Source organism: Cygnus olor, chromosome Z (genome assembly GCF_009769625.2).
Source record: "Cygnus olor isolate bCygOlo1 chromosome Z, bCygOlo1.pri.v2, whole genome shotgun sequence".
NCBI lineage: Eukaryota > Metazoa > Chordata > Aves > Anseriformes > Anatidae > Cygnus > Cygnus olor.
In genome coordinates, this window is record NC_049198.1 from 70085030 (window position 1) to 70214836 (window position 129807).

Here is a 129807-nt window from a genome sequence, read left to right on the forward strand (position 1 = left end):
TTTATGACCAGCCAGGAGGCCACAATTTTGGGTACACAGGTGACAGCTCACACCTCTTCCACATAACGTCCCTGTAGTTGTACCATTTCATAAATGAGTACTGAGGTGATGGCTCTCCTCGGGGCTGGTTCACACCGTTTCTGAATCCATTAGGTGTTATATACCACCTACTTGGGTACGAGGGATATGATTTCAGCCTGTGTCTGTATAGTTAAAACATCTGCTAGTGTTTTTGACAAGGGTATTGATACAGCTAGCAGAACAGAGAGAGAGGAAGGAAGTTTCCTTCAGATTTTCATTCTCACCTCACATGCAAGCCTTCAGTGTTCTTGGGGCTCTCGTTCATCTTTCTGTTGAGGAATACCCCAGTCATGGGATCACAACTTACAGTGCTCAATGGTAATTTCCACACTCAAGGGAAGAAGTTTTGGGCATTGTGGCCCAATGGAAATCTCAGCCCAGGAGTCTGTACAGCCCAAGGTGGATGTGGAGCAAAGGCTTGGTAAATTATCTTCCGTACTGTGATGGAAAACTCTGGGAACGAAAAAAAAAAATAAAAATAATAATAATAAAAAAAAGCAGCTATTAAGAGTTGCAACAGCTTTCTAGAAGTGGGTAGCTCATGACTGGATCCCAGTGCTGGATGATGGGTTGTCATTCCTGTCCCTTCTCCTGCAAAAACTGCTAGCTGCAAACACCTTTTCTGGTGCTGGCATAACCCCAGCCTCATCCCCACCCCTTCTTTTCCTTTATTAGCTCCTGAGTGGCGTGCAGCACATTGTGCAACAGGCTGCTCCCTTGGCTAGGAGTCCTTGCTCCACGTAGCCCAGCCTCACAAGGGCGGGGGCCTCCCCAGCCGTCTCTGCACCCAAGGAAGCCAACTCTGACCTCACAGCAGGAGTCTGGAAAACATCTCGTCCCTCCTCCCCATTAATTGCTTGGAAGGAGATGCTGCTGCAGCTAATAGCTTGAGGCAATTCACCTAATTCGCAGCTGGCCTGGAGCATCGTGAACGTTGTGGGGGTTGGAAGTCAGAAGCTGCAAAGCAATCTTATACATCACGGTTTGTATAGAAGGCTGCATCACTACTGGATGGTACAGTGTGTCCCCAGATCATAACACCAGGAACTCCTAAAAACAGCAGAAAAAAATAAAAATAAATAATAATAATAATAATAATAATAATAAAATAGGCTTCAGGCTCAATTATCTAAATTAAAGCATCTTTGCAGACCAACACCACATGTTGTTCATGGTGTGCTATATAGGAATGTGCTATAGTCTCCTGCACAGGACCCTCTTAATTGTGAGTGATTACAAGCGAGGATATGATAGATGGTGAATAAAGCAGAAAACAGGGTAATCATCTCCAGCAGGCATCAGATGATGTGTTTTTTTCATCACCCCAGGTTTTTTCAAGTGCCAGTTGCCCAAGCCAAGCTGCTGCTGGACTTACCAAACACCCCCAAATCCTGAGGGAGAACCTCAGGATGGCTGGACTCCGCTTAGGCGAACACACCCTGAGCAGCCTCTTTCGCCACCCTCCTTTTTTTCTTTTCTTTTATTTTCCTACAGTTACAAAAGCCGTAGCAATTACTTTACTCACATTTTTAAGCTTTTCTCCACCACTGTGAACAGCAGAAACTCTGGGAGAAAAAATGCATTTCCTGGAGCTTCATTCATGTTCATTCATTCAGTGTAGCCTCAAGCAAACAGCTGAATGGGGACACAGGATGAGCAAGAGAAATACACTTATCTGAGGAAAAATAGGGAAAGAAAAAAAAAACTATCCATGCCAAATTGATATTTCTCTTTCCATTATCAATTAGAATTTTGGAGCAAATATATTAATTAGTTCTGCCAGCTTCTGCACATCATTATGTAGGCTACAACAGCAGCTGCAGTGCATGGACTTGTGCTACAACTGTCTGCAGAGCTCAAGAATCACCCTCGTGGGCAGAGAGGGGTTCACAACTGAGCGTTGTACTCCAGGAAAGGTGGCAAAATCACCTTTTCTGATGATAGGCAACCAGGTGAGGTTCATAGTGCCACAGTATACTTCTGCTAAAATTACATAAATTCAGCCAAATCCATTTCTTATTGTGTTAAAACAGGTATAACTCCTCTGTGAGACAGCTAACTTTTGTTAAGTGTGGTTCAAATGGATTTTGATCTAAATTAAGTCCTAAAACTGATGCAGTCTTGGTTGGGATTATTTTTTAGTAAGTGCCCTAGGAGCTGTAGATTTTTTTCTGAAAAGGCTTTTTACTGATTCTGCGGAGTTTTGATCAAACAGCTGTGGGATTGGCATGATAATGGAAACTCGTGATTTTTGGTGCCCCTGGTAGTTTGCATTCAGTGTGAGATAGGTTGTGAAATCGCAAAAGGGCTGTAGTTATATGCGCAGAATTAAAGGACACTTTAAGGAATGTTGAATTTGGTGGTAAATTCCTCTGAAAGCTTTGGCTTACACAAGGACTATCATGATTATTTTATTACTCAATGCCAGGTTTGCTATTCCCTTAGCCCATTTGATCTTAATGAGATCCACATTGCAAAAACCCCATGCAGTCTGTAGGGAATATATACAACCTTGCATGTTTATTTAATGTTGCTTACTTCAAGACCACTTAGGATGAGGAGAAAGAAGAAGGGTTGGTTTCTGAATGTGCAAAAGTAAAGGCAGATACAAGCTGTGTCAGGAAATTAGGGGCACACTTGGAATTAATTAGTTTCTGTATTGCTTTGAGAATATTATACGCTGGGCTTGAGGAGCGCTGCTGATGTCATCTGCCATGAAAGCACAGCTGGAGCGCAGCGTGAAGGCAGCAAAGCCCTGGGACAGGATCACACTCTTGGTATTGCAGCCGCAGCCACGTGCAGTTTTCTGGGAACTGACGCTGCCTCACAGAGAAGAAAGCCACTCAGGAAGCAGAGCTGTGGTGGATCTGTCCCCGCAGGCAGGAGGGAATCCTGCCCAAAGGCAGGGCAGGGTGTCCTTCGGACCTGGTGTGGCACGGACATCCGCTGGGTCCTGCGTGCTTGTCCAAGCTCCTGCCAGCTGGGTCTGCCTGCATCTGCACGCTGACCTCTGAACGTGACAGGAGGATGCTTCCTGAACCAGCGTTACAGAGGCATCTCACACACCCGACCTGTCCAGTCCCTGCAAAGCACCTGGAGCAGTCGGATGAGGCTGGCAGAAGGAATAAGCAACCAGCCCAATTTAAGGACAGGAGGGGAAAGCTTTGACTCATGTGGCATCGCCCCAAGTCCTGCTGATTGCCTCGAAGGACACGCTGGGCTCTGAGCTCAGATTGGTGGTCCCATCCCAACACATAAACCTTGAGCCAAGTGTCTTCTCTCTTAGGGTAGATCTGAACCAAGGAGCAAGGAAAAGGGTCTGGTTGAAATGCAAGCTAACTGTACTCTGATTTTCTAGATTTTGTCATAGTGTAAACTTGGAAAAAGAGAAAAAGGGACAAGCTTTAGGTCAGGCAGAGCTGAGTATAAATCAGAATTAAATGGACTTTGCATTATGACTGTAACTGCAGATCAGTTTTCCCCAGAGCTACCTCATATACAGTTGATGAACAGCATGCACCTTTCCCCTAGCTCCATCTGTTGTGACATTGCTGTTTCCTCGATTGCTTTGGTGTGATTCTAAGCAGTGTTAAGACCGGGCTTCTTCTAACCCCAAGGCAAACAAGAAGCTCCTGCCCAGGATGAAGTGGTCTTTGCAGAAGTGGGGGCGTTTCCTCCTGCTTCAGCCCTTTTGTCTCTTAACCTTGAGCAAAACATTCCTCATACATTAGTGCAAAGTGATGTTAAATTTACAAAATGCAGCTGCCTGTACAGGTATGGACAGAGTTTGGCTTTCCCTTCACCCATTCCTAGTAACGGAGCAGCATTTCATCTGCATTTACAGCTTGGTAAATGCAATGTCATCTTTCAGTTGAAATTTGGCTGCACTGTGAATTGTTTTGCTCTCTTCCCTTTCCTGCGCAGCTGGAAGTGGATCCCTCTCCAGTCCTTTTTGGGATAGGATGAAGAGTGGAGAGAGAAGGGAAAAAAACTGGCAAGGAAAATGCTTGTTCCAGATTAAGTGAAGTAAGCTGAAGTTAAACAAGGCAGCGTCACCTCTTCAGGGATAAGCTGACGCTTGCATCAACACTGTATTTTGGGGGTAGCATCTGCAGGGAGAACAGAAGCAGCAAGGTTCAGGAGCCTGGGGGAATGGGAGTGACTGCTGGCCGGTGGTTTGGGCACAGACCCGAGAAACAAGCGTGTGCTCTCAGTGCCCTGAGGTGGGGAGACAGAGGGGAAGCGCCCTGCTGTGCCATGCAAACTGTGGCTGACCCCAGCTCGCGTTCATCAGCAGTGTTGAAGCCCTGTCTGGGTGTAGCAGTGCAGCAGCTTTCCTCCCTCCCTGAGAGCAGGGGGAAAATCACCGCCCTGACGAAGCATTTGAAGTGACGCTGTGATGCACCAGGCTCCCACCGAGCCCCAGCCTGATGCTGCAAACCGCCCAGAGCATGACTCAGCCCCACGTCCTCCTCCCGTCACCACCAGGACAGCAGTTGGGGCTGCAGGAGGGGCTCTGCAGGCAGCGGTCAGAGAGAGTCAGCTTCTCCCCTGCATACGTGACGCTTGCAGAGCAGGAAAGGTCAGACCATGCAGACAATGAGGTTTTGGGGTTTTGCTTCTGGAAAATATACTGTGGGTTTTCTGTCAGGCTTGAAGTTTTTTTTCTGCAAGCCATCTTACCAGCAGCCTGCCTGCTGCCTACTGCCACTGTGCTGCTCATTGCAGACATCAGCTTGAACGTGCATTCCGCTACCAGCTTGGGAAACCTACAGCCTCCTGCAAAGGTTTTAAACTTACAAGCAGCTGCAAGAAGTGAGCATGCCGCTGAGGCCCAACCAGAAAGCCAGAAGCACTGGCCTAATTAAGCTGAGGCTGTTTAGAGTGATGTTAAGTGACACCAGTTGTGAAGCTTCATGAAGATTAACCACCCACCTCCTAATTGCTTTGATATTCTTTAGTCTCCCTGCAAGGGAATTAGTCTCTGCAAGTGCTAGTAGAAAGAAGAGTGAGGAGCATGGCACAAAGAAGGAAAAAAAGGCTGAGTGGAGTTTCTTTTTAAACAACAAAATGTGGAAAACCTGTAGTTTCTGCAAGGCAGGTTACATCAATAAACAGAAAAATCCTAAGGTTCCTGGGAGCTTAATTAATACTGACTCAGACTTTCAGACACAAAACCATGCTATTTCCTCCTGTCTGTTAGCATACTACATTCTTATCAAGACAACAATGTTGTATATGTAAACAACCATAATGTTGATTTGATGTTAAATAGGAAAGTGTAATCCATCTGTTCACTTGTACAGCAGCTCTTTAGATTGGGACAGTTTTCCTTGCAGTGAATACTTGCTCTGGGATCACTCCAAGTGTATTACGTTTCCTAAACTTGTCTGGGGGCAAGGCACGCCATGAAAGGAAATCAAAACACCAAGGAGAGAGCTGCACAGAGCTCCCAGCACCTGCAGCATTGCACCTATGGATGATTCCTTCACCCTGGGGTGCCTTTGCTAAAAATTCCTTCTCTTTGTAACAGTCCTGTTCATTTATACAGTTTGACTTTGTAGTATCCTTCATAATTTCATCCACATTCTCATGGCTATTTTTTCCTGAAAAGATTTGCTTCCCTCTTTCTCACAACTCAAAAAAGCTGTCTCCCATTCACAAGCAGACCATCATACCCACACACCAGTACAGTAATGCAATGATAATCATGACTTAGGGCACATCTGGCCATCACCAGCAAGCCTGTGACAACTGTCTCCTGAATCCCACCCCAGTAGAAAAGGAGAAGTACTCCTTTCCATGACCCACGTGTGACTTTCCCTCCTCTCAATTAGGGCTAGATGAAACTAATCTACACTCTACCATAGAATGCAGAAATGGCCATGTGTTTTATTTCATTATTATTATTATTATTATTATTATTATTATTATTATTATTATTATTATTATTATTATTTTCCCATGGTTCACTGTCTTAAAACCCTCACTGGACTCACAGGCGTGCCTCAGACTTTCAGTGTCACAGACTGTTTCAGTTCTGGTATTGTCACCCCAAATAGTGGTCTTACAGGTGAAGTTATTCAACATCACAAAAGCAGAAAATAAGTGGGCTCACCCACGGGGGTGCAACGAAGTATTTTTTCTGGCAGTAACCGTGTTTCCAGTTTGCTGTGGCTGTCTGAGTGCCACCAGGTTCGTTTCCAGCAGAGGGCAGAAACAGACACGAGGTTCACCAAGCTTGAGTTTGAAGTACCTGAGTTTTGCCAGAGCTGCTCAACAGAGGTGGGCCTAGACCGAGATTTTGCATCCAGAGGAGATTTGAGAGCATTCAGTGCTGTGCTTGAAACTAAATTGAGAATTCACCGCAGTTGTGATGCTCTAATAGAAAATTTGGCATCCAAACACCACCAGCCTTTGGGAATACTTGTGTCACTGTTTGCACTTTATCCACGTCATTCAAGCCTCTCTCAGATTTAGAGTTTCTCACTTCCAGGGATATGAAAAGCCGTTATTTTTTGAAGCATACTTCTCATTATGCTTAACATACATCTAATTTCTTACACTTAATGTCATTATATGGTCTGCAGACTGTTCAATGGCACCCAGAAGACTATATTATTAGTGGTGTATAGCTCATAGCAAGGCTACAGAAACGAAGAAGGAATTATATTTCGGAAAATGGTGCCTGTGCTAAGCAGGTGTTACAGCAAAACAAGCATTTTCATGCAAACACCCCATCCCAGAACGTGAAGTTAGAATAATATATGAGAACCTCTATTTTGGGAATGGGCTGTGTTTCAAAACCTTTATTTTTCTTCTTCTTCCCCTATTTCCCATCTGTCATTGCCACCCTTTCCTAGTGGTGACCCTGACAGCTTTGCACCAGAAGGACAAAAAAGCCCCACAGAAGGTGCTAATTTTACCTCCCCAGGAGTAGGTGATGGCTTCAGAGAGGTCAAGGGTCCTTGCAAGGTTATTAATTTTCTCACCCTGTTCTCTGAAGAATATTTCTGCTATAATCTGGCTGAAAAATATGCACAAAGGAAGAGTGGTAACTGGTAAGTTCTACCTCAAGAAGCACATCATTTATAAGCAGTTTATATTCCCAAAGATTATCATCATGCGCTAAAGGTCGAGTCACTTTTCTCACTATTGTTGGTAACCAAGACTTTCTGTGGCCCTTGTTTTCACCTTCCTCATGAACTCCAACTTGCAGGCTTCTTTTCACAAGAGTGTAACCTTGTTTGGGGTTTCCAAAACACAGGAGGAAGGACTAACCCATACATTTGCTTGCTTCTTTAATTTGGTGAAAGTCTTACTGCATCCATTTAGCTGTGGTAATGGTGGGTAATCATAAAATCATTAGCTGAATACTTTCAGCAACATGAAGCAAGAAAATGCCTTCATAAGGGAAGGGAAGGGAAGGGAAGGGAAGGGAAGGGAAGGGAAGGGAAGGGAAGGGAAGGGAAGGGAAGGGAAGGGAAGGGAAGGGAAGGGAAGGGAAGGGAAGGGAAGGGAAGGGAAGGGAAGGGAAGGGAAGGGAAGGGAAGGGAAGGGAAGGGAAGGGAAGGGAAGGGAAGGGAAGGGAAGGGAAGGGAAGGGAAGGGATCTTAGTGTCTAAAAAATAAATAAATAAAATAAGGAAAAAAGCATTTTCTTTTTCCAGAATATACACTGGAATTCTTGAAAAAATAAGGAGGAGGCATTATATCCTTCAATAAAAATTCTTATTTCTTTGTAATAATAATTGCTTTCTGTTACTTGCATGCACACTGCTACTTGCTGAGTATCCCTCCTGCTGGGTCAAGCAGTCACAAGCGAGCAGGGAGGAAATATTCACCCACACTAATTAACCTTTTTTTTTTTTTTTTTTCCTACTGAGAGCAATGTTCAAGGTTGCAGCTGCAGGCGTGCCTGCCTTGAGAGGAGGGCCCACAGAAGCAAGGTTGATAGAGCAACCGATAACTAACATGACCCGAGCCCCCAAGGGCTGAGAGGCACAAGGCTGCCTTGTGTGGTGCAAGGTCCCACGGGGCAGCATGGCTCTGTGTGTGGGAAACCCATGCTGGCCTTGCAATAACCACAAGAAACTGCTGGGCCGTACCTCATTTTGCAGATGAAAGCTGTTTTTGTTCTCTGGTGCTAGTAAGCAAATGAGATGGCAGGTGATTTGTCAGATGGTGCTAGCATGTTTGGAAAGTCAAAAGAGCTTACAGAGGCTGAGAAAAGGCACAAAAATCAGGGGTTCTGACTAAAGTAGAAAACCGAATGACGTTAAGTGTCCCTGTCCACTGGACACCAAGCCTAGCTTCCTTCCTCTTCTGTTGCATGTCGTATTTGCTCAATAACCCATGCGTAATCACTTCCCTGCTTCACACTGACTTGGTCTGTCCCAAAGTCACGCTTGTCTTCTGCTGCCTGCTTCCTTTGTGTCTCTGCCCCTGCTGATGCATTTCACCCATCACCTGAGCGCTCTTTGGGATGGAGATGAGTTCTCTACCCAAGCAGGAACCCACCAAAGCCCACCCTGATGCCCACATGCTGTGTAAATGGCTTCAGGATTGGGCCAACACAGGCCAGGTACAGGACGGTGGCTCATCCTTCCAGGGTTGCAGGAGCAAGGGAGTGCCCTCACTTTGGTTGTGACCGCCCAGCTCCTGGGACATTTAGTGCTGCAGTGAGGATAACCGTGAGGGTGAGCTTCTTACAGTGCTGGAGTGGTCTGTAGTAAGGACAGGCTTGATGACAGCAACCTCAAGATGTCTGAAATACCACAGGGATCCTCTAATGGGGTTCAGGAATGCCTTTATCCTCGTTTACTGGCTACAACTGGAAAGACATATGATTTTAATTTTAGCTTGTTCTCCGCCATTTGAGAGGGAGGTTTACAAGAGCATACACTGACAGGAAAACAGCTCTGCAGAGCAACAGTTCACTGAAGTACCCCACAGCACTTAAAACAAAACAAAACAAAACACTATATAGCACCCACCTCAGAACACCTGATAGAATAGACAAAAATGACCAGAGAACGGGTTCATGCTTATAAAGGTGTATTTTTTTAGGGCTGTGTATGTGGATTTGTGTCTCTCCAGCAGCCAGCTGAAAGTAGCCACTGTACGAGGCATCTGTGAGTCTTCATATTTACAGAGCTGCACAAGCTTCTTTTCCTCTGATCATTTTGCTGGATCCCAGAAGAGATACTTTATTTATTTAATTACTTACTTACTAATTTTATATATTTATTATCTCTTTCTGTTTTAACAAGTCTTCTTGTAGGGTTTCTACAGGATTTGGGCCATGTGAAAGAGACAAAAGAAATAATATTTGTTTTTAATATGACCAAAAAAAAATGATTGGGTGTGTTCAGGAAAGCATCCGTGCTGTTGCAAACCTGAAGGTTTCTGAGTACAGTAACAAGAAGAGAAGAAGAAATAAAACCTGGTAGGAATAAGAGGAGGAGCACAGTTTAGAACAAACTAGACTTACTGCATTAGCATGGGCATGGGAAAGAAAGAGCCTAAGTCCCATCAGACACGTTGAGATTTTACTTTATTTTATTATTTTTTTTAACAAGCCATGTTTTGTCTATGTAGCCAAAAGCTACAAAAACAACAAGGATTGTTTTTAAATAATGTGTTGAAAGCACCAGCCAGGTCCTTCGCTGTAGGAGTTTCCAGCCTTCTAGTCAGATGGCTGTTGCATCTGGCTGTGTAAATATAGGATGGCTGGTTTGTTAAGGGCTAAAATCTCTTCTTTTCTAAATAAATTGTGGATGCCTCAAACCTGGCACTGGAGGAAGGCAGAGCTTCGGAGAGAAGAGGTGACTCAGACCTAAAAGCTCACACTTGAGGTGGGTGATATGGGATGTTGCCTCTGGCTTCTATCTTGTTGTTTGGAAAGTCTGTTGGTTTTTTTAATAGTCTTTGTTTTGTTGTGAACAATATCTTGGAACTATGTCTGGGAGAACAGAATGTAGCAGGAGGAAACTTTGTTCTTGTATTCTTTCAGTAGCCCAGTGCTTCATTTAAAAAAAAAAATGCTAATAGGGATAAGGGATTTTTTTTATTGGTCCTCAATTATAAAGCATTTCATATTTACCCTCAAATCCAGCCTTGATAGCAAACAGTCCTTTCTCACCTCGTGTGTGCACCTGGAAAGAAGAGGAAAAGAAGTGTCTAGAAACCCCTTGATGCTTTCTCAACCCACTCCAGACCAGGCTTGGTCACTGCAGCAGAACCTGGGCTGATACAGTACCTAGAGAAGGTGACATTTGGACTGCACATGAGCAAGGCATTTGTCTGCATCATGGAGTCCTGCCTCAGGGCCTCGCGTGTGACATGGGCAGGACTTTCGTCCCCGTAGCCCCGCTCATGCCTGTGCGGGAGGGCAGTGGCTGAGATGAGCAGCAGCATGGGCATAGGACAGGGATAAATACAATAGCAGCCACAAGCTGCTTAGATATGTACAGTACCCAGAGTCATATCCCTGCCTAAAAAGCAAGGGGCAAAACAATAAAATGCTTTTTATTTTTATTTACATTTATAATGTACATGTGACATCATTTCTGAGCTTGCAGTTGTGGCTCCTGAGGAGTCATTGGTTGTATTTTTGTTCTGTTTCAACGTGGAGGCCCTGAGAGCCCTGCTTTGTGCACACATGTGCGTTCAGGAGAACACTCCTGTGTCAGGAATATGCCCAGGACTTGCCCAGCAGGGCCAGGAGGTTCCAGCCCGTTCCCAGTAACCTCCCCTGGCAGACAGCCTGCAAGCATAGCAGCGGTGCCAGGGGCTTTGCTTCCTGGCCTCACAGACTTACTTTCACTTCACGTTTAGGCAAATTTACATTCCCCAAGCACAACTGGAAAAGTCAACAGGGATGTCAGGGGTTATGTTAGCTCACACTCTTTCAGAGCATTATTTGGCACTGCGCATTCCCAGGCCCAATAGTACTGAGCGTTGAACAGGAAAAGATAACTGGGGTTAACTGCATATAGACTTCTGTTTGCCATATTGGTAATGCCTCAGCCAAGATAATGCCCTATCTCAGCAGTTAAATTGCTGTGTTATCTGAAAACCAGCCACTGCCGAAAAACCCAAAGGCAAATTCACTCTAAGCTTTCACCACTCAGAAGTGTTGATTTTAGCCACAGCCATTTGGTACCAGGTGAGGCCAAAGAGTGAAGGTAAAACCAGCAGCAGCTCCAGAGATATCTCTGGATGGGCTCCTGCAGCAGGGAATGGGTGGCTTGCCAAAGGAGAGCCCTGCCTAAAAAGCAAGAAAATTACATGGAGAAGTTGGTCTTTTCAGGCCTTTCCTTTGTGCTCGGTGGCAAAGATGCAAGGGACAGTACTGCCAGGGCCCCTTCTGCTGGCTGTCCCTGACACTCACTCAAAGGAGTTCATTTTTCTGAGGCAGGGATGCCTAGATCTAGAACAGAAAGCAATTACTTGCACTGGCAGAAACTCCCACAGTAACCATGGGAAAGCAGCTCAAGTCTCAGTGCAGCAGAGCAGCATCTCACAGGAGTGCAGGAGAATAAATCCGACCTGTGCTCAGGTGCCATGGCAGAAGAAATGCGAAGAGGCGAGAGTCACAGCATCGCCCATGAGAGCAATGCCACCGAAGTATCACGGATCTTCATCAAAGGAAGAGTGCAGCTGGAAAGCATAGTTCAGGCATAGCAATGTGAGATGTTAACCTGAAAATTTAGAAAAGCTATTACGTGCGTTATCACCACGAGAGTACTGTTTATGGCTAAAGCAGTATGTTTACAGCTCAGTAAAATAGAAACTCTGCAGTGAGAATTAGACTGTAATTGCATAATGGACCTCAAGTGTATTGAGGATTGTAGCCATGAGATTTTTAAGGGAGAAAATGAGGAATATAGTTCTGGGTATATAAATAGAGCCCAGGAGGCTGAGGACAGAGGAACAAGAAGAGCTCCTCAGCTGGAACTGGCCACTGAACGAAATCTCACTGGTGTGGACAAGAACAAAACACAAAAACTAGGGTAAACATTGATCCATCCCTCCTAGAAAAGGAAAGATTGACAAATCAAGTACAGCCACTTGTGTTAACAAGAATTAGTAATGGTGATTAGACAATGAAAAAAACACCTCTCATCTGGAAAAATATTCCTCTGTTCTCAACTCACAGTATGCCGAGCTTCTCTCCAGCAGGTACACTGACACCCCTGTTTCCTTCCAGCAAAAGGGAAAGATACACATGTAAAAAGTCTGGCAATCTATCTTGATATCTAAAAACTGTTAGGAATTTCAGTAATATTTTCTATATAAAAAATTATTTACAGAGTTGGCTATTTTTTCATTAAATACCAGTATTAAGTAACTGTATTCATTCTGTTGTATTCACAAGTGATCTTTCTCACTAAAGATATCTCAAAATCACTTCTTTGTTCAAGACTATTTGGGGGGACAAGATACTTTAGTTTTCTCAGTGCAATAATGAGGATGTCATTATTTAGGGTACTGCTGGATGCTCTCCATGTCTGGAATTAAGATTATTTTATGGCTTGGAAAGGTAAAAGCTATGAAACGACAGTAAGTGTGCCACTGCAAGGCAAATCAAAATTAAGTTTATGCGAGCAGCCACTAAGTTTTGCAATGAAAAATTACAAATTTCATTCCTTACTATATCTCTGACTCTAGAAAAAGTATTAATTCAGGAAAGCAGAAGCTATGGAGCAGCAATAAGCATGCCAAACAGAAGATCCCACAGAATGAGCTTAGCAGAATAACTCTGAGGTCTTTATAATAAAATTAAGAGCTATAGTAGAAATTCCATTTGTAAGGTTCAACATTAAGTTTAACGTTATAGCAGGAGAGAATATTCCAAATAAATGTAGCATGCAGTTGCTCAATTTCAGGAAATGAACCACATTAAAAACTAGCAAACTGTAAAGACAACACATACATCAAAAATTGAGAAAAAAAAAAAAGAAAAAAAAAGAAAAAAAAAAGACTATGAGACAGCCAGGAAGCTTATAAAAAAAACCCATTGTAGAAGCCAAAGTTGAGTGCCACAACTAAAAAAGAAAACAGAGCAAGCCTAGCCCTTCTTACTTCACAATGATGGAAATTAAGGAGTTATCAAAACATTAAAAAAAATCAACATTCGTTTTTTATTTTTATTTTTAAGGAAACATTCCTTAAATGAGAAGAACAACAAAGTTTAAAAAAATGGATTGAGATAAATTCCTGGATGATGGGTCTGTAAGGCATAAGGAAGTACATCCTAACATCCCCAACAAAGAGATGCTAGGGGAATAGAGCAAGGGCCATGAGCTGAAGAGCTCAGCTTGGCACACATGCTTTTCCCAAACACTATCTTGTTATGCTGATTTTCAGGACCAAAAAGCGAGCTGTATGAACCAGTGAGCTGGCCTGGGCAGGTGGAGTATTCTTTTAATTCTTATTTTACCCTAGTTCAGGTTTAGGTTTTAGGTGAATTAAAATGTACTGAATCTGAGGAAAATAAATAAATTAATAATAAAACACCAGGAAATAAATAGAGATTTTTATTATTTTTTTTCAGTGGTAGGAGTGCATTTCCAGGAACAATGCTGATAACTAGCACGGTGGGGGTGAGAAAAGTTGTTCCTTAAAACAGAAGGTAAAGACATACAGTAACAAGGACATTTTGAGACATATCCCCCAAAACTCAGAACAGTAGATATCTTTAATAGAGTTACAGAGAAACTTACTGAAGTTTTCTGTCCTTGTGTGTGGACAAGGGTTAAGACTAGTCTCATGGTGAAGAAAGGGAGTGTATTTACTATTGCGTTCTGAGCTGCCCTGAGCAAACTTAAATGAACAGCTGTTTGCTTCCTTGGTGATAAAATTGGGAATGTCGTTTTATGGGTATCACTGAAGCAAATCTGAGCCTAAACTAGGCATTGGGGTTTGAGTTCAGGCTTAAAAATGTTTGTCAGGTGAAAGTGGGCTCCAGATTTATTTAGGACAGCCACAGGGCTTTCCAGTGACAATATTAGGAAAGCATTCCCCTATGAGCCCTCTAAATTTATTCTTGACCCAAAGGTAGGGTCAGAGTGAGAGTGCAATAAAACAGAAGTCTAAACACTAAATGTAAATTATGGATGGTGTTTGCAAGGGTAGACCACCGTAAATGTAGATCTCTGGCCTAAAGGTCCCTTGAGTAGGACACTTATAAACGTCAGTCTTCAGGGTATCACTTCATCTTGTGAAATGGGCACGTTGGGATTAATTTTTTGTTTCAGTACAGTGGGATCTACAGAGCTACGGCAGTGGTGAGAAGCAAAGAATTCAAGACAGTCAGTTCTAGCTTCCAAGAGACAGACATGCAAGTTCCACTGGGTATCACCGAGATAAGTCTAAATCTAGAGTTAGTCCAAGTACATTAAAGCAAGAGCAGAAGAGCAATAGTAGGGATGTCATTGGGAAGGCAGATCCTTCGTTTAAGGGTTTAGGATGAGAGACAGGAGTTGTCTATACTGGAGAATTTAGTCTGCCCAACTAATATAGGAGGCTAGGCCCCAGCCTACAGTTAGAGTATGTTGTTTCTCAGTATCACGGGTTTGAATTTGGCTTATAAAAAATTAAAGAAAATATTCTGAGAAAGCCTCAAGGTTAAGTTGTGGAAGCTTCCAGTATGGTGCATTTGTGTCTGAAACGGAGCTGTGAGCAATCAAGGAAAATGAAAACTCATAAAGCAGGAACAAGTTGTCTTACCTCAAAATTCCCTTTTTATAAACATATATTGGACACAAGGATTGCTGTGAAGCTCCCATTGGACACACTATGTACTCACCATAAAGAACAGTTGTTGGCTTTTTTTTGTGGAATATCAGCCTCTCTAGGACTCCTAACAGTACTTCTAAACTACAAAGGGACTGCAGTACCTACCTCCAGAAGGACAAAATTTGTCCCATAATGAAATACATTTTTGATAGTGAGAAAATGCTACACTGCTTCATAGTAGAAAAATAATAATAAAAATAAAAAGACAAAATCACCCCAAAACCTGGCTCTAGTATTTGCTTTAAGATTCCTAAATCTGTCTTCCACTCCAGAGCAAATGTGATTAAGATGGTTAGGATGCGTCTGCACTGAATTTGCAAAGCAAAGTGCTTTCAGTGGCCTTTGCCAATCTGTGACTGCAAACACTTTACCTTTCCATTTAGCTAAGACATTTAAGTTCTGTTACACCTCTCTCCAAGCAAAGCTTGATATTTTTATCTATGAAATGAAAGGAAAACCAAGATGTCTCTAACATTCTGATGGGATGATATTCCCATTCAGATGATGGGAATAAAAAGATATCCATCAACTACATTTACTGTTTCTATGAGTGGGTATTACTGGCATCCTTATTTCTAAGTACCAGGGGAGGTTGGACAGGCCACAAATTCCAGCATGTCTTATTTCATACAGTCTTCTAGTTTGACCCCAAAGTTTTGGTGTAGGTTTTGCATTTTCCATTTTGTTTTGTTTTCCAACCTCTTTATTTTAGTGTGACTGCAACAACTTATTCAGACCCTCTTGAAAGGTATCAGACACACAAAGATGGTAACTTTCTAAATGATTTATATACCCTTCACAACTCTGAAAACAATTATGTACTTCACTCCTGTGTTACAGCAGGCTAAAACCCTCTTGTTTTGCTTCACTGGGTCACTCCACCATAAATAAATAAATAAATAAATAAAGATTTTTTTTTTCACATTGTCAACATCAGCATCAAGAAACTATCCCATTCGGTTTAACTAATGACTTTGTTTGGCATAATTTGATTTTTGTTCTTGTTGAAAATTCTCCTCTTGACTACATGGGAAACATGAGTTGGACCATCCACTGTATAAAGAGTTCCTTTCATTTCTTCTTGGTATCGAAGCAAAGCTTCAGTCCAGAGATTAGGAAGGGATGGTCATATTTCCAATTTGAGCAAAAGATGCCCTGATGGTCTGCCCCTAGAATCCAGTCAAGTCCAGACTAGTCCAAACAGGGGCTGGTTTTGTAGGAGATATTGCTAATGAATACTTCTATGCAATAAAAACACTACAAGAAAACAGTGAACTAAACAGGTTTTAATTTTCTAAAAAATAAAATAAATAAAATAAAATAAAATAAAATAAAATAAAATAAAACTTATTATTCCTTATTAAACAAAAGAAGTAAAGCCCCTGTAGCAATCATATTGATTCTTGTAGTCCCTCCTAGAAGTAGCCCAACAGAAAGTCATATGGAAGGTGCCTTGGACTTTTCCTGGACCGTTTAGATTAAGTTCTGCTGAAACACTGGTGTGACTTAGCAGGCAATAGTTTAATCCATATGCCCTGGGAGTTCTCTCCAATCCATTTGTCTTGGGCAGAATTTAATGGCAGAATTAATTTCTTCCTCTCAGTACAAAACAGAATTAGGAGCTAGCTCATGTGACTTTAATCACGTGCTAAATGGAAACTATCTACTAAATGTTTCCATTTAGCCTAACTTGAATCATTTCTCAGAGGTCAGTGCTGTGAGGATTCAGATACAAGAAATATACATAAATGAGGACAGAGGGTTAAGATGAGAAACCAGACTAGCATGGAAACAATCCTGTATTCTAATAAGAACAAATGGACTTGTAGAAATTTAAATTGCTTTCCTGGAAGGGACAACACAAAACTTCAACCTCTCTGTCTTGTTATACTTCAACAGCTTTACTCTGTCCTTTCCTTCTTTGTTTCTTAAATCTTCTTTTTCTTATTTATTTTGTTGTTATTTCTTTAAGGTACTTCCCCAGGCTGACCTAGTCCTTCTCACAGTATCTCTCCATTCATGGGGAATGGATGAAATGCAATAGGACTTCAAAGGCCAGATCATTTTTGATCTAAAATTCATTTATGGAAAGATTTTTAGTATTGATGAAAGTAAATGTATCATGCAAAATCATCTGATGTGACTTGAACTCTGGGTTTTTAGTGCTTTTATGGCTAAACTGTGAGCAAAGAAAGATTCTAGAAAATATTAGTCAGGAAGTTGCTCTGTTGTGGTTTGCGAGGGGGTATATTAGTGGGGTTGTTATTTTCATGCTAGCAGTTCTCCCAGCCCTCTCTCTGTGAAGTATTCTTTAGACAGAAGCTGCAATTAAATGCCCCTAACGTACCTCAGACTCTGCAAAACTCTGAAATGAGTTTTGGAGGAAGAGGACCCTGGGAAGTAAGGTAGGATGTGGAGAAGAACAAACTGAATACACTCAAAGGAGGGACCTCTCATGCTGGAAATCTGTAATTCTCCCAAGACTTTCTGAGTCTTTTGTGTAATTGCAAGATGGAGACATGGAAAACAGACAAGGGAGTTGTTTCCATTCAATAGGGATAACAGGAATAGGAAAAATAGGAAAAAATAGTTTCAACAGGAAACTTTATGCTTCCAGCCAAATTATTCTGACATAAAATTCCAACAAGGAACCTCTTGTGCATATGTTCACTAACTATACAGGCTGCAAGGATCCATTAAGCATCAGGATGCTTTCGTGCTTTTTCAAACCAAACTCAAACATGTTGAGGCTGCCTATTATTTCAGGCTGCACATAAATCTGCGCCGAAGTCAGAGGGAAACCTGCTGCATTCACCTGTTGTCCAATCATTCCATGTCCTCTCTGAACTATGCAGCAGTGGGGTGTTAAATGGCATGAAAAGCACTTGTGGAACCACAATTTGTTACACTCGTTACCTCTGACCTGCTTGTAATTCACTGCTGAAGGCATACAGCTCACTCTATTCGTGACCCTCCCATGTGGCATAAGCTTTCTCCTCTCTGTGTTTACTTACATGCATCTAGGATTTTCCCTGTACTTAAAAAATGTGGTTTGCCAAGTGCAAAATGCCAGGACATCACAATTCCTACATGATGTCCTGTCCCCTACTGAGGAATCGGAGTTTGAAGATTATCCCACTCTTTCTTTGCCTGGGATGTGGCTTTACTCTAAATACGAAAAATATGCCACTTCCATTCTTTACTGTTCTGTTCCTGGTCTGAACTTAGAGTCATGTCTGGGCGCGTCAGTGACAAAACTATTATTTTTTGTTGGCTTTCATTCTAGCCAACATTCAAGAGCCACCCAGGGTAACTGAGAAGGAGCCATCTTCAATTATTTTCTCTACTTTGCTGCACAATAGAAATAGTGTACGTTAGCCAACATTTTGTTAGTTTGCTCATGAAATCCATCAGATTCATACCAAAGCAACTGCATCACTGAGACAAACAATATCCAGAGAAGCAGACTTCTAACTTTTTTGTGCATTAAAAAATTTGGGCTTGTTTTCCTCTTCTCACTTCTGAGAATACTGAGTCAGTTTTGGCTAACACACTTGCTCTTTAAAATATTATCGCTCTTAGCTGATGAAAGAAAGAAAAAAGGATGGCTTCTTTGCTGGAGGACAATGACACGTTTCATGAAGAAAGATGTGTACCCTCTGCTGGGTACAATGGTTCTTCATGCTAATAGCTGGCAGCCTCTTTCTAACCTTCCCATCTTCTGACCGAGTATAGAAAATATTGCTAAGGCGCTTAGGCAGTTTTCACATTTTCCTGGTGTCTTGGAGTACTGTTTCAATTCAGTTACGGCACAAAGTTTCCTTGTTGAACTGTGTTATGCAGAAGCAGCTGAGGTCATGTGAGTACACAAACGAAAAAAAATAGTTCTGCATGCAGTAGGCATCTCAGCTCAGCCCACAACAGCTGTTCTCTTCAAGGTGAAAATCAAGGAAGAAAGGAAGGAAAAGGTTGCTTCTTCAAGCACAGGGTGAGACAGAGAGATTAAATAATTATGTGCACACATTACTTTCAGTGCAGAGTCATGAGTGGCAGCGTGTGGACTCCTGTGGTGCTGTCTGCATGAAGGACAAGCAGACAGGATCCTTACATGACTTCAGTTTGCAAACTGGAAGTAGTTCTTCCTTGAAGAAGCAGGATATTGGAAGATACAAGGAAAGGCTGAGAGATTCAGAATGTATTTTTTTCTAAGCCAGAATTTGTTTCCGCTGCTGACTGATTAAATACAATGGTTAAATCTGGCAACCCAACTGCATGGGGTTCTAAGGGTTGTAAGGATTCAATTAAATTTGGGATAATCAGTTATACAACTACCGTGCATGAGTGATGATTAGCCCCTGGCAAAAAGCAATGGTGCAAAACAGGAGAATTTCCCCTTCTTTCTTGCTGTGCTGCATAAGTTTCCGCAAAGTGACAAAACTCAAGGCCAAGGAAATGTTCATTAAAAGAGTCGTTTGCTTTTCCTTATGATTCTACGTTTGTCCAACTAAAGCCTGTCTGTGGCCTATGGCTGTTGGCAATACAAGCAGTTGCAATGGCAGCTTTGTGGGTTGCTTCAGTGTGAGCAGAGCCTGCGTGCCTAGGCACAGCCCCAGTGTCTCTGCAGGGTCTGCTGTCTGTATCACAACAAGCTGACAGAGGAAAAATACCCATCACAGCAGAAAAAAAAAAAAAAAAGGAAAAAAGGAAAAGGAAAAGGAAAAGGAAAAGGAAAAGGAAAAGGAAAAGGAAAAGGAAAAGGAAAAGGAAAAGGAAAAGGAAAAGGAAAAGGAAAAGGAAAAAAGAAAGAAAGAAAAAGAGAAAGAGAAAGAGAAAGAGAAAAAGGAAAAAGGAAAAAGAAAAAGAAAAAGAAAAAGAAAAAGAAAAAGAAAAAGAAAAAGAAAAAGAAAAAGAAAAAGAAAAAGAAAAAGAAAAAGAAAAAGAAAAAGAAAAAGAAAAAAAGAGAAAAAGAAAAAGAAAAAAAAAAGAAAAAAACCACCTACATCCACATGTTCACCCACATGTTTTCCTGCCTCACCCTTTAAAGACTCTGTTGGGAGCATCTGAAAATGTTTCCTACCCATGTTGTAGGAGGTAGTGGAGTCTCAGTGCTTTTAATCAAACCCTGTTCACTCCATGAGGATGTCCACCTGCTCAAGGCTTAGCCTTCCAGTGCTAAGCAGCATGAGAAGAAGGGTTCAGGTAACCTTTTCCTTACTCCATGTACCTTGGTACAGCTGCCAGTATGTTAGTAAACACTTAGCTACTCTGGTGCACTGAAGTGGTTGTCAAATGAACAGGAGAAGCTGAACCTCAAGTCTGCTGTGGGAAATTACCCAAGAATCACTCAGAAATATCACCGTGTATGCAAAAGCTGTGCATCCATCCTGATACTGCTGAGTAACCTAAATGGCTGAGCATGGCAGCGAAGGGTCAATGTCTTGCTGAAGAGACACCATGAAGGCATGGAAGCTCACCTGTCAGATGAAGAAAACAGAGAGGTGTGTTAGGATGTCCTCCAGGAGAAGCAGGAGACTCTCACTGCTTGTGACTGAGCAAAGCATGCAGAACAGTCAGCTAACAATAGCTGCAATGTAAGTCTCATTTGGATCTGGTATTGTTTTACAACCAGAAAATGGGACTGCCATGGGAATAAGGAGCAGTTGCAGCAAAGGTAACAACATGGAGTGCGCTGCTGCTGCTGCCATGAGATGAATACGCCCAGCCTGTTCTCAAATGCCCAGAGGAGAGAAGAAAAAAAAATAAATAAATAAGGACAAAAAGGAGTAACTTGCATGTGTTGTTCTGGTGTTAGCCTCCCACAGCTTTTCCCAGAGGCCTTTGAAAATGTGCAGGAGTTTATTTCTGCATATGTGCACTGCAGTCAACTTGAGGTTGCACAGTGAATTACACCATTCAGAGAAGTCCTTGACATGTTGAGCACATGAAAGAGGTATGATCATGGGTCACATCTATGGCATAACAACTGTCTCCCATCACCTGGCCAGAAGGTCTTGAAATTTCTCCTCTAAAGCACAGTTATTTTTATCTCTTCCAAAAAACAATCTATATAAGTCCATGTGCAGCTATGCAAAGACCTAGCATTTATTTCTTTTCCTGAGAGCTCCTGAGAGCCTGGACACTGTGACTTGTGGCACATTTGTGCTGTCAGGAGGGAAGAAGTAGCATCTCCTCACAAGCAGAGGTAGTGCTCAGTGTGGGAACTTCTCTCTTTAGTTTTGCTCTCTCCTTCACTGCTGATTCTGTCTGCTCCGAGGTTGCAGTCAGGTATCTGCCCTCCCTGGGAAACAATCTTCTTAAATGTTTCTCCTATGCATCTTTCTTTCCTTGCTCTTCTGGCTTTCCATTAGATGCTTTTAAGGGACACTGAATATTGGCACGTTCTCCATTCATGCCCCAGATATTTCCAGAACTTCTTTCTGGCTGGTGAAATGTTTTTTCCTGCTTGGCAATGAAGTCTTCTACTCTCAAAATATTCCAGAAGCACAGATATTTTTTTCATTATTATTTATCATTATTATTTTATTTTTAGTTTTCCAGTCTGAAACTTTGTTAAGATCCCAGTTCCCACAGATCTCTGCTGGGCAGACTGAATTTCATTTCAAAATTCTCTGTTTGATTCTGTGAACATGCATCTTTGAGTTTCGTACTGTGTTAAGCTGCATGAATGCTGCAGGTATCTTTCTGTTCTTGATTGCCAAACTTTCTTGTGGTTTCTGTTAGCTGTTATTGAACTTCTCATGTAAAGATATATTAAAAATAAATAAATAAATAAATAATGATGATGTTACCCAGGTTTTAAGGATAATTTCTTTGGCTTAATTGAATCTGAGCTTTGCTTGATCTGCTTGTCCTTATCCAGGTGTTCTGCTTTTATCTGTCACTCCTTAGATGCATTGTTCAGTGGCATACCAGCAATGAAGGTCATCTCAGCACCTATTGACTATCCATACATGCTAGGATGTGTACTGTTCATGCACATGTTCATGATCCATCCATGGCAAGACCTAGTATAACTGGAAGCAAAGTACAGCCACATTTTATGAGAGACTATTCATGCCAGATCACTGTTTACTCTTTCTCTTACACTAGGAAAGAGAAAAGTGAAGTGCTATATCATATATCATATATCATATATCAATTATATATCATGTAGCTCTTCACTTTTCTCTTTCCTAGCGTTAATAATAGTGGCAACTGGGACCAAAAGATGCTTCACAGCAAAGATTTCTTGAAGCTATTCTGGGAGTTTTGAAGAACGGAGACTTGTGTTGCATATGCTATGATGGGCTAAGTGGATGTGTCTGGTCTACAGAGGGCTGTTCTCAAAACTTTCCATCTACTGCTCCTTTCACCCCGTGGGGTGCAGCACTTGCAGAAAACTTTTCAGACTACAGACAGCTCGTAACTCTTTTCCAGACATCACTGTTGCTGTGATTATGTGTTGGGGGCATTTTGACAACAATTTTGTGTTTCCAGTGCATTGGAGGCATCTCTTTTCTTTTTCAGGAAGTGCTGATGAGCTCCACCACAGCTTCTTTTAAGTGGTACATGTCACATATCGTTAACATTACCGCTGAGACTTTCTTGACTGCTGCTCTATTGTTTTTCATCTTCTCAATTGCAGCTTGTGTTTCTGACATCTCTATTGGACTGATATTAATGAAAATTTGGCTAAGTTCCCATATTTCACTGAAGGTTGTATTAAGGTGGAACTAAACTTTTTTTTTGGAAGTTCTGTGGTTTTTACTTTGCTTATCTTTTTCTCTTTTTTTTCTATCCAAATCTGAGGGTGTTTCCTCCTTTGCATTTGATTAGCTTATTTCTTCTTTTGCAGATTGTCACTTGGCACAAGGCTCTGTGTTTCCCCACTTTACTACAGTTTCTGCCCAAATCATTAGGTATTCAGTATTTTTCACATACCTTTTCTGCATTGTTTTTCCCTCCTCTGACTGCTTGCAGTTTTCTCTTTTTTTTTTTTTTTTTCCCCCCACAGTTTTTCAATGAGCTTAGCTCAGAAAGTTTCCACGCCTCTCAGCTCCTCCTGTTCATGCTCACTGGGTGAGCATTCAGTTGTCCCACATGCAGCTTGAATTGCACTGTCTCTGGACAGCATCATTTTTTCTTCCAGTGTGCTTTTTCTCCCTCCTGTCAAACCCATTCTTCAGTAAAGGGGGAGTTTCTCAGAGCACTATCTTTCTTTGCCAGCACATGCTCTGCCTTTGGTGACTGCACCTACTCTGCATTTTCCATTGTGTCTCTCCCCCTCTGAAGGTGGAGAACCTGTTTCAGAAGAAAAGTTGGAGTCACACAGGTGCGCCTGTACTTTCAGTCTACAGGACATGGTTAGATCTAGCACCTGCTCTGTGATAAACAGGGTATATTAGTGTATATTGTGTATATAGGGTATATTTTACTGTATAAAATATAGGGTATATTTTACTGTATGAACAAGGTGCGGTGTAGGACATAGCTGAATCTCACCAGAAGAACCTTGGTCGAGTGCTTTCCACTGCTGTGCTCTGTGGAGAAGTTTCTGTAGGTCGATTTCAGACAGACCTGGGCAGGTGCAATCCTCTCGCTGTCACAACTGGCTGGTGTGTTACCCCTAATCCCTTCCAGCTGTATTTTCAAAGACCAAAGAGGGCAGAAGGATCTGACCCTGGATTTTTTTTTTCTGCTTTTTATCTTTGCAGAAGGCTAGCTGCAGTGTTAGTTAAGCTCTCTTCTGTGCAAAACTGCATAAAATAAAATCACAGATTTCTGAGAACTGACTGTTCCTCTTATTGTGACTGTAGGAACAACACTGCAACATGATCTCCTTTGTCACAGAAATTATAATGCCTTCTGGCCAAAAGACAGGAGTTCTGTTTCTGCTTAATGGCTCTTTCTGCCAACTCTGTTTGTGCTGAGTAGCGTCTTGCTCGGCAGATTCTGCTCTTGAAGCCAAAAGAGGAACCTCAGAATGAGGAAGGGCAGAAGGATTAGCCCCACTATTACATATTTATTCCTAAAATTTTTACTCAAAGTGCTGGACAATGTTTGCAAACCTTAAAAGAAAAAAAAAAAAAAAAAAGGAGAGAGAAAAAAAATGAAAGAAAAAAAAAAAAGAAACCAGAAACCAGAGCATTAGGAATCTGTTCCATTAGGAACTCAGCAGGAAGGTGAAAAGTTTAAACAACTGAAAAACAGAGTAATAGACAACAGTTGGAGATTGTGGTGCAGATGCATATGTACAAAAATACTAATGGAGTATGTTGTCAAAGATGCAATACCTCTAGTTCAGCCCTATGTAAACAGGCACAGCTCCAGGGGAATAAACCAAGCTTCACCCACTTAAACTCTGAATACATCTCCGTGTGTGTCTGTACACGCATATGGAATCTGGGCTTGAGAAAGAAGGGATTTTACTTGCGCATGTTTTGATTTATGTCAAGCATATAAAACCTTCAGGTTTATTTTTTAAGGTGTATTTTTATTTCCTTTAATCAGAGCTGAGCAAATTTTGCAGAAGTCTAGTTTCTTAGTTCTGGCACTTAGGGAGCTCCAGAGTCCTGTTTTCAATTCTTAGCTCTGATAAATTACATGAGCAACTTGAGCAAATCACTAAATCCTTCATTTCTTAATGGGAAATAAAATTCTTCCTTCCCTCCTGCTTTCTGCATATCTTGCTTATTTAAATTGTAAGCTATAGAGACTATAAAATACTGTTCCAGCATATGCATATCTGGCACACTACAGTCCTAATCCCTATGGGTAGAAGCTGGGAGGCAGTAGAGAGAATAGGTGCTACTGCAGTACAAATAATTTCCAGATTCACCAGTAAAGGACTAGGATTCCGTGAAGGGTAAGAAGGCAACTGGGCAGAGGTTGCCTTTTGATAGATAAAAGTGTATGAGTAGCCATGAGCCACTGGAGCTTTCATCCAACCTACTGCTCACCTTCAGCAAAAGGTGAATACTACACGGTTCAAGATTAAACAAAAGAGCAGAGATGTATAATTACTTCCTGTTAGGTTGGGTGTTTTTGTTTGTTTCTTTCCTTCTTTCCTTCTTTCTATTATTTTCTAACCAAAATTTTCTAACCAAAAGCAGCCTTTACCACTGCTATGGTTTTTATGCATTTATTTGTTGTAAAGGAGTAATGGATTTTTTCATCTGTGCTGCTGATGCTGCCTTCTGGCATCCTCGGTACTGGTTGCTTTTATCCTGTGCTCACCTCTCAAAGCCACAAGAAGGTGGTCGTGCATGGAAACCACCCCAAAAAAACTTACTGCAGGCAATACTCAGAATGACAGAGATGTTTAGCTTACATGTTCTTTTCCAGAGTCTCTGTTTCTGTATGCCTAAATTGGCTGGCATTTTTAAGTATATACTTGGATGAGGAGACAGAGGAGGTCAAGATATACATACTTGGAAAGGAAGACACCCGAATAAGGAGGAGGAATGTGTGTCCTTGGGTATATACATTTCTGCTTCAAGCAGTTACCTCAGCCTTGGACTGCCAGGCTGCCCTCATTCACTGAGCTGCTCAGATGCATTAGTCATGTGTTGGTCAACTCTTAACGTGATATCTAAAATCAGTCATGACTATGGGACAAAACATGTCTTTTCCTGCTGGCAGGAGAGAAGGAGGGAAGGGGGGGGATTTACTTTCCAAGCAGATGACGGCACTGATGACTCTTTAGTCTTTACAAAAATGAAAGAGAAATATGCTGTCTTCTGAGACTTTCATCTTAGGGGAGGTTTTCAGGTATGGGGAAAAAAATCCATTAAAAAGACAAGTCATCTGTGCTGTCCCCTTATTCCTGTAGTGTAGAGATGATTGAAAGGAGGAGATAGCCACAGTCCTTGGACCAAATGGAATTTTTGCCTGTTTTCCAGATAACATTGTTTGCAAGAGGAAACAATGAAACCCACACAGACAAAAAGGTCTTTTTTGTTTTTATTTTATTATGCTAGATAATCACTTAGGCAAAATTCAGTTTTCTTCCTGTCTTTCCATAAATTGCTACTTTATAATCTCAGAGCAGCAGCATAGAGCTTTCCCAGATTCCCATTGCCAGCCCAGTGCTTCCCATAATCCCATCAAATCCAACTCCTCAGCACAGGTCTCCCAAAATTAAAGGGGGTTCAATCACTGGGCTTGTATCTTCGGCACCCCCAGCCCCCAAAGGAGCGATCTGCAGCGCACTGGCTGCGTGGAGCAGCAGTGGGGGGACGTTCAAAGCCAGCCTGCTCGCAGACTTGCCGCGGGCTCGGAGGGGGACTTGATGGTTTCCAGCTGTGCTTATTTGACGGTTTCCTAGCTTTCCGCAGCCATCACGTCTGCCATCGCATGGCAGAGGCTAGAGAGGCTGCAAGGAGGCTCCTGGCTGCTGTGGGGCCACTCTGACAGCACAGCACAGGCACCATTGGAGGGAGGTAGGCCTCCGTGTACCACCGAGGCCTGCACTTCATCCCCTCACCTTCTGCATGGCTGGAGGTGGGACATCGTGACATACCCGTTGCCAGTGAGGAAAGAGGCAAGCCTGGTGGCTGTGATGCCATCGTGGAACACTAATTTGTGTCTGTAGCATTATGGCAGGGACCTCAGAGTTGTTTCAGAAAGTCAGTGAAATCAGGAGAATGTCTGCAGCAAGGCATGCGACCAGCAGCAAAGATACTCTCAATGCTAATAGACTTCTTGTGTCATTTGAAGCTCAAACCCAGGATTCACTTACTCCCAAGACAAAATGTGTGGGGTGGCAGTGTTTCAACAGCATTGCTATTTTTTTATGGAACCCATGAGTTCCACTAAAAACTGATGCTGCTCTTTGTGTCAACACACAGTCTCTGCACCAAGCAGTTTACAATCCCTGCTGTTGCTGTTGCTAAGTTTTGTGCTGCTTTTAAATGGAGCATTTGAAAGGAGATGTCCTCCTCCTCCACTTTTCCTCCCCTACCTTTTCTCCACCACTCCTAACTGACAGGAGTTTCTGAGGATGATGAACTTTTAAAAGATATACTCTTTAAATGAAGATCTTTAAAAGATATATCACAAAATCCGTGCATGGGAAGAAGAGGAGCAAATTTATTGTTCTTGGTGGTCCCTGGGAGGCAGAGTGGAAACCAACAAACTAGAATGGGAAGGGAGAAGGGGAGAAATATTCTTGTCTTGCCAAGGATATTGAAACGAGCTCTTCCTGCTCTGTACAGGGAATCCCCTTACTCTGAAAGAAAACCTGCTCTTTCTTGTACCCAGAATCTCCTGCAATTCCAGTAATGTAAGGCCAATAAATCTTTCGTGTAACAAAGCCAATTCTCCTGACTCACTAGGAAGCAGAACAGGGAAGTTCTGCTGCCTCTTATTCTGAAATTTCTTCCAGGGGAGCACGGGTATTTGTTCTGCAGAATGAGCAGTGTAAGGAGCACTGCAATTCGAGGAGCAGCGCTGCTCTCAGCCCCTGCTCGACTGACTGACCAAAAGAGCATCTGGAAGCCACCCGCCCTGAGCCACAATGAGTGCATTGCTCCAGCCTTCCTGGGAATGTGCTGAAATAGGGGGGTATGTTGCTAGTTTGAAGATGAGGGATTTTGCTGTATCGCACTCCTTTCAAGTGCTAATGGGAGTCACATGCTGAACTACCTCAGCATGCAGACAGTGGTGTAGACTGCTTCATGTAAAGCCGCTTAACTCACGTTAGCCCTCCCCTGACACTGAGAACTTGATTTTGACCTCAATCATTAACTCATCATTGCCTACAAGACTTGTGTATTTTGAGGCAGTAACTGATTTCTGGAGTTCACAGAAGATAGGCATGTTACTGTGTGAATGACTTTACAGAGGTTTTCTTGTTAGGCATTAGGTCTCCACAAAACATAATCCTTCACTTATTGCAGTAAATAAAAGTTTGGATGAATCACGCTGAGGATGAGAACAGGTCACAGTTCAAAAGGCAAGAAAGAACAATAGGGTCCAAAAGTGTTTGGCTGAGAATATCTCCTTTAATGAAACAAATTCAAAAAATATCCTAGCGATGTTCATGAAGATGCTGTAAATCATGGTATTCAAAAAGCTTCCTTAGCAAGTTTTACAGATTGTTATTAAAAATGTAAAGGCTATACATGATACCAGTCTTTTTATAAAGAGAATTTTTAAGCATTTTGCCTCAGGATTTTTTCACCCCCAGCTGCTTAGTGCTCCGGGTAGATTGTCAGCATCCCCATTCACCTCCTGGGGAACATGCACAATGGACCTTTTGGAAGCTGGCATCATCTACGCTTGCAACCAGTTTCTTCTACCTGAAGGAGAAATAGTCACCCCTCCTTTACCTTGCCCTAAACTCTGAAATCAGGAGGTCATGGGGTCTCAAACATGCAAGTTCTGGGAGCAGACACTCATTCTACCCACCAAATGGGGAAGCACTGTTGGTATGGTTAAAACAAACAAACAAACTAACTAACTAACTAACTAACTAACTAACTTCACCTATTCACTGCTTATGGGACCAGGTACTCACCTGGTCAGGGTTGTGAGAAGAATTGTCATTATTGCCTGTATTCACCCTCAGCTGGGAAGGACACAGGGTGAAGGGTGCATTTCACTTGGGTCATCCAGCTGTCCTGAAACCTTAAGAGTGCCTTGAGGAAGAAAATTGGCTTCTGGCACACACATAGAGGAAGTCCTTCTTTCTTGTCCTTGCAATCTGCTATTTTCCTAAAGATTTCAAACACAGATTTTTGCTGTGTATCAGAAAGTAAGACACATTGCTAGGACAATAAATCTGTGACCACAAAGCTGAAATAGTACACAGAAGATATTGCCTGAAGAGGAGGTGGATTTCTGATCTTTTTGAGGGTATGAATCTTGCCCTGTAGATGCCAGCTGAATGGAAAGAGGCACTGTGACACGTCTGTTTCCAGTGATTCAAGCATTACACCACCTGAGTCAGGATTCCTTTTTATTACCAAGAGATTGTGTTAAACCCCTACCTTCAGATGTTCTTCCTGACTAGCAAGAACTTGGTGGCCTTCAGCAGAAAGCAGTCAGAATGGGACATATTTTTAAAGATTCTTCTTAAAGCAGCTCAAGACTGGGGCGCAGCACGTGCCATCCAGAGGTAAGGCTCTCAGTATATAACGTTGAGCAGCCTAGCACCTCGATCTACTTCATCCTACTCAACCTTAACAATTCAAAACTTTGATGAGAATTTTTGCTTAGAAGAGAAAAAAAAATAAAAGTTTCGATGTATCTGTGTAGGCTGAGGTGCTAAAGACCAAACTTCAGGTCAAGCATTTTAATAATCTTTTATTTATAATTCCACTTTTCCATGGGGTAAGTTCTCATTAACCTTCAGAGGGCTTATGGAGATACCCTCAATGAAAAGAAAATATCTTAGTTTTTAGCTTTCATGCACAGATGGTAAGATGGAGACTAATTTTTGCCTCAGGGTCTTCTATGAACAGGTTTCCAGGACAGTTTGAATAGATCAGTCTCAGGCAGTAGGTTTACATTTTTGCTGTTGCCTCTTATTGTGGCATCCATTTAATGACGTATTTGAGCAGTGTATATTCTTCTTCATTACCCTATACCATCAAACAATCCAAAATTTCACATTTCTAAAATTACCATTATTCAACTGATTTAAGGCCAAACACACAACTGCAGATCAGTTTCCTAATTCCCACTGGGGGAAAAAATAATAATAAAGTGCCTATTTTTATCACTCATTGTTGAATTTCCAGTTGTTAATTTGGTCCCCAAACTAGTGGGTGCCTTTCTCTATTCTGCTCTGTTGAACAGTAGGAGTAGGCAAAACCATAAAGCACAGCCTGTTTCTAATTACACTCTCATATTTCCTCTTAATGAACAGAAAATCTCCATTCTGTGCATTGCCTCTTAACCCCTGAAAGGTCAATGCCTTGCTCCTGTAATGCAGCACACGTTTTCCCCTTCCATTTAACACAGTTATTGCTTTCTGGAAGTGAGGATGTTTCTTGCCCAGGCTGGTGCAGAATTAGGCTGTCCCTTTTCATTCAATGTATATATCTGAAAACTCACTTAGTCTGCCCTCAGTACAATACCCGTCACAGACTTTCCCTTGCCTACTCATCCTTTGTGTACAAAATTGGTGACTGATAAAGCATGTTTGTCAAAAAAATAATAAAAATAAAAAAAAAAAATCTACATACCCTTGGCTTTAAGATCTTACGCTATGGTACAGCAAGGCCTTGGATTCAGGTATTTCTGGTCCTGTACAACCTGACATCCATTACTTCCATCAGCAAAACTGTAGGAACCTTCAACCACTGTTCTTCTGCCTTACCAGGCAGCAAAGGTGGGCTTTTTTTGCTCCTTTCTGTCATGGAGGGAAAAATATATATATTATGTCAGGAAATTATTTCCAATTAACAAGCTTCTAATTACTTATTCCAGTATTGAGAAATAAAATTAAACAAACTCTTAGAGAGACATTTCAGTTTTGCTCCTGACACTTCTCCTCCCTTGGTGCAGCACGCGGTTGCACAGGGGCTGGGGCAGGTGTGTTGGGATTCCTTGGCTTTGGTCTTCTCGTTCCTTACTCCACAGCTCCAGCATGGGCTCCTCTCCAGTCCCCCTCAGAGCTCTGTGTCGTCCTGTGTCTCCTCCCTGCCTTTGCTGGGGCAACCCTCCACTCTGCTTTGCCTGGGAACTGAAAACCTGCCTGCTCCTGAAACCAAACCTAAAAATCAAAAAGTGATGTGGCCTCACGTCTGTTTCATGGCACAACTCAAAAGCCCAAACTGGAGCTATTTCTGGTTTCTCTCAGTGCTGAGGAGGTCACAGTCAGGCTGACAATGTCTCCAATGAGTTACCATAGAAATTACCAAAACTTCCTCTGTGCTTTGGACACCCTCTTCGTACTAACATAAATGAGAACTGGACATCCAGATGTCTTCTAAAACCACAGTCTGAGCCAGCAAACTTCTGGCAGCTGCTCAGTAAAGCAAAAGTGGCATCAGGGAAGGTGGGCTCATCTCTTAAAAATATAGGGCTAGACTTTTATCAGGCTCAAAATGTCTTTAGTTGATGAAGTCAAGGGGTCTGTTCCCCTAACCTACTGGCATTAAACAAATACTTGTTTTTCATCATTGCCCTTACTCTGCCTGCCCTACAAAGGCGACACAAAGGAATGACAGGAACATTTGCAAACAAACACTGCAGATATTATGTGTGGGTTTGTAAACACAAGCAGTGATTCAGCCCTAAGTGACAACAGATTGCAGCAGGCACTCAGGCCTTCAATTATTAACTAAAGAGGCTGGGCTGGCCCAAAGTCTTCCCTCTGCGATGGGTGAGGCAAAGAGGGGGCATTTCACCGAGTGTGCAGGGTCGGGCTGATGGGAAGGCAGAGTGGTGGCCCTCATCTCCCACCATCAGCAGGCAGAGCAGATGTAAGGGTGCAGTGTGGGTTTCTGGGTTATGTGGGCTTTGCTGCCAGGGTGGTGGGAAGAGACTTGAGATGTCCCCACCATGATGGTTCTCCTCACTCTCCCTTAGGAGGAAGCTGGATCCAAACCCACATGTCTTTTCCACCTGAGACGCCCCAGACTGTCCTACCCTGCTGTTCCAGAAAGACCTCCAGAAAGCTGTGTGCACCCTCTGCTTCTGTGCCACATCTCAGATACCCCATAGTATCCAGGTAGAATGAGATGGTGGGGTGAATCCCATTTTACAGCCTGGTTTTGAGGCTGGAGGTCAGCGGCATTACAGCCCCTGCCTTCAGCACACCTGAGAAGCAAAACTGAAGTGTAGGAGAAGCAAACCACATGGAGGGCTGCTGGCTCTGCTGCCTGGTGTCACTGCCTCTCCCATCCTGGCTCGCCTTTGTGCTCCTGTGTTCGTGCACCAAAGGGGGAGCTGAGGAGAGCAGACACCAAAATATCCCTCAGCCACCTTCGTTCTCAGTGTGATACTGCCACCAAAAAGCTGCATCAGAACTAGTCCCTGAAAGCCTCCGTGGGAACTAGGTAAAAAGGGGGGGTACAGGGGGCTCTTGGGAACAGAAAAAAAGCAGAGACGGGGTCTTGTGAGCTGTCTGCATCCACACTGCTCTACACAGAAAGACATCTTTCCCTCTTTCTTCCCATGTGTTGTTGTTGTTGTTTTTATTTTATTTTTTTCATTTCATTTTACTATATTTTTAGCTTGTACAACCTTCAAAGTGCTGACATGGGAGTGAAAAAAAAAAAGAAATGAGAGAGCTGGCTTTACTGGTGGCAGTAGGAATTGCAGCCCCTCCAGCATCCCAAAGGCTCCTGTCCATAAGGTCTGTTCAGACATTGGGCTCACATGTGAGCAGCAGAGGACAGAGACATGCTTCAGACCTAACTACAGGAGGCCTGTCTGTGAGAGCAGGTGGCCTCAGAGCCGTGATGGAGCTGCATCTAGTGTAGAGTTGAGTGTTGGAGCTGCGGGTGAGTTTACAGTGTTACAATGGAGGTTTAAGCCAGAAAAAAAGGAAAGTGCCTGTGGTAACACACCCAAGTAGTGAGCTCCTAGACTGGTCATTAATTAAAACCTGGAGACTGGGTAAATTACTGTAATAGGAATGTTATTTAATGAAGGGGGTGTGTGCTCTAGAGGAAGAGTGAGTCTCCCAGAACCTGACATCATTCCTGCATTTTCATATATCTGGAAGGAATTTCTCCCTATACACACACCCATGATTTTTTTTTTTGTCCGCGATATTCATCACCAGGTAATCCTGTTGACTGTAACAGAGAGTCACCTGGAATGAATTTGCCCGTGCCTTGGAAGAATATATTGTGCGTGGGTCCTGCATACATTATTTAAATGGCAGTACTAAGAAAACAGAATGAAATGTATTCATCAGCCTGACTGCCAGAGGTGTTGCACACCTGCAGGTCCCATTTAAGCCCAGTGGAAAGTGGAGGCTGAGGCATCTCCTCTTTTGCGTTCTGAGGACTGAATAATTTATCGGGAGGTTATTGAAGGTTTTTAATGGTGCAGTCAAGTCATTATAAGCAAAAAGCTACAAAATCAAATTCAGAACAATGAAAGCATCAGTTCATTAATGGAACAGTTCCAGCCATCTGGCATTCATATGTTCTGTGCTGGGGCTGCTCTTGTGCAGACGTAAATGACACAATCTTACCTTCAAGCAAGAGCTTTCATTAACTGAATATATCCAAATTCTTTACAGTTCAGCTAATATTACAGGTTCTGTCCTGTGGTCCTGTATTTTTTGTTTGTTTGTTTGTTTTGTTTTGTTTTGCGGGGGAAGTGAACTTATTTATTCATTCATTTATTTTGTTCAGCTACTGCTTCAATCCTAAGCCACATCTCCTTTGGGGATGTGTGTTCCCAATCTCCCTGTCGGCAAAGCATCTTTTGGAAAACTTTTAGTGGTTCTTGGTGCCAAAGCTCTGGAAGAAAGAGCAGAGGAAAACTGTATTTCAAGTGAAAATAATAACACTGATTATAAATACTGTTGCTCCAAATGAGAGCGATTCTAATGTAGGACTGATTTTCTCATTTGTCATTATTTAACTTTTTCAAATGAAACCTTCAGCAGCTCTTCAGGGATCTGACATTTAAGCAGACCAAGCCGATGCACAAGGGTATATACAGTACACAGACATCCACCAGACTATTCCAAGTGTTTATTTATTAACCCACCATTTTATTAGGAGTATAGTGTTCAGCTTACTAGCAGCAAAATATCATTCAGTTCCTGGTGAAAGGTCACAGAGGAATGAATCATGCATTCTGGATGCTGCCTGTGTTAGCTAAGGATGTCCATGGGGAAGGACTCTACATCAGCTGCATCTCACACCTGCAGCCAAAGGAGTGGCTGTATTAGGGGTGTCGAAGCAGTGCAACCCTCCAGATCCTGCTGTACTTGCTGAGGCTAAAGCTCTTGGTTGTCTCCTTGCATCCTCACAAAAAAGGTGATTTCAGTCCTTCCGTGGCAGACCTGGGCCCTGTGCTTGACAAATGAGAGCAACAGTCACCCTCCAGTTTTCCCCAACTGCCCCAAAACCCAACATTCCTAGTAAAGTTAACAAAATGCTAATAGGGTTTCAGTGTCCTGGCAGCTACGTGGGCTATTCAGCATCTTGTATAAATGCACATCCTCCCCAAAACAGGGGCAGTGACAACAGGCTGGTTACACCTGCAACCAAGAAGGGCAGATGCCACATTGGGCTCTTCAGCAATGGCAGACACCTTGGCCCCAACAAAGCCAGCATCCCACACTCCACACAGCCACTGGATCTTGCGCACTCCAGTACTTGATGCTATGTGGCTCAAACAATTATTAACTGCAATGCTGAGGATTATGGTCCTATGTAAGTTACCATCGGATTATCCAGTAACATGTCGAGCTTCTTTGCATATCTGACAATAACTTTCTCAAAGCGTTTTACAAACCCCATTGCAATCATCTGTATTGGGTTTACGTGGGAAGGTTTTGGTAACAGGAGGGGCTGCAGGGCTGGCCTCTGTGAGCAGAGCCCAGCAGCTGCCCCATGTCAGTGCAGAGCCAGCTCCAGCTGCTCCAAAAGGGACCCGCTGCTGGCCAGAGCCGAGCCACGAGCCATGAGCCACGCTGGGTGGGCCTCTGAGGGAGCAGAGTTAAGGAAGGGAAAGAAGTGCTGGGCAACAGCAGCTGGGAGAGAGGGGTGAGAGCCAGCCCTGCAGCCCCCAAGGGCAGTGCAGCAGGAGGGCAGGAGGTGCTCCAGGCAGGCAGCAGCAGTTCCCCTGCGGCCTGTGCAGCGAGAGGCCCCTGGTGGAGCAGGCTGTCCCCCTGCAGCCCATGGGTCCCGCATGGAGCAGATCTCCACACTGCAGCCCGTGGAGGAGCCCCCGCTGGAGCAGGTGGATGTGGCCTGGAGGAGGCTGCGGCCCATGGAGAGGAGCCCACGCAGCAGCAGGGAGTCTGGGGGGAGCTGCCGCCCGTGGGGGACCCGTGCTGGAGCAGTTTGCTCCTGGGGGATGGATGGACCCCGTGGTACGGAGCCGTGTGGGAGCAGTTCCTGAAGAGCTGCTGCCTGTGGGCAGCCCCCGCAGGCTCAGTTCGGGAAGGACGGCATCCCGTGGGAGGGACCCCACGTGGAGCAGGGGCAGGGAGTGACCGAGAAGGAGTGGTGGAGATGAAGAATCCCCCATTACCTGTTCCCCTGCACAATTTGGAGATGAAGTAGAAGAGGGTGGATGTGGGGGAAGGTGTTCGTATTTTGCTTTTAGTTTATCACTGTTCCAGCTAGTTAGTAATAGGTAATTAATTACATTAATCTCCCTATCCTGAGTCTGTTTTGCCCATCATGATTACTGTTGAGTGATCTCCCTGTCCTTATCTCAACTCATGAGCCTTTTTTTTTTTTTTTCTTTCCAGCATAATTTTTTCTCCCCCTGTTCTTTTAAGGAGGGGGAGTGAGAGAGCGGTTGTGGTGCAGTGCAGCTGCCCAGCAAGGTAAAACCACCACATCATCTCAGTGCAACGTGGATGGTGCAAGAGCCAGGGCAAACAGAGTCAACACACTGGTCACCCGGACAGATGCTGCTTTCCTGTCCGGCACAAGGCTGCTCCAAACATCCTGACGTGGCCCAGATCTTGTCACAGAGATGGTAGGGCACAACCATCCAGGATGGGCATGGGCAGAAAGTCTTTTCCCAAAGGCAAGGCCTGGCTTCCAGGCATGGTCGAGTCATGTTAGCATTCCAGCAACCAGCTACGGTGCAGGAGAACCAGGATGAGCTCTAGGCTGAGGAGCATGAGCCAGGGAGAGAGAGAATTTGCATGGAAAAAGCAGCTCTTTGACTTGAGAGCTCTCCAGGTTTCAGAGTCTATGGCTCATAGGATGCTGCACACAGCATCTCTAAGTACATAGCAGGAGGCTGGATGAGATTGAACCTGGGCAGAAGAACTACAATGACACAAAGATGATGTGGCTTTGGGGATAGTGTTATTTTCTGCATGACTTTTGATCCATCTGAAGGTGCTCAGGCAAGCAGTATACTTTCCAGCCATGGGATAATGTTGTTATTTGCTCAAACTTCTCTGCACCCGGCTCCAAACAGATACCTCCAATGTGAGCACTGGGGTTCTGGTATTACAGATATAACAAATAAGTAAAATTTCAAACTCTAGAGAGTACTTTCTTCTGCCTGCATTGCTGTTGCTGCTCTTCATAACATAACACGTGCTTCAGCAATGTACTATGGACCGCAGTATTTTAGGAAACTGGAACATTTTTAAAAGCTGCTTGCTTATAAGGCCATTTCATCTGATCAATAGAAAGTGTATGTTGAAAATATTTTTCAAGTTCTCCAGTCATTCCTATCTCAGAGACAGTGATGTTCACATTTTTTTATTCGCTAAGATACTAATAATTGCCTTCTCATCTAATGCTTCCTTCAAAACACCCACTGCACTAAAAGATGTAGATGAAGTGCAACACACTCCCAATCTGAAATGAAATATCCATCATTAAAAGAACTCCACAGTACGCTGCACATAGAAGTGCCAGAGTGAAGAGACATCTTAACTGTAAATTCCCTGAATTTTTATTTTTTAATTAAAAACACCAGAGGTACTTTCCAGGCCCAGACTAAAGAGGAATGAGATGTCTAACTTTTCTGGAACTGCATGAGTAATCTTGCAGACACTCAGCTCAAACTGTATGAACACTGAGAATTAAATGTAAATATATCAATATGTGTACATGCTAAGCATATTTATGATTTGAATCGATTCACAAAACCAAGCACATGGAACTTATGTGGTTTGTTCTGGAAACAGACACTTTTTCCAGACTGAAGGATGTGAAAACTACTTCCCTATCTAATGTGATTCAGTACATCTGTATGTGATTACAGAAACACGTTACAGACTGCAGAGCAGCATAGCCAAGTCTCATAGAAGTTACATTCATTAAACTCTGCTGGACCATGTGATCTTCCCCGGACCTTCAATATTTGCCTGTTTCTAAGCTTACTGAAGTTCCCCTGTATTTTCTAGTCAGAGAAAGAATGGAGAACTGAGATTTAATTAATCATGTTAGCCCTTAAAAAATAACAAGTCACTGTTTCAGGGATGTCTGAAGCTACTAACAGAAATCAAAGGAACTTGCGAGCTATTGTAGCTTAAAGTATATCATTTCACCACTTCTATGGACTAAGAAATGCTTTTTTTTTTTTTTTTTAAGTGTATGTCATCATTTTGCCATCACATAATTCCATCTCATGCATAGAGCAGTATTTTCCTACAAACACAGCTAAGACTGCTATTTTCCTTCAGGCGTCAGTAACTCGAGTCACTGCCGAGAAGGTCTTGACTATCAAAGCCATACTGTAACCATCCTAGGTGAGACACTGTTTTTATGGAGTTAAGTGCTGGTAACTCCCGATTCACAGATGCTGTAGCTCTTCCCACAAAATGCCTTCCTACCTGCACCATCCCAGTGAAACATGCTCCTGCATGCTCAGGGTGGTTGGTCTCACCACCGACATGTGAGCCCTGTCAGGTCATTCCTCGCTTGAAGCTTTGATAATTCGTGTTAATTTTGGTTGTTGTAGGGGCATCTGGGCAACTGAATGAGCATGGGACAGGAACTGTGGACATGTGCAGGCAGTTCCTGGTCCACAAAGCCAAGGAAAATCCTTTTTCCAATGAAGCTACGTATGGAAAGCATATTGCTACAGAACTGGAGGAATCACTTTTATTCTCTGAAGACCTGCTTTTCAAACAGTAGGTCATGCAGACGACTCCAATTCTGCCCTAAGGGCAGGACACCTGTCTAATTTAACCATACTGTTTTAAGTATTCAGTTGTCCAGACTGGATGCAGCCTGTGCATAGATGGGAAGCTATCAAGAACTGTCCTGGTCCTTAGTGTATGGATGCTAAACCACGTATTACAGCTTGTGACAGAACATCCATCTTGGCCTCATCTGCAAACACTTGATAGCTTGCTTTGAGCACAGAAGAAACCAAACCTTTTGCCAAGTTAATGGCTTGCTGAATACTTTACAAGTCCTTTGAGCATGCTGAATACCAATCTCTGTGCTAAAGCACAGTGCTGAGAACAGAATTAAGTCTGGGATTGTGTGGGGCGTAAACATGTCTTTTTGAAATATACACACATGCCCGTTGTCGATACACAGACATGCATTCAACTCTTTCCTGAAGGGAAAGAGCTCCCAGCCAGCCATGACAGCAAGAGATCTGGTCATGCTGACACCCAAGACCCATCAGAAAGTGTTGAGGACAGCGTCAGCGCTGTGTTGATGGTGCACAAGCAAAGATCTGCCTTCAGGATAGCTACCTCTGCTGTTTTCTGGTTCCTTGAGAAACACAAGAAAGAGTGCTTTAAATGGGCTTGGTCTTTCATTATAGGCTTTTGTACTGCTGGAGGCACTGCCGCCGTGTTTAGCTGTAAGTAATCTCTCTAGAAATCTCTCAACAGCATGTAGAAACACCTAGCCATGTCAGCCACTAAGCACTGAAACTTTGCACCAGATGCGTGCACATGCAGAAGCGGCCTCTAGATGCTACTGCAATCCAACTAAATCGGAGGTTACCGGACAACAAAAACTCGCGGTGACAAAAAAAAAAAAAAAAAAAAAAAAAAAAAAAGTAAAAAGAAGTCATCTGAACCTGTTTTTGCATAATGAAATGACTCCTCTAAGCCTGGATAAAGCACCCGCTGTGCAATCCTGCCCCTTCCCAGCTGCTGGCGTTTGGTGAACCTACGGACCGATCCCTGCAAACTCCTGCCGCCGACATCTCCCGGAGGTCCGGGCGCTTTCGCAGAGGCAGCAACTCTGTCGCTCCAGCTGCGTACCGCTTCAAAGCTGCTTTTTCCCCGAAAAACTCCTGCAGTAGGTCCTCTCCTCCCCCGGCACCGTGCGTGGACCGGCGGGGGGCTTCGGGGGCGCACCTGGCCCCCGCCCGGCGAGGCGGGCGGAGCGGGGGAGGAGGGAGCCCGTCCCGTCCCTCCCACTCCCTCCTCCTCCTCCTCCTCCTCCTCCTCTCCTCCTCCTCCTCCTCCTCCTCCTCCTCCCTCCCTGCGCGCCGGCGGCGGCGGCGGAGCCGCGCTCCCTCCATCCGCGCCCGCGGAGCCCCGCGCAGCCCCCGCAGGTAAGCGCACCCCGGACCCTGGAAGGGTGCCCGGCTCGCCTCTCCCCGGGGTCTCCGAGCCCACTGCTACCCCCTTTCCCTGCCGGGTTCTCAGTTTCTGAGAGTGGTTTTGAAGTCCCGTGGGTGTGCGGTGATGCCCGGCGCGGTGCGAGGAGGAGGAGGAGGAGGAGGAGGAGGAAGAGGAGGAGGTGCGCCGGTTGGGTGTGGGCTTCAAGGGCTGTCCATACTGGGTCGGACCGCTGCTTCTGCCGGGCTAACGCCTGCGAGGTTGGCCTGGAATAAGGAATGGACACTTGTTTGATTAAGGGTCACTAACAGTGCTGCCATTGTTCGATGACTTAGGGCCTGTCCTGATTTTCTTTTTTCTTTTTTTTTTTTTTTTCCGTGAAGCCTCTTTGGGTTTAGTTATACCAAGCTGAGGCGGTGGAAAGAGTCCCGGTGTAAAAAAAAAAAATGGTTGCCACCTTTCTCTCCTGACTTCTTCACTTCGGACGATGAGCCCGCTAAAGTCGCGCGGAAGCTGCACTGCTGTGTCCGTGGTGCTGGCAAAGGTGCGGGACGGGGAGAGAATGAATGACAAGCACAAGGGTAGGGAGTACAGGGGAAAGACTGGGAGAGTGGAGAGCAGGAGGGAAGCTTTAGGACAAAAGCCGTTAGCAAACTAAAGTGAGAAGAGGGAGGTGGAACCAGAGGGACCAGCTTTGTTCCTCTCGCTCTTTTCTGCATGCTCTTTTCAGATAGCTCCGCAGTGGGAAAACCTGAAAAACCTTCTTCCTGTGAAAGCGTATGAAAAATCTTCTGTACAGCTCTTTAGCAGAAAAATGTTGGAATATCTAAACATTTTTTGTCTCGTGGAGCTCTCGTTGAAACAAGCTCACACCTCTCTGATTTCTCTTGCAGCTGAGTTGTCCATGAATAAATTAGAAGCTGCTCTAATCCCCACTTTTTTTTTCTTTTTTTTTTTTTTTTAAGATCCGAGGCAAACTAGCTTGCAAGAGCCTCTGCAGGCATCCTGTGTTCCCAAAGAGTAGGGGAAGTGGGGTGGCTGCAGCCGCTGGCTCTAACAAAGTGTTGCTCCTGTATCTTTTCAAAGAAAGGCTCTTGCATGCTAGGTCCGGTTTGGTGCGCCGTACCATTTGGTCTGAAATGAGTCACTCTCAGGTCTGAGACTCATGTTTCAATTTGGCAGCCAGGACTGCGTGCCATGCAGCCTCGTTACTCCTGTGTTAGGATGGGTATAGTGTAGTATTAAAACAATATGTTCTGGCAATTCCAGCCACGGGCTGAAGCAGCACTCTGTCTGCATAAGCGTAACTGAACTTCTCTCCTGCAGCTTGCCAATACTGGCTGTAGGCATGTTGTGCATTTCTCCTTAAATGATACACGCTCAGACTTTGAAAGAAATTTTTGATACATCTCTCTTTTATTGTTGCTTTTATTAACTACTCAAAATCAGATGTTGTTCTTCTCCAGAAAAGATTGACACTGTCCCATCCTATGCAATTGTACATATGCTGTGTTTTTTCTGGCTGCAAATTTGTTTCAGCTACAAATAACTGAGGAAATGTTATTTAGGAATACTGGGAAACTTTTGTGCTCAGCATGGTGCTGCTCTTATCACTCCCTATTGCAGGTTGCAATGGTTAGACCCTTGGCTGCTGCAGTAAACCTTGTTCTGGGAAGTTATCTGTAATTGTGCTGGATGGAGTGGGAAAAATACTGACTGGTGTCTGCTTTCTTTCCCTCTCTTCAAAACAAATATTGAGAATGGAATGATTAAACAGCTTTTGAGACAAAACACGTGTGCAGTGCGAAACTAGACTGTGTACCCAGCTTTAATATGTGAACCTAATGTGTGAGTAACAGGCAATCCTGTCGCTGTGAGCAAAGGCACTTATGGCCACATGGCTTTCAACAATAGCTCTGGAAGAATGTGTTGTTAACTAAAATACAATTCCTTAACTACAAAGAAATGGGATGAAATAAAAAACAGTCTTTAAGTTGGTCCCCTGGTAAGTGTCACACTGATACTATGTGGGGAGCCCAGGGGTGCTGAGGGAAGCATTTTGCCCTGTAGCTGAAACTTAGGTAGCAGTTACGTAGGGTCAGCTTTTACATCTCTGTGATGAACCATTGATAACACTTTAATGAATGCTTAATTGCTTCTCTGTAGCACCTCCGTACTGAGCTTGTTTTGTCCAGCATTCAAGGGTTTAAACTGAAAGGAGAGAATTTCTCCCAAGTATCTTTTGTCACTGGGGGACCACCATCATCCTACCTTTGGGTACACAGCAGCTTTGATTGTTGTCTCCCAGAGGTAAGTGGCCTTCATCGGGTATCTGAAGAGCTGGCTTTGAGCACCTCTAGGTGGTGACCTGCCAGCACTCACTGAACACTAGTACGGTGTCATTGCTGTGCGGTTGGCTGCCTTATTGTATGGCCACAGGTGAAACCAGTCACTGCCAAAATCCTGAGGTAGTTCTGTTGCTGGATGAGGAACTTTTTGTAACTGCTTTTCACAGTATTTGTGATGGTCCAAGGACACGCAGAATTAGGGAGTGGGAACAGACTGTACTGTCAGGCTGTTGTCCTTATCATTTCCAAAAACATTTTGGAATTTGATATGTTCATGGGAATTCTCCCTCTTCCCCCCCCCCCCCCCCCTCCAAAAAAAAAAAAAAAGAAAGATGTGTGCAAAAGATGTGTGCAATTTAAGGAACACTTACAGTCAGTTTATATTCATCTAGATGAATGACTTCAACTGCAACTACAAACAGTGCTAGCAAAAAAGAAGCTGTTTTACTGAAAGGAGGATAGAACAAACAATATTTGATCCCTGCAGCATCTTTAGTTATTTGTGATTTAGTTATTTGTATGTAGTCTGCTATTTCACTGAGTCTTCCTTCACAGTAGGTTATATTCATTATTTTTTTTTTTGGCATTTTAGTAGTAGGAAAAGAAAAGGAAATGAACAGACTGACTTCAAAAAGTAAACAGTGTGGTTGAAAAAGACAAAACAAACAAAAACGCAGGAGTTATCAAAAGGCAGCTGTAACAGATGGAAAAAAAAATCTGCACTCTCCTTTTTTTTTAATCTCATTTCCTTTAAGTTTGCTTCCCCTTCAGGTGAGGTACCCATTTGAGTTCTTACAGTTTAATGATAATTTGAGGAGAGAGCTCTGCCCAGTGCTCTCCAGAAAGACCTAATCACGAGTGACTCATGGTGGTGATGGCTTGAAATGGTAGTGATTACGTGTTTGTAATTTTGCTTCTCCGTGCATCACAAGGTAGTACTGCAGAAAGGTGACATGTCTCAGTGGTGCCCCTTTTAGGCTGAACTTAAACATTTCTCATTTTGTCTGCTTTCTAATAGTTAACTTCATCAATGGCCTATTGATGTCAATGATGAATCTGTGTCGAGATCAAACAGCTTTGGATCTGACCCAAGGCTGATGTGTCGCTCTGACAGAACTTTGAAATTATTTCCAGGGCAGGGGAAAGCTCTGTCCAGGGAAGAAGAGATGCTCTTCTGTTTACATTTCAGGAGACTTGAATTTTGGTTTTCTTCATTTGTCTTTCAACCTCAATTGCTCTAAAACAAGTAGTAGCTTCTCCCATACATTCCCCTCTTTTCGCTGCTGTTCTGAAGGAAATTGAACATCTGAAGCAAGTCTGGTGCCTTATTTTGATTTTCAATAAGCCAGAGGAGAATTCTGAGAATGGTCTGTCAATGTATATCAAGAACTTATTGCTCTCACCCAATGCTGTTTTTTGACGTCCCGTCACTCTTCCCAAGCAGATGAGCAGCATACCTGGTTTGCAAACCCTCAGTCATTGCTTGGCTGAAAGGTTGCACTCTACGATTAATATATTTCTTTATCTTCAATGTTTGGTGCCTCTTACTCTTCAGAATGTATTTTCTGTTTGTTCAACGTTTAGCACTGGTAAGGAAAAGAGCCCATTTAGTGCCAGTTTAGGTAGCAAACACATGAGCCTATCCCACGTGTCCCCACTCCATGATCATTGCGTTTCTCCAGCAAGCTCTTGAAAGAGATGTTTTGAGGTGGTTCAGGCACTGTATTTCTGTATGGGGGAACAATAGCCATGCTCGGAGCAGTGCAAAGTCTTCAGCATTTCCTGACAGGCACAGCCTGGAGTGGTTTGTTAAACACATTTTTCTGAGTCCTGCCTTCACGTCCGACTGGATCCAGCTCCTTTTTGACCCAGATAACGTCGGCAATTACGTGAGCTCACATAAACGGGAGAGTGCCGGAGCCTTTACCCCGGGGTAAAGAAGAATTTCTTCATAAAATGAACATTGTTCATCACATCATATATGTGGTGTTTTCGCCACAGGTGCCGCTTGTGAGAACTGCGCCGCATTTTTGTGCCGACTGGATTATTTTTGTTTAAAGTTACTTTAACTCGAGAGGCGTTGGAACTGCTTATTTTCTTTGGCTTCCACGTGGCATACCCCAGATAACATTTGGAGGTGCTTTCACCTTCTATTTAGAAATACAAAGGTGCCAAGTATGCGAGTCTAATATTGTCTTTCTGCTTTTGCTTCTGTGAATAACAGGCAAACCTCTCCAGAAGTCATTTTTCTAAACTGCTGGAAAAAGTGCTGATGAGTTTGGTGTCTGCATATGATGAAGTTCACCTCTGTGCAACACACCAGTGTGAGGCCTGCACAACATTTCGCCTTTTCCTTAGGAATTTACATGCTGCAGTGACCCTCCGAGCAGGGTGAATTTCACAGGCACTCTCTAGACAGTACGCTGTTTCTTTGCCAGTTAGAAAATGTATTGCATACTGTACTGCTTGCAGGAGCAAGCAAAAAAGCATTGGATTGGTATCAAAGGCAAAATCTTTTTGTACAAAATGCTGGAGATTTTTAGAGTGGTAAAAGTCTGGCAAAGGAAATGCATACTGTTTTTCATTGTAAGCCCCTCTCCCTCCTCCTCCCCCTCTTTTTAGGGAGTGTGTGTCAAATACAAAATGGTGCCAGCACAATATTTATGGGAGCAGTTTGCAGAAACTTTTTGTAGAAGTTATTTGGCCATTTGGGGATGATTGTTTTCAGCCTGGATGGAAAAATGTATGTATAACTAGGGCAGTATCCTCTTTTTTTCCTCCTTTTTTGTCATGAAGAAGCTATCTGCAGCTTTGTTTAAAAAATAAATAAATAAATAAAAAATAGTGAAACTCATGCATTCCTTTGAAGGTGAGTGATTATTTAGGGCTTCAGAGCTTAGCATGAACTCCGGCAAAAACTTACAGATACCTGAGAAGTGAAGGAAGTGCTGTACAGGTCACATCCATTTTTTACGTGGTTGATTATGCTTTGGACAGGCATTTGCAGGAAAGGAGAAGGACCGCTGACCTCTCAGGAGTAACACCTACGTACCTTACAATTGTGGTCAGTGTCATTTGTCTGCTGTGATGGGATATTGGTAAAGGGTCCACAGCCAATGGATTTCACTGGATGTTTAGCTGTGGGTAATGCAATCTGTTTTCAGCCTGGACATTGGACCTACAGGATGGTGTCCTGAAGCCTCTGGGCTGCTGCTGGTGGTCGCAGGAGAGAGACAGTGCAGCTGTAGTGAGTGCTTCCATCAACTGTACAGCTAGTAGAAGTAAGTTGTGTGCACTAGATGCCTGTTTGTGTAGCTGCTGTTCCCATGCATCCTGTGACAGGTATGTTTCTAGCAATTCCCTGGAGAGATTGGGTCTGTAGGTTTACAAGGTATGTACAGTTGTGAGGTGAGCTGCAGTGGAAAGGTATTGCTTTGATGTGGTAATGAAACTGTAATGTAGGATGTAGAGGGACAATCTGACTACATTGCCTCAGGTTATGCTTTAGGATTAAACATTTTAGTACATATCTGTAGTTGCCTCGTAGCTTTAAACATATAACACTAATTATTGAAGCACAAAGGCACTTGGGAAACTGGTAGCGGAGTGTACAACAAACCAGAAGAGGTTCAGACTGAAGACAATAAGCCTGTAAGTCCCAGAGAAAGGCGTTGCACAGTAAATTCCATACTAATACCACATTGCAAGTGAATATTGCACTTGGAAGAAGACATCTTTGCAAATGTGTACACAGCTCTGCTGACAAGTCAGATTGACGGGTTTCTGGCAAATTACTGGTACAAGACAATATCTTGAAGTTTTCTGGGTCCACATCAAGAATGCCCCAGGGCATTCCTATCTTGTCAGGAGGTACCAGACCAAGGTACAGAAGCACGTTGTACTCTGTGCCACAGTAACACCTGGGACCTACTGGGAGTCACATTTAAATGTGTGTGTACCATAACATCATTCAGATTCCGTCAAGGAGGGAAGCTTTGGCTTTCAGTGAGGGATTCTTGGGACAGTCATCTGTTTCTGTCCATGCGTCAAGTTCAGGATGATGCTAAAACATGGTTTGAAAAATTCCCCCACTTACTGCTACACTCTCACAGACACAAGGCCAGTACTCCAACACAGTCTGTGCTCCTTGTGCCTTGTCAAGGAAGCTGGATTTGCTTACCATTTTGCTCAGATGTTGCAGCAGGGTAACTAAATGATAGTCGATGTTTGGATAGGTATACAGCATTCAAGGAATACCGTTGTAAATGTGATGTGTTGTACTTTAAAGATACCTCTGTAATTGTCTGTGGAGCTCAGTGGTCTCTGCTTGTGCTTGCAGTTCCTCCCAAAATGCTGCAGCCAGGCTGCCCTGGGCCTACACTGAGCACAGTCTGGGCTTTGAGAGCTGCGCCTATGTGGCTGGCTACAGGTCAAGTTCATTTTGCTCCTCTTTGGATGGAACTCATAAAAACTGCACCTGAGAACAGAGCATATCCCCTTACAGAAAATATGCAAACTGGAAATGACTTTTCCAAGTCAATCTGTTTGCTGCCATCAAGTTCCTTATTTACAGCCGTTGTAGCATCCGATTTCACATGTCCCATGCGACTGAGACTGCAAGGTGACTGAAACTGCAGGATATTGCTGTGATCAAAGCAATTCAGGTAATTAGTGAATAGGCTCAAAACAGGTCTGTAGAAACTTTGCATTTTTGCAAAGAGCTGATAGGACTAGCACAGCTCGTTGCCTGGTTCTCCAAGAAGGACAGTGTGTTTCTGTTCCTTGCTTAAGTTTCATAAGTAAAAGCATCCTAAGAGGCTCAGCCTAGAGAAAAACATGTGGGGAGAGCCGTGCGAGCTGATGACAACCTGATGACAGGAGGGAGCCATGTGATTGTTGAACACACAGAAATGCCTTAAAACTGAGATGCCTCGACAAACATTTCTGCTGCGGCCCTGCGTGTTTGCATCCTCAGTGTCTCCTCCATGTAGTTTCTTGTGAACAGAAACCAAGTTGCCCAGATTTTTGTGACAAATTTCTGATCAAGAGACTTGGTTAAGTCATATCTATTTTCTTCTGAGTGCTCCACAAGGACTGCAGAAAGGGGCTCTAAGCGTGATCATTTTGGGAAAGCAATTGCTTTTTGGCACCACAGCATCTGTGCTTCAGCATCGGCAGGCATGTGGGAAGGGAGGGAGAGAAAATACCATCCTTCTCGGGGCTGCCAAGGCAGGCGGCGCGTCTCAGTCAGCAGCGGGCCCCGGCGTGATGCTGCCATGCCTCCGGCTCCCACAGCTCTGCCAGAAGCCATCCCTGCCCCATATCCTCCTCCGTCACTTCTGCTTGAGGTTTGATCTGAATTCGCCCTCCGTAACTGTGCAGAAGGGACTCTTCACTGGTGTGAGCTGCGTCTCCACTAGAGGGTGGTGCCAGTATAGCTATACCAGGAAACTTTGAGGATTTGCTGAGTTACACTGCTGAAAGCTTCCCGGCAGGCGTGGTTGGTTGTCTGCTGGGGTCAGTAGAGCATCCTTGGAGGCAGAGCTACTGCGGGACCCAGCAGAGGCCATCCTCAGGGGCTGGCCGAGCAACAAGCACTGGATTTCTCCAAAACAGTGTTGATTCAGCCAGTGCACTGTCATGCACGTTTGCAAAAGTTTGGCCAACCTCGAGCAGGCTGCTGAGCCCCGGGAGAGATGGATCATCATCAGTGGGCTCAGTCCTTCAGCTTCACTCTCATGGACAAGCTGGCTGCCTTTCTGGGATGCCCAAAAAGTCTAGTGGGTGGGTGGATGGCAGCATGCTCCCCTTGTGTGGCCAAAATCCCTTGGACTCCTTAGTTTACGTGTACAATCACAAAAAGAATCGCAGTGGTTCCCTAGGAATGTTTCATTGTTCATGCTTCTGTTGTAAAGAGGCTTTGGAGTGTGTGTGTGCACTTGAGTGTTTGTGCCTGTGGTAAAGTTAGGTCCAAGGAGAACATTTGAGGAAAAGTATTTAATGCTGTTTTGTCTTTTTTTTTCTTTTTTCTTTTCTTTTTTATAATAATCAATTGTTCTTCAGTTGCATCCTTCTTTGACTGAACCACGTTTTCCCTTTCTTTGCTCTTTAAAAGATGTGCAAAAGCAGTGCATCTGAAAAGAAGTAAGAGAGACACTAGCTAGTCCTCGGACACAAACTTTTCCCTCATTGTATATGTGTTAGAAGTATATATATTTTTTTTTATTATTTTGTTCTCACATCGATTGCATTCTGCCTTCCGGTTTTTTTGTTTTCCTCCTGAATTCTTGGTGTCTCCCAGACACTCTGCCTGAAATATGTCGTTCCTGCTGGACGGTACGTATGCAGAGAGAGGACCTAGTCAGGGAAGCTGAGTAATCACTGAAGTATGGTGTGAATTTACAACAACCTACTTAATTCACGTGACCTCTTGTATGCCCTGAAAGCCCGTCTGCTAAACACAACTCAGAGTTAATCCAAGCCAGCTCTTAAAGGGAATTAGTCAAGCTGCGTGCTAATCCGCTGTGTTTACCTGCATATTCAGATATGCAGCAGCCCAAGCTGTATCGAACCTAACTTGATAGTTGAGAGGGGAAGGGTTGCAGGGGAAGGTGATGAAATTTTGGTGTTTTCTCCATCTGTCTCCTTTCAGGGCATGTTTCAGAACTGATTTGTGTTTATAAATCTTGAATTCGTGGAATGATCAGCATGAGCTACCTGAGGCCAAAACCCCATACTCTGCTACAGCTCTCCAGTAAATACCTCTGGAGCTGCTGCTCCCAGGATGTTGTGGGGGTATATTGCTTCCTGATCATCCCTAAAAGTTGTTCCTCAAAAATTGCAGCTGGTAGAGAGGGGGCATTGTAGATGGAGAGGAGTATGGTGTGGACTAGGGGGATAAAGGAAATCCTTTTGATCCCCACCAAGAAATTAGCATCCAACCCCAGTTTTACATCATGGCCTCACAAATTCCATGTGTATTGTTGTGAGCACACTGGTGACTTGCATGGTGGGCAAGAAGTAATTACCTTTAATTTGTCAACATTAGGATTTTTGTTGTCTTGAGCTACTGGGTTCATTGCCCCTCCCTTGTGGTGAGATCAAAGGTAAGATCTTATTTCTGGGCCACTGCTGTCCATCAGATAAGTTTGTTTGTGGCCTTGGGAAAAAGAAGTTACGTGAGAACAGGGAATTTAAACCCAGCCATTAAGATAATTCTTTCCCGTTGTCAATTCTTAGTCCTTTCAAACTTCGTTTGGCTTAGCTATGCAAAATGCAGTGCAGCAGAAATTACCAGGATAACAGATGTTACAGAAATATTTCTGAAGCAGCTTGAGCGTTATTTCTAGTTTGTTTTGAGAGATTGATAAACAGTCACTGCGTTAGTGCTGGCCTGAACCACGTTAAGCTGATGCCTTGCAGTCTTTCATGTAGTTTTCTGTGGGGAGTGGAGGGCAAATTTCTGCTTCAGATAAACTTAATTAAACTCCTGTTTGCACACCATTGGTCAGGGTCCATGCAGATCTATATTAAGATGGTACGTTTTGTAATTTGAGGTTTGGGGTTTGGCATGCTTAATTGCGGACTTCCTTGGCTTCAGCCTTTCCAGATTATTGTATTTTGTGGTGGTTCGTTTTGTCTGAAGAATGAACATGTGTTTTGTGTGTGTGTGTGTGGAGGGGGTGTATTTGCTTTAACTTTGGTCCCCCTCAGAGCTGTTTAGAGAATTGTGACATTCTGTTATCATCCAGATGTTTTTTATCCAGTGAAAAGGATAATGCCTGAATGTCTAAATACAAACTCGTTTCAGAAGAATGCCAGACTACTACTACTACTTCTTTGTGTTTTAAACAAGAAGTGGATCATATCAGGTAGGGTTAGCAGATGGAGTCCATTGCTGATCCATGGAAGCGTTGAATTGTATTACTTTGCTTTTTCTTTTTTGAAATACATAGTAGAAATCTGTAAGTTATTATGAAGAACATTTCTTGCTGCTTTTCCTGCTGAGGAATGATAATAGCATCTTAGTATTTTAAATGGTGATTTATACCTTGATACAAGTGACTTTGCCTACTGTTGTCTTCTTTCATGTTACTGATTACTAAGAAAAATAATGAGGAGAGTTCTCTAAGAGTTAAATTCTCTCCACTACCTGTGTGAGGCCATGCCCCCCCTCTTGGCTCTGTGTTGTGAAAGCTGCTGCTTTCCCAGCATTCAGAATGGTTTCAGTGAGCATCTCCTTGCTTGGGTTTTGTCATTGTTTATAATGGAGGAGGACAACAGTATGCACTGCATTTCCTTTTTGCACGCCCCCACCCCAGTGATGCTGGTGACAGTTAGTGATGCATCCTAAAGGATGAGCTATCCATGGTGACTTTGAACTTTTCTCCCCGTTGGTTAAACTCTTCAAATTTCGAGTCTGTCTGTAGGAATAAACTATGTTGAAAGAGTTTCAGAAATTGTTTTGAAATAGCTTATTTTAGAAGCATTCGGTACTTCAGAAGTCATTACGATGGAAGTGCAGATTATCAAAACATTGTCATATGACGGCAGCTTCCTTGTGGTTGTGCTCTGAGAGACCATCCACATTGAAGTTACTTGTTTACATGAGCCTGAGCACATTGGTGTTACTTTCCAGCAGTCAGTGTCTACTCATATTTTTCTCTTGTTTTCTAGTTATTCTTTTATAAAGTTTATTTTAGAGTAATGGGATGATGTTGAAATTCATTGATGGCATGAGTTATTACTCTGGCGTTTTCCTAGTCTACATTGCCTGTACTTGAAAGAAGGAAATCAGAAGTTCACTTTCAGGGATATCTTATTGTTCCAACATTCACTGATTCAAAGAAAAAAAAAAAGAAAGAAAGAGAAAACGAACAATAGAGCAGCTGCTGCCTACAATTGTTTCTTGCAGCTGATGCTGTGGTTAGTACAGATACTTTAAAGAATTATTTTTTTTGTTGTTCATTGGTTGCTTTTTCTGTTTGCTTGTTCATTTTATCTTACGCCAAACTGATCATTTTGGTGAAGAAGGTCCTAATATAACTGAAGAAACGCGTATGTGCCAGCCAGCATCCCTGTGGTGGTAGATGCCCACTCACCCCCTCAACTGAGAGCAGGAGGAGGCTCTGCAGCCTTGCTGAGTCGCAAAGTAAAAAGCATCTCTAAGCAGTCTTTAACATGCAAGAATTAATGAAGGTTGTTAAGAGAAGCTATACTGCTGATAGGTAATGACTAAAATAAGTCTAGAGGTTCTGACTGGTGATGGGAAGGCAGTCTATCAGAGGTTGGTATGTTGGTTTAAAAGGTGGAAATGCAGGAAAATGAGAAAACTGAGGAAGCCATGCAGAATTTCTTAGATTTTTCAGACAGAGCTCAGAAGAAGCTCTTCAGAGAAGTAGGAAGCTTCAAGAAAAGATGAAGTATAATTATGGAGAAATTACAAGAAAATGCTGTCCAATAGATGATTGTAGAACAGAAATAGCATGAAAATAATCAAGAAAAAAAGCTGAGCAACCCAGGGAATGGAAATTAAATAGTGCAAACTGACCTCGGTCTGGGAAGTACACAAAAGACTTTTAAAAGGGACACCTAAACAAACCAAACAGAAGTTTTGTCTGATGGTAAATAAGATTCTAGAGAGCTGAATATGTAGCAGAGTGAGAAAAGGTGTCCTGTGTTCAGTGGGGGAAAAGGAGCATGATTCAGTTATGGACAACATGGTGGTGGCACTTTTAGCAAAATGATAGGATATGACGAGTGCCTCCTGAGTTCTTTGAAGCTCATCTGAGCAGTATGCAGAGAAACTTGGAGTGCTGCTGCATGCCTTGTGGATTAGCCTCCAGCTAGGTGGAATTCACGCTGTACCATAATTGACAGGATTTAGGGAGAGTGCATTTGTGATTTCACATGTTACAAAACCAGACACTGTGGACTTGTTCTTTCAAAATGTGTTATCTATTTGTTAGTAAAATGTAACATTTGCTTTCTAATCGCAGAAGTCAAAATAGCAAAGATGCAAGTCCCCTAAAATATCCCGAGGCAAAGGATGTTAATTGTTTTGGACACAGAAAACTAGAAACACCTTTTTTTTTTTTTCTTTTTTAATCAGATACGGCAATGTTTAGTTTCTTGCCTTCATGATGGGATGTTTATGTGCCTTAGAAAAGACCTTTTAAGTGACCCTCTTGCTACCATTGACACAGAGGAGGGACGATGTTTTTTTTTCCCTTCAGGATGTTCTTGGTCCTTTCCATTAATCTGAAAACAAATGTCACGACTGGCCAAATAAGCATCCGTTCTGCTTCCACCAACACTGTAGTGACATCTCCCAGTCATCTCCTCAAACACCTTTTGCCATGAGTAACCAACTGGAGCAAGTTGTGTGGGTATGTGTAGCAGAGCAAGGAGGGTCAGGGCTCTCTGACTTCAGCAGGGCTGGACCTGCAGCAGACGCTTGGGGAAGTGGGAGTCCTCCTGACTTCCTTGCCTGTCATTAGGGTCATCCACAAAACACATGAGAATTTCATGGGCACAGGATCAGGCTCTTGGTTTGCCAGAATAAACGAACAGACAACAACAAAAAAAAACAAGAAGACAAAACAAAGCAAACAAACAAAAGACTGAAACAATTCCAAGAAAAAGGAATAGCTTGCAATCTTAGGAATATTCCTCTTACTGAAGAGACTTCGTGGTGGCCACAGAAGGACATCTGAAGGATGCTTCTGGGGATCAGCATTACAGTAGCTAAAGGAGAAAGGCACAAATGCACAGGTTAATTACAGATGTTTGAGCTGTCTGCCCTTTGGTGGAACCCAGTGCATAGCTGTGGTCGGCCTGCTTTTGTCGTCTTCAGAAGGGCAATGAGGCATGGTGAAAGGCAAGCCAGGCTGGCTTGTGGAAACGATTTCCCTGCAAGATGAATGCTTCAGGATAGTGTACGGTCTACTAAAATTTTTGCATTGCAAATTTGTGGATAGAGATTTTTTGCTTTTATATATATTCAAATTGATCTTCCACCTTTTTTTTTGGATGGGCAGAGGCTCTGATGTTGCCCTGCTGGGATGACTAGGAAGGTTTATCTCCTGCCCCATGTAAACAGATGATTTCTTGGAGGGAGTGACACTGCATAGCACTACTCTCTTACTGTGGTAAATAAGCAAAGTGTGCGGTAAAGGAGTAACGTGATGGATTTCCTCCATAATGGTGCAGTGTTGAGGAAGGGACAGTTCTACTCTCTCTGCAGAGTTCATGAGGCTGCTTGGCTTGGGCGAGGAGGCTCCACCTGACACGTTTCTGCATTCCCTGCTGAGATCTTTGCTGGCTGCAGTCTGTCACGGAAAGATTTAGCAGCAGTCTTGCAGTACTCAAGAATTACTAATTCTTGAGGCCAGAACAATGATCTCTTCCTGATTAGCTACAGAGCCCCTATTCAGAGAAGTATGGCTGATGTCATTTGTTCGAAGCACAGGCTGAGCTGCAAGTGCAGATGACATCGTTTTGAGGTTCTCTGTTGATCATTGTGTTCTAGAAGTCTCCTACCCAATGTGAGGGCAAATTTTATCATGTGCTGAAATAATTTTCTTTTTAGCCTTGGATTACTGCTGAAAACTTCACCTTTTTTCCCTGTCTAAGGAAGGCTAAGATTTGTATTGTGCTCCTGAACGTGAAAGACTGAGCCAATAGAAAATGTCAGTCTTTCCTAGCTGCAGGAAGCTGCAAAGTCCCCTGGTGCACCTTTTAAAAAATCTTTGAAGTGTACAGGTGTGAGCTGGCTGAAAGCAAAAGACAGAGTAGAAAAGGTGATTCATCTTTATGTTTTAGTGATACCCTCTTGGACTTCTGCATTTTTATTTGGACTTACTAAGTTAGTTCTCTTACACTTGAAATTTTTTGGTAGGTGCTTTTCAGATGGATGGGCAAGTTGACATTAAATTTCCCAAGGTGTTTTTTGTTGTTGTTTTGGTTTACATGGAAGCTAAATGCTCCAGCCAGAGTTGCTGTTCTCGGTCAAGCAATCTGTGGGGTGGCGTACTGGTAAAAAAGCATCATGCTGTTGATGCTGCTGGTGGCTAAGATGTGGTTGCACAAGTATTATGCAGAAAGTATGCAACGTGCAATCAAAGCAGACATCATGCAAACACAGAAACAGATGTATTGCTAACATTGGACCACAGCAATAATGAAATCCCTGATACTGTGGGTACTTTGTAATGCTGAATAACTTCCAAGACAACTGTTCAGGACTTTTTCATTCTGAAGACAGAGCAGCACCATTGTAAACAGTATCTGCTTTGACATGTTCAGTGGCTGGGTTAGGTCTGGGCTTGTTAAAGTTTTTGTCCTTCTGCTTTTCTGGCTGCCGATGTCACAAGTGCTCAGATTGTAAAAGCCTGAGACGAGCCAGAAAGCAGATGATGTGCACAGGATAAAAGCAGGATGTTTCTGAGCAGCCAGAGCAGGGGATCTCCACTCTCGTGACCTAACCTTGGGGTGCTGCTGCTCCTCAGAGGGACAAAGCATGCCAGCAGCTGGACAGCAGGTAGCAGGCACTGGCTGCCCAGAGGTCTTGCTGGAGGCTCCTGCTGCCCCTCTGTGCTTCTGCAGAAGGCCGTGTCAGCTTGCCCTGCTGCTGGCTCTTTGACATGCTCTCACTGGACATCCTGTGCATGCAGGAGCTCTGGTAGTGCTCCTACATCTCCATGCCTCGGGAGGCGGCCGCCAGCTCCATGGATATTACTGCAAAACCTCATTGCCCTGCCATATAGCCAAACGGGGACAGCAGGACGGAGGGGTTAGTGCCACCCAACTGTGGTTTTGGGGCCAAACACATCAATACTGCATTGCAGCTGCCAGGCTAGTTATTACTAACTAGTCATTTGTTGATGACTGTGAAGCATGTAAAATACTGGATTATTCATTTTACATATCTCCTTCCCTTACTCCTTTTCTCACTCCTCCCCCTCCCTTTTCAGCCTTTTATTCAGCCACTTTATTTGTTGCCTGTTGTTAATTTGTTGTATCAGGTTGGAAATGCATCTTTCTTTTTGTTTTTTAATAATTGCTCTGGAAATGTTTGTGCGCAACCAGTGCATTACTTCACTGGTACAGATATCCTGAGAGCAGAAATTACCTGGATAGAAATTAATGCTATTGGATTAACCCACTCAGCCTGCAAAAGAGAGTGTTTCATCTCTTAAACTGTGTCTGCAAATAACTGGCCTTTAATGCCAAAGTGAATTAACCATTGATTAGTGAAAAGAAATGACTAATTCATTTCTCCACAGAGACAGGGATCTGATGGAAAAATGTTCCTGGATATGGATTAATTTCCAGTGGCAGTTTGGGCAACGTGTGTGCTGCATTCTGGGAAAGGGGTTATTATTTATACAAGCATCTTGTAGTCTGTGTCTAAAACACAACTTTTACCTTCCATGTGATGTGATAACATAACAACAGTGCAGAAAACCTCATCATGTTTCCTGTGAGTGTCTTGATTTTTTTTTTTTTTTTTCTGCAGGACTGAATGAGTAGCTTGGTTTCTTGGCATCTTTAGTCTGTGGTAGGTCTTTCCGCTCAATTTGAAAAATTTGGCCACCAGCTTCGGGCTGGTTGTAACTTTTGTGATACGAACTCTTGCTAGTGGGAAAGAGACAGTCATGTATGTTTTACTCTTCATTTTTTGCAGTTTCTGTAAGGTAGGGATTTCTCATCATTGTGCCTGAACTTATCCATGTATTAGCAAATTTCATTAAATTCACGTTTCTAGACTGTGAAGTTAGGCTCAGAAATGTCTGACCTTCCTGGCACGGGCTGTTTCCAAGCAGGTGACCATAGTGCCAACACTGCAAATGGAGTGGGCTTTGGGAGGAGGCATGTTCGTGTAAATGTTTTCCACCGTGACCATGGAGGCTGGCGTTGCATGGGTGTAACTCATGCTGTTTGATGGCATCAGGTCTAAAGACATGCTTAATAGTTGCAAACTTTTCCTCCTATAAGCATATACATAGACATTGTTATGATGCAGTCTGTGCACATGACATCAGAAACAGATATTTGCCTTCCATACTTTTATTGACAAAATCATTCCTGACTCCAGCAGTGTAATTTCAGATTCACTGCTACTAAACAGCTTAACTGGTGCCATTACTTTATCCTGATAATTACTGCTATAGTGGTGGATGCAAAGGCAGCCTTTATCCTGATTGCTGGAGAGAGCCAGGCTGGTGTCAACCACGCTGCAGAAACTGTGGAGCAAAATGTATTCAAAAAGTGTATTCAGATGCACACAACATCAGCAAGGTTTGAAAGGTATGGTTATTTTTGTACTAGCTTCCAAGATGGTGACACGTCTTTTAAGGGAAGAGAAGGGGAGGTCCCTCTTCTGATATATCAGGTACTTGAAGGGGTGTTTGCAAGGGAAGAGATTCTTTGAGTAGAAAGAAAAAAAAAAAAGGCAAAGTTGTTGCAGTTGTTCAGAAGGATTTAAGGTAAGAACACAGCAATGTGCCACGCCATCTGCCAGGAAATTACCTCCTTTTTTGTTTTTATCTTCTGCTTCTTGTACCTAATACTGAATCATAGCTATTAACATACTGCAGTGTTTTTAATCAGTGAGCGAGTTAGCTCAGGGCACAGCAGGTTATCTTCAATTACAGGCAAAATGCATCCTAAAACAGAGAGAGAGGGCGGAAGTGGGAGGAAATACTCATCGTAGAGATCATAACCACTGGAATAATTTAGCTTGTCAGTACGCTTTGACAGGTCATTCAGTGGAGCTTCATGTCTCTTATGCAGATCATTCTGCAAAACTGTTTGTCGTGGCGCACTGTGTGCTGAACTCACTGTGGGATTCAGAGGTCTGGTCCCTGACACAGAACCAGACAGACTTTTCCTGACACGCCACACAAGGCATGCCATGTGGAAAGGAGGAGGAAAGTCCTGAGGTGAGAGGACAGGGAGCTGGCACACGGCTTTTCCTCCTTTTTTCTATCCAGTAGAGAACTGGTAAATGTGTAAAAAAGAAAAAAAAAAAAAAAAAAAAAAAAAAGCAGTGCAGTATGCAAAGGCTTGCAGAAACTCAGTGCTTTGGTGAAGTCAGTGCTGACAGCAGACTTCGGAGCATGCTACAAGAATTTCACGGAGACCAAGAACTTCTTATCTGCATTTCTGTGGTATGAATTGCCCTGTGCCAGTCTGCTGAGACCATCATTTCACAGCTGCTGGTACCTCTGCTCAGTTATGAAATCATATTTGTATATCCTGTGGCTTTTCAGATTTTTTGTTACTGCTTTAAAGTGTATGTCAAAAGAAGTTTGAAGAGTTACTGTGAAATATTTTTTTTCTGAATAGTTTTAAGCGAGTGAATTGTATTTATGTAAACAAATGTGTACATTACTATTCAAGATCTGAGTGTCATATGCAATGAAGGCTTTACCTAAAGTAATATAAGGACTCAAAAGAGGTGATATCTCCATGTTAGGAAGGGGATCTAATGCTCTGCAATGTGCAAAAGAAAGCCAACATTTTTGCAATAGCTTCTAGCAGTCACTATATTAAAGGAAGAAAGAATAGAGTAAGGTCTCTTCTCCTTTCTTAGCAGCACGAAATTGAAACCAACTTTCTGCCTTTCATTTTTGTTTTATGTGCTAGACAGTGTATCCATAGTTGTTCTTCTATTAACTGGGTGAGGTTACTGAAGAGGAAACACCTCCGTAGCAGGTAACTGAAAATTCATGTTTGTGTTGTAAAATCTCCCCTCTTTTTTTTTTTTTTTTTAAGAGAAAACCAGATTTTTTAAACTAAAAGGCAAAAGGCTGGAAGAGTCATCTTACCACCAGACCTCCTATCTGAATGAGAGGCAGGAATCACAGGCTTCATAAGCTAAAATGAGCAATGAAGAAGTATTGAGTGTGCTAATACAAACCCAGACCTTTTGGTGCAGGAGCACTCAGTGAAGCTGTGGGCCATCCTTTCGGGTGCAAAACCCATGCAGGATGCAGGGAGCAGCACAACTTGCCCCCTCCCAGAGGTGAGCCATGCTATCTCCATCACTCTAACAAGTGGAGAAATGAGGCAGCAGCTAGGCTGAGTCATGGTTACAGCCCTTCCCTCGACCACACTTCCTTGTCTTTTTGCCTTGTAAGGCTGCCGTGGCAGGGTCATGCTTTCATTTGTGTGTTGAACAAGCTCAAGCTTACAAGCAGCAGTTGTTTGGCAAAGGAGGCTGCTGGAGGTGAGTGATGCCAGATGATGGCTCTTGGATGGCAAGGCTTAGGATGCCATATGAAATTTGGAATGTCTCTGGAGTGACATCTGGAAGTGGAAGCCCTGTGTCAGATCATTTTCTAATTTTCTTGCCTTTCTAAATGTTGTGTGATTGTTGTTGTTCTATTTTCCTTGACAGGCTTATTGGTCCTAGCCATCTGGGGTCAATTAGTACTTAAAATTGTCCTCTTTGTAACTGCAAGTTAGGCTTTTATTCGCTAGAGGTGGACAGGGAGGGTAGCCTTCTTTAGCTGAGCCAAATAGCTTCAAGTTCATACTAAACCAGTGTCTTCTGAGTCATCTAATCCAGAAACTTGACATCTGTAGAGAGAAGCAGTGGTACCAAAGGATGCTGTGATAGGAATACAGAAAACCTAAGCTGAAAAACAACAACAGTGCAGAAAAACTGATACGATCTGCACGGGAGACAAACACAAATTCTGAAAATCCAGTTTGCCTTCCAGTCCCAGCGCCTTATTCTAGCAGAGGCACTGTGTGCATTTGTGGTCCAAGTGACATATGTAATGATTCAGAATTTGTTGCTACCATTGTGTCACTCTAAATCACAGATATGTGTATGCTATACAAGAAATCGTGTGTGCAGGGGGAGGTGTGGGGGGTGTTCATTACTTCTGTCATTGTAATGTGTGTTTTAGAAGTGGTTCCATCAAGACTACGTTTCTGTGATGCATTATTGCATTTCTCCTAACTACTCAAAGTAATGCCAAAAACCGCATTGTTCCTCTTTTCTGTGGTCTCGGACAGCTGGTCCAGAAATTATGATGCTTAATCATGATGTGTTTGAGAGCATCATTTCATTTGGTGAGAGTGCACTCCCGGTCTTCATGTTAGACACGTGCCACTCTGTCAAGTGTCAGCTGATTTATCTCAAGTTACCTGAAAACACAGTGTGTTACCATAAATGACTTTCCAAGTGTTGTAGTTTATGGTGAAATTTCATTTTTTGAAGATGAATCACTTTCACAAAGGAAAAGAAAGTCTATAATCTTCATTTTACTGATTTTAAATATGGATCCAATGTCTTTTCCCATTTTTCTTTTGGTAGTTCTGTAGATGGACTCAGTAGAGATGCAACTTATATCAAGAGAAGACTCAGTGGAGTGGCGTTCACAAGTGACACCTGCAATTCTTATGTTTGGGAGTGATATGTGGGAATCTGTTCGCAGATCTGGGGACTTTTATTCAGTGTATTGTAGGCACTAAGTCATCAAATCTCATAAGGAGCCACTCCTGTGCTTTTGTGTTGCAGGCTTCCTGTTTAATAGAGATTACATTTTCTGCCATAATGCCCCTTAGTGAAATTCATTACGAGATCCTATTGCCTTTATTTGCAGTTCTTGAAAAACTCAGGGCTCCACCCTGAACTCACACGGGTATTAAGTTAGGTGCCACCTTTGTTTGCCTGAAAGAAGGCAGCCTGTTTTTGCACCTCCCTGAAAGCTCTATCCCCTCTGCATTTTGTTACTGCTGAAGGAGACAGGGTGGGATGGGAGCAGGGGGAAGAGTCCTTTTGTACAGCCCAACTCACTTACAGCTGGGGTGAATTTAGGAGCCTAACCATTTAGCAGAAAGTCGTCATCACCACTCAGGTTGTGCTCAGGACGTTGAATAGCTTTGGTACGGCACAAAAGCAGCAGTGGCCCCATCTTGTGCATCCTTGTCCCCTTCCATCTGTGCACTCCTACCTATGCATGACTTCTGTTGGGTGGGCAGAGCTCCAGGTGCCTTAGCCCTGGAATTTCAGCCAGAGAAGCAGCAGGGTATTGGTTTAGTGGCATGTATGGCATTCAAGATATCATGGGTGAACCCTGTTTTTTTTGTTTTGTTTTTTGTCTTTTGCATCCTGCTTTTTTATTTTATATTATTGCACCAGTTGGAGATGCCTTTTGCCATGCAAGGTGTATGCAGAAGAGTCCTCCTTTTCCCTGCACAAATTGAGGGATTGGTGCAGCACAAGCAATGAAAATGTGGGGAGGTGCAGAAGGGGAAACAAGAAATGTTCATATGCCTAGGTATTTTTTAACCAATCCTGTTATTTCTGCTTATTGGAGAGATGGTGAAAAATGACTACAGAAATATTCTCTCATCTGTGTTAAAGTACTCATTGCCTGCTACAAGATTAGGCTTATTCTATCCTTGGTGTACTACCAGAAGTACACAGAGCTAGAAAAAGGGTGAACAGATTCATGACATTTTTTTTGTCAGTTTTTCTCTTCTGGTGTGTGATGATCCCTAGTAAAAAAAAAAAAAAATCATAATTTTCTCTCCTTTTTATATGTGGCAAACACAATTCTGAGCATACATCTAGTTTTGGTCTAAAATAGTCCTCCCTAAAGTCTGCTTCATCTGTAATATATTTCTTCTCTTCATTATGCAACCACAGCAGCATTTCAGGAGTAAGAGAGTAGAATAAATTTAAACAGAAACTAACAATGAGCTGCTGTAAGGTACGTGCAGTGTCATTGCTGCACTTCAGCGTGTTTTGAGAAGGACAGAAACTAGGGTCTGATGAGTTGTTATTTAAGTTACTTTTGTGACAGCTCACAAGACAGTGAAAATATCTGCCAGCTGAGGATCTTAAGGCTCTTGATGGAGTTTTACTGGAAGTCACGGTCTTGGTCAAACAGCAAATCTTCTCTGAATCAAGAAAGCAGTAGTTTCAAGTTGACAGTATGTTAATGTTTCCTTCATCTGTCATGCACAGTGGAAAAATTAGTGAATTTCAGAAAATAGACTGAAGTTTGTTTTGAAAAGGAAATAGGAAGGATCTGCAGCTTGGCTCTTTGATTTCCAATGAATGTTTTCTTGGAGGAATGCTAAATCTCCATTTTCTGTCCTCTACATGAGCATAGTAGTAAAACTTTGGAGCAAGGAGTGGAAAGAATGAAAGGTTACTAGCAAGAAATTAATAGGAAAGAATAGGGGTCACTGGAAAGCTATATAAAGATGGAAAAAATGATCCTAGAGCTTGGAAGATGAGCCAGTCAGCTACATGTGACGTAAGGCAGGCTGGGGTGTGCTGAAATGTGGAGCAGGCATTTAAAGATGATGCTTTTTAAGAAGAAGGAATAATTTCCACAGTGGTGTGCGAAGGCTGAGTTTAAACGAACAGAACACACACACAGACAGAGACACACAAAAAGAAAATACTGACTCAGAAAAGCATGTGGAGTGCAACTTAGCCATCCTTTCTTGGCTGGGTAAGTAAGGGCTGGCTTTGAAGAAAGGAACCGAAGTCTGGGAGCAGTGGTAGTGTTGTCTGTGTGCTTGCACCATGGTCTCCGTTTGAGAAATACTGGTTAGGTAAGGGATCATTTTTAGTGTATTTGTTGGATGCTGAATACAATTTGAGGGAGAGGTTTTCCACCGTGACTTACAGAGTAGGAAGTGGTAGATACTGTGAGCAATAGGAATTTGTCCAAAATCCCTTCTGTGGTAGCTATTTTGTGGGTCATGTTATATATATGTCTGACCTGATTGTGGAAAAGAAATTAATAACTGCAGTGGCATCAGTCTGGAATTTTTAAACAGACTTGATTTCTTGGCCATTTACAGTTTTCTACCCATTTGTTTGCTTTTATTTGTGCATAAGAATAGAAGCATATGCTGAAGCTGGTCAAATCTTGATAATCATGATAGTTAAGGAAACAGCTCCATTCTGTTGTATCATCTGATCAGCAGTTCAGTATGTTCACCTACTGTATGTATCTGGCAAAAAAAAAAAAAAGGTTAAAATACATCTAGGATAACGTAAGTTCATCACAATGTCTATGTTACTTTTGTTAACAGAGAAGAAAAGTAGTGTGCTCACTAAAATGTAAAAAAACACCAACTGAGAAAATAAATGTATCCTAAATTCCAGCGAGTAGTTGTATGCATACTGTTCCGTGAGGTTTCTCTGTTGTTTCTTTCACTGGGGAAAAAATGTTAACGCGATTCTAGAACTCTGCAAGTGACCATCTTTATTTGGAAATGTCTGCATGGCCTTCTCGCAGCATTCAGTTCCTGTGAATTCCAGATTGTGTGGCTGAGTGAATAGTTTTGCTGTTCTGGACCACATTACACGGTGCCCTTTGAAACTTCTGCAAGTCCATTGTAAGCGGGTTGGGTGGTGTAAACTGCCAGGCTAGTTTTGCAGCAGCTGAGGGGCTCATGTGTTGACTGCATACCCAGTTTTCTTGTTATTCTCAACTTTTTTTTTTTCCTTCCTGCCAGGAATAAATGCCAGCATGACTAGGATCTGAGGAAGCATCTCCGTATTCCTACCGAAAGTTCGCGGGTGCAGAGGAGGGGTGCAAGGACAACAGGGACATTTTGAGCTAAAATGGATATCCCCACCAATTTGGTGCCGTCCTCCATGATGTCGCAACCTGAAGTGATTGAGGTGAGGAGATCGCAGTTGAAACTGACCGCTGAACTGACTGAACCTCTTTATTTCTTCATCAAATCCTAGGTTTTTTCCAGTCTCAATTCTGAGTCATCGAGGGAATTTTCCCTGAAACGTTGTATTGAAGACACTCATCATTTGCTAAGAATGTTGTTATACTTTGAGGCATGACATTGCTGTGTTATAATACTATTTGTAGAAGAAAATATATGGCATATTATGATCTTTATTGTTTCCACGTAGGTGGTCCCTGCAGTATGGTTTGATTTTACCGTGCGTAATGAATACAAAGGAGAAGAAGGTCGTGTTGGGGTTCAGTTCGAATAGTACTACAGAAAATTTCAGGTTCAGTGCTCTTATCAGGAAAGCTAAGGTTTTAAGCCAAAAGCAGCAATAAAATTAATCATATACTTCCAATTACTAACACACTAACCTTCCTTTCATGAATCAAAGTGTATGTTTAAGCCACGATATTTATAGATACCGAAGCGATTTCTTCTGCTCCATGTACTGAACACCAAGTACTTGTGCCTGCTGGTGAAGTAAATATTACAAACAGAAAAGGAGATGTTAGTACCAGTCAAGATTTCATCTCGGAAAGTATTTTCAGAATTGCTTTGACTTCACTGAGGCCCAGGAGTCTGTTACATCTTAAAGCTTTTAAGGGTATTTACCGTACTGAACAGTGCACTGCAATTGATTAAGGTAGATGATACTGCCAGAAAATGGGAGATCTGAAGGTTTTTTCATTTGTTTGCTTTGTTTTGTCTTGTTTGTTATTGTTGGTTTTTGTTTTTTTGTTTTTTCTTTGCCAAAAATCCTATGGCTCAGGAGAACTGCAGCTCTCAGCAAAGAGCACTGAGAAGTGCAGTAGTTCACAGAGATACCTGTACCCTGTGAAGCTACAAGGAAATTGTCCACTAAAGGGTGGCAGAGCTGAACCCGAAATCTGTTTGGGGAAAACTTCTTTGTGCTCCTTTTCCTCCTGGTTTCAAATGGAGGTGGATTTTGTGTCTTCACAGCAGGTCAGGACACCTAGTAGGATGGAGATGATGTATGCCTGTGTCCTGGGGTGCAAGGCTGCTGATGGACTCTTCTCCCTTTCTGGAGAAAGGCTTCCCCAGGCCATCTCCTTGGTGCTCTGAAAGACACTTGCACCACTGTCTCTGTGGGTTCCCACTTTGAAGAAAGGCTTCTTTGTGTATAAGAAATGTGTGTAACTGTTTAGGGATTGCTGTTCAGGATAAATGTTTTCTTGAAGGGAAAATACGGTCAACTGTGGTGCAAGAATGAGTGGGAGAAAAGCTACCACTTGTAAAGGACCTGATGTGAAAATGTCTTTCTAATACGCATGGTCATTATTCTGTTGTATTTACAATAAATGCACCCTTTTTCAGTGTTTGCAAGGAGTTTCTGCTGAGTAAATCTTGCATGGGACTTGGATCACTAGACCAAAGACTAGAGAAAAGCAGAGGATATCAGTCATTGACTGGTAACACAGATGGCTCTCCCTCCCCGCCTTGGCTACGGAGGCCGTGCTTCCATGAGGTTTGATTTGGGAACAGAAAAGAAATGGCAACAGGAAACAAAGAAAAGTCTGATATCTCAGTGCGGGATGCAAAATATCATTCTCTCAACCTCATTTCGTAAAAACAGACTCCAGTTTCACAGATGATATGCACATGGGCAGACTTTTGTGCATGCATGAATTCCCCACAGATTTCAGTAAACCATCCTGGATGTGATGGTTGATACAGGGCTTCAGTCCTATGTAGGGGAGTAATGGCTCCAAACAACCAGCCTGGAGACATTTATCTTTCTGATGGTAAGGAATGGCTCCTTAACAGAAAAGGATGTAGTGAAATGCATCTAAAGAGGATGATTACTGAGTGCAAGTACTGTAGTAAAGCAGTTTCACAGGGAAGGGCCTTGCCTTTAGCATTTGTGTTCACATTACAATGAATTTTGATTATAGTTTAGAAAAATGTATTAATTACAATACAGTTCTTTTCTGCAGCACATTATTTTGCCTTTAAAACTGAGCAGATGCCACAGTGTGCTGCAGAAGACATTTAGAGGCTAATGTTTTAAGGATATTTAAAAAAAAAAAAAAAAGCCTTGGAAGTAGTTTTGCGTGCTTTCTGCATGAGCTAGATGACATCACATTAAAAAAAAAAAGTTTCATTAGTCTTTTTTTTTTAAGCATTATCAGGACAGTTGTTTTCCTTTCATTTGGTCAGTTTAATATTATAAATAAGTATTACCTATTTTATACACCCGTGCATTTATATGCGTGTATGTATATAGATCTCAGTAACAAATATTACTCTGCCTATCATCAGCCCTTTAACTGCACAGGGACAAGCAGAGACCTCAGCAGCACATTTTCGCAGCCTGAAGCACAGTCTGGCAGTATTTTGCTTAGGTTTGATCCTACAGATGCTTGTGGTGGCACCACACTGGGGAATTTTCTGCTAATTTAATTGCTATTGGTATTTTTCCTGAGATTCGTTTTCTGAGTCAGGTAACAAGAAGGTTTTTGAAAGTAGCTTCTTGGTACGAGGTGTGGCATTGCTATTACTGCTTTAAGTATTGGTAGTGTGTCAACATAGGAACAGGTTCAGATGCATCTCTACAACCTTCTACTGAAGCAAGGCTGTTTTCCACAGTAGTGTCTCTTGATATCCTCCCTACACACGGACCTCTGAGAAGCTCTGCTCCAACCTTCTTTTCCCCTCCAGCATCCTGTTACCAGAGATGAGGACTGGGGAGTAGACTTAAGGGATGGCATCTTGGTGAAGTTTAAATGTGAAGGATAAGTAAAGTTTTGGGGTCATTTGACTAACCATAGCTGGAATCTGGAATAGAAAGTGGTTCTGCGACAACACTCCCAATGTATCAAAGAAGTCAATTAAAAGAAAAGTTGCCAGAACATGCCTTGAATTTTTTAGCTATGGGGTTTTATTGTAAGGCTGAATCTATTCATTTCAAATTAGACAAGCCATACTGTTCCTAAAGAGAGAAACAAAAAATAACAAAACTTTTTTTTATTATTATTTTTAAGGTTCTCTGTGATTTTGGCAGATGTGACAACTTCATGTTTCAGCTGTGTATAAGCAAAAAGATAACAGAAACCTGATTAGTCTGATAATGCAGTAAAGTGGAAAGTTAAAGCAGTCTGTAGGAAACATTTAGCATCCCAGAGGGCTTTCTTTTTAGCAAAGAGGAAGCATAACAAGTAGTGATCTAAACAGAGCGATTTACTCTATGGAGTGATTAGTATCTTCTCTTCTTGTGAATGGCATGAGATGAACTCTTCTGTAAAAGCTTTGAAGAAATTGTGTGAGCTCTACTTGCTTAATGAGCTAGGGACTTCCAACAGTGCTTCAGAAATGCTTAAAACAAGAAAACGACAAAAATTCATCATTCTCTCTTTGCTTTTGCCAGCAGTGGATCCTACCAGCCAAATACTAGAAGTAAATGAATACATTTAAATAACCGCCTTGCAGCTGTTCCAGAGAGAAACCCGGAGCATTTTCCATTATAGTGGCCTTTCATGGCTGTGTGGTTACCAGAGCTAAAAACCACTTCTTCCACTAAGTGCCATTGAATACTTCTTTATTTTCCCTTCCCTTTGTTCAAATTAGAGTGGGAGAGATTTAAGCTATCTATCCTTGCCACAGAATGGTCATGTTTGGTATCTTTTTCCTCTTTGCAATGATGGTGGAGAACCCCTTTCCCCAGTAAAACCCAACATTTTACGTCTTGGATTTGCTGCTCAAATTTCTGTAGCTGGCAAAGGCACTGCATTTTTCTCCCTTTCTAAGTGAGTAAACAGAGTACCCTCTGTATTAAAACTGACCTCTTGAGGTGATAAATAAAGTAAATGAGAGGAAAAAAAAAAAAAGAAAAGAAAAAAAAAACAGGAAGAAGCAAACGGTTTGTGATTAGAGGTGTATCTACCCAGGTACAGACACCACAGTGGAAACTAAAATACCAATGTGCCTTTTTTTTTTTTAATGATAATAGATGAAATTATCAGGTGTTCAAAATATACCTTCAATTTGTTCAAAACAGACTGGCATTGCCTTATAGGCAGCTGTTTAGTATTGTACAGACAAGCTAATGACAGGGAACCCTATCGTTGTTGTCAGAACCCTGAGAGAGAAAGATTTTTCTGTATTCTGTTAATACATTTCACAAAAGAGTGCATCAAATCAAACAAAACCAAAACTATCTGATGTATATTTCAAGAAAAAGATGTATTTGCAGTGGTAAACACAGGACAGCCTTCTTTCCATTTTGAAATCTTAGTTTCCAGCCCACAATTAAATGTGCTCTGCTCATTAACATAATTTTGAATAGGCATTTGCTTGAAGGCTCAACTCTCCCAAGTGCTTGCTTTGCTGGTTTGCTCTGTGAGGAGTGATGGAAGGTGTGCCCTGGAAATGGAAGTAGCCCCACTAGCCTGCAGCATTTTTTCAGCATAAAAGACCAGTCTTTCAGCTGCTGGAGCCAAGAACTAATCCCCAGCTTGGCTCACAGAGCAACAAACTGGGCCCGAAGGATGCTTGTTGCATTTCTTTATGCATGGAAACACACTTGGGATGTTTGAGGTGTGGGTTTTGTGGAGGCTTGTTTTGTTTGGTTGGTTGTGTTTTTTGTTTGTTTTATGTATTATTTTCTTCTGATGTTTGTTGTTTTTTTTGTCAATGGTTGTTTGTTGTTTTGTCTTTTTTTGGAACCCCTGTTTTCTTCCATTGTGGAGGCTTCTAAAGCAACACGAAGAGGGGACTGTGTGCTGTATCTCCCTCAAAAAAAGCTCTTCCCAGGGCTGGGTAGGGCTGTCCTGAGCTGCACTCAACCTGCAGAGCAGCCTGCAGGAACACAAGAGCAGGTTGGATATGTGCCATGGTGTTCAGGTGGAGGGCAAGGGTAAGGCTGGGAGGGTAGGGCAGGTAGGCCTACGGAGAGTGAACCAGGTGGCTTATTGAAGACATGACATGTGGCTTATCATGACACAGACATTTTTTGAAGGTGTGAGAGGCAGCATATTCTGGTAAATTGATAGAATATAATCACTTTATTGAGTTTCTCACAGTGCCAGGAAGTGCTGGGCCTATACTAGGCCTTGTCTGAGCTCCCTCTGCAAGGAGGAAGGGGCGGTTGGGAAGCCCAGCTTGTCATGAAAGCTCCTCCAGAAGAAAATGAAACTCAAAGAGTTTTGCAAAAACCCATTAGGTAGTCTGTATGGGATATTCAGGCTCAACAACCCAGAAGATATGCACAGTCATGTCTCTCATAGTTGAAAAGTAAATTAGTGTATTGCAATACTTACGTGTTGCAGTGGTGGCCTCTCTTTTGAGAGGGGTTTGGAAGTCAGTGTTGGGGCAGCAGAGAAGTGCTGACTAGTTTGGGAACAAGTCTTCGGTAATCAAAGTGCTCAAGCCAGCCTTGCAGGGGAAGGGGGAATATGATAATGTGGAATTATACCCTGATTCAGGTGGTCTTCATATCCTACTGTATTGGAAAATATTCATCAGAACGTGTAGGTAGAACTTGTGAGGGATGCAGCTCATTTGAAAATGATGGGTCTGTGTAAAAGAAGCAATGATAAAAAAGTGTCTGAATTATTTGGTAGGCTGTTGTATGGAGGTCTTCACTCTGTCTTCCACTGGGTATTTTTTTACAATCCTTCTACCTTTTGATTTTCTAAATCTTCTTACGCAGAATTCTGCAGTGAAAGGGATTTTGTTTGCATGTGCATGCTTCTTTCCTGTAGCAGTAGAAAATGCAAGAGCGTGAAACCAGACAGCTACCTGGAGACCTGCTGGACCAGCTTGGTGTGCTCCTGACCATCACTGCTCTTCACCAGTGAGAATTCAGTCTGTGCATTGCATGATCCCTGATTTATCTATCCTGAAAAGTTGTAGGGTTGCATCTAAGTATTTCAGACCTACTAGTTATGTTCCAGAAGAAAGGCATTTTTATCCTTTGCTGGACTTCCTGCTCTTGCCCGTTCTGTTTTTTTTAGCCCACGGAAGCTATTTTTGAACTTGCTTTTGTAGTAGTGGATAGTGAATAAGCACTAAGGAAGGTCAACACCCTCTTTGGTTTTATAGTCAATCAGTGGAGGTTGTAATCACGGCTTCCAGCAGGATCTGTGTCACTTGTGAATTATACCTTCCAGCAGTCAAACTGCTTCTTTTTCCAGTGTTGCTGGTGGCTGGGTCTCTTTGGTACCCTGAGGGCCTAGATGTGTTAGGTTACTCTTTTTAAGTATAAGCTCTTGGATAACTCAGGGCTTCTCAGTTTGATTTTTGCTAGCTTGGACATTTCTTAGGTCTGAAACTCAGCAATATAGTCTACTACAAAAGCATTCTTGAGATGTTGCCACAAGGTCTATAAGTATTTTTTTTCTTGTCGTAGCAGAATTAAAGAAATCCCCTTGCAAAGGGATTCATTTCTCCCCTCTTTTCAGCTGTGAGAAATGAAAAATTATTCTAGTGAAATTGAGATGGCTTACTAAATCTAACATGCAAGTTTTTATTTAAATCTGTCAAACAGTTGCTTTGGAAGATGCAGTTCTGCAAAGGGTATGTGAAGAGCTATTGGATCTTGGTGATAGTGTTTTATACTTTTGTTTTTCAGACTTAAATAATTACATAAGGTATAGTAGATATAAGGCTTGATGAATCATCACCCTTGTCTGAACACTTTCTTGATTTTGGACTTAACATTTTGGGTAAATGATACCTATCAACTTCTATTTTTAAAGTAAAAACCACCATCCTTTCCCCCTTTATTTTTGAACCTCTTATTTGCTTTGCATCCCATTGTCTGAACAATAGTTTATGCTTTTCATTAGATAGTGGAGAATTTTTTGTTGCAAATTGGATTTTTTTTCTCATCTGTTACAACTTTACTTCTATAAAGACCAAGATTTTGCAATTGCAGCTTGAGAAATTATTTACATATTGAATCAATTATTCCTATACTTACTCTCTTATGCTTATTTTAAAGATATTCTTAATTGATACCCTTTTTGAGGATTTTGAAATTGGCAGTTTCCCCAAGTCTTCCAGCTCAAGCCTTCCTGGTATGTTGGTAAATTTCAGAGTATTTAGCTAAATTCAAAGCAGTGCTATTGCTTTTCCATTCACTGCTGTACTAAATGTAGAGCTGTAAGCCACCTATTGCTGTTTTGGAGTCCTAACCTACTGTTTCCAATTCTGCCTTTCCTCTGAAATATTTTCTGGACTTCCGGATAGCACTGAGAATGATAAATAATATTTTGGGGATCCAAGGGTAGCTACCTAAGAATTAAAATCTCATCCTGTATAGGATGAGTCTCCTCTGAGTCTCACAAACTTCAAGGAGACTGCATGCAAGTTGAATGACTTCTGTAAATTTGAGGTCTCTGGCTTCTACTTGGCATTTTGTTGCATGCAGAGTTGTCATCTTTCCCAGGCTTCCTTGCCAAATAAATGGATTTTCATCTCCTCTTCGTGTTCTGGGTAAGAAAACAGCAGCATGTCAAGGTTAATTCAGTAAAGGGGAAAAGGAGAGAAACAGACTGTGTTTGGAGGGCTTAGGGTTAAAATACTTTTTAAACATTTTCTTGGATATGGAAACATTGTTGTGGCTTCCAAGTTTTAAAGGCTCTATAAAAGTCAGACCTTAGTATGCTAAGACTGTTCATCTCTATTTCTCTCAGCAAGAAATAAATGCACACATGTCTTGGTGGGGGGTCTTTTGTTGTGTTTTTCTGGGGGGAGGTGGGGGGCTAGGTGAACTAAGGAACTCTGCAAATTCTCGGATTGCAGTGGAGTTCATATAGTGATCATTTGCCATTCATGCACTGAGGTGGTAGGATCCAGAGCTCCCCTCTCACCTTTCTGCTCCAGGCACCCCCTGCCTTCTCCACTCCAGTCTTTCTCCCAGGAGGATAAGGTAGTAATGGGCTGCTCACCCAAGAATAACCCCATGAGCAAGGCCTCTCCGTGCCTTGGCCCAATTCCTCACCCCACTCTTTCAGCCGTGCTGGAGGGGCTGGGGCAGCAGCAGGATGAATCAAGCACAAATCACTGGAGAGAAAGTCACTCTTGTGCCCAGCCTCCTCATTGCCACCCCAGTGGCATGGTCCAGTACCACCACAGCAGAGGAAACAAGGAGACACGTGTAGCAGAGAGTGGCTGGAGAGGCCACTTCCAAGGTGACATTCTCACTGCAGGATGAAAAGGTGTTGGCTGTAATACCAGAGTGAGTTTTCTTTATGAAGTCCTGGTGCTCAATTTCCCAGTCTGTGTGCACTGGGTTGGGGTTGTGCCTAGGTCTCATGTTTTTGAGAGATTTTAACCCCATATACTCAGGATTTTCTTGTTCTTTGGCTTGGGTATTAAATCAACTTCATATGGTTAGAGGAGGCTTTGATTTCAGCCAGTTATTATTCAATTTTCCTTTATGTGTCTTGTTGATTTGTAATTCAGATGTTGTCTTTTTTTCTGCACAGACATGTCCTGGAGATTTAGTTAGCATGGGCAATTTGTGGCTCAGTTTGTTTTAAACTTCTGTTGAGATATATGAAATGGATGAGGTAAATCTCAGGGCACTGCACATCTGGCTCACCCATGCAATGAAACACACTGAGTGAAACTTCAGGAAATTAAAATATAAACTTCCCTGCCCCTTTTCCTTCAGGGGCAGGAGAGGGGCTGGGTCTGCCTGCTTGTGTGTGTCATTATGGTATGTTAACACTTTCAGTACTCGGAGGTACATTTTATTTTCCTCTTGCTCAAGCCTCTGCAGCCAGACAGCAGCATCATGGGTAAATGTGATGTTTTGGGATCTCTGTATGTTTGTGACCCGTGAGGTCAGAACCTTCCTGTGGATATCTGCTGGCATCCGAGAAAGTCCATCATCTGGAAGTCCCCTTTTTGAACCTTTGTTAGCGACCTGTTCCTTATTACTGTGCTAATGGACCCATTTATTGTGGTGTCTGGAAACTCCAGTGGTGAACACGAATCAATTCCCAATTTAACTCTCAAGAGCAAACACCTGCATGACTGAGGCCCTGAAAAACTCTTCTTTCCCCTGGGATTGAAAAGATTGCTCTTAAAGGAGGATTCCAGGTTTTAGATTAGCATGCCCTGAGCACAAAACGTCTTTCAAAATCCTTTACATGACCAGAGTCTTTTGTTCTTATGTATTCAAAAGAAAAGAAACTAGTGAGCCTCATTCTGTTCATCTGGGATTATTCAGGTGCTACCCTGTTTTCAAACCTAAAAAGTCTGGCTCTGTAGCACTTAGCATATTCATATTGGCGTTGCACACATTTAGGCCTGGCTTGTCACTTTGTGAATGAGACAACTGCAATACACTTCGTGCATATTACAATGAGCCTTGTGTTATCCTATCTCGTTTCAGGTTTCATATGAGGAGTGTGGGGAGACTATTACAAAATCAGAGGAATATTTCACGTTCTAACCCCAAATGCAAAACAAAGTCAACACAAGAGAAAAAGGAAAGCAACATCTACCACATTTTCAATTTCTGAAATTAAAATATATGTTCTGCCAGGTGTAGTTTCTGTCTCTCTGCAGGAGCAACAGGGGAGCAGAAGTTGTTAAGTATGGGCAGCAGTCATCTACAAGAAACATTTAGATCAGTAAATACATGGAAAAAGATAGAATTTATTCAGGATCACAAACTTCCACTAGATTTTGGAGTCGTGACCTCCTTTGTAACTGAGACTGTGTCCAGATATTCCTACAGAGGGCAAAAAACAGGGCATTCAAATAATTAAAGCAGATGTTGGCAAGATTTTATAAGGTCCACTAATTCATTCCTATGACTTCCTCCCTCCCTCAAGGCTTCTTATAGTTGACCTATTATTACCACACAATATTTAAGCAAAGAATTAAAGCCAGATGTCTTGTAGCTAGGTCTCCCTTTATTAAGTATCCCTTGTAAATCAGTTTTTCTAGGCAGTGGAGAGATCCTACATGAGAACTTTAAATTCTTAAATAATTAAGACTGAAAGCTTTCTAACCTAAGAGTTGATGTATCCTAGAGGAACAATAAAAGTTTTATAGTAAGTGTGCTGAGAAATAGTATTTACTCTGGCTTTTTATTATCCTGGGTCTGCAAATGTTTCTGATCAATGTTTAGGTTGGGGGTAAAATCATTTTTAGAAAAACCTTTTTCTTTAACACAAATCTAGCTATCATGTGGCACATTTGGGATACAGGTGGGAAGTTTTGTACATTGCTTTATTGGAACTAGCCTAGTTGTGACAACAAAGAGATGCAAATGAAAACAAGCAGAAATAGCTCTGAGTAGTAATTCTAAGGAAATCTTTATCAGATACTATTTTCACTTGAGTCCAATTACTATTTCTGTTTCCCAATTGTGTACATGTTTGGTTTCAAAGTGAAGGCTGTGTTAGCTGTAGCATTTCCTCAGAATGGCCGGACCTGTCTAAAACGTTTTTTGTTTTTTTTTTTTTAAATGGGAAGAAATTCTTATCTTTTAATATTGTTGATCTGTTCCTCATTTCGTCTTATTACCTACTTTCTTGCTAAAACTGCTTCTCTTTCTGTGTTTAAGAAAAAAAAAAAAAGTTCAGTCAGTAAAGTTTCACAGCCATAAAACTAGAGACAGGTCTCCTGAGCCTCTTCAAACAGAGACTTTTCTGACATGAACTTCTTGTTGGTTTTCTTTTTATTATTTTATTTTTAAGGCCTTTATGATAAGCCATGCTAAACAAGGAACCAGTGTGTTACTCAAAAGAGTTTCTTTTTCTGAGGTTTGCCTTTTGGGAATTACACCTTGAGTAATTGATTATAACTTAGGAAGGAAACTTATTAAGCATTTTCTTGTTAGCCAGTGTTTTTACACAAAACTTTTATATTCTGGTAGGGTACGGGGCTTGCTTGCTGCACCCATAGCTGTGCTCAGCTGGGTACTCTGGCAGGAAAATTAATCATGTATTTCTTGACATAGCCATAACAATATTTAATGCAAGAAATAAAGTCTGTTGCTTTTAACACTTGCTAAGACAAATATTGCTTTTTTCTTTCCTTGCCTCACTCCTTCCTTTTCTAACTGAAATAAGCAAGTTTAGGTGAGTTATAGCTAAAGGCACAGTGCATTTGTAACCCAGCTTAGAAACATGGTTGATGGTAAAAGGAGAATGCTCTTAGAAACCCAGTGGCTTCCTTTATGGCTTATAAATGCACTTCGTGCTTTATGGACAGACAGGACGACAGACATGGCCCTGGGAATTTACATTCTTAGCACACATTGATGATTTTAATTTAGTGTTGTTCTTCCCCATTTTTAAGACAGCACAACAAGAAATGCCCCTGACAGAGACCTAAATGAATGAAAACCTCCTGAGAACTGCAATAACTTTTCCTGCTCATTGAGGAGCTTGTCTTTTAACACAGCTACAGACAAACAATATTTTTATGCATTGATAACATAAATAAGGCATTCTATAACAGAGTTAACATCTTTTAATTATGAATTGCATGCCCTTCTCCATGAGTGAGTTTTTTCAGCAGGTCTGTTTGGCCAGAAGCTCTTAATATTTACTATGTAATTTACAACTATGTCAGAAGTCATGCTAGTTCCCAGAGCAGATGGAAGTATTTCTGTTTGTTTCTAATCTGGTTGTAGTTACTGGACTCCTCAGAGCAATTGTTTGTGAGTTGTGGAATGCTATTTGTTCTGAAAAAATAAATTTGTTCTGAAGCGTGTTCCCTTCCTGCCTCCAGTGCCTCTCCCTGCTCTCTGTGCATGCCTTGTCCGTGCAGGCAATCATATGTTTTTAGTTCTGATGTCGTTCTTTTTCTCTCTCTTTTTTTTTTCCCCCCCTCCCTCTTCTTTCAGTCCACAGCCATGAGTGAACCACAGTGCTACTACAATGAAACCATTGCCTTCTTTTATAACCGGAGTGGAAAATATCTAGCCACTGAATGGAACACTGTCAGCAAGCTCGTAATGGGCTTGGGGATTACCGTCTGCATCTTCATCATGCTGGCCAACCTCTTGGTTATGGTGGCTATTTATGTCAACCGCCGATTCCACTTTCCTATTTATTACTTAATGGCCAACTTAGCTGCTGCGGACTTTTTTGCAGGGCTGGCCTACTTTTACTTAATGTTTAACACAGGACCCAACACTAGAAGATTGACTGTAAGCACCTGGCTTCTCCGTCAGGGTCTCATTGACACTAGCCTGACGGCTTCTGTAGCCAATCTGTTGGCCATCGCTATCGAGCGGCACATTACAGTCTTTCGCATGCAGCTACATACTCGGATGAGCAACCGGCGAGTGGTGGTGGTAATTGTTGTTATCTGGACTATGGCCATCGTAATGGGCGCCATACCAAGTGTCGGATGGAACTGTATTTGTGATATCACTCACTGCTCCAACATGGCACCGCTCTATAGTGACTCCTACCTGGTCTTCTGGGCTATTTTCAACCTGGTCACTTTCGTGGTCATGGTGGTCCTATATGCTCATATCTTTGGGTATGTCCGCCAAAGGACTATGAGAATGTCCAGACACAGTTCTGGACCCCGCAGGAATCGGGACACGATGATGAGCCTCCTGAAGACTGTGGTCATTGTGCTTGGTAAGTATTTACTTCGTTCCCCCTACGTTCCCCTCTCTGCTTCTTATCAGGTGATTGCAGTAATGCATGTCCAACTTCTGGAAGGTCAGCAGCATTTGAAGGATGGTAGAAGAGGCAGGGCCCATAAGAAGCCCCAGTATTCATTACTGTGTTGGGATTATCAAGCTTTTTTATTGAAATGGATATCAGAGACTTGGTCACTCAGCCCCGTGACATGAAACTGATGAAGAAACAGGACCTTGAGATGTAAGGGTTGTTGGTTTTTTGTTTGTGTGTTTTGTTTGCAGCAATGCAGGTTTGAAACCTATAACAGCAGCCTATCCTGGGCAGTGTTCACCCTTTTGCTCTGGAAGATGCCAAATGGCTGCAATCTTAAAAAAAAATAAAAAAAATAAAAATAATACAAGGGAAGCTGCACTATCCACTGTAGAACCTGTTGTTTCCTTTTGCTACTCAAAAAGCAGCATGCATATTCAGGCAGTACTTTGTGTCTGGAGAACAAAGAGGAGCTAAAGGCTATCAGTGAAAGGATTTCACACGTTAGGCAGGACTGCGTGCACAGTATGCTCAGGTCTCTGCTATAAGTATATCTAAGAACCTGTCACTTTATTTATGCAGAAAGATAAAACATGAGGTTTTAACGTGTTTCAGCGCTACACTCGGGAGGTCCCTGAGGTTCAGGGCTTGGAAAATGAGGAAACATGAGGTCAATATCATAGCACACTTTGGGGTCAGATGTCTTCTCTCTTTCTGTGGATGGGTGTATGTGGTTTTGGTCTTGGGCTCTCAGCTTTCTTATGCGAAAGGACATGTTGGATACTGGGCACCACTCCCTGGCGATTTTCCTTGCAGTTTCTTCTGCCCTTTGTTGCAGCAGATGTTGGTGAGCTGCAGGCAGGCAGGGATGGTGCTGGTTGCTTCCTCAACCCCAGCTGTGGACCTACCCATGAGACTGTCCAGCATGGTACACGGGTCTCTTGGGATAATAGTTCCCTTTTGCATGGTGAAGTTGCCTTAGTCATCCATAAATGCCACAGTACCCAGTTGCCAAGGACCAAAACTTAGCCAAGGTTCTTGCTCTAAGGTCCTGATATCCGTGGTTTTACACTGTGATTTTTGCTTTCTAACAGTTACTGCCTGTACAGACAAAGGCAATGGTTACAGAGCTTTGTTGTGAGTCACTGTGACAACTCATGTTTTAGTTTAAGAATGTGCATGCTGCTTTCTGACCTAGCAATTTGCATTTTAACCAGAATATGGACTGTGTAGGACTACCGGGTCCATCCATTAAAAAGCTGTATTCCTGAGTGTCCTGCTTTTTTCTTTAGGGAAAGAATATCCTTCAGAGTTTTGCATGGTAGGCTGTAGTGTTGGGTTAAACCTCTTTTGACTGCCTGGTGGTTCAGAAACCTGTCTCTCCATACTTCCCTCCTTGCAGAAGGCAAGATGAGGTTAAGGAAACAAAGAGAACTTGGGTTTTGAAGACTTTCTTTCTTTTTTTTCTTTTTTTTCTTTTTTTCTTTCTTTTTTTTCTTTTTTTTTTTTTTTTGAAATAGATCCTTGTTTCCTCTTCTGAGTAAATTACTTTTCATATAACAGTGAAGTATTTCCTGTGAGAAGAATGACCAGTTCAGGCATTAAAAAAAAAAAAAAAAAAAAAAAAAGCAAATGGGGAATAGAAAGCACTGATAACAGTAAAATGCAGAATTGTAGCAATATATAAGTCACCGAATAAATTGCAAATGGTAGTTAATACCAAGCATGCATGGGGCTAGCTGGAAGCATAGGTACTGACTGTACCTTCCTCCATTCTCCTGGGTATAGGGCACCCAGTACCACTACAGCACCACAGACCCGGACCACAGCAGGTGTACAAAGAACCTAGAGTAGCCCCCATTTTTCCTAATAAGAGCCTCATTTTTTCAAGGTACTTATTGTTCTCAAAACAGTGGAACAACTCCAATGGCTAAGTAGCATTAGCCAAACTGAAGGTGACTAAAGTTTTAACTGCTGATGTAGTTCAGAAATATCTCTGATTCTTCATTTAGAGTATTTGGAGTAAAATTTGTCGGTACTGCGGGTAGCACATGTTAAGTTTTCCACAAAACCCTAACAGGACCTTATTTCTTATCACTGACGCAGCTAAATTCATTCAGTGTTGTGCACACACTTTGCTTTAGCACCTCTTCTAATCTGCAAAAAAACACCATTTTTAGTGAGAGACAGTCTTTTATTGGATCTCTTTGAGGAAGACAAAGCAACTTCCAGGCAGTTTGGCTGGAACAGTTCAGTCATAGGGCTGTCGGGTAAAGCAGCAGCAATGCTTTCACCTCGCTATCATCTGGGAGATGCAGCTGGAAGGTAAAGAAGGCTGAGAAACAGCAGTATAGAAATGAGAAAGATCAGCCTGAAGCCAGGAATCAGGCGTAGGGGCAACCAGAGAGAATTTGGGGAGGTTAGTTGTTTGTACATCGGGGTGTTAAGCAGATTGCTAACTGAACCGTGAGAAAAGCTCGTTAGTTGCCACCAGCTAATGAGAGCTGTCCCGTATCACCGAGTTATCACTTCCAGTGGAGGATTGTAGTCTGGTTCTGAAATGAAAGTTGAGCATCAGCTGGAAGCGCGGATTAGGTAGGGGATGTCTGAGTTTGGAGGAGAGAACTTACTGATCCTTTGGGTGTCTTGGTGCTCTTGCACTGCTTGAAGTCCACTTGCAAGTCTGGTTTAAAGTTTTCACAAGCAACAGATTTAATTTCAAAGCATCATACGTCCCAAGTGCCTCCTCCCAAAGCTAGCTGATCCACAGTGCTGCAGGGGAAGAGTTTGTTTCTGCTTTGGGAAAGGCTGAAAAGGTGGGTGTCCTGGACTGCCTGGAATGGCTGAATGTGTATCTCATGCTGTGTGGCTTTTTCTGTGTGAGCAGGTCACCTCTTCCCCTCTCTCCATCACGCTACCTTTTGTGGGAGGGAGTCAGCATGGGAACTGCCTGACACCCCCAGTCCTCAGGCCTGGCCAGGACCCCAATTTCGGTCAGGACCGAGCGCGATGCCTCGGGGCTGCCGGCGAGCAGGACGGCCGCCAGCCGCCACGCACAAGCAGGCGATTGTGCATCGGGAGAGGTCGGGGTCTGGCACCCGGCGTCATCCCGCAGAGCCGGGGTACCGAGTCCCGGGAGCACGTCGGAGGCGAAGAACAGATTTTTTTTTTTCTTTTCGTGCCCTTTTGTTTTTAGCTTTTTTTTTTCCTTGAGTGAAATATTTTAAACAGAAGGAAGTGATTTCATAGTTGAGCCTTTTTTTTTTTCTTCTAACAAGGCGGCTTTTGAAATCTTTCAAATGTAGCAGGGAACATAAAGCTCTTTCTCCAGAGCATGCCTTTTCCTGTGTGCTGGGGCTAAGGCAGGACTGATCTGTATACCGCACACGGCCATAAAACCGGGTCTGGTTTGGCTTGCAACCCAATGACACTTTACATTTTACCACGAACATGTGTTAGGTTTAAATGAGCAGTCAAAGGAACAGGCAGAAACCTAGCGGATGCAACAGCTGAAAGCTGGCATCTTTCTTCCCTTCTGTCCTCCCCGTTTTTGTATCTTCTTTTTAAGGACAAAGCTAAACTGCTGTTCCTTGCAGAAGTCATAGTTGGACTGTGAAAGCATTCAGCAGGGCCAGATGCAGATTTGCAGATTTGTTCCAAAAGAGGGTGACAATATCTAACTGCTCTTTTAGGAAGTGGTGAAAACATCAAAAGGAGAAAAAAAAAAAAAAAAAAGCAGATTTCAGAGCTCAGGTCTGAAAAACTAGCTCTGCTTTGGGTTTTCATGAAATGAAACAAGCCATGTAAGACTAGGTGTTTTGGGGCGTTCTTATATACATGCATTTGAAGATAAGTATCAGCTTAGATCACAAGCGTTGGAAGGTCAGCCTGTATATTCTCCTGCCTTGCTTATCAGCTCCTGTTTTCATAATGTGGATAACTCTTCCCTAAACCTCCGTACACATCTTTGGACAGTATTCCCTGTCTAGAATGTGGTCTGTCTGAAAACCTTCTTTTGCCACCATTATGATACAAGAGACAATAAAGGCAAGAAACTGAACCTGGTGTGTGGTCCCCCTGCAGAATCATTAAAATTGTGAGGTAGTTTTGCCAGTCCTTTCATTGTAATTAGTCATTATGTCTTCCTGATGCAAGCTGGAAAACTGCTGTATCTGAGATTATGATACTGAGGTTTTATAACTAAATTTGAAATAATAATAGCAACAGCTCTTCCTATGATCCATCCGATTAGCCTTCTGTTTTGGGTGAGTTCTCAGTGGTGTTTGGCCCAGACCAGGCAAGCCTGTTGAGCTGAGCACCACAGTTACCCCCTAGGACAGAGGGAGAGCAAACAATGGACTCCTGATTGCTTACCCTTTATGTTCACGGGAACTAAGAAGACACTTAGGCCTTCCTGGCCTGTAAGACCATCCACTTTGTAGGAGTAAGGTTTAATCTGTAAGATTTTGAAAACCGATGTAAGCACAAATTTAAAAAAAAAAAAAAAGTGAAGGTTCTTTTTGTCTAAACTGTTTTGATTTAAAGGAGTCTTTCTGTGTTTGAAGACAGTCCCTTCCCGTGTTATAAGGAGGCAATAGATGCAAGGAAAACATCTGGAAGTTCAGTATAAACATCTGGAAGGGTGGAACTGCTCAGTAACAGTTTTTTTCCTGCCCTCTCTTTCTGCCGCAGTAATGAATTGCATGAGAGACTTATTTTTGTACTTTTGTAGCTTCTCTTTCACAACTAAGTACCAAATGGGGATGGAAAGCAGCAAATAACTGTGGTAACACACCGAGTTTCAACATGCTGTACGTGGACAGGCAACTAACGCACCTAGAATGCATTATTGATAACTTTAACTTTTCTGGGTGTTTGATTGAAATGCACTGTTTTATTCCACAATCAAAAACATGGAGTTCTATGAGAGCACATTTTAAAAAGATGTTTTCAATGTCTATGCTGTCTTTTATGACGTGTGGTCTGCATCTTTTCCCACTTCCTCCCCCCGTGCAGCAAGACTACTAAATTGGCAGTAGAAAATGAAAAGAGCAAGAATTAGTGCTGCAGCCTGAATGAAAACACCCTGAGTGTCACCGGAGGGATGTCTTTATTTCCATACCCCTGCAGTGTCACGTGGCTAACAGGCATGGCCTGTCTTCACCGGCTGCTAAATCTTAAAGGTTTTAAACCTAAGCTTTATGAAATGTATTTTGACAGTCACCAAGTGGTCATGGGCTGGTATCAAGATGACACTGTCTAGCCAGAGCTTGGTCATGGATTCACTTGACCTTCAGCAGACCTTCCCTGCCCATGGAAAGTTACTCTCATGGTCCAAAGCAAACATCAGCTCTGGTAGCACAGTGCAGCTGATACGAGGATCTTTCAGAGAGGATGAAAACTCTGAGTCCTGGGGCTAGAGGGTGACAGCTTCACCTCATCGCCTTCTCCGTAAGGAGTCCTGCTGGCATGAAGAGAGACAAGTTCTTCAGCAGTGTTTTCCCTGAGATGACTGTAAATAAACACGTCATCTTCATTTGGAGACATCCATCCACAAGGTAGTGGTGGCCCTGACAGTAGCATCCAGATGTTTTTCTCTTAACGAGATTGCATTTTCCACGTAGAGCTGAGCCAGGGAGTGAGATCCGGCTGGCGTTAGGCTGAGGGTGGCACATTTCACATCTTCCCGGGAAGTGGGGGGGTGTGAAGCCATAAATACCGGGTTACCCTGTGGCCAGCACGGGGGGCTCATTCAGAGTCACCAACCCTGCCTGACCCCTGCATCACAGTAATGTCGCTTGTGTATTGATTTAGTCCGGACGGAAAAACAGGGCAATAAACTCTGGGACTGGCGCTGGCAATACGAGCCCGAGCATCAATGACTTTCTGTTCTAACACACAGGGTGCAGTTATGTGCAGTCCCAGTGTTTTCAGATAAGTATATTTTAAAAGTGCATAAACTGTGAATTTAACCCACGGTCAAGTAAACTGGGAAATTGTGGCTGATGACCGTAGTCTAAATGGAGCGCTCCTCGTGGAGTTTATACGATTAATTGTTATTACCATTGTATGGGCAGTGTGGAGGAGGGGAAGGTTTATAATGAGTGCTTTCAGAGCTGCAGCATGACTGCAATAATTTCAAGCTGTATCATCAAACATTTGCATGAAGAAATCTTCATTAAAATACAAGATTTTTATACAACATACCTCATCCTGTAAGATTTTTGGTGGCTTGGGTTGCTTTCTCTTTTCTCGGTGGAAGTCCTTATGAGCAGGTGTGATTGCTCCTCTGAAGATTCCTTTGACAAAAATAGAGAACACGTACAGTTTGGGGTGGGGATGGTTGCCAGGGCTGATAATGCTTATCATGTGTTACCTTTTTTTTCTTTTCTGTCTTAATAACATTTTGATACTGAGTTTAAAAAAAAATCTGTGTACCTTCAGTTTGTACATAGGTGAAGGAAAACGGAAGTCTTCAGAGTATTGCTTATATTTTTTAGAGTATTTAACTGTGAAATCAGTCTGTTTTAATACCAGTAAAAATAGAATTTTGCCGATGTCTGTTATCCATAACAAGAGTGGATTAGTAATTTTTATATTCATACAGGTGTCCAAATTCTTATATATGAATATATATGATATATATGTTCTTGATAAACGTTTCTTACTGTATTAGCTAGGTATTGCACTATTTTATAAAAGGATTAATAATTTTCGTGAATAACTATTTTTTGAAAAATGGGTTTCTGCTTTCAATTGAAGAAATGGAAGCATGAAATCTTGCTAAGGATGTAAGCTGCAGTGCATACATAGTTACGAAGTAATTGGAGTGTGTCTTAAGTGTAAGATACTTTGGACTTGGATGGATGTTTTTTTCGTGCTTGCTTTTCATACTCTTCTAGTAAAAGCAATAACATGTGTGCTCTGTGACACTTACTGGTCTCTCTAAATCTCACTCACAGGTCATTTTTACTATTGTTTATACTCCTGAAAATGAATTCCAGTTGATCTTATCAAATTTGGCAGTGTAGCCCCAAACCAAATCCTGTCTCATTGCTGGCTGGCAGGTGAGGATTTCGCAAGGAAATAAAGAATAAGGAAATGTGGCATGTGAAAATAACAGTGTGGGTAGTTTACGTCATAAACCTCATCAGTAGCTTCCTTTTTCAAAACAAGCCTGAGCAAGCTCTCGCTGCTGAAACAGAAGTTTCTGTTGCTCCGGATCCAGACAGCTCTTTCTCTGAACCCAGAGCCTGTTTGGGTGTGTTGGGGGCTTGGTTCTAGGTGTTTTGCTTAATTTCTTCACTGACTCTCCCAATTAAATTTATTGCATCCTCAGCTAAAGCTGATACGTCCTTGGTTAACAGTCTTTCCTCTAAAGTATTCCAGGTATCCCTGTGTAATTCATCACTTCACCCTTGGGAAACCATTTGGAAGTTTCCCCCATCTTTCCCCCTTCAGTTAAGAATAAGCGTTATTTATTTTCATTTGGGATCTTTTGAAACTGCTTTGAGGAACTTCCATCATTTACCAAGGCAGGAATGTGGTATCATTTTATTTCATTTTTGAAGGGGGAAAATCCCTCTAGTAAATCCATTTCTTTACATAAGATGGAAATGAGGCCTTGTTTAATAAAAGTCTTTCCCGTGACTTCACTATAATTTATTACCTTTCAGGGAAGAAATAAATTTAAAGGGCAAACTCTAGGGGTTCCTCCACGAATGGCCAGAGAAAGATAAACCTGAGTAGTTCAGTATTTACACTCATGTTCAGTTTTTAATTTAAATAAATAAATAAACAAACAACTCTTGTAATTGTTTGCATAGGTGGTTTCTTGTTTCCAAAAAGCTCACAAAAATGGATTTCAAAAATAGGTTTTATTCTCAACAAGGCCAAGGGAATTGATTTTTATCTTTCTTTGTGAATAATATCATTTGAAAAACACACCCTTAACCCCAAGCAACAGAAGACAACCATTTAGATTGGGTGCAGGTGAACTAGCAAACTGCTTTTTGTACAGTTAAACTCACTTAGTGAAAATGCACACAAAAACAAAATGAATTAGTGCCATATCTCAGTCTCCTAATTCCTAATTCCACCTACCAGTGCAACAGCCATGAACGTACTCAGCTACCTGGGCTACTCTGAAGTAGCTGAGATGGACGCTCATTTATGGCATGTTCATTCTAACCTAGAACTTTCAGCAAACTTTGAAAAAAGCTGAAGGCCCAGGGTAGGAATTGTTAACAAGAAAAAATTTAGCAATCTGTGTGTGCAAGAAAACATGCATGTAAAATTTCATCACGTGGCTAAGAAGACCTGCTGATCTTAGACTTTCTCAGCTGAATATTTTGGAACAGAAGATGGGATTCTATCCTTTAGAAGGGTCAACAATAATGCTTTTGCAAAATGGCTGCTTGCAAGGTAACATTTTTATCTTCTGGAAAGCACATAGTTGCATGGAGAGTTTGCTTCTAAACCTTTTGTTTAATTTCTTTTTTGACTCTCCCAATTGAATTTATTGCATTGCCAGCTAAAATTGATACATCCTTGGTGACTGTTAAAATACAGCATTTTGCAGTGTGGGAAGATCTGGAGTAACGTACATATCCAGCACTGGCTTGGGTGTTTTCATCTTTGAGATGCCATTTGAGTATCACTGGAAACCACTGAAGGGCTAAGCCAAAAAGTCAAAGCCAAATTTACAGATAGACCTCGGCTTGAGAAACTGTGAACAAAAAAGCCTGCTGTTAACTTGTCACATTGCAAAACTGTGTTCAGTGAAGCACTGAACCATCATTTGTTTGCCACAGTGGAAAACATTTTGAACAAGAGGCTGTTTTGTGGGAGAGGAGAAGGGTGCTGCTGGCGGTGTGTTTCATCTCACTTGGGCAGCAGGAGCAAGGAGCCCGAGTCCTCTGTTTATCTGAGGGTGTCCATGAAAATAGAAAAATATAATTTTCAGTCTGAAATTATTCCTGATTCTATAGTTTTAATGAAATTACTGCTCTCAATGTCAAAATACAAAATTACTTCCAGTAGAAATGCTTGTGGAGACATCTGAGATGCATCATCTGCCCTCGTTCTGATTGGTGGGGTAGTGACTGCAGCCCAAGAACAGCAGCCTTTGTGCTTCCCTGCTTGCAGTCTCAACATGAGAAACGTGTTAAAGGAGAATGCCTAGTTATTTTTTTTGTTCGTTTGTTTGTTTTCTTTCAGTGCATGCATTTTGAAGCTGAATATGTGAATGAAAATTGTAATTTGAGTACTTCTCGTTCTGGCGTCATTAGCGGGACAGCTTCCTATTTCATACAGCTGTGGGCACCGTCACTGACCACACATGGACTTTTTTTCTTTCAGACAAAGGTCTTTTTTTTTCTTTTAATTTTGTTTTCAACCTTCTGTGAATAAAGCTTTGTCACGCACTTGCGCACTTGATGCACTTCCTTAAAGTTGAAAGTTTACTGCTGCATCATGGCTGGTGGCCGTGGCCAGGCTGGTGTCGAGTTTGGTGGCTGCCTGAGTCTAGGCATTTTTTTCTCCTTCCTCTTTCTCCTTGCTCCCCGTAGCTGCTCTGTCCAAAAGTGTGAACCCTTTGGGAACTTGGCTTCCTTTAGAATTTACTCTCTTGTTTATTTGAAGTGCTTGGCCTGGTGAGAAAGGTCAAAAAGCATGATCTGTATGAGCTTGGAGGAAAACCTGGAGAGCAAATAAAAGGACTCTGAGCTGGTATAGAAGGTCGCGGGGCTTCAGAAGCAATGACATCATTTGCTAAGTCTAAAGTGGTTTTGTTTGTTTGTTTTTTCTGCCCTCAATGTTGTCTGTTGTGTGAATCTGCTCACTGACGAGGAACTAGGGCTCGGGGAACCACCATCAGTGACAGAGCTTGCTGCTGCAGGCTGCTGCTCAGAGAGCATCACCCCCTATGTGATGCAGGGGGCTGAAGCAATAATGTCTTCATGTCGGTGCTAAAAGCCTGGGAGGTTATTTAAAATTAGCAGACAAACAAAACCATGCTTCAAATAAGTTTGTGAGGGAAAGCGAGAAGGAGCACATCTATTGTTTTTCATTGTGTTGGACTAAGAGGTATCTGGGGCTTTCTGCTCTAACAAATGACTTGGCATCTTAGTATGAAATTGAAAATATAGCTGTAGATGTGCAGGGACAGTTAAGATTTTTGAAATGTTTTCCTTTGTGAAAGAGGAAGTTGTCTCCTCAAGAAAAGGGAGAGAATTTAGAATTTAGCAGGAAAAGCTGCCAAGCTACTGCCTTTATCTTCTTTTCATGGAAATTGTTTCCTCTGACCCTGGACTCAGTACCTTCCTTGTTCACCTAAAAGCGGTTTGGGGAGCTGTTTCCCATTTTCTGGTATTGCTGTAACCCCAGGAAGAAGTTGTTTCTACATATGGAATTGATAATTCTCTTCTGCCTTTGTTTGAAGTCGCTTTTAAGTGCCCAGTTTTTACTTTTCTAGAATTACAACGAGTAACATAAAGTTGAATCTTTCCCAGAAGAAGCAGTGTGTGTAGGTAGAAAAAAAAAAAAAGAAAAAAAAAAAAAAGCTGTGTAAATCTATTGCATATTTATAGAATAGCTGATGCTCTCTTCCATTAAACAAAATAAAAATGAAAATTGTAGCTCATAAAAGGAAAACTGAAGGAAGTTTTTTTTAAAAGAAGGTATTAGGTGGTTTTAGATGTGTAACTGGATTGCTTGAGTGACATGTATTTTTTAAGTTGGTTATTAATTATCAAAGTAAACATATGTAATGACATATTTTCTACCGTAAGTGCATCCTACTTCTATTAGAGGAAAGGACATACTGGAAACTGTGCTCACACATCCAAACATAGTATGGTTGCTGCACTGGTGCCCCAAAACAGGGCAGCATCCCCAGCTGGGAACCCAGTGTTGCCTGCCGGTCCCTTTGGTGTAGATGCTATCGCACACGTATTTCAGTTAGTTCCCGTGAATTGTGAGGAAAAGCTTCTACATAATTACCAAAAAAAAAAAAAAGTTTCATTTCATTTAAAGTGAACAGGTGAGGAACAGGCTTTTGATTTCTCTCAACATCTGGCAGGCAGTGTGAGAAATGAAGAGTGATTAATAACATTATTACAAAGTCTATCTTGTGCCTGTTAATCAGCAGCCACAAGGTCTGTGTTTGATAAAGGTGGGTTGCATTTAAAAATTTGCCAGTAGAGCCATTAATTTGGTTAAATACTGTAAGTAATGGGGTGTCTACCTCCAGGTTACAAACATTTAATGGGGAAATGTATTTCTTTCAATGCATAGTAAGGAACCGTTAGCTTGTAAGTGATGTGGAAAACAGCCCTTGCTCCCAGTTAATTGGGAGAAGGGCCACAAAGAGGTTGCATATCTCCAGGCTCTGAAAAGCCTCATGAATGGGGCGAGACACAGGCTGAAGGGGTCAAGCCATGTCTTTTCTGCAAATAGAAAGGCATGGCAACTCCCCTTTCCTCATACCATGTAGGAAGCAGTGTGAGAGTGACTGTGTGGGTGTTTCTAATCCCTGTTTGCACAGGTCAGAACAGAAATTTGTAATGTAAAAGCTGTTTGTCTTGAGCTGGCAGACCTGCAAAGCATGTCTGCAAGTATTTGATGTTCCACGTTGTGTCAGCTGCGCACACTGTGATGGCCTGGTTCCTCCTCTGGAGGCAGTGAGTGGCATGGAAAAAAGCTGTGCCAGTCTGAGAAATTAATATAGCTGCATCCCCAGAGCAGAGCCAGTGCTCAAAACAGCCTGACCAGCGCAGCAGTACTGCCCAGCACAGGCAGAATGAGGCTTGCCTTGCACCCCTAAGGCACGGTGCTCTTTTACGTACTTATGTGGTTACAGAGGTTTTGGTAGGGTGTATTGTATCGTTCAGCTTGTCGTTTCTGCCTTGGTTCCTCTTACTGCAGCTGTTTTTGTGGGACTTTGGAGCACAGGAGTGAATCCCAGTGTCTCTCTCCTGACTCTTCACTTCAGGTTTGCTCAGCCAGACATTCAGGCTTGGGTGCTGTGGGCACAAGCATTGCAGTCTACTCCATTAGAAAGACTGTGCTGTGCAGACAAGGTCAGTGATAACCAGGAGATCCCCTGCCTTTGTCATGTGTGTGCCCAAGCAAAAGAATATAAGAATATAACACTAGCATATTTTCAGTTTCTGATAGTAACAGCAATGCAGAAAGATAATTGGTTCTTTGTTTCTGAGTCAAAAATTTCTCCTCTGTCTGTGTTTTGTACTGATGGTATCCAGTTTGCCCTCTGCAGCAACTCTTTTGTTTAGATACTACTGCACGCGAAAGAAACTGCTATGTATTTCTTGTAGTTTTTATTTGGACTGCCTTTTGAGCTTTCCAGACACGCATTAACAGTTTGCAACTTGAAAACTTTGCCCTTCCTGCTCCTTGGAGGAGCAGAGGAATGCATTTGAGGAGACTACAAGCTGTTCTTCTACCTTAAGGTACGAGGTGAACGTAGCATGTGGTGTTCCTGCTGATATCCTCAGGTATTTCAGTCTCAGGCTCCATCTGAGAATGAGAAGTTCCTCTCTTCCTTTTCTTTTTTTCACCTGTAAAGAAGTTAGAGAGGTTGTGGTCTGCATTTGGGGTAGTTCAGAGCTATGCCTCCATTTTTGTACCTACAGCTTCGCTTGAAGCATGTGACTTGTCAGCTGAGCCTATTTATAGTGAGTGTTTATATATATAATTAAGAATAGCAAAAGGCTTGCTTGGTCAGCAGCTCTTCTGCCGTGGGCTCCAGAGCATGTGCCATAGTAAAGCCACAATCTCCATTTGCTAGCTGCGCTTGCCACACATGAAACTTCTAGGTTACCTCAGTTGCAGGTATGAGTTTTGAAAACAGAAGGAGGTTTGCCTTTGATTTCTGGCAACCTGGCTTGCCAGAAATCAGGTGAAATGTAGGTTGTGCTGCTGGGAGTCAAATGGATGCTGGTGGGTTACTGGAAGGGTTTCCCATCTTAGTGTGCAGGATGGATGTAACAGGGTAGTGCACAAGTCTTGAAGGCTAGAAAAATCTGTAAGATTGACAGTAGAACGAAGGAAAGATTTGTAAGATAGGTAAATTGAGTGCACTTCAGTTTATGTTGTGTTTTGTCTAAGATATTGACCACCCATAAGGTTAATCTGAAGCATGCAGCTGCAGCGTGTCTACTGTTTTTCCCAGCATGCTGAGTCATACCAAGCACCACTTAGGAAACCAAAGACTGATGTTCCAAGAACTTGTCATGGCTAAAATTCTTACTCTGAAGCTGACCAGTAAATAGTTCATGGTAGAGAAAAGGAAGTGTCTCTGTTCAGTGACAGTGGATGAAACTTAACAGGGAGAGTGGAAGAGTGTCTGTACCTTGGTCACAGAAGCTGATAGACTGTGTTGTGAAATACAGAATAAATCAATGTTTCTTACAATGCTTGGCATAGTTTCTGGAATTTGCGTGATTTCCCCATTCATTTATTTCAACAAAACATTCTTTTGGAAGTATCTTTTGTAGTATACAACAGTGGAACGCGTTCATCGTTTCTTGAAGAGGTGACAGTTTTTTCATCGTCAAGTCGATGCAGGTGCTTGTTGCGTAACAAGGCGAATGGAGCAGGAGTGCATCAAGCTGGCTTTTCGCTCGCTCTGCCTTTGTTCTGGTGCCAGGATGTAGGCGTCTGAGATGTGAAGGTGGGGGTAGTTCTCGGCCACGCCGGGGTCGTCCTGCGACCTCTGCTGAAGAAGCCTGCCCTCCCAGAGCCGCAGACTAGGTGCTGAGGGCATGCAGGTGGCTTGCTTTGGCCTTCCCAGGTCTCAGCAGGGGCTGCCATCCCAGCGGTGAGCCCCCAGCACCTCCTGCCACCACCTTGCAGCCCCTCAACATCCCCCTGCCTGTCCCTGCTTTGCCTGCCTCATGGCACCATTTTCCTAAAAAGCAGAACATTTCAGCTTCTTTCAAGGTAGAGCAAGGCAAAGCGAGGAGGGGTCAGTTTAAATAAACCAATAAAGCGAGCTAATTAGCCAAAAATAACTAGTGTAGCATTCTTGAGATGAGGAGAGCACTTCCGCGCGCAGTGCATTGAAGCCCGCATGCCCCACGCACCATGTCCTGCTGTGTGCTGGTTCTGAAGAGCAGGAGGCTTCAGGATGCTCAGCATTGCCTTGCTTGCCCTGCCAAAGAAGCGTGTGAGGTGTGTACAAGACTGTATGCACTCACGAAATGCAACTTTTAAGTGCACGGCAAAGAATACATTAGTGCTTGGCACCGTTTCCCATGAGGTTTTCCTTTTTTAAAATTTTGTGGGCATTCTTCACCCAGCCCCTTCTCCCCTCCCCTCTGTTCCTGTCTCTTCACTCCCTTTTTTTATCTGTGGCTTTACCTTTCTGCTCACATTCACCTGGCAACCAGGGGCAACACCTTTCAGAGCCAGCTCAGCCTCTGCAATGGGAGTCAGGGCACAAACTGTAGGAGAATGCTGCCAGGTGCTCCAGGCTTCTGGCGTGGCAGAGAAAAGCAATTTAAGGCCTATTTCCCTAAAACAATATGTAGCCACCATCCTGATAGGTGTTCATATCCAGAATATAGAGCTTTAGTCCTGGAAGAAGGACATTTTTTTTCCACGCATCTTTCGAACTAGATTGTGAAACAGAAGAAGCATTTCTTGTGTCTTACACTGCCAGTGGTCTCCAATCCCATGTTTTATTCAGTGGGCATTAAAAACAGACTTATTTAAACAATGAGTGGATCTAATCAAACTACTGTCAGAAATGTGCATTGAGAATATAATCTCTTACATTTCTTTTATGGATATGGATTTTAATTTCACCAGCAAATGGCATTTTATTAACAGGGAACTGTTTAGTCAGCGTGCTTTTTCTGTTTTTGTTTGTTTGTTTCTAATTTTGAAATGCTTTGGGTTTGTTTTTATTTTTTTGCTGAAATTACATGTTTCATGCACTTCAGTCCACCTGCAAGTTGTTTACTTTCAGAATAAGTTCTGAATGCCCAAGACACTTTCAGAGTTGCTAAAATACATATATTTTTTAAAACCTCACATTACTTTTGAAAATTGTACTTTTTTTTTCTTTTTAATCTTGCCTGCCAGGCTGGGTAGGTGGGCATTTGCTCAGAACATCTGTATTCAGATATATTTGCCTGGGGACCGCTGTTTTGGACCCCCCTCTGGGTCCACCTAAACAGTGGCCAGGCTGTAATGCTCACTCCAGGGACGCCAGGCAGGGCTGGGGTGGGTTGATGCAGAAAGCAGTTCTGCCTGTTTGGTTATTTTTCTTTGGGAGGGATGTCCAGGCACAAGCTGGCTGGTGGTCCAGGGCACGGCATTTGCGACAGTGCCTCAAGCTGCAGATGTGCCCTTCTCCATCCAAAGTAGGGACATGAACCAGATAATAAAACCTGACCATGAAGTTACCTGTGACTTGTACAGCAGAGCAGATCCTGCAAGGGGTCAGCTAAGGGATGTCTCCATTGCATATTTCATTGCTGAGTGGAAGTCTCCCAAAAATATTAAAAAAGGACTGAATAAAATGTTTCCAAAAGTTTTATTAGAGAAGCTCTGACATCCTGCTTTTCATCTGAAGTTTAAGTTCACTGCCTCTTCCTGCTGCTGTTGCTTACAAACAGGGAAGAGAAATGTATGCTGTATGTAACAATTTTATTGAGTATCTTTTAACTTTCATGTAAGAAAGCTGAAATCAATATATATATATGCACAAGCAGAAGGCTTCTGATACTGCTTTAGAGAGGTTTTTTGTTGTTAAGAAAGCAGTTAGTGCTATGTATAGAAAAAGTACTACTATTGCTTACAAGGCTGAATGTATGATTTTGCAGGCAGCATTTTGCTATAGTGGTAGAGTGGACTTCTGCATGTGCTTTGCAAATCTGTTGTAATAAGAGATGTATGTCACCACATCTTGAAACTATCTCCTCCACTTCTGTGACATGGACAGACCACTTTTTTTAACAAAAGAAAAAAAAAAAAAAGGAGGAAGAAAAAAAGCCTGCATACTTGGAAGTATGTTTTCGTTGTTTAAACACCTCTATCTCCAATGCCCTAGGGGAAAAAAAAAAAGAAACACAAAGTGATTGGAAAAGTCAGGCACATTGCCAGCATTTTAAAGAGCTGTTAGAGAAGAGATTCTAGGCTAGAGATAGGTTCAGAAACTTCCTGAACCAGCATGAGAGATATCAGTAACAGAAACATCCGAAAACAGTTACTCATTTGGTAACACTCTTCGCGGATGAATCGTCCTGCAGTGTAGGTGGAGGGGACTTGTGCTGGATTATTTCCATCTATGGATTATTTCCATCCTTTGAGACCGAGGCGCGTGTATGAGGACTGTGAGGATGCCCCCATTGCTGTGGCCGCTGCTGCACGTTCGCCCTCAGCGCCATGCCCTCAGCTCTCGCCCCAGGCTTTGCCTGGAGCTCACAAGCTCTCAGCAGCTGATCAGCGTGCCTTCATCACGTACTGGAAGCAGCTGCCTCCCCAGTTGTCCCACTGCTTGAGAACTGCCATGGCTGAGGTGTTTCGGGTGCCAGCAGGCCTCACGGAGTGTGTGCGCGACCCCTCTGGTGCCTGGTGGCCTGCTGGGCCCTGCATGGCCCTTCTCACCAAGAAGGCCAAAAGCCTTGGCTCCTTCTCCTGGTCCATCTCCCAGCAACATCTCCCAGACGGCCACGGCACTTCCCTCCCCATGGAGATGCTCAGGTGCTTTTGCTTTCACCACCCCGCAAAACAAAACGCAACAAGAAAACATTTAGACATCCTTGAAGGCAGCCAGCACAAACACAGTTGTGGCAGTGGCTTAGACAGTTTCCAGCACTGTATTAAATAACATGCTTTTGAAAAGCTATGCTGTGCTAAATAAGCCACAGAGAGATGTAAGGGTCATTCCTCAATTTGCACTCCTTCCCTGCTCCCTGCTTAGCATGTTGCAGATCGCTTTAATTACAAATGCTTCCCTTCCCCCCTCCCCCCACCCAAAAAAAAAAAAAAAAAAGAATAGCCTAAGCATTGTGGCAAGGAATGGTTTTGTCAGCAAGTGTCTGGTGATTATTCAGCACAGGAAGGAGACAGCTCGTGGTCTAGTGGTGCTGGCTTAATGAGACAGCCTGCCAACGTATCACGAAATTCAGAGAGTATGGCTGTATGGCTGGGAAGAAGGACAGAGAGGCATCAGGTCACCTGTTGCCCCCTTCTGTTGTAAATAACTTCTGGAGTTGTCTCTTTCCATGCTTAACACATTTTTCCACAGAACTTTTCTGAGGAAAATCTTCAGCTTTAAATTGCATTTGCAAATGTTTGCATGCATCTGGTACAGTGATGTGCAGAGCTCCTGCAGGTACCAGTGCACTCTGCCATTCCCTTACCTGCTCTCAAGCCTCCTGACAGGGTGTAGCGTACTGCATTTTGTGGACAAACTCATTCCCTTGCTGCTTGATGTGTTAGTTCTTACTGTGCCCTGCTCCATCTAGTGTGAATTACTGCATTTCCCACTCAGAATGCCTGGATTGCAGCAGCTTTGAAGCACAGACCTGCTGCTAGCAGCAGCTTTGATGGCTATAACTGAACTAAACTTTCTCCTGTCAACCTCAAAGTCCTTCCCAAATTGACCCTGATGAACACAGGCATTATTCTGTGGTGCAGAGTAAGGAGGAGATGAGGAACATCCAGGCTGTGCATCAGAGACACTTTTCTTTTTTTTTTTTCCTTTCTTTTTCTCTTTTATGAATGTGATAGAAAGGCAATTGCAGTAATGTATAGAGTGTAAACACCAGAGTCCAACAACAGCAGACTTTAGTCTCGAGGGAACTTCCCTGACCAACTGGGAGGACAACAAAAACCAGCACTGTCTGAGCAATACTGTTTATGACTTGCTGGGGCCAAGCCCTCCTGTCTTTGGGAGGGTGCACAGAAGTCATAGTGGTGCTCCCGAACCTCTCTATTCTCTCCCGTGTCCTTCACTAGGTAGGTACAGCCCTGTTTTTGCAAACAGTGGTCAGTGTAGAAGGAGGGCAGCTGCACCATGGCCAGCACCCATGTGCTGAAGCACCAAGTCCAACACCAGCAGCCAGCACCAGGGGCTTTGCAGAGCACTCAGGCATAAGCTGGTGACATTCACCTGCATCTTGCCGGGTAAGTGTCATTTGAGGAAGGAGTGCAGTCAGGGATAAACAACACCAGTGGGTGTTTTCAGGAAAGTGTTTGAAATACCATGGGATTTTTAAACTCGGCATCAGTTGGTCGTGAACACTTGCCCAGTCATTGCCCTGCTCGTAGCCCCCTGTTGTCATCAAGCAGCAATGGACACAGTTACGTGTCAGGGTTCAAACAACAGGACAGCAGAGACAGAGCACTTCAGCATCAGTCAATACACTTGTGGTGCCACCAGCTGACCAAGCTGAGTGATTTTGGAGAAGGCAGCTGCATCCCTCACTGCCTGCCTCTCCAAGAAGGTACCTGAGACAGAAGATGATGTGCCGTACTCTTCCCTGCGTGTAGCTTGCACAACAGCTAGCAAGAGCCCAGCAGATTTGCAGCCTGTTGTGCTGCTTGGTTTGGGACTTACTATGTGAGGCACAGCTGTGATCCATCCCCAGGCTACAAAGCCTGCCTTCTGAGGAGAAGCAGCTGGGGCCATGGGCTCTTCCCACAGAGCTGACATGGCCTCTCTTCCTTCTGCACTCATCCCTGGTTTTCCTAGCCTGGTTTTGCTATGCCTGCAGCTCTGAGCTGAGCAGAGAAATGGTGAGAAGCCAGCTAGGATCACCAGGAGTTTTCACTGACATCCACCAAAGGCTAATCTGAGGGTGCATCAGGGCTCCCCTGCTTACACCTCCCCTGCACGGGTATTTTTGTCAATGTTACTGCAATATTTCTTTCATTGTAACACATTTAAAAAGAAAATGAGGTCAGCTCTGATTGACTTCCTTTAGCATGTTTGGGTTTATGTTCTTATCTCAAGTTTAAAAAAAAAAAAAAAAAACACAACTGTGTATTTCACATAGAGCACCAGGAGTACTTCTTGGAAGCAATTACTTTGCTGAGTAGATGGATTTTGCAAGCAGTTTGCTTACATTGTACTAATTGCTTTCTTTCTTTTTTTTTTTTTTTTTGAAAAAGAAAAATCCTGAGCAGAGTGCCTTTTGCCTCGAAGGTCTCCATTTATCTCCTGCTGCTTTCCCTTTGCTTTAGGTGCAAGCCCACAGATATCTGCTCAAAAACAACTGCAGAAAAATTCCAAACTCATACATCAGTATGTCCACCCCAAAATAACCAGACTTAACTGTGAGCACTGCCAAATTAAAACATTTGAATGGTCCTGCAGGCACTGTTTTGAGTCTGTGCTGTAGGAGGAATGCTCAGTGTTGCTGCTGTAGTACTAAAATAAAATAAAAGTTCCTGTGTACCCAGATTCAATCTCTCGGACACGTGCTGTCACTGCAGTGCCTGTGAGCACAGCCTGTCTTCTGGGTGCTGTAGGTTTTCAGCTTGGAGCAATCCGTGAGCTGGCAGCAGGAACCTGAGGAGGTGTCTTTTTAAATCCCAGTGGCTCTGTTCCACCTTTTCTGCATCTCCATAACTTTGCTGCCTCATCAGCCTGGTGGCTGAGCTGCAGGCAGCTGCAGCAGCTGAAAGTAATCCAACTGGACATTGCATTTATGGTTTGGTAGCAGTGCTGGTCCTTCACTTGCTCTTTCACCAGGGAGTAACAGCAGATGTACACTAGTTAGGTCTTCCGTTTTGCAACCTGCATCCATGATTACAACACGGTGTTGTTTCAAGTGGAAGGACGCATACCAAGACCTTCTTTTGAAGACTGATAACCTTGCAGAAACTTCTTGTGTGAAAAGCGCCAGAGAGCCCGGAGGGACCTTTTGTTTTTCCTTTAGGCGGCTGCTTTCAGTGAAGCTGTACCTCTTGTGACCATTTGTTTTTTACAACTGCTTCTGGAAGCCAGAGGAGTTATGATGTCTTTGATGGGTGTACCCCTGCTTATGCACTGTCCCCTTTCCCTGAACTGATGTCCAGATCCCATATCTAGAACCTCTTCTTGCTGAGCGATCAGAGCAGCACATCGTGCAGATGTGGCCAGTTGGCACAACATGCAGGATTGGTAGGAGGGATCAGAAGGATCCAAGTGCCATCTCAAGCATGCAAAACAAATTAGGCTTGCTTTTCAGATGCCACTCTTTTGTCATTCTTAGCGTGCAGGCTCTGCCTTTCCAAGTGTGTAGCAAACGCTTTCATGGGTGTCTTCTGCCTCTGGCACCCCATGGTGTGGCCTGCCTGGTACACAGCTGGTCTGATACATCTGATCAAACTGGTGTTACTGGTTATTTTAAAACGTAAAGTACCATCCTACTATATATAGTAGCTATGTGAAGTATTACCAGATCAGCTCTAGTTCGCATCCCAGAGAATTGTTTAAAATGCCTTTTGTGTTTTGAAAACATCTGGATGGTTTTGTTCTCAACCAGCAAAGGTTTTACACTTACCCTCACCTACGTCTTGTGTTCCATGAGACCGAGGTCCCTGGCTGGGAAGGGTGCTAGGAAGGACACATTCCCAAACTCCTGCCCGGTGGGAGCAGCACACTTCTCTGAGTGCTCCTGGGGAGCCACGAGGAGCTCTGTGCTGCTGGGAGAAGCCGGTATCCACCCTGGTCTGAAGACAGGTGGCCGTGGAAAATAATTAACATCATCTCTGGTAGGGTCATTAGGGAGGCCAAGTGTCTGGGGGAAGCAGAGATGGCTCCCCTGTGCCCAGCAGCAGCAGCAGCATCACCCAGAACAAACCCAGCTACAGTCAGGACACAGCGAAACTCTCTGCAGAGAAAGTAGTGATGTTAACACTTCTTCCTTCCTTGCTGGGTAGATAGGGGCTGGATCGAAGTGATCTTTATCTGTCACTTCTCACAGGCATGGCCGAGAGGGTCGGAGGTGGCTGGGAACCAGCCTGGTTCTGCCATTGGAAGTGTTTCAGCGTTCTGCCGCAATACAATTGCTCTTTCCTGAGTAGGTGGGAGTGAGTGAACCGAAAGAGAAGACATTGCACTATTTTTTTCGTTGTTATTTCTTTTAACATAGCCCAAATCTAGCCCATTATGAGGACACTGGCACAAGCAGTGTGCCAGAGGTTAACGGAGTCGCATCCTCAGAAACATGCAGATTGAGCAACCTTCGATGTGGTATGACAGTGCTCTTTTTTTGTGGTTTCAGAAGCTATTTATATAGAAATCTTTGAGCCACAGTGACGCAGGATGTGGTGGTAACACAGTAGCTGAAAGGCAAGCACTATTGTTGGGCACTTCTAGGTCCCATGCTTTGCATACCAGGGGTTAAACTTAGACCTGGAGAGCACACTGCCAGAGGTAGAGCACTGCTCCCGAAAAGCAGCTGGGACACAAGGAATTATCCGGTGTGCCAAGTCAAACTCACATCAGTGGTAAATGTGTGACTGTGGGGAAACTCACTCAAAAGGCTCATCGCTGGCCTAACCCAGAAGCAGTTTTAGTGGCTACCTTTAGGGGGGATAAGACTGAGGTTGCCTCCTTCATAGGGATGAGGGGTGTCTCATGCATTCTGAATTTCTCCCTTGCTTTGATTTTCACCTGCTCACGCTAGACTGAGGACATAATGCAGAACTGTGCAGAGCATCACTTCCCCAGTAACTGTATTCCAGCACTTTCAACAGCCGAGAGAAAGGACCAGCTGAAGATGTACCTTTTTTTTTTTTTTTTTTTTTTTTTTTGGTATAAAGCCTTGTTTGGCAATGTGATTCTCGAGTAAAGGCTAAATTTTATCAATGCAGTCTTCTGTGTTTGCCTGAAGAGTTTTAATCAATATTGATTCAGTGACGGCATGCACAAGGGAAATTACAGAGAAGCTGCCACTGGCATTCAGATGTATTCACCAACACCAGTGAAGCATTTCCAGGCTCGTTCACTGTATCTCCCATTTTAAGTACGGGAAATACTGTTTTTACCACAGTGAAATTATATGCTGCAGGATGGCGAACACCCTTCTGACAGGGGAAAAAAAGTGCCTACTGTACACTTTTGCAGTGCTTCTTTCTGCATGATAATATTTTAATGAATCCGCAGACTGGCTTCATTGAAGTTGATAAAGCACTTGTCTTTGATTCTTCCTGACATCTAAGACTTAAGTTACAGTATAAGGTGATCTTATCCAAACAGTGAACATTAGGTGTTCCAAGGGAAACCAGAGGCATCTGTGAGAGCCAAGAGGTAGTTGCTTCCCTTTAAATCTTGTCTCATCTGCAGAGTAGAAAGACAAGCTCGAAGCTGTGTTTTCTGCCTGTCAGCCTCATCTAGACAGGTTTAAATGAGTACATGTAGAATTAAGTGCTGAAACCTGGAACTTACCCCTCCGATAAGCTGTCGGTATATACGTACCACAAAAAAAATCAGGGTGGTTAATCACTCGGTGGTTCTCTTGTGAAGTGCTGTGCCATGCCTGTCTGCTGTTCCAGGGCTTTATCCTGCCTCTGCTCTGTCATTGCTCTTTGTAGATGTTTCGGTGGTCGGGTGATAGCAGGAGCAACGTCCTTTGGGCCTGGACACCCTCTTTCTCCATGTGAGAGCTGCTTGACCTGCAGCACGTACGGGGGACTTGCGTGCATGGGCTATCCCAGGCAGTATTTTATTTTGTTAACATTTAGATCAGGAGTAGAAGGTCTGCTTGGGAAGAAGGCTTTCCCAACAAATACAAAAGACCATCTGATTGTCCAGGAAGACATATTCTGGAGTCCCCTTAACCATGAGAGCTCCTTCCCTGTTGTGCCTCTCAATCTGGAGCTCTGCTCTTTGCTTTGCCAGGGAGGAACAGACATCACGGTTGATTCTGCTCTAAAATCTGTGTTTTGTGTAACTGGACTTAACACAGTTGGCTCAAGGGATGTCCACCACACCTTACCAGCTAGCTATCATTGGATAAATTCCACTAGGTCTCTGTTAAATAAAAGCACACACAGATTTCTTGCAGTTGAGTGTACAGTGCTACCATTTCAAGTGTCTCTACCCTTTTGTAGCACTTTGTCCTGTTCACAGTCTGGTACGAGCATGGGAGAAGCTGTTTTTATTCCTATTAAGGAAGCAGATAGAGGCTGATATGTTCCTTCTAATATTACTAGTTTCATCTTACGTAAGAATCAAAGCAGGCCTTTACACATTAAGTTGCATCCACCCATGCTTCATTTGGAAACTTGTGTTGCAACTGGAGCTTATCCAAAGATAATACCAGCAACGCTTAATGTCCCTGACAACAAAGGAAAATACAATTAAACAATCTCATGCATCAATGTTGCTTGAAATCTGCTAAACAAAGTGTATAGCTTAAGTGTGGCATTGTGACCGTCCCCGGGAAAGTGCCAGAGTACACAGGGGGTTTATGGATTCCCAAAAGAAAAGCAGGGAAAACAGTGGTTTTTTTTCAACACCGCCATGAAAGATTTTTCTGTGCTTAAAACCTGCAGGTAGTTACAGGAGCGAAGAAACGCCCAGGTCCCAGGCATGCTAAATATACCTTGGAGGTGCAGGCAGAACAGAGCCCGACTTGTGAGCTGCCTGCAGGGTGCCAGCCGTCCCGCTCCTGCCTGAGGTGACCTCTGGCCGTGAGCCTTCACGTGTGGGTGGCCCTGTTAGCATGGCCACCACAAGGACTTCGGGGTTGCCCACTCTCTGCTGACCCGCAGGGCTTCCTCACGGCTGATGTTGACAGAAGGGATGGGGTTCTTGGCATTGTCCACGGAGACATAGGTGCACCGTGAAGGGTGTTTTGCATGTCTTCAGGCCCATCAGCTCAGAGTCACCACAGGGCCACTGCTTGTCACCCCCCACGCCAGGGACTGAGGGCCTCAGAAATTCCTCTTGCCTCTGGGACACGTCTGTCCCCCACCCGGTGTGTCAAGTCTCATGACCATGAGCAACCACTGCCAGTAAAGAGGAGGCTGCATTTCAGCTAGGTGGTACAAGTGGGATGCCAGGTGTGGACTGAAAGGTGATTTCTTGCTCCTAATTTTCTCCATAGCTCTGTTGCTTGTGTTTCTTTCTGCTGTGTCACTGTGACACAGGGACACCATCACCATGAGCCCCATGAGCCTCTGATCAGCGGGACTTTGGTGCTCCTGTTCCGGCCGAGCTACCACCACCGGTTTGGGACTGCCTGAGCATTTCTGTCTGCAGTAAAGCATAAAGGCTCTTGTAGAATGGCTGAAAGCTGAAAAAGACACTGAGGTTTCCTCTGTGTGTCAGGTTTTTGGCAACAGAGAAACTCCACGGGGACTACTGTTTGTCTTTACACAGAGATAAATACTCAAATTGCTTTGGCAACAGCCAGGCCTTTATTCAGAGATTAGCTTCACATATCTTTATGAATTTAGAAATCAGTTGGAATCCTGACCATTGGCACTTAATGACTTCCTGTTTTTGTCTAAAATGTTTTTTTTTTATAGATAAATGGCTTACTTTTGTCTCTTGGGGGGGCGGGGGAAATAAAAAAACATTTTCTCTCTCCTGCAGTCATCATTAGATCAGTGATGAAGTCCATTTTCCCTTAAAAACCTTTTGAGTTGAGGGATTCAAATGGATGTGGATAAGCTGCCCTAGGCTCAAGCAATTCCTTTTCTTTTCTGAAAGCAGCTCGCGCGTGTGCCATCTTTGGAGGATATCCTTTAAAACAACAACAAGCCTACGTTTTAAACAAGGGTATATCCAAACACCTTTGGTTTGCATGTGTCAGTTGAAAAACAGCCCTGGTCTCCTAAATTTGCATTACTGTTGATTTCTGCTGCAGAGATGTCAACCAGAGGCTATTTGAGGGTGGCCAGGTCAGCTGGCCAGAGATCAGCAAACTCGTTTCACTGCGCTGCTCGCAGCGGGCAGAGAATGACACCAAGTGCTAACCTGGGCCGGAGTCTAATGTGTACCCAAGTATGATGGCTTGCTTCTGCCCACGTCTCATTTTCTCTTCAGTTTGTTTTGCTTTGTTGTCATTCATCCTCAGGCAAGCTGGCTTGAGGAGGCAAAAGCATGAGTTGGAAGAGAAGGCCAAAAGGTGTCAGCCACCCCAAAAAACAGGAAAGTGTGATGGTGGTGGGGACTGTAGATGTAGCCCCAACCACTGGTGTTTTCTGTCTGTCCATTTCCATGCTGCTGGTCAGCAAAGGGTGCCACTGAGGATGTTGGATAGCATTTATTGTCAGCACTTTGCCAGATGGTGTGGTGGGACAGCTGTATCTTCAGTTGTCTCTGTGTACAGAAAATGTAGGTACATAAATTAATGCAGGGTTTCATCTTTACACAAGAAAGGTATTTTTTTACAGTGAGAACAACCCATCGCTGGAACAACCTCCACAGGGACATGGTCAAGTCCCCAGCACTGCAGGCTTTCAAAACACAACTGGACAGGGTGCTAGATAGTTTCATCTAGGTTCCTTTTTCCCACAAAAGGTCAGACCTGATGGTCTTTTGAGGTTCCTTCCAGACTGGGCTGTTCTGTGGTTCTGTGATTCTGTGACAAGGATGAAAGAGATGAGCAGTCACAGGTGAAATATTAAGTATTATTGTTGACAAAGATGGCCATGCCTTAAACACTGAACAAATCCTGTGCACAGGAGCTCAAAGATGAAGACATGTTTGAAGCAGGTGTACTGCATCCTCCTTGGAAGAAGTGCATTTTGGAGGAAGGTATGATTTCTGTGCTTCTCTACAATGCAGCCATTAGTTTGTGCAAAGTCTGACCAAACACAACAGCTCAACATCCTGAAGTAGGATTCAGGAAGAGGTTGGAGTGTGGGCATGCATCTTCTATCTGTGGAGAAGGTAGGAAATCAGGGAATGTATACAGTGCTAGCAGAAGCAGCTTATTATTTTAAAGTCCCTTTGTCAACCATGCATACACTAGATTGAAAAATCTGACAAACCTGTCCGTTTTCCATGTGAAATTGGGAAAAACTGTGGGAGATTTGCTCCCTGTCCATAGGGAGGTCAGGATTTTGTCTATTAAGTGCAAATTCAGACGTCCTCAGCTCATGGGAGACTAAAACAGGGGTCCCAGGAATGGGGCAAGTATAGTGCTGTGAAGGACAGGCTGGTAACTCTTATCATTGGGACCCTTCCATACACCTCCTAGTCGGGTATTTTCTCCTACTTCCTGGATTCTTTTGCCCCAAACCATCTTTCAAGAAGCATATGTAAGATACGGTTTCATGAAGATGGATGCAGATTTTTGTTAGCTTTTCTTTGTTCTCATTTCCCATTTTGCACTGCTGGAGATATTGCCCCTTCCCCTCACACACAACCCATCAGAGAAATGTCAGGTGTGAAACCCAAAGTTTCTACGGCATCAGAGTTTCTCAGCCAGGATGCGTGTGATAGAAAGCAGCATTTTGCACTCAGTCAGAAACACAAAGCATGGTAAGCCCCAAGCCTGATGGAGCCTTGGAGCCTGTAGATAGAGGTGCAAGACTCATATCTCAATCTTTGCAGACTTTGCCAAGTCTAGCATGGGATTATTTTACCTTTCTTAACCTGGTCCATTTCTGGTAGCCACATTTTATATTTTAGCATAAAAATTCCATGGGTGAAAGCAAACCTTACCCCAATGCCGAGTATTTCCAGCAGAAAACTACAGATAACAGCAACAACTGTGTTTTCATTCAGTAAGAACTATAAGCTATATTGTAGTAACGTTGTGGCAAAATCGGGGACAGTGATGTCAGACTAGCATTAGAAGAATGACGCCCACGCTCTGTATGTTTACAGCATGATAAATGGTCTTCACAGGTCCTTTGCATATATAATAATCCAGCATTCATTTTAGATTTCATTCTATAATATTTCTATCTGGGGAAAACAATACATAGCTATAAACAAGGTCTATTTCATGCAGTACTTATCTCCATTCGAGCTATGCACACAATAATATGCAGGGTGATAAGGAGGCTTATTGATAAAGCTTTACAGATGGCGAGGGCATGAAAAAGTGCAGTTGTGCTGCAGCTGATGAGGTTTTTTCCCCAGCTAGCATAGCAAGCGGCTGTCCCTGCTGAAGGTGTCATTGTGCTGGGAAATATCAGGCATTTCTGAAGCCTTTTGGCTATAGCTCTGTTAAATACAGCCAGGGCTCTGTGCTTTTACATTTGTTTTTAATCAGCAAGGCAGATGTAACGCAGAGTTTCCTCCGCACCTCCACCACCTTGCTGCACAACGGGCAGGCCACCGCTTGCCCGCAGCTCATTTTGGATGCTGCTGTTTCTGTTTTCTTTCTCCATGCTTTCCAACTTCAGTACCTTCCAGGTTTCTCCGCCAGCCACCAGCCAGCCAGGTCTGTGCTGCTGTGCTCCCGTGGAAGTTGTGTCCCCACATCGTTGCAGAAGGCACAGCAAGAACCTGATCCCTGTCGGTCACCCGTGGTGGTGCTCAGTGTTCTTCTCTCTCCTGGTCCTTGGATGTCCTGCTGGAAGAGGTGGTGTAGCTGCCCACCATACTCTGACACGAGGAGGGGATTTGGAGAGGACAACCTCTCCTCTTTCTCCCTAAATTGAGCCCTTTCCATATTTTCCTCCTCCACCACTCCTCCAGATGAGGAACCTGCAGGTTGAGCTTGAGAGCGTGCCAGAAAACAGCGAAGTCAGGGTGGACACGCAGATGGGTGGAAGAGGGCTCGCAGCAGGGACATGCGGTTGTTAAGGAAAATGGTTATGGAAAATAAATGTTTCAGGACAGGGATGTGTTGGTGCAGGTCACATCGCACCAGAGCCTGAGAGTAACCTCCCTCACGCCCCTTTCCCTCCTTCCAGCTCTGCCTCGCTGCTTTCTACTTGAAATGCACTTTTTCTCCTCATTCACGAGAAGCCGTGGATGCTCCCCCCTGCATGTGGGAGATCAGGGTACGAGCAGCAGCAGTGTGTGACTTGGCAGGAGCAGCCCCGCTCCTTTTATTTCACCATTGTGAGAGAGGGGAAAATAAATGTTCATGGAATAAATGCAGTCTGTCTTCATCCAAGGCAAAAAGGCTGAATAAAAAATAAATAAATATAAAAAAATGGTGCTGCTTAGGAAATGCTTTGCCTGCTAACCTGAGAAGTTTCAAGAGCAGCTGTGTCTGGGCTGGGTTGTGTCCTTGGCCACCGCAGGGACACCACGGCGGGGGACACAGAGGGACAGGGGCACTTACCTGTGCTTGGTTTAGGGTCTGTGCAGTGTCTGCCCTGCACTTCTCTGAAAAACAGAAGAAAGCTCCTTAAGACATACTGGGAATGTTTCTCCTGCCCTTTTCAACACCTTTACTATTAACCATGTCCAATCTTCTGGCTGTGCGTGCTTCTCAGGAGGGGGACCCATACTTGCTTTGGCTATAACCAAGTTTTTGTAAATACAGGCATCAGTGTGAGGCAGTCTCCACTGGCAGGAAAACAAATCATCCCAAAAGGTCTGTTCTTAGCGATAAACTAAACCATGGCATGACTGCCTGTGGTAGCACAGATGTGATTTGTCTCTCAGGTATGGCCTTAAAGCAATATTTCTGTGTTTTCAGAGACTGTTGTTTACCTTACCCTTTTTTTCCTTCTGTACTGTGTGAAATTTGTTGTGTTGTTTTTGCAGACATTCATTAGAGGACTGAGGACTTAGCAATAAGTGACTAGTTTGTCAGTGTTTATCCTCATGTGGTGGTATGTTTCCTTTCTGCTGCCCTTTTCTTGGAGTTGTTTTCTCTTTTGTTTTTCAAGTTGCTCATTTTTGTGTGATTTATCATGCGTGGTTTCGTGTGTCTGTTGCCCACAACGGTTTTTACTCTCTCGCAATCACATCTTGACATGATGCCACACTTACCCAGGAGTTTCCAGGCTTGCAGCTACCATAGATTTTATTTCAATCCAGACAGCTGCACCGGACAGGGGTTCAGGGCAGACATGATGTAGTCATACCATGGTCACTGGAAAGCCCTCAGCACAACTTCCCCGCAGCATAGCGAGCCAGACTATGCACGAGGAGCTGGAGTTCCAGCCCTGAGTGAGATGTATCATCACGCAGCAAGTTCCAGAAGATGAGATTCATGTCATGACTGCTTTGTTGTAACTCAGATTTGTGCTTCCCGGTCTATAGGGATGCTTCCCCTCTTGTCTCATTAAATCTTGTTAAAGGATGCTGTGCTATTTTCCCTGTTCCCCAAGCTTTCCCACCCCTCAGCCTGATGGGCATTTCCCAGACCCAGAGGGCAGACCTTGGCCAAGCACTGTGGGGATGTTGCTCACGCTGCAGACCAGCAGCCAGGTCAGCTCCGTGTGAGGCCAGCACCCTACGGGCTGCCAGGGCTGGAGGCGTCACCCCAGGGCACTCTCTGTGCAGGCAACTCAAGGACTTACCATCTGCAGCTTCGTTTGTGCATGTTGGGCTCTCCCAGTGCCATGGCAGGACAATGACATACCCGTAGAGATGATCAGATGTGATTCCTTGAATGCAGTAGATCTGCTTTGTATGTCCTTGTAACGCGGGTTTCATGGCATTCGTAAAATGCTGAGATGCACCTGGGAGTTGATCACTTTGGGCTCCTCTTGGTTCTGTCCCTGAGCAGAAAAATACATCAAGACTTTGAAGTATGCTGAAGGCTTCTCAGTATATAGGCAACATGAGGCTTTTGGATCTTGTTTTGTTAGATGTGATATTTTTAGATCTTCATTGTTGGTGAAATCAATGCACAGCAGATTTCAGAAAAGGGAAGAATTTAACCTCACTTTTAGCTTAGTATCACTTTACTTTGACAAATATTCCAAGAAAGAAGTAGAAAAAATAAACTCCAAGCCTTTTTCGTTCCAGGAGGAGAATTCCACCTTTAACAGATGACCTACATCTGAAGTAGCAGGAGCCTGCCACTTTTACGTTCCTTGCACTGTACCTAATTCAAACACGCCCTCACCGTGAGTGATGCTTTCCAGTATTTTCCAGGGCACTGACAGTTAAATAACAAGTGAGAGAAAACCGGAGGCATTGTTTGTGTCACCATTTGCAAGCACTTAGCTTTATAAGCCACATGAGCCATTAGCGTGGTGGGAAGTTTTGCTAGGAAAATCCCAGGGGCTAAAGGGAAACAAAACCCGCTAGACTGAATGGGGCTGGCTTCAATGGCTTTGCTTCCCAATAACAAACGAGCCGTCTGTTCCGAAGCCTGAAACTCACACTGTGTGCCCAAAGGTCAGTCCTGGATCTTGTGTGGAAGAAACTGCGTGGAAGAAACCAGATGGGAAGTCGGCGGGGTCTGCCACCGGGGGCCAGGACAGCCAAGTTACCTCTCGGGTCTGGAGCCACAGGCTTCTTCTGCTCTCCACAGCCTCGTCACCAGTGGGCATGAGCAGCAGGGTGGCAGCATGCAGAGTGACGGCTTCCTCCGCTCTCAAAGCTGCCTCGGGCATCAGCCCTACATTTTTTCTTTTTATTTTTGAGGGCAGAATGAGGAGCGCAGAGAGTTTAGTTGCTTGCTGGACCACAGCCCTCTTTTTCTGGAGTGCAACCATGTCGGGCCTCAGCATGTAGTTTACTGGACGTACCTGAGATACTGAGGAGCCTTGAGAGGCTCCAAAACTCCACCTGAGACCAATGTTCAGATGTTCAGTGCAGTGGGCTGCATGTGGACTTCTGTCAGCGATTTTGGGGCTTTCTCAGGGGCCAAGGGCAACCTGCCTCACCGTACTGCTGCCTCTTGTTGCTGCTATTAACGTGTCCAAAACTGATAGCAACAGAATGATCTGTTTGATACGTTTAGTTTCTCCACAAAAAGATTTGAAACAAAACAACAAAAATTGTTGGAAAATTGGAAGCTTTCAATCGCAACTTTGAGCAACCCTAGGAGAGCCTTCCTGTCAGCCCCATTGTTCCCACGTTGGACTTCTCTGCTACAGGCTGGGTGAGAATGCTGTCATCGTCTTTTGTCCTTGACTGGAGATCCCATGACTTGCAGAGTTCCCGTCTCTGATGTTACTCTCCAGAGGCAGCCTGTAATGAAGAAAATACATGCCAAAGTTGGAACAAAGTCCACCACTGCCTTGCTAGCTAGGAGGCTGAGCACAGCACGCACAGCTTCTGCAGCGAGTGGTTGAATTTGAAAGATTTTCTCAGTTTCTGCAGAAACAAGCTCAGCAGGGCTGCTCTGTGAGGAAGGCAGCCTCTGAATCAGCCTGGGCAATCCTGCATGTAACGAGATGCAGTTTTCTACTCTTGTGGGAACAGGTATGAGTAAGGGACAAAAGAATAAAACCCTCTGCCCAGGTTTCAAGTGCTCTTTTCCAGGACTGCTGGAATCCAAAAAGAGCTGCCGACAAAGGCTCTGAAGTGGGCTCGTGTTTGATGCCACCTCACTGTGGGAGAATTTCAGCCCTATTCTGTAAATCTGCTGCCAGCCCCTAACAAAGTAATCTGGCAAAAGAAGTCAGGGCTTTGTACTGGCAGCTGGCATCTCACCTCCCAGCATCTTTCCCTGTGTGAGTTGTTGACCAGCAAAGTGATAGGCATTGAGGGGCACTGTGGCACCACTGTTTGCAAGCAAATTCGGTTTGGGGTTGTTCTTTGGTGCGTTGAAAACCTGTGTGTGCTTGCCCGGTTGGCAACCAGCGTCTTGTAGCACAGCACACCCTTCAAAGCCATTCAGAAACCACTCCTCTGCCTGATCTGGGTGAGCAGCATCTGAAGGGAAAGGTGTTTGCACGGCGTGCGGCTGCTGCTGCCCAAGCTGCGGACAGCAAGCAGCAAGGCAGAGTCTGACTGAGGGCAGCTATGAGACCCACAGAGCTCATTGCTGCCAAAAAAAGGGAGGCAGCATGTTAGCAAATACCACGGTGATACAAGAACCTGCTGGAAACAGAGTTGGCTGGGCAGTGCTGGGAAGCCCTCATAGCTTCTCTTAAGCCCGCCGGCTGATGATAAGACCTCGGTTCCCACCCCCACCAAGCATGTCAGCCTGGAAAATCTCAGGAGCACTGTCTTTGCTCTGACAGGGTCTGTGGGCAAGGGCTTCCCCCGTTGTACTTGGATTCAAAACCTCTGTAACCCTGCAAAAAGTTAGCATCACTGTTTGACTCAGTACTTTCAGTAAAATACAAGGCGTTTTGATTTCATTTCTGCATTGAGCTCCAAATGTTGTTCTGGGCTTTGTCCCCATCAGGGCTTTGCAAAGCAGAGAAAGGAGGGGGAAGCATTTTAATCAGGCTAAGGCTCTTTGGCATTTGCACTATTGAAGCCCGAGGAGTCTCTGAATTTCTGTTGAATAGAGCCCTAAGAAAAGGAGTAGATTTGTTGAAGGACGGCATTTCAGTGCAAGAAGGATGTGTGTTTAGGACTTTCCATTACATAATAGGGCTGAAATGGATTAACAAGACCAAGGCTTTCTTTTTTCTTGAGAATTGCTGCCTGCACCACTTTTTCTCTATTACTGATGCTTCAGTCACAGCTCTCACAGAAAGGTTTCCTTTGTTGTTATTGGTTCAAGAAGTAAATTACAGCATTGTTTCTCCTGATCAAGAGATTGATTAGTCAGAGGTCTCTAACTGAAGGGGAAAATGTTCCTCATCATCAACTTTAAATGCAGGCGTATGTGCCAAGCGGAGAACATTTAAAATCATGAGGGGGGGGGGGGGGGGGGAGCGCCTTGCTCTTTTGATGTGCTGCCCATAACTGTTCATGGGTCTCTGAAAGGCAGCCATCTCATCAGGTCAGTGAAGAAAATAGTGTGGGAAAGATGCCCTTGAATAAGAAAACTAAACACCACCACTTCCAGCTGGATGGTTCTCGTGGTGTTGTGACAGGTGCCAGCACGTTGGTATATCTGTGGGTTTTGTTGTGTGTCGTCTCCTCTTCCCCTCACCAGGTGCTTTCATAATCTGCTGGACCCCGGGATTAGTCTTGCTGCTCCTCGACGTCTGCTGCCCGCAGTGCAATGTCCTGGCCTACGAGAAGTTCTTCCTGCTCCTGGCCGAGTTCAACTCCGCCATGAACCCCATCATCTACTCCTACCGGGACAAGGAGATGAGCGCGACCTTCAAGCAGATCCTCTGCTGCCAGCGCAGCGACAACGCCAACGGCCCCACCGAAGGCTCGGACCGCTCGGCGTCCTCGCTCAACCACACCATCCTGGCCGGCGTCCACAGCAATGACCACTCGGTGGTGTAAAGCCCCCCGCCAGCCAGCCGCACGGCCAACAAAGCCACCCCGGGGAGGTAACCCACTCGTAAAGGTTTTTTTGTTGTTGTTTTTTTTTTTCTTTTTCTCAAACACTAATGGACTACGAGCGCTTCTCTTCCAGGCAGCCCGGCACAGCAGCTGGTGCCGGGACCGGCCGTGCTGCCAGGCCTTTGCCTTCTGCTCGCAGAAGGTGGGAAGCAGACGCCTTGCAGCCACGCTCACCCCTGAGAAGCCTCGCTGAGACTTCGTCGGCCCTCGCGGCGTCTTGGTGCCAGTCTGAATCAACTCTGATTAATTAAGCTTATACCTGCTTCACTGCATTTACATGTAGCCACTTAGTCTTTTTAAAAAGGGAGTAAAGGGGATAAAAGTATGCCTTTCATTTAATAGACATGTAATATTTATCACCATCAGCATGCTTTTGATGAACATTTTCTGTGCAGGGAGTAAAACTGTGCTCTAGTCTTTGTATCCTTAGCCACACTGCCGTAACTACAGTAAAAACAAAAGTATTTTTTCTAATACAGGCAACAGGAAGATGATGGAAACTGACTCTTCCTACCTTCGTTACTGGTGTTAGAGAGCATGCATGTTCTGTGTGTATGCAGATTGTTTTAATTATGGGAAGAAAAAAAAAAGCTTGTTGTAAAGTCTGCAGGAAAGTAGAAAAGCATAGACTGTATTCCAGTGTTTGTTTAGATTATGAAATAAACAATACTCTAGTCACAAGGTATTTAATGTTCTTCTTTGAAGTGTGGTATGAAATGTGTAACATGTGAGGGGTCCCAAGTTTTTCAGGGTCAAGTTCTTAAAGTAGGACACATCTCTAGGGCTCTTCAAGGGCTACAGTCATGTTGGTAAGTTTAAAAAAAAAAACAAAACACATATTTTTGCTGTTGGAATGCTTTTCTTGTTCATGATGGAACGAAATGGGATTTTTAACATGAAAAAAATATATACATTTTTAAAAAACTTTTCTTCTAATTAGAAACACAACAACTTCTGTGTTTTGCACTGAGAAATGTTTGTAGGGTATCTCCTAAATTATTTACCCTGCATTTCAGAAGCAGTGGGCTGCTAAGAATGAAGGTACAATTTTATTTTGTAAAGTCAAGACCAAATATGTCGTAGTCTATTGCAAATGACTGAACCATTCTATATAATAGTCACATATGCACATTGCTATGAAAAGCTAAGCTGACAGACAGATACTTTCATATGTAGCTGTTTCAAAGAGAAATGCCACTAATGTGAATTTCAATTCCCAAGAATCAGTGATGTTAATCAAAATTTCTTGATGGGAACAAACATGAGCAAAGATGGGATCTTGCAGACAAAGAACTTGGGACCTTCCTCTGGGAAACTGTGTGTTCTCCTAACAATGTAAAATATATCAACAGTAAATTTCTAAGACCATTTTCCTTATAGTAATATGTCTCTATAGCAAAAAAAAAAAAAAAAAAGTAAAAAATGTGAGGTGTATCAGTCAATGTAATGTATTGGAATGTAACATACGGGACTATATTCTCCCATGTGGGCAGGGAAGAAATGGAGATGAGAGGGTCAGCTTAACTCAAAGCAGAATTTTTAGCATCTCTGTTTAAAATCATGGGAAAAAGTTGCTCAGAAAAGGCAGTTCCTTGCTGAGAGAGGGAAAAACAGCAAGTGAGCAAAACCTGTCCCCACTAAACACAGTGAGAGTTTTGCCACTGCTTTCAGTAAAACTGAAATTCACTTGTACTGTTAAGCCAAATTTGTACAGACACTGTGGAAGGAGGAGTGGGAAGAGGGGATAAATGAAGCATTATCTGCCATCTGATCAAGGTATCAAATGTTGCACTTCCTTTGGACAAAGCAGAGGTCTTTATCTGATCGTGTTTAAAAGCAAGTGAATCTAAAGGTTGATTTGTGTTTTATTCACGTGACTGTAGTGAGAAAGAGAACAGGCTGTATGAAATTTTTCATGTAAAAGCATCTGCCTGCAAAGCCACTCATAATGTTTCTTGGTGCCTGCATGATGGCTGAGCTAGTGCAGGTCAGCAGAAGAAAGGAGAGTGCCTCCAAAGAGAGAGGACATCTCACAAACACTTTTTTATTATTTTTTTCTTATCTAAAAAGTGCTCCGAGTCACTTTCTTCCCTGAATCTAGGGAGAGCACTTTTTCCTGTCCCCCGCTTCCTCACTAAAGAGGAGCATCATAGACACTTTATTTTGGGGGTAGTCTTCCTTTTCCCAGTGTCCTTTTAACTGCTGTTTGCATGTTCTTCACAGAGTCTGTCCTGGATAAGTTGGGAGGGTGATGTTAAGAAATAGCAGTGTTTTGTTCACCCCAGTTTTCTGTGCTGGGAGTGCGCGGTGGTTTTGGAGAAGCAGTGGGTGAATAACTTAATGGGGAGCGCGATCGTTCATGACATGCTGGTGGGTCCAGAGACCCGACGTGAAGACAGATGCCCAAGGAGGCTCTTGTGTACTCGTTACCATTGCAACAGGTGGCAGGTGCTGCCCAGGTACATCGATCAGACGTTCTCCAAGGAGGCACTCGACAATTCAAGAAGCTGGACCTTTCGAACTCCTAACAGCAGCTAAATTTCAGCCGTGGGGTAGATTAATCCAGGAGCACTTCTGGCAGCATGGGGCTTTTTTTTCTAGAAGGTGAAGTGCAATGCTTTAGATCAAAGGCAACAGGATGCAAAAGTTGCTTCTAAGATTCCACTAGAGAAACTAACTGAGCATGTGGCTGCTGTTTAAAGATTTAATTAGTGCTTTGTTTTATTGACGTGATCTCCCTATATCCTTGAGAAATCTGATCTGTGGATTGAGTGTTTCTTTGCAAGCTAATGAAATTAAAGCTGCTGTGAGCAAAGAGAATAAAATCAAGAGCTTGGAATAGAAGAATTCTTTTGCTCTCTTCTTTAGAGTGGCTCCCATGCCACTTGGTTTCGTCTCAGATTTTTCTATCTTTTTCTTCTCCATTCAGACTTTTGCACCTTCATTATGCAGATGTAAAACTCATTTCTGCTATGTGAAAACACGGTGTGAAGTACTTAGGAGAAAAAATTGCTCCACTTATTTTTCTTATCTCAAATCCTACAAAAGGTTTTAGAAGACTTCTTAAAATACCAGTGATCCTCCCACAGTCATTAAAATTCTTCTGTTGCTGGCTGCCTCTGGTCCAAGTAAATCCTCTTGAAGTTCAAATTTAATGGTGTTTGTTTCAGCAATTGTAGCGGTGGGAGCTGCGTATTTGTAGCAAAATGGCTGATGAAGTCACCTGCAGGTCAAAGAAAATGTGTTTTTCCTACTTCATTTATTTAGGGGCAGCACAAGTATGGAATGTAATAGAAAAGATTGCCCTTGAATGAGGGATTATTAACTAAAATTGTAACTCCCCACTGCTATCACATTTGACATTAGAGGCTGGGTGACGCACTGGTCCACAGAGTTGTTAGTTGCAGCGTTTACACGAAAAGCTGAAAACATATTCTTTGTTTTACACAGTGCATTTCTTGTTCTCTGGGATTTCTCTATGGCTTCAGGCTGGCTGCTGACTGGGATGCTGAAGGCTGGGCACATAACTGGCACGAGGAGAAATGGCAAACCAGTAAAGAGCTTTTACAGTGCTTCGTAAAGCTTAAGCATACCTGTCCATAGTTGCCCCAAGACCAGCCACTGTGGGTTGTGGTTTTTTTTTTGGTTTGGTTGGTTGATTGGTTGTGTTGGTGTGTTTTTGACTTTGCCTTTCCTAACTACTCAGCACTATGGCATTGCTTTAAAAAGATGGTCACTTGGTGAAAAAGAAAGGCCAAGCATGCTATATATGTTCACGGTACAAACTACGCCCGAGTAATTTGGGTGTCAAAGAGGGAAGAAATATTTTTGTGACCAATGTCTTACTTCTGCTTTCCCCTCAAAGTGCCTTGTCAATATCAGCATAAATTGCTCCCTGTATGGCATTGATATGAAACTTCTTGGGTCACTCCAAGGAGTATATTTTTCGGGCTATATTTCTGCAGGTCAGGCCAGCCCAGACCCCCAGGTGCAGCCTGTCTTGGGCAGCTCAAGCCAGCCCTGCTTCTGAAGCAGATTTTACAGCTTCTGACCCTCCTGTTGTCCCAGTAGTTTGCTAGCAGATACCAGGTTAAATTAGTATAAAGCCAGCTAGATTTTCTCTCTGTGATGCTGCCACCACCAGCTCTGTCTGTCCTCAGTGCGGGTAGAGGCCTACAGACTAAAACCATGAGTTTTTGAAATAAACTTGTCCTACCCAAGTGAGATTAAAGAGGGTATCACCAGATGGAGAGGCTTTGCTGCAGATGCTCCTACTGTCTTTCACTCACAGGGAAGCAGGATGATGCCAAAGCAGAGCTGGGAGATACAGCCGTGCACCCTTTGTGTCCCTGAGATGGGCAGAGGATTGCATAGGCCAGCCTGAACCAACTGGCTTGTTTTCTCATGCGCTGCAGAAGTGCCATAACTCAAATATGACCTTCTCCTTCATGGTCTTTTTAAGGGTCTTGTCTGCACAACAATTTGCAAGTGCTCTAGTTAGCACTGATAAATCAGAACGAAAGCTGACAGAATAGGAAGGCCCCAAATCTGGAACCCTACATTAGCATGCTTCAGGCTTCTTATCTCAGTAGGTATGCATCAGCCTTTAGTAAAACATTATTAAAAAAAAGATAACTGCCACTTGAGTTAAACACAGACAGTACAAAGGGCTGGCTCCTTTGCTTAATCCCACATCTGCGAGTGAAGAAGACAGTGAATTCTTCCATGGAGAAGAGATGAGGCCATGGAGAGCATTGCTGTGCCCTCGCAGTTACAGTGCATAATGTTCTTTCCCATCAGTTCTTCCAGATAGCAGCCAGTCTCAGCTATACACTGATTTATGTACTTGGAGGGTCTTTGCAGCTGCAATCTCATGTGTTTTGGGGGCCAGATTGCCCTGGATTGCCCAGGATTGGTTGGGCAGCTTGATTGGAAAGATCACTTCCAAAAGAAAACTTCAGGTGTCCAAACTCTCACCCCTTTCCAGCCATGCCTCCTCAAGAAAAGGTGTCCTTATCTTTCCTTCCATTTTCTCTGCTTGGAGGATTTTCCAAAGAGTTATTCAGTCAGCTCCAGCTTTCTAAGTACACCAATGAGAAAAGAAGAGGTAGATACAAAAACATAAAAGGATATTAATCTATGCTGCTGTCTTCTGTAGTATAAGGAAATGCAACCCACTGATAAGCTGTCAGCGTTTTAACAAGAGCCTCCACGAAATGTTCCCCCTTGCCTATGATAAACTTCTGATAACCAGAAGTGTATGTGGGAGACTCAGGAATCTGTTCATTTGTTTTCCTGTTTAAACAAAATTGTGCTCATAACTCACAAGTATGGAGAGAGCCAATGAGGTTTGGCAAACAATTTTGCTATTAAGTGCACTTACTGTAAATGTTTAGAGGTTGTATCTAGTACAATAAAGTATTTAGCATGTGTAATATGGAGTGTGCAAGAAAGGCCCTTCATTTGGTATGGCCCTTCGGCTGGTATGTTGGGTGTGGAGGGGAATTCTTTAAGTGTGTCTGTGTGGAAGCACGGGCTTGTCTGGCCCAGGCAACAGGACAGGGATGAAATGCAGGGACAATGAAGGGACAGGTCGTTTCACGTAGACCACTTAATGATCATTTCTGGTCCTGACTCCTACCTGCCTGCCCTTCTCTATTTCAAGTCCATATTTGCACCTTTTGAGCTCAGGCCCCCTCTTCATGATTCACAGAAAAGTCTTCCTGTACAGAGAGACAAGCCTGCTGCCTCTTCTCCCTGTTCCCTCTTTTCCTTTCTCCCTCTCCTTTCTCTCTTTTCCCTTTTCCCTTCTCCCTTCCCTTCCTTTCTCCCTTTTTCTTCTGTGCATGGACATGTTTCTCCTAGAATATATCCCTGCTTTTGATTTAACCATAGAACGTCATACAATAACTAACCCAAGACTGGAGAGCTTATATATGGAATTGAATGTGTCCATGCACAGATTTGTACAGCCACAGGAAGTAGGAAGAACAGGAAAATAAAGAGTTACTGCAATGCTGGTTGAATACCACTGGTTTACAACTCTATTTTTATGCTAATTCCCACTTCACTCACATTTCGAAGGAAAGCAGTCTTTAATAAAGGGTCAATTAACCCCTTGCCTTTTGTTAGAGAAGCTGATCACTTACATACTGTGAAAAAAATACAAGTGGCTGTTTCAGCATAACAGCAAATAAAGTTGACGTTCCTAAAGTAGAATTACAGTACTAATCAACTGGGACATTATTAAATATCTTAAAAAACAGAAAAAGGGAAGAGTCCAATTTTTTCCTCTCCCAAAACACTGGTGATCCATGACTAATGCCCTGGTGATTTGCACGGCATGGAAGTGTAATGTAAAGCAGCCCCATAGGCTTAATTGCTGGACATAACATGCAGAAAGCCAAAACACACAATTGCTAAATAAATCACGCCTCGTGAAAATGCAATGCAATGCCTCTGGGATTTTTTGGTTTAAGAGCTGGATCACCACTTGTTGGCAAGGTTAGAGTGTTTATATGGCTATCAGTTAATGTTAAACACACAACACGTGCGGCGACGCAGGATGGGGCTGCAGGGTGCAGTAGGAAGCACGCAGAGCACAAGCATGGAGAACCAGCCTGCTTTGGGGTGACGATGCCCAGAGCCTGCAGGGCTCAACCCACTGGGGACAACCCACCCACCTGCCCTGGCCCCAGCCTGGAGCAGAGAGGGGTCTAGGTCCATTAGGACTTTGCAACCATGAAGCTGTGCTTCATAGGGAGAAAAATAGAGGGTGCACGTCCCTTGTGGTGCTGGAGCAGAATGGTATCCATCACGGCCAGTGTGCTCCTCGGGCTGAGGCTCCAACCTTGGGTGTTGCATGCTGCCCAAGCATCATTGCCTTTGCTTGCCTGGCTTTAAGTGCTTTGCTTTTGTTCACGTTTTTTTGTTGTTGTTGTTTTTGTGTTTGGTTTGGTTTGTTTTTTTTTTCCTGTGTTGTTCTTTCTGCAATCAGCCTTTGGGTCAGTTGTGGCTGGGATGAGAGAGCCTCTGGGGCTGGGGACCTTGGGCCTGGAAGCTGAAGCAAGGCTGTCTCTGCCCACGGGAGCCAGCGGCAGCACTGGCCCTGCTTTACAGGAGAGAAGCAGAGAAAGGAGGTGCCCTGAGAGGGACAGTTTTCTTCAGGGAAAACTCTTTACAGTCCCATTGCTGTGGGCAGCATACTTCTTCCAGAAGGTCTGAATGCACTCCTGTCTTCTTTCCTAACCAGCCTTGGTGAGGTTACATGAGCTGAAGTGGGAGGCTGTGTCTGGTTTCGGTTCCTAGCATTAGCTTGGGTTTGCTGGAAGACCCCACATCTGGCCTCCTCACTCAGGTGCCTCCCTGGCTTTTGGCCTCAGCTTGGAAGCTCTCTAGGAAAGCACTTCGGCTTATCTGCGTTCACACTGGCACCAGGCTGCTGCAGGTGGGCCGGGGCGAGCGGGAGCTGCTGCAAACAGGTCTGCTCCACTTTTATCTCAAGTCTTCCCCTTCCTAGCTGCGAGGCCTTCACGTGCCTCCTTCCTCCCGTCACGGCACACAGCCTCCGGCAGGACTTCTCCTCTCTCTGCACCCACTCTGAAGAGCCCTTCCAGCTCCTCGTTCGGGTTGTTTTCCTCTGAGCCTTCTTCTCCAGGTAGCCTGAATCAACCCTGAAACGAGCCGCAAGGTGCTTGCCACCACAGGTACGGTTTCCTTGTAATTCCCTGAGGATGAGGGGGGAGATAAACACAGCACACGGGGAATACAGAAATGAAGAGTTTCAGAGGGGAAGGGAAAACACAGAAGAGACCCACCCCTCTACCTTCAGCGCCTTATTTTGTGGTTATTTCAGAGGCTTTCTGTCAAGTTCAGGAAAGGTTTCTGCTATTTTTTTCTCTTAGGAAGGATAATGCCCTTTTCATGGCATGCCTTTTTTTTTTTTTCTTTTTGTATGATGGAAAACTTTGTTGTTTTAGGTGTATTTCATTTATTAAGAGCTCAGAAGGCCAACTGAAACAAGGATAAGCCTTCCCATTTCCCACCCACACTGAACACAAAATTAAACTGTTTTTATAGAAATGATGCTTTACCACTAAAAGATTGAAGGATGCTTCAAGGACTGACATAGGTTATTTTTTTTCACTTCTCTTTTTTTCTAAGGTCCACAATATCTGGATATTTTAATGCTTGTCCTGCCACAGATTTTGAAGTTTGTACATTCTTCTTGTCCTCAAGTGTCTCTTTGCAATCCTGCTTTTTCAAAATATGTAAACACTCCTTAGTTCAAGGGAGTTACTCAAAAATGTGCCTGGTTTGAGCTAGGCCAGCTGCTATTGCCTTCCAGACCCTTCTCCTCTGTGCTGACAGCAAGGGCTAAGTATGAGCCACAACTAGATGCTGGTAAGTGACAATTATTTTGTTTAAAAATTATGTCAGAGGAGATGCCAATATCATGCATATATCCTTACGGCTAACACACTGTCCTGCAGGCACGCTGGCTGCCCCTGTGGCATTACTTAAGGAGGAACACCAGGAAAACACACTTCCCAGCACTGGAGTGGGTTAAGAGCTTGAGAAAGCTGACTGACCTTTCTTTTATTTTAAAACAAAATTCCTGCATCCTTGCATGACCATGCTTTGGGATGAGCTGTTGTTTAGTCTCCAGATCATCTGTCCATTCTCTTGCTATTGCAAGATGTGCACGCTCCTTGCAAGTACTCCAAGCAGCAGTGTCAGTGGAAGCACTGGTGGGATGAGGACTGCTTGACATGGGGCGGGAGGAGAGGATCCATCAGCAGGCTCAGCAGTGCTCCAATCCTTCTTTTTGGTCTGTGTGGATCAAGGAAGCATATGGAGAGGTAAACTGGGGCCCTTGACTGTCAGACCTCCTTTCTTGTCAGCTGGAGGCATGCTTAGCATCTGCATTGTGATGGCTATTTTGGTCCAGGAACATGAGACACACTTAATGACTTATTTTAAGTGCAAAAATAAAACACAATTGCAACACAGGCAGCACGTTTACTTAGACAAACTCCATGAAAACTTGCAGGGTTAGCAGACTTTCACTTAAAAGGCTGTGTTTTTTTTTTAGTATTGTTCTATATTTCTGTATGGAAATCTGACAGAAACTGGGATGTGTTACTTTTTTCTAAGCAGAACACACCCTGAAGCTCAAGTGCTCAAAAAGTCTGGAAAAGCACAGAAGGCAATAATAAAAGGAGAAATTATGATTTTTTAATCACCATCACAGATGACAGATTCCTTTTTTAAACAAACCATGTAAACCTAGCTGCTGTAGAAGGACTGCAGTCCTTGAAAACGCTCACCAGCTTCTGAATCCAACCTGCACCCAGTGAACTCAGAGGAAAAGATGTGGCCGGGGATGCTGGATCCCACCCCACAGGGTGGAGAAGGCAGAGGCTGAAGGGGGATGTGGAGGAGAGGGGAGCTTCACCTTGATGGCTCTTGATGCTTGATGGCTCTTGATGCTTGATGGCTACAGCTTAGCCAAGAAGGATGTGTCCAAGGACGTGTATGACTTTGTCTGTATGACAGGGTCCCACCAGAACGGTGGAAACCCACCAGCGGGATGGCTCCCCTGCCTCCCCACTGGCTCCTGGCAAATGGAGATTGCTGGCTTGCATTGCCTCACCAGGAGGTATGTGCCACAGCAGATACAACCAGCAGGATGAGAGTATCCCACACTTTACAGCAGGGTCTGGGGATTTTTTCTCCCCAGCATTTGAGCAGAATGTTGGAAGCTTCCTGCAGCACAGCTGTGGCCAGGCTGCCCATTTTACTAATGAACAGACAACAGGCAGTTGCATAAGGAGAACATGTAAGAAGTGATCTATACAAAATTCATGTTCTTTTTCTATCGTTTTCCAGTATACAGTGGTACCAAAAAAAAAAAAAAAAAAAAAAAAAAAAAAAAAAAAAGCCTTTGCAGCACAGTTCCTTTGTTTTGTATTTTTTGTTTGTTTGTTTCTGGTGCCCCATTCCTTTATTTGCAAGTCTAGGATCTCCCCAAAGCATTTGCTTATCTGAAGAAACATAAAGTTTTGGTAGAATACTTTGGCAGAAAGTCAGACAGGCTTTTCTTCCTAAGTGCACCAAGTCAATCATGAACGTGGCCACATCCATTTTGCTGAGTATGATGGAAGAGACCCAACTTCCCTTGCATAAATGTGTCTGTACTAGTCCACCAGTGCTTGTGCCAGTCCAGGTTATTCTGGTTCAGGAACCAAAAGAAACTTCTGGTAAAAGGCACCTTTGTTCAAGTGCTTTGTATTACAGTGTGAAGGAGCAAGCTCTGAAAGAAAAACATCACAGCCAGCCCAGCATGCACCAGTGAATTTTTTTCTGTTGTAGGCCATAGACTCTTAAGTAGCACAGACACTTTTGAAAATACTACTCTTCATCCAAATAAAGTAAAAGAACAGCCAATATTTGGAGTAAGTGGCTTTGCTAGTAATGTTGCTTAAAGCAACCTCCCACAAGCTTCCACCTTCAGTGAGTAACTCCATAACTGAAAAGTCTGGAGGTGGCCCAAGCCAAACAGTGTGTTTTTCATTAAGAGTGGAAAAAAATTATACTGTGTATAAATTTACTATGAAGCCATGTTGTTTGTTATGAACTAACAGTGACATACGTGTGATTTTAATACAGAAAACCATGACTTCATTAGTTAACACTGTGTGGAAGTCAAGCGTATGATGAAAAACAAAGCAGATACAGTCATTCATCAAAGAGACATTCATCAATAATGCTACGTGAGCCTTTGCAATAACACCGCCAGGCTGGGTGGGCTTCCACCTCCTCCTTCCTCCCTAGCCAGCCCCATTTGTGACCGGATTTGCCCCCACAGCTGGCAGTGGAGTGCTGTCCTCAAGGGCTGTGGCTGCGGTCTCACTCGTGCCCTGCTCCTGGGGCTCGCTGTAAGTGCACGGGGCCACGGCACCAACACAATGCAGTGGTTCGGTCACTGCACCAACCCCAGCCTGTACTTCTGGTCCTGCCTCTAATTCAGAGACCTAGGACACAGCCGAAAAATGCAAATAACCAAAAGAGAGAGGAAATACAGCCAGCTGAGTAAAATATTGGACCAGGACTCTGGAGATAGATACGACTCCTGACTCTGCCATGGGCTTTGCATGACTGTGGGCAATTTCCATGCAGTACCTCAGTTTTCCATTTCAACAAGGGGCAGTAGTTTTCTGTTCCCTTTCCACCACGAATACCACAAAATGGGGAATGCCTCTTTGTAATGCTTTTATGCAGGACTCGGAGCAATAAATGAGCATCTCCGCAGGAGAGAGAGTTCCACCAGGAAATGAGGCCATTTCTGGTGCAGGAGTCAGGAGTCCCTCAGTAGAACAACTCAGTCACTCAGTTGACTCTCTGTCAACTCTGGGATGAGCTGCTAAGTAATGTACTTACCTCATTCTTTGGAGTTGGGACCAGAAAGCAGAAAGAGGGAATTACATCAGAGTGTGGTTAGACACTAAAAAAAAATAGTAATGAAGGAAGAAGGCAAAATATATGTTCAGTGTTGGTAAACCAACAGGAGAAATATAGGAAAAGGTGAATGTAATGGATTTAAAGTAAAGTTGAAAGACTCCTTGCGGTCAAACCTTGCTGGACAACATCCAGACAGCTAATGAGAGTGCAAGGCTTGCTTTTCTGCAGGACTGGAGATGAGGAAGGCACCAAAAGACCTGCTTGAAAGTAGGATGCTGAAGTAGCGTTCAATGGGAAATGACTACATTTCCTGACAGCCTGGAAGGCTTGAGTTAGCAAGTTTATCATCCAAGCAAACCCAGATCCTTACAGCTACTGAGGAAGGTTATGGAAAATCAGTAGGACCTTGTGGACCTGTGAGCTACTCTTGAAGGTGAGCCTGTGGTACTTGGGAGGAGAGGGGAGGGAATGCACTTTGCCTGGAAAACAAGGAGCTGAGCCATACGGCACCGAAGTATGGCTAGAGCACAGAGGGACATTTGTTAGAGCAGACTGACTTGACAACAAGAGATGTATTATGAGGGATTTTGGCTGGTACCTACTGCATCAAACTCACTAGCGGGAGAGATGTCTATTGGATGGAAGCATGAATCCACAACACCCCATGAAAAAACATAACCTGACTTTTCCCTGGCCATGTTCCCTGATTTCTCTCCTGGTCTTGCTTTCCTTTCATGCATGGTAATACCCTAGGGGCAACTAAGAGATAAATTCTGAGATGAAACTTGTAACCTGGGGCAGAGTAGGGCTCCACTGACCACATCAAAATGACCTTCTGTGGGCTGGCTGCCAGCTCGCTGGGGTTGGTTTCCATTGGACTTTGTGCAGGATGGAGTCCAAGCCATCCGGCTGCTAGCCCCTGTTTCCTGTTGTGTTGAGTTTAGCTGGGCTTATTTCTTTCCTTCCCATTGTTACAACTGAAAATAGGATCCTGGTTTCCTTCACCAAAGCCAAGGCCATGGCCATAGCCATGTCTTCCTGAAAGTCAGCCCAACGCTGTCTTGCTGAATTTTGTAGAAACAACCAAGTATGGTAAAGCTGAAGGAAGGTGGTAGGACAGTGGCTTGACACCTGCCACACTGCAGTGTGCTCATGTCTCTGTGTAAAGACAAAGGGAAAGGCAGTATGGATCTTCCCCTGCAAGTATATGTATAACTGAACAGGAATGTCATGTCCAATTGACATGATTGACAAGGTTGGTGCTATTGGAAGGGATTTGCCTCTAGAATAATTCAAGTTACAGAGTGCTAATGGACTCAGAGCACATGCAAGACTTCCCATCCACGTAATTTTGAACAATCAGTGAGTTCAGAGGTATGCTGCCTTCTCCCAGCCCCAGAAGGGGGTGAAAGGAAGTCCTGCTGACTTCAGAGAGGTTTGGGTGGGAACATCCCTACCAGGGAGGGAAGTGCGTGTCTCCACTAGGGACTGAAACCTGTGCAGGGCTTCCCACACTGCCCAGCAGCATGCCTCAGGGTGGATGCTCAGGATGCTCAGTGGTGCACACCACTGGTTTAGCTGGAATGCCAACCATTTGTGTCCATCTGATAAGAGCATATGTCCATCAGAGCAAACACATGCTCTTCAGACAGGACAGCCTTCTTTGGAGGAAAACAGCATTCCCATTTCATGAAGTCTCTATCAGGTTTTTTGTAGTGTTCAACACTTTACCCAACAGAAGTGAGAACTATTCCACAATAAATTCATTAAATTGTTTTTTGCATAGAGTTGCAAGTGGCATATTCTGCACAAATTAGCTGTAAGAGGTAAAAGGCTTTAGAATCATAGTAAAATAGATTGTTCAAGCTTCTGTCAGAACCACAAAAGATGAAATGCAGAAAGTGGTGTTACTGTCATCCCTACGATCATGATTTTGTACCATTTCTCTGTATGTGCCAGCTGACCATATCACAAGAAAAGCCACTCCATATATATATGTCCATAAAACCAGGATCAAAACCTGGGCAGTGTTTCTACTATCCTTCGAGTGGGAGCTAAACCTGCCTTTGATGATATGTAACCCCTGAAAACTGACGAACATTAAAAAAAAGCTGAAGTCCAGATTAATTTTCAGATCGGGGCAAAGTTCCCCTCTGACAAGGACTGGTGTTGAGTCTCTGAGCTGCTTCCATGACTGCAGGTGACCAGGGCATGGAAGGCTGCAAGTGTGACTGTGGAGCATGGATAGTACTTGGGTGAGACTGGTTTTAAACATCAAGCACTAATTTTCAATCATCGTTATCATTATCCTCATAACACTTTCCCTTTTTTAATGTAAAGTTCCTGTTCTTAGTTTGACATAATGGCTGAGATCCCCAAACAAAAGCTTTCCACATTATTTTGAGCATCTTGGATAGAACTAATGCTAATGATGGGGAAAATTAAAAACCTTTTCTCAGCCAGTGGGAATCCCAAACTAACTGTGCAAATGCATTTCAGAGAAACACTCCCATCCAACTCCACACCTCCTACAAACCTGCCACTACCATTTGTGGGCTGTTCATGTCATGTATGTTTCTGAGATTTCAGAATTGAGAGCAACAAGTCTTTTAGTCAAGGAAAAAAATGGAGTGCTGAATTCAGGTAATGACCCACATCCAGCTGGGAAAATGCCTGTTTCCTGGCACATTCTGTGCCCTGGAGAAGCGGGTGTGATTGCCTGGAGACTCAGCAGCATGAAGGCAAGGGACTTGTTCAAAAAGGTAGGATTCAGATTAACCTGCTTTTTTCTGAAGCTCCTTTTACACATTGTGAACACTTAAAAACTTTTGTTCCCTGAAGCTAAGTACTAAAATGCATTTACCCTTCAAATTTTCAAAGACGTTTACTATCCGTTGTCCTTCTCAGAGTCAAAAAAATATCCAAGAATAAAATGAATTACCATTTAGTTTGACTTTAACTGCTTTTACCTGCTTCTGAGTTGCGTATCCAGCTACAATAAATTTTGAGCTGGTAGACAATGTGATTTTTCTTTTTCAGCAAATAATTTTGGCATCTAAAAGAAAAGTGAAGAAGAGGGCAACTGGGAATATAGGTGCTGTATTTCACCTGTACGTCCCTTCTTCACCTGTTGACAACAAGCCCCTGGGTTGGCTCAGCGGTGTGTTGTCCTGGGGAAGAGTTAGCAAAGGTTGTACATCTGCTGAGGGAGAGACTCAGTGCCTCATGAAAAAATCCTCACTGCATTGTGAGGTTTATGACAAGCAGAGGCCACGGGACTGTGGGGAGAGAGGGAAGCTGGAGGAATGGATAGGAGGCTGACTGAAGGATGTGTATGGTGTGAGCCTTATCGGCCAAAAGGGACTATCCAAAGCAGCTGGGGAATGCGCAGAATTCCAGGCACGAAGATGGGTCTGCCTTCAGCACATACCTAGCATTTCCGACCCCCGAGGATCGTCCATCCCCATGTATCAGCAGCCCTTACAAATCCCAGAAGGGTCCTCTCCCACCTCCAGCTGAAGCAGGAGTGTTGAGGAGCATGAGCTGCCCTGTGACCGCTCACTGCCAGCAGCGAGAAGCAGCAAACTCTGATGGGACGAACAGAAATAACATGGCTGAACGAGGCTGGGCTGCTGGAGACCTCTCCAGAAATGATCCATCATACGTTACCACAGACGTGTCAGCAGCGCTGACTGCATTTCCTGCCATTTTGTGCAGGAGCACTCACACCTGATGGGAGAAGACTAGGAATGAGCTGAGGGATAGCTCTAGGAAAGGGATGTCACGATGACGCTCACTGTACCGAGAGGTGTTAACACCAGGAAGGGATAAACTGTTGGAAAAGGGAAGTGTGGGGGCTGTAGAGAGGAAATGGAAACTGAAAGCAGAGCCCTTGTAGACAGAGGCTTTTCTGTCTGTCCGATCCAGGGAGTGATGTCACTGGGAAGTGGTGTGAGACCTATTGCCTTTGATTCTCCAACCCAGTGCACATACTGCTTGCAGCCAGGTACAGGTCTCTCTTACACAGTTGCTTAAAATGAGTTTCCTCATGATTCTGGAGGAGGATTTTTTTCTTTTGTTTGTTTTGGTTTGATGTTTTTGTTGTTGTTTTGTTTTGCTTTGTTTTATGTTTTGCTTTTGTTTGTTTGTTTGTTTGTTTTTCATTACACTTGCCTTTACCCTTCCTCCCAGGAAGAGAATAGTTAGCCCAGTGCTGGACAGTTTTCAAACTATCATTCTCCATGCCCTGATTAGCGATAGCAGGTGACATGCTATGGCTCTGTAAGCCTCAGTGGTAGTCATAAGTGACCTCTTCTTGTCTCCCATGGCTCATGTCTTCAACAGCCCCTTGCCCAAAGGAGCATTCATCCTCCAGCACCATAAAGGACAGATGAGGAGTGGGGCCCTAGCTCATTTATATAGAGCCTCTGCTTTGTTGCATAAAGGCTTTCCTACATTTTGTTCAAGGTGACGCACTTCTTGGCATGTGGGTCATGTTCAGCAGATGGCAGGACTAGTTGTGCATGGAAAAATGGAATAAAATATTAATGTTCTGATCTAAGGACACAGGCATTACAGGTGCACCGGGGAACTGAGGATGTACACGCCTACAGAGTGAAACCACGTGGATCTGCAGGTCTCCACTCTGCTCCTAGTGAGTCCACGTCCAACCTAGGCACGAAGGTTTTATGAAGGCCTAACACAATCAGTTGAGGCAAATACCATGTTGGTAACCTCAGGCAATGTGGTAACTCACCATGAAGTGTTGTCATGTATTGGCATGTAGTGCTGTTAACAAACATAGCAGACTTGAAAAGTATTATGTAATCATTGATTGCCTAGGGGAAATTATCCAAGCATCATGTTATTTTAAAAAAATAAATCAATCAATCAAAAGAAAAAAAAAAAAAGGAAAACAAACAAACAAAGAAAAAAAACAGACAAATGGGGGAAAAAAGCTGCCTACCTCAGGCCTGCCAAAGCCCCCATGGGTGGGAGTGCTGGAGTGGTGGTGTGGCTCGGCAGACACAGTGTCCCCAGGAGATGTCCCCCCATCCCAGGAGGGGGCCCAAGGGCCACGCCGGCCAGATGGCTAATATGGGCTGGAAATAGCTTTTAACTCCTGTGCTGACACAACCATACCGCCAGTGCTCAGGAAATGATGGTAATCCTATCTGAAACCTAAGCTACTGGCAGAGCAAGGAGGCGGAAATGCAGGTGTGCATCTGTCCTGAGGCACATTAGAGGACCAACAAAGCCTGAATGCAGCAAGGGGACAATGTCACCCTCTTCCACTGGCATGTTCTTGCACCCCAGAGGATCCAGAAGCACTTTCCAGACTGTGTGCTCAGATGCCACCCCCGTCATGGTAATGATGATAGCAGGAGCAGGCCCAACCTGGTGTGTGGATGCAGGAGGATCTCTTCATCCACAGCTGTTGTCTCGCTGGTGCAGCGGGAACCTGGAAATCCATTAACATCGCATTTCTTAGCTCTGTGCCCAGAACAGGCAGATTAATCATCTGGACTATCTTCTAAATTATCTTAAAGTGAATCAAGACCTGTGCATCTGAGAAAAGTGTGCAAAGCACCGTGGCATGTGAGCTGTGCTGTAAAAAGCTATCCCAGAGTTTGGGACTGCGAGGCTTGACAGGTCTCTTCCCACAGCTGGAAAATCCATATTTCAGCAATGTGATGGCCAAAAGATTAATGGAAATTCTTGTGGGATGGATTCTTGCAAGAAGAGGCGTTATTAAGAGATCTCTTCTCCCATAAACGTCCAGAGGTGATCTGGAAAATCTGCCTGCCTGGAAAAAAATCAAGGCAGCTAAAAGGTAGCTTGACCATTGCAGATGTGAAGTGTCCCTTTCAAAAAGAGAGTATTCCTCTTTTTCCACCAGCTGCAGATGTTGATTGCTCCAGGTCTGCTGCCACATAACAGGCCCCTTCTCATCTCCACCTCACCTTCTCTTCATCTCTTTTTGACCACGCTCCTCATCTTTTAAGTGCTTCCTGACTCAGCAATGCTGAGTCTGCTCCCTGTTGCACTACCTGTTTTGACCAATGCTTCTCAGGGTTTCTTTCTGTTAGCTCATTTCTTCTATTTCTGGGTTACCTCATCTGCCAGATGATACAAAAAACTAACATTCATCTTTCATCACTTCCATTTAAGATAAACCTCTCTCCATTTTGACCTCACATCTCAGTCATAGGAAAGAAGCTCCCAGTTGTAGCTCCCGATGTCCCAAGCACAGTTTCTCAGGAACATGCAGTCTCAGCATCTCCTGGTGCCCAAGTGCTGGGATAAAGGCAGGGACAGTTTATATGAGCTGGGATGAAACACACCTGCAGAAGGTTGCCTTCTGATGCCAAGCTCTCAAGGAGTTAGCTGCACTTGTCTGCACTAAAACATGCTTTTATTTCTGTCTTCCTCTCTGTTCCTGCCCTCTTGTTTCATCCCCTGATGCATGTTGTCATTGACGTGGGACAAAAATATCCTTTTCCTTGCTTGTTTGTGCAGCACCTAGTGCCATAAAGTCCTAGCTTTACAGGAAGCCCCTCGTCACTGCTGAGAATTTTGCACCAAATTTAGGCACGTTGGCTGAGGATTAAGGGGTCATGAGGGTTTGCTCTGGCATGAAGAGATAAAAGCTTGGAGTTTTGCACGTGAGTAGTGATTACAGCAAAATCAGATTTTCTTCTAAATGAGCCCACCCTACACAAAGAAATATCTAGGAGGCTCTAGAAATATCTGGGAGGCTCTATCCTGCCCATCGCTGCATGCTAAAGCAAAGGAAGACAGACTGCTTCAGAGAAATGGCATGCTAAACTCATGAGCTGCATACGTGATGGTGCGGGGTGTCGTGGATGAAGTTCTGTCTCAGTCTGTTGCTAAGCCCTTTAAAATGATTTTGGACAAATACGAACTTACTCCTCCAAGGACACTGATTCAGTTATAAAACTGTCTATTGGATCAGTGAATATATGAATCAGACAAGATGTTTTCTGATGCTCTCTGGATTCCACAACTTGAAATAATCTTGATGGAAGAAAAAAAAACAAAGTCAGGACTGGGGAGCAGTTAACGTGAGTTTGAGAAGATACCTGGCAGATGTGTATTTCCTGACTTTTTATTCTTCTTTATTTCCAGTGTTCTGTTCATTTTGCCCATGCACATCAGAGTTTTCCCTTTTCTATTTCTCACACTTCCCTCTTCTCGAGCTGTATGCCATCAACAAAAAGGAAGAAGAAATACCTGTGCAAACAGTGATACAAATGCCTTCCCACGTACCAGCCTCACCTAACCTGGCACCCTGTGGCAGCCCATTGTACTGGTTTTAGTGGGACTGAGGGAGCAGGTAAGTGTGACCCAGGTGGGAAGTCCAGCTTTGTTCCTGCTGCAGGCACGGAGTCACTCCTGCAGTCCCAGGCAGCAGGACAGGGTGCACAGGGACTGCCCCAACAGTATGGGAAGTCTGGGGGTTACTTCATTCACTTCATTCAAGCCTATTCCCAGCCCACTTCCTATCAGCAGTCTGGTTAATGAATCAAATCTCTCTGAGCTGGCAACTGTTTTCCACAGAACTGTTCTGGGAGGGATTTTTGGCTAGTCACAGAGGCCCTTTAGTCAAAAGTAAGTTTTCTGAGCTAAGAACTGGTATGGGAATTTTATCACTTTGTAGTGGTACAACCATATGCAAAGATGAAAAATGTTTCCCAAAGTGACTCTAAAGAAAGGAAAATAAAACAGAATGACCCCATACCAAGCCAGTCCTTACAGCCACATGCCTTGTAATTGAAGCTTTAGGAAATCATTAGCAGGTTTAGTAATGTTCCCCATTACCTATAATGAAAAACTGCTATAACCACAACTTCTGTAAACCAGTACAGTGTCATTACTCAGTTTCCCAAACCTAGGTTACTATCCTTGGGAAGATTACAGGAAAGGCAGTCATTTTACCCTATGTCGTCCTCATGGCACAGGCCCATTTCGCAGGATACTCTACAAATTTAAACAGACAGGAAGAGCCATAATGCACTGCAGAATGGCCTCAGTCCTACCTTGCATGAAAGTTATGTGGGAAAAGATTTATTATAGGCTAGTGCATGATTGTAAATGATTCATGCCTAGTGTGTGTCACAGTGGATTTCAAGTTTGAAATAATTGATGGCTGGAGGCAACTTGTTGCCCTTTGGACTCCTTAAAAATTGATTGCTAGTCACTAAGGCAATTTACTAAGCATCCATTAACAACCTTTTTTAAACAATTTGTGTGTGAACCTGTGTGAAAACCATGACCTATGTTCTATTTCTAAACATTCTTCATCTACAAAACTGTGTTTTGTCGTCAACTGCTGCCTTTACTCACTCGGAGCCCATGGCATGATTCACCCATTTCCAAGCACCTATTCACCAAGGAAAGTACCACTTAGACCAACTGAGGAAGGCAAAGTCTTTTTCACTACCTCTGTTACTCTACAATCAGACTTTTTTTCTGTAAGAGAGGATAAAATTGGCTGCAAGTTCACAGGGAGATAGCACAGGAGATGTTTTCAGCTTCTAGCAATGCAGAAGACAGAACCAGGGTGGGCGAGGCTCTGTGACTGCCAGACAGGAGCAGATACACGCTTCCCCAGATGTCAAAACCACCTGCCCTGCTGCTGGAAAAGGCATCTGCACTCCGACTGACTCATTAAACCAAGCCTGCCTCGTTGTTACTCCTCGGCCATAAAGCAGCTTGCCCATCTTCACAGAAGGAAAGAGCGTAAAAGAAGGCAGCAAGGTAGTTCTAACAGATTGGCTAGCAAACCTAGGAAAAAAAAAAAAAAAACAGCACACAATTAGGAAATCACATTTTCTGCGTTTTGGTTAAGTCGATTAGCAAGCTCTCTGTGGCGAGCTCATAAGGAGATGTTTGGGGGTGAACTAGTCTCCAGCACTCTGTACCCAAAGCCAGGGCAGCCTGCCGAAGACAGAGCAGCACAAAGTGCGGCAGCAGAGTGCCCTGGGTGCTGCTGGCAGGAGGACTTTCAGGGACTCACAGTGTCAAGGGAGGCATTGTCAGGCTCGTGCCTGAAACCCAGCACCACCAGTCTGGGGCTTTGCTGAGAACAGGTTCCCACAAATGCCCAGTGTGGGATTTTTATGCCCAGTGTGAGATTTTTACACTCAGTGTGAGGCAGGATGCCCTTTTTTCAGCTGCACTCTGTCGTTCGTACCCTCCCTGCTCAGAGACCTCTCTTCTCCACGTGGTCTGTGACCCACAGTCTGGTGTCCAGCCATGAATAACATCTCTGGCTTCACGCTGCCCTGCCTACTTCCCCATCACTAACCCCTCCAGGGGTGCACAAGTGACAAATTTGTCATCACAGGGATGCATGAGACCATTTGCTTCCCTGCTTTGGGTTTTAAGGGTGTTTTTTCTTTCTGGTGGATTTTTCTCAGTAAAGTTGCTTAGGGCAACAGAGAACTTGGAAGTGTCAGTTCCTCCTCTCCATTTTCCCTGCACAGGCTGCTCCATCTCAAAGCATCCAAACCAGGAGGCAAAGGATGCAGCCAAAGGTGATTGTGTGCTTCATGCAAGCTGGGATCTGGCAAACAAGCCACTTTCTAAACCTTTTGGGTGGGGATCTAGATGTCACCATGGTTAAATGCCATGCACTAGCACAATATATTTTGCTGTCAAATATTAAACTACAACAGCAAAAGCAAGAGGAGGATATGCAAAGAGAGAAAAAAATCTATTTACAGACACAGCCAAGGAGTGTGAAGCACAGGGCTGCCCAGGAGGGATGTTCCAGCCCCTGCATGTGATCTGCTTGTAATAAAGTAAGAGCCTGAACCATTTGCCATGTGCCAAGGCCCAGTGGAACAGCACAGCCCTGCCATTTGGCCTTTCAACATCTCTCCGCTTCATTAATTTTCCATATCTTCCCTCTCCTCACTTTTATCTCTGGATTTCACTTTCCATCTCCCATTTCATTTTTGTGTGTATGGGAAAGAGCAGAGCAAGACGACGCGATGCTGTGCAGCGACGGCTGCAGAGGATTCCCACGCAGAGCTGGTGCAGCGCAGCCAGACGCTTGTAAAGCTGCTGGCTTTTTTTGGGGGGGGAGATATACTTTGTGTTCTTTTTTTTTTTTTTTCTTGGAAAACACATGGTGAGTTCCTGTGTGGAGTTTGCCAATTGTGAAGTTTCCCAAGCTGCTTAATACATTCATCTTATTATTTTGTAATGCAGTCTTCAAAAACTGTCCCTGGCTGTCTCTGCTGACTCCCCTACCCTTTCAGTCAGACCTCCTGGATAATGGATGTCTGTGTTTTTTGCCACTGAAAGACAGAGC

General features: G+C 43.5%; 1 protein-coding gene and 1 long non-coding RNA gene across 6 annotated transcripts; one reads left to right on the forward strand and one right to left on the reverse strand.

Annotated features, from left to right (window-relative positions):
* Positions 1 to 27920: 27920 nt before the first annotated feature.
* LOC121062052 lies at positions 27921 to 30230 on the reverse strand. The gene is made up of 3 exons (XR_005815387.1): positions 30077 to 30230; positions 28405 to 28601; positions 27921 to 28186 (listed from the first exon to the last, which is right to left on the reverse strand). It is a non-coding gene; the product is annotated as an uncharacterized LOC121062052 (long non-coding RNA).
* An 8709-nt stretch (positions 30231 to 38939) lies between these two features.
* LPAR1 (lysophosphatidic acid receptor 1) lies at positions 38940 to 110841 on the forward strand. 5 transcript variants are annotated; one of them, XM_040541108.1, is made up of 5 exons: positions 38962 to 39029; positions 61887 to 62055; positions 73954 to 74701; positions 107641 to 107989; positions 108076 to 110841. In XM_040541108.1, exons 2-4 carry the CDS (start codon positions 61996 to 61998, stop codon positions 107940 to 107942), a joined length of 1110 nt encoding a protein of 369 aa, XP_040397042.1. In that variant the 5' UTR covers positions 38962 to 39029; positions 61887 to 61995; the 3' UTR covers positions 107943 to 107989; positions 108076 to 110841. The 5 variants fall into 5 exon arrangements, with proteins under 5 accessions (XP_040397041.1, XP_040397042.1, XP_040397038.1 ...); XM_040541106.1 differs by lacking the exon at positions 38962 to 39029 and adding an exon at positions 60714 to 60871; XM_040541107.1 differs by having other exon boundaries at positions 38940 to 39029; positions 107641 to 110841.
* The last annotated feature ends 18966 nt before the right edge of the window (positions 110842 to 129807 follow it).

What these genes read in the sequence shown, in the direction of transcription:
- LPAR1 (XM_040541107.1), top strand. Translation starts at nt 61,996, where the DNA reads ATGGATATCCCCACCAATTTGGTGCCGTCCTCCATGATGTCGCAACCT. An exon ending in CGCAACCTGAAGTGATTGAG is followed by an intron (nt 62,056 to 73,953) that starts GTGAGGAGATCG and finishes CTCTTCTTTCAG; the next exon opens with TCCACAGCCATGAGTGAACC. An exon ending in GACTGTGGTCATTGTGCTTG is followed by an intron (nt 74,702 to 107,640) that starts GTAAGTATTTAC and finishes TCCCCTCACCAG; the next exon opens with GTGCTTTCATAATCTGCTGG.